This window comes from Macaca mulatta, chromosome 15, assembly GCF_049350105.2.
Source record: "Macaca mulatta isolate MMU2019108-1 chromosome 15, T2T-MMU8v2.0, whole genome shotgun sequence".
Lineage (NCBI taxonomy): Eukaryota > Metazoa > Chordata > Mammalia > Primates > Cercopithecidae > Macaca > Macaca mulatta.
The window spans coordinates 77,313,553-77,457,731 of NC_133420.1; the positions used below are offsets into that span (position 1 = coordinate 77,313,553).

Sequence of the window (144,179 nt, forward strand, 5' to 3'; positions counted from 1 at the left end):
GCAAGGCTGGGAAAACTTTTGTGCACAGTGTCATTAAATGTATTTTACAGGTTTCTTGCTCTCGCTCCCTTTCTGTCAGGGATGCCAGTCATTCATAGGTTTGGTCTCTTTATATAACTCAACATTTCTTGGAGGTTTTTTTCATTCTTTTTTATTTATTTTTGTCTGATTGAGTTGATCTGAAGAACTGGTCTTCAAGCTCTGAGATTATTTCCATAGCTTGGTTTATTCTGCTGTTAATCCTGATTGTATTGTGGAATTTTTGTTGTGAGTTTTTCAGCTCTATCAGATAAGTTTGGTTTTTTCTTAAAATGGCTATTTTGATCTTTTAGCTCTTGTATCATTTTACTGTATTCCTTAGATTACTTGGAGTAGGCATCATCTTTCTCCTGAATCTCAATAATCTTCATTGCCATCCGGATTCTGAATTCAATGTTTGTCATTTTAGCCATTTCAGCCTGGTTAAGAAACATTGCAAGGGATCTAGTGTGGTTATTTTGAGGTAAGAAGACACTTTGGCTTTTTGAATTGCCATCATTTTTGTGCTGGTTCTTTTTCATCTGTGTGGCTTGATGTTTCTTGAATCTTTGAACTTACTGCCTTTCGGTTGGGAATTTTTGCTTTTATATTCGTTGGTTCCCCTGATGGTTTGACTATGGCCATATAACCTTCTTTCAAGGTTATGTTAGAAGAGCTGTTCTCAAACTATGATTCCTAGACCAGCAGCATCAAAGTCACATGGCAACTATTAGAAATGCAAAATATTGGGGAAAATGGTGGCTAGAAGGCAGGACTAATTTGCAGCTCCCACTTGGACGAACAGAACAGTATGTGGAGGCTTACATCATAAACTTTTGCTCCAAGAACTACCACAAGAATGTACCAGGAAAACTGAAATAATTCACAGACCTTTTGAAGGAAACAGCTTGCCACTGCAAGCTCTGTGAGACAGTCAAAAAACTGGGAGTGCCCAAAGTGTCAGGGGGAAGGTCCACCTCTAAACACACATCCTCACTAGGGAACCTGAAAATTCAGATCACAGAAGAAGGATTTAACCTTACCTAGAGCTGAAACGAATTTAGAGAACACAGCAAAATGTAAAGGTAGAAGAAGCAGCAGTAAGAGCCCTGTGGGCACTCCTGATCCCCAGGGAAGCCATTTCTGACTTTTTTCACAAGGGTCCTTGGGGAGGGCTGCCAGTGGAATTGGGAAAGAACCACAGGGAGAAGAAAACATCCAGTTGAACTCTGTAATAATTTTGACCAACCATGAACTTTCCTGGGCAGAATCCAGAAGTGAGAGGTCAATGAGAAGTGCAGATATGAGTGCAGAAGCCATGGCAAGTGAGAAGGGATGGGGCCTGAAAGCCCTGCTTGGATTCTCAGCAAGGAGGCATGTAGCCTGGGGCAAGATCTCAGCCCTGATTGCTGGTTGCCTGAATATAAACTTGGTGCTGGTGGTGGGAGTGAGACTGGCCTTGCTGGCTGCATGGGAACTGGGTGAGGCTGGGCACTACTAGCTTTCCCCCACTTCCGGGCGACCTATATGATGCAGGAGAGGCAGCCATAATCCACCTGGGAACATAACTCCATTGGATTGAGAACCACACCCCATTCCCCACAGCAGCTACAGCAAGTCCCACCCAAGGACAGTCTGAGCTCAGACACACCTAATCCTGCCCCCATCTGATGGTCTTTCTCTACCTGCCCTGGTAGCTGAAGACAAAAGACATAATCTCTTGGGAGCTCTATGGTCTTTCCTATCACCTGAGAAACCTGAAAAAATTGCCCAGGTAATTTCCTATCACCTGAGAAACCAAGTAGAAGAAAGAACTCCAGAGCTTGAAGACAAGGCTTTTGAATTAACCCAATCTGACAAAGACAAAGAAAAAAGGATTCTAAAAAATGAATAAAGTCCAAAAAGTTTGGGATTATGTTAAATGACCAAACCTAAGAATAACTGATATTCTTGAGAAGGAAAAGAAATCTAAAAGTTTAGAAAATTTATTTGGGGAAATAAAGAAAATTTCCCCGGCTTTGTCAGAGATCTAGACATTCAAATAGAAGAAGTTCAAAGAAAACCCAGGAAATTCATCTCAAAAAGATCATCACCTAGACACATAGTCATCAGGTTATCTAAAGTCAATATGAAGGAAATAATTTTAACAGCTGTGAGGCAAAAGCATCATGTAACCTATAAAGGAAAACCTATCAGATTAACAGCAGATTACTCAGCAGAAACCCTACAAGCTAGAAGAGTGGGGTCTTATCTTTAGCCTCCTTAAGCAAAACAATTATCAGCCAAAGAAACTTGTATCCAGCAAAAGTAAGCCTCATAAACGAAGGAAAAATAAAGTCTGTTTCAAACAAACGAATGCTGAGAGAACTCACCATTACCAAGCCAGCACTAAGAACTGATAAAAGGAGTTCTAAATGAAACAAAATCTCAAAATACACCAAAATAGAACCTCCATAAAGCATAAATCCCAATGGGCCTATAAAACAATAACACAGTGAGAGAAAAAAAAAAAAAAACCCACACAAAATATTCAGGCAACAGCTAGCACAATAAACAGAATAGTACTTTACTTCTCACTTACCCATGCTAAAGATGAATGTAAATGGCCAAAATGTTCCACTTAAAGATACAAAATGGTAGCATGGATAAGAATTCACCAACCAAGTATCTGCTGTCTTCAAGAGACTCACCTAACACATAGGGACTGACATAAACTTAAGGTAAAGTGGTGGAAAAAGATATTCTATTCAAATGGATGCTGGAAGCAAGCATGAGTAGCTATTTTTATATCAGACAAAACAGACTTTAAACCAACAACAGTTCAAAAAGACCAAGAGGGACATTATGCAATGATAAAAGACTAGTCCAAGAGGCAAATATCACAATCCCAAATATATATATACATCCAACACTGGAGGTTCCAATTTTAAAAAACAATTACTACTAGACCTAAGAAATGAGATAGACAACACCACAATAATAGTGGGGCCTTCAATACTTCACTGACAGCACTAGACTGATTATGAACACAGAACAACAAAGAAACAATAGACTTATCTATACCCTAGAACAAATGGAATTAATACATTTACAGAGCATTCTACCCAACAATTGTAGAATACACATTCTATTCATCAGTACATGGAACATTCTCCAAGATAGAGCATATGATATACCCCAAAACAAATCTCAACAAATATAAGAAAATCAAAATTATGTCAAGTACTCTTTCAGACCACAGTGGAACAAAAGTGGAAATCAACTCCAAAAGGAATCCTCAAAAGCATGAAAATACATGGAAATTAAATAACCTGCTCCTGAATGATCATTGGGTCAACAGTGAAATCAGGGTGGAAATTAAAAAATTCTTTGAGCTGAATGATAATAGTGACCCAATCTATCAAAACCTCTGGAATACAGCAAAAGCAGTGCTAATTGGAAAGTTTACAGCATTAAATGCCTACATCAAAAAGTCTGAAAGAGCACGAATAGACAATTGAAGGTCACACCTCAAAGAAGTACAGAAACAGGAACAAATCAAACCCAAGCCCAGAGGGAGAAAAGAAATAGCAAAGAACAGAGCAGAACTAAATTAAATGAAATAAAGAATTACAAAAGACAAATGAAACAAAAATCTGGTTCTTTGAAATGGTAAACAAAATAAATAGACCATTAGTGAGATTAACCAAGAAAAGAAGAGACAAGATCGAAATAAGCTCAATTAGAAATGAAATGATATCAATTCAACTGATATCACAGAAATACAAAAGATCATTCAGGGCCACTATGAACACCTTTATGCGCACAAACAGGAAAACCTAGAAGAGATGACTAAATTCCTGGAAATATATAACTCTCCTGGATTAAATCAGGGAGAAACAGAAACTCTAAACAGATCAATAATAAGCAGTGAGATTAAAATAGTAATTTTTAAAAATTGCGAGCAAAATCAAGTCCAGGACCAGATTGATTCACAGCTGAATTCTGTCAGACATTCAAAGAATTTGTACCAATCCTACTGAAACTATTCCAAAAGATAAGAAGGGAATCCTCCTTAAATCATTCTATGAAGCCAGTATCACCCTAATACCAACACTAGGAAAGACATAACCAAAAAAGAAAACTACAGACCAATATCCCGCATGAACATAGATGCAAAAATCTTCAACAAAATTCTAGCTGACCAAGTCCAACAGCATATCAAAAAGATAATACCCCATGATCAAGTGGGTTTCATACCAGGGATTCAGGGATAGTTTAACATGTGCAATTCAATAAATGTGATACAACACATAAACAGAATCAAAACCAAAAATCACAGGATCATCTCAATAGATGCACAAAAAAAACCTTTGAAAAAATCCAGCATTCCTGTATGGTTAAAACTGTCAGCAAAATTGGCATACCTTAAGGTAGTAGAATCCATCTATGACAAGCCTACAGCCAACATTATACTGAACAGGGAAAAGATGAAAGCATTCCCCCTGAGAACTGGAACAAGGCAAAACAAGACAATCATGCCCACTTTCACCACTTCTATTAAACATAGTTCTGGAAGTCCTAGTCAGAGCAATCAGACAAAAGAAAGAAATAAAGAGTAAAAACTCACCAAAGTGGAAGTCGAACTGTTGCTTTTCACTGATGATATGATCGTATACCTAGAAAATCCTAAAGACTGATCCAAAAAGCTCCTAGATCTGATAAATTAATCCATTAAAGTTTCAGGATACAATATCAATGTACACAAATCAGTAGTACTGCCATATTCCAACAGTGACCAAACAGATTCAAATCAAGAACTGAAACCCTTTTACAGTAGCTGCAAACTCCCCCCCGCCAAACTTTGGATATACCTAACCAAGGATGTGAAAGCTCTCTATAAGGAAAACTACAAAACACTGCTGAAAGAAATCACAGATGACACAAACAAATGGAAACACATCCCATGTTCATGGATAGGGAAAACGAATATTGTGAAAATGACCATATTGACAAAAGCAACGTACAAATTCATTGCAATTCGTATCAATATACCACCATCAGTCTTCACAGAACTAGAAAAAACAACCCTAAAATTAATATGGAATTATAAAATAGCCCACATAGCCAAAGCAAGACTAAGCAAAAAGAACAAATCTGAAGGTATCATATTATCCAACTTCAAACTATTCTATAAGGCTATGGTGACCAAAACAGCATGGTACTGGTATAAAAATAGGCACATATGCCAATGGAACAGAATAGAGTACCCAGAAATAAAGTCCAATACTTACCTCCAACTAATCTTTGAGAAAGCAAACAGAAACGTAAAGTGGGGAAAGGACACCCTATTCAACTAATGGTGCTAGATAATTAGCAAGCCATATAGAAGAATGAAACTGGATCCTCATCTCTCACCTTATACAGAAGTCAACTCAAGATGGACCAAAGACCTGAAACCATAAAAATTATGGAAGATAACATCAGAAAAACCCTTCTAGACATTGGCTTAGGCAAAAAGTTCATGACCAAGAACCCAAAAGCAAATGCAACAAAAACAAAGATAAATAGATGGTATTTAATGTAATGAAAAAGGTTCTGCACAGCAAAAAGAAATAATCAGCAGAGTAAACAGATAACCCACAGAGTAGAAGAAAATCTTCACCAACTATGCATCTGACAAAAGACTAATATCCAGAATCCACAAGGAACTGAAACAAATCAGCAAGAATAAAACAATCCCATCAAAAAGCAGGCTAAGGACATGAATAAACAATTCTCAAAACAAGATATACAAATGGCCAACAAACATGAAAAAATGCTCAACATCACTAATTATCAGGGAAATGTAAGACAAAACTACAAAATGATATGACCTTACTCCTGCAAGGATGGCCATAATTAAAAAATAAAAATAAAAAAATAGATGTTGGCATTGATGTGGTGAAACAAAACACTTTTACATTGCTGGTGGGAATGTAAACTAGTACAACCACTGTGGAAAACAGTATGGAGATTCCTTAAAAAAAACTAAAAGTAGATCTACCATTTGATCCAGCAATCCCACGACTGGGTATCTACCTCTACCCAGAGGAAAAGAAGTCATTATATGAAAAAGACACTTGCACAGGCATGTTTATAGCAGGACAATTCAGAGCTGCAAAAATATGGAACTAGCTCAAATTCCCATCATTCAAAGAGTGGATGAAGAAAACGTGATATGTGTACACACACACACACACACACACACACACACACACACCATGGAATACTACTCAGCTATAAAAAGGAATGAAATAATGGCATTTGCAGCAACCTGGATGGAGTTGGGAACCATTATTAAAAGTGAAGTAACTAAGGAACAGAAAAACAAACATCGTATATTTTCACTTAGAGTTATGCTATGAGGATGCAAAGCCACAAGAACGATACAATGAACTTTGGGGACTCAGTGGGGAAGGGTGGGAGGTGGGTGAGGGATAAAAGACTGGATATTGGGTACAGTGTACACTGCTTGGGTGATAGGTGCACCAAAATCTTGGAAATCAACACTAAAGACCATCCTCAGGTAACAACACCTGTTCCCCAAAAACTACTGAAATAAAAAAAAGAAATGCAAATTATTGGGCCCCACCCCAGACCTACTAAATCAGAATCTTGGGGGATGGTGCCCAGAACTTTTAGGTTCTACTAATCCTGCCCAATCTCTTAAGAACAAATATATTGGAGTATACAAGATTCAAAGAAGAGCTTTCTCCAAAGTATTCTTTGGAAATAATTACATAAAATTATGATTATTCCTTCCATAAATGTATGATATACTTTGCCTATAAAATCTCTGGGTGGGCCTGGCTGGATTTTGTTGTTTCCTGGCATAAACTGTTTTTCTTTTTAAAAGATATAACACATATAGACAGAAAAGCACATAAAATTTATATATAAAGTATGAATTGTAAATAAGCATTTATTTTTTATTTTATTTATTTATTTTTTTTTTTGAGACGGAGTCTTGCTCTGTCGCCCAGGCTGGAGTGCAGTGGCCGGATCTCAGCTCACTGCAAGCTCCGCCTCCCGGGTTCACGCCATTCTCCTACCTCAGCCTCCCGAGTAGCTGGGACTACAGGCGCCCGCCACCTCGCCCGGCTAGTTTTTTGTATTTTTTAGCAGAGACGGGGTTTCACCGTGTTAGCCAGGATGGTCTCGATCTTCTGACCTCGTGATCCGCCCGTCTCGGCCTCCCAAAGTGCTGGGATTACAGGCTTGAGCCACCGCGCCCGGCCAAATAAGCATTTATAAAGCAAACATCAGCTTAACTATCATCAGATTGAGAGAGATAGTTCTGGTATCCTGAAAGCCCCTCCCACCATATATTCCTTGTCTATCATAACCCTTTTGATGGTATTCAAAGGCGGGAACTTTGGGAGGTAACAAGGGTTAGACGAGGTCATGGAAGTGGAGCCCCCATGATGGGATTAATGTCCTTATAAGAAGAGAAAGAAACTAGAGTTCACTAGTGGCCGTGTGAGGCTACAGCAAGAATTCTACAAGCCGAAAAGTGGGGCTCCACTACATACCACATCTGCCAATACTTTATCTGGGACTTCCCAGCCTTTAGAACTGTGAGAAATAAATGTTTGTTGTTTAAGCCATTCAGTCTATAGTATTTTTACAATAAATAGCTTGAATTGACTAAGACATGTAATTTGTATTATACAGTGTCTTGCTGTTTTTCACTTAACATTATGTTTGAAAGTTTCAGCCATATTGTTGCACAAGCTCTACTTTGTTGATTTTAATTGATGTTATTATTCCATTATACCACAATCCATTTATCCATTCTGAGCATTGTGTTGTGTCTATTTGGGGCAATTAAAACAAAGCGTCTATGACCGTTTTTATATATGTGTTGGTGTATCCAACACAAATTCATGCCTTTCAAATTACAGGGTATTTCCATTAGCAATTGTTCACTTTTCAGCTCTAAATGCACTCTTCAATATATGGTCTACAATTAATTATAGAATTCTCCCAAGTGCTTCTCTTTTAAAGTGAGCATTACGCTAACTATTTTTCAGGGAGGATGTTGACGGGACATTGCAGGATAAAGAAGTTTCTTGCAATTTTTTCAGAGGTATGGATGTGAGGACATCCACTAGAACCCACTAAGGCCTAAGATTACTCTGCAATATTGCAGCCTCAGCTTGATGATAACCCTTCCACAGCCCTCTGGACATAAAAACCAAAGCTCCCACATGACCTTCACAACAGCCCCCTGTGGCACAGAGGCTCACAACACAGAGCTACCACTTCCTGTGTGGGCTCCCGTGTGTGGGTATGCTCTGGTCTCCTGCTTTCATCCCCAGCTTCCTATTGCAGGCCACACTAGGTATTGCTGATTGCCTGTTTCCCTACCTGTACACTAGAGGGTTCCCTATTGTTTGCTTGGAAACTCCAGACCAGCTGTGGTCTGGCTACATCAGCAGATATTTTTTTGCTATCTAATGGCCAAACACACGTTCTCCAATGAGGTCTGAAACTCTTTCAGGTTTGTCTTTCCTTAGGTACTCTTTCCTCATATTTTATAGTTGCTATTTAATCATAGGTACTAAGTCTGATATTTAACTTCCATGTTTAGCCTACTGTGGGGTTTCTATCTCCTGATTGGATCCAGACTGCTACAGTAAGCGTATCTTCAATTTAGTTGGATAATGTCACATTATTTTCTCAATGTGGTTTATCAATTTATGCTGTCACTAGCACTGTATGAGAATTCTTGATGCTCAAACTTGGAGTTGTCAGACTTAATTTTTTGTTCAACTGATGGGGTGTAGAGGTATCTCATTGTATCTCATTGTAGAGGTATCTCTAAATTTTCATTTCTCTTATCACTAAGCATTTATTCATAAAGTGATTGACCATGCAGAGTTTCTCTTTTATTGAACTGACTATTTAAGTCTTTTGCTCCCTTTTCTAATTGATTGTCTGCCTTTTTTCAGTGATTTGTGAAGGTGTTTTTGGATACTCTGGATATCAGTTTTTTTTTTTCATTTATAAGTATTGCATATATCTTGTCCTGTCCTGTAACTTATTTTTAAATGTATCCTCGTTGTTTTCTACTTCATTAATTTAATTAAGTTCTGCTTTTCTTTTTAAATCACTTCTTGAGTTAGGGGCCTCACTTCTTAATTTTTTGTTTTTCTTTTTGAAAATAAGCATTAAAAACTATAAATTTCCCTCTGAATATATTTGGCTACATCTCATGGTTTGATAGGAAACCAAAATTCCTCTGCAGTGGAACAGCCCTTGCTACTCTCAGACTAACAAAGGAACAAAGATCCTAAGTGCCCTATCCATACCTCCAATAAACTGTTGTTGACACAAGGAGAGAAGGCCAGTCTGTCTCCTGTGGGTCTCACCCATCCCCTTGCTCATCACCAGACAGGATACCCCCAGCTTGGGCCCACATCACAGACCATCCATCCTAGGCTGATTACACTGAGTGATTGCTGATCTGCATCTCTGGGGTGGAGCCTCCACCAGGAGACAAGCAAAAGACCCTTGGCCACAGCCACTACTAAGGTCCCTTCCTCTGTTGCCTCCAAGTTGGGGCGGGAACATAAACCTTGAGATCACCAATGACAGTCAAGCTGAGAGCCAAATCAGGAATGCAATCCCATTCACAACTGCCACAAGAAGAATAAAATACCTAGGAATACCTAGGAATACAGGTAACCAGGAAAATGAAAGATTTCCACAAGGAGAATTACAAAACACTGCTCAAAGAAATCAGAGATGACAGAAACAAATGGAAAAGTATTCCATGCTCATGAACAGGAATAATCAGTATCATTAAAATGACCACACTGCCCAAAGCAATTTAGAGATCGAATGCTATTCCTATCAAACTACCAATGACAATTTTTCACAGAAAATTTTTTTTTTTTCCATTCACATGGAACCACAAAAAAGAGCCCAAATAGCCAAGGCAATCCTATGCAAAGAGAACAAAGCTGGAGGCATCACGTTACCCAACTTCAAACTATAATCCAAACTACAGTAACCAAAATAGCAAAGTACTGGTAGAAAAATGGATACATAGACCAATGGAACAGAACAGAGAGCCCAGAAATGAGGCTGCACATCTATGACTGATCTTTGACAAAACTGACAAAAACAAGCAATGGCGAAAAGATTCCCTATTCAATAAATGGTGTTGGGATAACTGGGTAGTCATATGCATAGGATTGAAGCTGGATCCCTTTCTTATACCATATAAAAAAATCAACTGAAGATGGATTAAAGACTTAAATGTATAACTCTAAACTATAAAATCCCTGGAAGACAACCTAGGCAATACCATCCTGGACATAGGAACGAGCAAATATTTCACGACAAAGATACCAAAAGCTATTAACAACAAAAGCAAAAATTGACAAGTGTGATCTAATTAAACTTAAGAGCTTCTGCACAGCAGAAGAAACTATCGACAGAGTAAACAGACAACCTATAGAATGGGAGAAAATATTTGCAAACTATGTATGTGACAAACATCTAATATACAGCATCTATAAGGAACTTAAATTCACAAGAAAAAAACAACCCCATTTAAAAGTGGACAAAGGAAATGAACAGGCACTTTCTAAAGAAGACATACATGTGGCCAACAATCATACTTTAAAAAAGCTTGGTATCACTGATCATTAGAGAAATGTAAATCAAAACCACAATGACACACCATCTCACAGCACTCAGAATAGCTATTATTAAAAAGTAAAAAAAACCAGATGCTGACAAGGTTGTGAAGAAAAAGGGAACACTGATACACCGGTGTGAGTCAAAATTAGTTCAATCATTGTGAGAAGCAGTGTGGGGATTCTTCAAAGAGCTAAAAACAGAACTACCATTTGACCCAGCAATCTCATTACTAGGTATATACCCAGGGGAACATACATCAATCTATCATAAAGACACATGTAGCACTATTCACAAAAGCAAAGAAGTGGAATCAACCTAAATGGCCACCAATGACAGACTGGACAAAGAAAATGTGGTACATATGTACCATGGAACACTATGCAGCCATTAAAATGAAGGAGACCATGTCTTTTGTTGGAACATAGATGGAGCTGGATGCCATTATCCTTAGTAAAGTAACACAGAAACAGAAAACCAAATACCACATGTTCATACTTACAGGTGGGAGCTAGATGATAAGAACTCACAGACACAAAGAAGACACAACAGACACTGGGGCCTACTTGAGGGTAAAGGGTGGGAGGAGGATGAGGAGCAGAGAAAATAACAATTTTTGCAATCTATCCATCTGACAAAGGGCTAATATCCAAAATCTACAAGGAATTTAAACAAATTTACAAGAAAAAAACAAACAACCCCAACAAAGAGTGGGCAAAGGATATGAACAGACACTTCTCAAAAGAAAATATTTATGCAGTCAACAAACATGAAGAAAAGCTCATCATCACTGGTCATTAGAGAAACGCAAATCAAAACCACAATGAGATAACATCTCATACCAGTTAGAATGGCTATCATTAAAAAGTCAGGAAACAATACAGTGTGGTGATTCCCCAAGGATCTAGAACTAGAAATACCATTTGACCCAGCAATCCCATTACTGGTCATATACCCAAAGGATTATAAATCATTCTACTATAAAGACACATGCACACGTATGTTTATTAGCGAAGACTTGGAACCAACCCAAATGTCCATCAATGATAGACCTGATAAAGAAAAGGTGGCACATATACACCATGGAATACTATGCAGCCATAAAAAAGGATGTTTTTTTTTCATGTCCTTTGCAGGGACATGAAGCTGGAAATCATCATTCTCAGCAAACTAACACAAGAACAGAAAACCAAACACTGCATGTTCTCACTCATAAGTGGGAGCTGAACAATGAGAACACATGGACACAGGGAGGGGAACATCACACACTGGGGCCTGTCAGGGTGTGGGCTAGGGGAGGGATAGCCTTAGGAAAAATACCTAAAGTAGAATGACGGGTTGATGGGTACAGCAAACCACCATGGCACGTGTATATCTATGTAACAGACCTGCATGTTCTGCACATGTATCCCAGCACTTAAAGTATAATTTTTTAAAAAAAGAAAAATGATTAAAAAATAATTTTCACTAGTCTTTCCGGGAACTGAATCCAGAGTTCTTTTCTACACAGAAGAAACTACCATCAGAGTGAACAGGCAACCTACAGAATGAGTGAAAATTATTTTAAAATAACCATTCAAAGTGTCTGGAAATCATCCGTGAACATACAGCAAGTTAAGAAACATTCAAGGACATTTACTAAAAGAGATGGCGTAGAATAAAAGAAACACAAAATATGTGTTAACCAATTGCAATGTACAGACTTTACTTGGATCCTGATTTAAATAAACAACATGTAAAAAATGGCATTTATAATACATTTGAAATTTTGAATACTATTTTCTGACTTAAGAAATTTTTATTTTTTATGTGTGCTAGTGGTATTGTGGTTATCTTACAAATATTTATCCTTTAATAGTATCATTGAAATATTCATAGATGAAATCATACATGAGAAATGCTTCAAAATAACATCGGAGGTGAATAGTCAGTGGGATTATAGAATAAACAGATTGTCTATGAAGTAATTCTTGAAGCCGGGTGGCAGACAGGGGTTCACTATATTGATCTTTGTATTTCTGTATACATTTGAAGTTGACTTTCGTATCACTTACTGCTTTAGTCTTGTAATCTTGATTCCTAAGGGGTGGGAATTTGTAAACTAAAGTGAGGTCAAAGAGAGCAGCTAATGAACACATCATCACATTCCGCTGTGTGGAGTTTTTAAGGCTGAATCATCTATAAAACGGAGGGCACAGTTTGATAACACTATTTCCTGTTAATCTTCCCTAAATGAAATCATCAAATGTTTTTATTTTTTATTCTGAAAAAAAGTGCTCTGCAACAAAATGCTTACTAAACCAAGAACAGGTCCCCTTTTCACTTATATGCTGAATTCTGAAACATTTTCATTTTGATATTTATACTTTTTCAAAAATAACTTCCTTAGGATCCAATTAGTATGACTGTTGTTCAACTTCTATAGCTGTTCCTTTTAAATTGCTGATTGAGATAAAATGAACATTGCTGTCTTAGTCCTTTTGGGTGGCTATAACAAAGTATCTTAGACTGAGTAACTTAAAAACAATAGAAAGTTGTTTCTTACAGTTCTGGGGGGGTGGAAGTCCAAGATCAAGGCACCAGCAGATTCAGTGTCTGATGACGGCCCACTCTACTTCATAGATGCCACCTTCTAGACGTGTTCTCACATGGCAGAAGGGGCAAAAGAGCTCCCTCAGGCCTCATTTATGAACTAATCTCATTTATGAAGGAAAAACGATCACCACCTAATCACCACCAAAGGCTCTACCTCTTGATACGATTGCATTGGAGATTAGATTTCAATATACGGATTTTATGAGGACACAGAAATTCAGACCACAGCAGCTGTTCATTAAGTGCAAATCATGTGCCAGGCCCTCAGGAGTGGCATCTAAATTAGTTCACAATTTAATAGAAGCCTACAGTCTCAAGAAGACAAACTATAAGATAAAAAACAAAGTAAATAACTGTCAAGACAACAGAATACATTTTATATAATTTTTTTTCCAACTTAAAACACAGTATTCAGAATTCCAAATTCCTTCCATCCTAGGTACTTTTTCAACTTAATTACATCCTGATTAACTCTCACATCTGTTAAGGTAATAAGGGGGCATGAATTAGGAAAAGAGGAGAGAATAGGAAGAGGGCTCTAGTAATGTTAAGGAACCAATGTATTTATAAACATTCATTCCCTTGGAAAATGTGGACTTGGGTGTCTGTCATGCCAGGACACCATGATCCTTACCAGGCATGAACTGTTAGAGAGGGCCAGACCCCAGACTCACACTCCTGCGAGGGAGTGCTCACTATCTGGGGAGGTAGAATTTTACACAGTAAAATTATGTATTACAAATGGCCTATGAGTAATATGAGCTCCAGGTGGTTTGGGAGTACAAAAGAGGAAATATTTGCTGTAGACTGCTCTGACAAGAATCCTGGGAAGAAGCAATTTGAGTTGGAAACAGAAGGATGGCTAAAACTTCTATAGGCATAAATTTCATAGATTTATAAATTTATTTAACATATATATGTTATATATATATATAGACACACATAGTATCACTTAAATGACAGGTACTGTCTGAAGAGTCTGGGGACACAAAAGTAAACAAGGTAGAAATAATTGCTGAACCATCAGACAATGAATCAGACAATTATAATACAGTATGACTAGTAACGTAACAGAGCAGGGTGTTTGCAAAGTGCAGAGAAAGGGCTAATTCAGACAGTGAGTCAGATAAAAAGAGATGATGGTGGAGCAAAGAAGAGTCTTCCAAGTGGAGGGACAACTTACAAAAGGCTAGAGACAAGGAGGAGGCTGGCCTGCTTGGAGATGGAGTCAAAGAGTCATGCTAATACATCACTAGCCAAGTGTGCCTGTTGAACACTTGAAATGTAGCTAGTGCAACTGAGCAAATGAAATTAATTTTATTTAGTTTTAATTAAGTTAAATTTAAAAGTTGATAGCCACTTCAATATAACTGGAACAACTTAGGTATGTGAGTCTATTTTTTCAAAGTAAATTTTACGAATTTTAAACACAGATAGAACATTTCTTATAAAAATTTAGCCTTATAGCCAGGCATGGTGGCTGACGGCTGTAATCCTAGCACTTTGTAAGACTGAGGCTGGCGGATCACTTGAGGTCAGGAGTTTGAGACCAGCCTGGCCAACATGGTGAAACCCTGTCTCTACTAAAAATACAAAAATTAGCTGGGCATGGTGGCAGCACCTGTGATCCCAGCTACTTGGGAGGCTGAGGCAGAAGAATTGCTTGAACCCGGGAGGTGGAGGTTGCAGTAAGCCGAGAACATGCCACTGCACTCCAGCCTGGGAGACAGAGACTCCATCTAAAAAAAAAAAAAAAAAATTAACCTCTGAATTGAGATGTACTGTTAGTATTAAAATATGATTCCAAAGGTTTAGTATTTGAATAATATAACATTTCATAATTTTAAAATATTACGTCTCCATAACATTTTGGATATATTAAAATATATTACAAATAATTTCAACTGTTTTTTAATTTGTAAATATGGCTCCTAGAAAATTTAAAATTACATATTGGCTCACATATTTCTATCAGACAGCACTGATTTAGAGTGCCATGAGGTGTAGGAGGTGAGAAACAGGCTGGAGTAAGTCACAACATGCAGGGCTTTGCAAGTCATATGTATTGGGAAGCTGTACATTCAAGATAGTATTGGCTGGAAGCCTACTAAATCCCAAGCACTAGTCTGGTCATTTGGGATATCAGTAAATGACAAGTTTCCTGCTGTCACAGAGGTTCTATATTTTGGAGGAACTGTGTGTGTTGGGAGTCACAAAACAATAAACAAATATATACAAACACTAGAGTATGTAGGGAGAAGTTAAGAGCTATGGGAAAATTGAAAGGTGGTGCTTGTAAGAGTCCTTAGGAGTACTTTGGGCACGGAGTGAGGGGTATTATCATCTGTTAAAATACGATATTTGGGGTTGACCCACTAAGGTGATTCTGGAGCAAAGATTTGAAGGAGGTGCTGTAGTGAGGCCAGGTGGTTATCTGCTGGGAGAGTTTTCCAGGTAGAAGGAACACAAACCAAATACTCTAATGTTAAAGGCAGGAGGAGGCCTGGTGTGTTCTTGGAAAAGGGCTGGAGCAGAGTGAGTGAGAAGACAGTAGTGAGAGGAAGTCAGAGAGGTAGGAGGGCAAGTGCAAATCACATGAGGATTCATAGGCTATCATAAAGATGTGGGATTTTAATACAAGTGAAATAGCATTTTGAGCAGATCATTCTGCCTCCTGGGTTGCTTGATCTAGGGAACAAAAGTAGATGCAGGACCTGTTAGGGGTTATTACAGTATCCAGGTGAGATGAGAGTGGCTCAGACTAGGTTGGAAGCAGTAGCTGTGGTGAGGAATAGTCAGTATCTTGACACATTTGGATGGTAAATAAATTTTTCCTGGTTTGAATGTGGGTTTTGAAAAGAAGAGTCAAGGACTTCAAGTTTTTAGTCTGAAGAACTAGAAGGATGGAACTGCTAGACTGAGATGGGAAAGCAGGTGTAGGGGAAGTTGAGGAGTGACCACGAAGGAACAAGTGAAGATGGAGAAGTTCAAGGATTGAGCCCTAGAGCAGGCAGCGTTAAAAGATCAGGGAGAAACCAGCAAAGGAGACTAAGAAGCAACAACCATCAATGAAGGAGAAAATCAAGAGTGTGGTGTCCTTGGAAGTCAAGTAAAGAAAGCTTCCAAAGAAGAGGAAGGGGTCAAGTGTATCAAATGTGGCTGATAGGAAATGAAGGGTTAAGTGTGAAAATTGACAATTAGTAAATCGGCGACCTTGAGAATCTTGGTGGTGCTGAAGGTGGTGCACTGGCAAAATCTGAAATGAAGAGGACTAAGGAAAGTCTGGAGAAGAGGAATTGCAGGCAGGAGAATCAACTCAAGGGACTTTATGCCAATGAAAAGCTTAAAAATGAGACAGCACATAGAACTGGGGTCAAGAATTCAATGGGAGAAATAAGCATATTTGTGTGCTGAAAAAGTGATTCAATAATAAGGAGAAAAATGATTATGAAAGGGGTAGTTACTAGACTGATGTCCTTACTAGGTGAGAAGCATGGGGTCTGGTGGTGCATAAGAGAATGATTAGGGAGAAACACCTATGACAGTAGTTCTAAGTGGGACCAGCATCATCTGGAACTTGTTGGAAATGCAAATTATCAGGCCATGCCCCAGATGTCCTGAATCGGAAACTCTGGGGTGGCACCATGCAACCTGTTTTAATAAGCCCTCCAGGTGATGATGATGCATGCTCCCGTTTGAGAAGAACTGTCACAGATGGTAACAAGAGGGAAAACAGTTTGGGAGAGAACAGAGAGGGGGTCTTGAAAGTGTGCTGCTGCTGTTTCAGTTCTGTCCGTGAAGAGGGAACTAAAGTCACCTGCTGAAAGTGAAAATGGGGAGGTGTTTGGGAGAGCTGATGAAGGGCTTTAAGTAGGAAAGAAATATAATCAGATTTTTATTTACACAAATATTTGTTGAGCTTGTGCTAAATACAAGGAAAAGAGGCTCCTAAACTGATGAGTTAAAAAAACAACTTCCTGTCTTTACAAAAGCTTACAGAACAGTGAGGGAGGCACATGTCTGTAAGAGAATGACAGCCCCTAAACAAAGTTATCATTCAAGGCTTTCTCCTAAATAGTTAGATATACTTAACCCATTTAAGTATTACATATGTGGCACGGTTTTTTTCAGTCCCTTCACCCTTCTCTTGGTGCTTTTTAGATAGTCATCCTCCTGAAAGCATGGTGCCCAGAACTGGATACAGTGCCTCAAGCATAACCTATCAGAAGTTAAGGCCAAGAATCATATATTTTATCTCATGTTACATGAACTGCTATGAAGCTAGGTCTCCTCTAGTATCCACTCCTTAAAATATATACATTAAAGGAACAGTTGCCTACGGTGAAAAGTTCAACCACTATAGAAAGGTATGAAGTCGACAGTTTAAGTCTCTTGATTCATCCCTCAGAATCTATCAATAAGTTTCTTTCCAGAAACTTTCGGGAAATATAAACATCCTATCTATACATCACCACAAACTTATACTTATTTTACTCTATGTATTTTTGATTTCCACTTTTGTCATGAACATTGTTCCATACTGGCGCATAAACAGATATCTATTCTTTTTGACAACTTCACATTACTTATTTGAATTGATGTACCTTAGTTTATTCAGAACATCCTATGACCCTGAGAATTTTAGTCATTCCCAAGCTTTTGCCTATAACAGTTCCAAGATGCACTTATATCTGCAAAATATTTTTAGGTATCAAATGTAACCTGCTGTTCCAGCCTTTTTCAATCTTTTTGGTTAACATTCTGTATATAAACAATTCAGGCTGTCATCTTTTTTTTTAAGTTTATTTTTATGTTAAAAATATATGTTTGTAAATGTCAAAATTAACCAAGCCCTGACACCTGACAAGACTTACAAGAAAGGAAAATCACAGACCAATCTGTCTCATGAGCATAGATGTAAAAATCAAACAAAATATCTGCAAACCAAATCCAGCATTATATAAAAGGGATAACATACCATTACTAAGTAAGGTTTGTACCAGGAATGCAAGATCAGTTTAACATTAAAGAATCTTCATTAACGAAATAAAAGAAAAAAATCAAGATTTTTTCAGTAGATGCAGGAAAAAGTACTTGGCGAAATTCAAGCGCACTCATGACACTCTTGGCAAAATAGGAATAAAAGAGATCTTCAATCTGATAAAAACATGAAACAGAAAAAACTTATAGCTAACATATTTTAATAGTGAAAAATTAGACGCTGTCCCCTGCTGTTGAGAGTAAGACAAGAATAACAACTCACACCACTTCTATTCAACATTAGGTTGAAGGTCCTAGCCAATACAACAAAGCAAAGAGAAATAAAAGGTAAAGACTGGAAAGAAGAAGTAAACTGTTGTTAATCATATATGAAATGTTTGTGTACACAAGGTATCCCTAAGGCACTTGCAATAAAATAAAAATAAGAACTACTACTGAACTAACTGAATGTAATAAGATTACAGAATATAAAGTCAATATAAAAAAATAAAATGTATTTCTGTATACCAGCAATAAACTTAAAAATGAAATTAAAGTACTATTTACAATGACATTTCCACAAAATATTTAGGAATACATTTAACAAAAGATATACAAGACTTCTTCACTAAAATTACAAAACATTGCTGAGATAAATTTAAAATTTTAAAAGACCCAAATAACTGCAGAAACATACCATGTTCATGGATTGAAAGGTTCAATATTGTAAATTCTTCTCAAATCGACCTAAAAATTCAGTGCAATCCCAATAGCAATTCCAGCAGATTTTTTTTCTTAAAGAAAAATGGACAAGCTTAATATAAACTTTATAAAGAAAGGACCTGATAGACAAAACAATCTTGGAAAAGACTGCAGGGCTTAACAATACTTAATTTCAAGACACCATAAAGCCACAATAATCAAGACAGTAGAGTACTGGCATAAGAAGAGACACAGATAAATGACATAAATAGATCATCCAGATCCATAGATAAACGGTAAATTGATTTTGACAAGGGCACACAAGTAATTCAATCAGTAGGCAAAGATTTCTTGGAATACACAAAAAGTACCAACCATAAAAAAAATTGATAAACTAGGCTTCGTCAAAATGAAACACTTGTTCTTTGAAAGATATCATTAAGAAAATGAAAGGGCAAGCTAAAGACTAAGAATAGTCACAATACATGTATCTGAAAAAGAGTATATCCAGAATAAACAATTCTTACAATTCAATAATAAAGCAAAACAATCTAATTTTTAAATAAAAATATTTGTACAGATAGTTCACAAAATATGTGAATGGCCAATAAGCACATGAAAAGAAGTTCAACATTTTCAATCAGAAAAGTGCAAATCAAAACCACAGTGAGATATCAAAATAGACCCAATAGAATGGCTAAAATTAAAAACGCTGACAATACCAAGCTTTGTCAAGAATTCTTGTAAATTACTGGTGGAACTGTGAAACCCCGTCTCTACTAAAAAATACAAAAAACCTAGCTGGGCGAGGTGGCAGGTGCCTGTAGTCCCGGCTACTCGGGAGGCTGAGGCAGGAGAATGGCGTAAACCCAGGAGGCGGAGCTTGCAGTGAGCCGAGATCCGGCCACTGCACTCCAGCCTGGGCGACAGAGCGAGACTCCATCTCAAAAAAAAAAAAAAAAAAAAAAAAAAAAATTACTGGTGGGAGTGTAGGCATTTGCACAAGTGAAAATATGTTCACAAAAAGACTTGTAATTTCATGCTTATAGCAGCTTTATTCGTAAAATTCCTCAAATGGAAACAATTCAAACATTCATCAACAGGTGAACAGATAATCAAATTGTAAGATAGGCATATGACAGAATACTACTAGGCACAAAAGGGCACAAGCTAGAGATGCATGCAACAACATGAGTGAATCTCCAAAACAAAGAAATAATGCACGCTGAAATTGTCTTTCTGAAGAAATTCCCCTCATTCTTCTGGATCCCAAGGTTCTCAAAGGCATAGCTGGCAACAGGCCCTGAAATGGCTTCCTCTGGACTACCCTACTAGTCTTGGTAGATTTCCTCTATCTTTGGCATTCCTTTTTTTCTTCCACGGTCTTCATTCACTGCTGTCCTTCTTGCCTATCTTGAATTATTCTATACTATTATGAGGACAACACAGGTTCTTCCATGTTGAAACTTCAGTTCTTTGCCTTGCTGGGCCAATACATATATTAAGCCGGATTCCATGCACACTGGTGTTCCAAGGTGCAACAATCTTCAAAACATTTGAGGAGTGTATTAGTCTGTTCTCACACTGCTGTAAAGGACTACCCAAGACTGGGTAATTTATAATGGAAAGAGGTTTAATTAACTCACAGTTCCACATGGCTGGGAAAGCCTCAGGAAACTTACAACCTTGGTGGAAGGCGAAACAAACACGTCCTTCTTCACATGATGCCAGGAAGAAGTGCTGAGCAAAAGGGGGAAAAGCCCCTTATAAAACCAACAGGTCTTGTGAGAACTCATTATCATGAGAACAGCAGCATGGGGGTAACCACCCCCATGATTCAACTACCTCCCACTGGGTCCCTCCCACAACATGTGGGGATTATGGGAACTACAATTCAAGATGATATTTGGGTGGGAACATAGCCAAAACACATCAAGGAGGCACTCTAGAAATTGTGGCACAAACTCCTCAGTCCGTGACTTCCTAACCCAGCAGATGCTCCTCGAAACCTTATCAAATTGTTTCACTGGATAAGTGCTGGCTAAATGCTTGTTGAGAAAATTAAAAACATGTTCAGGCCACTGTCACAAGAATGAATAATTATTTGGAAAATACGTGTTGCTGTGGTCACAACCATGCCCCTGAAGTAACAGCCAGAGAAGAGGCTCCAGGAGCATCCTGTGGATGCCAGAGCAGGCTCACATGGCACTTGCAGGGTGGCTGGCTCAGGGCACGTTGGGGGTCACCTTAGTCACTCCCTCTTCAAGGAAGTTCGCTGTCCTCTGCTCCTGAGGGTGCCACTGTCCCGGAGTTTTCTTCCTTGAACCAAGCCATGGTAGCTACCTCTGGCCCTGCACAGCGACTCATGCTAATGAAGGGGGCAGTGAACAGGGTACAGGTCATAAGGACCATGACCCTCGGGGACCACAGGGCCAGGATGTCACTCTCAAAACCATGAAAATCAACGCCAAACACAACAGCAGATTATGCCAACAAAGACTTCTATGTACATGCAAATCTATTAATCAGTAAGGGCTAAGTCACTAAACTACAGCTTCTCATGATGCTCACCATTCATCCTTTGGGGAAACCAAAATGCTCACAACTGACCATGGTGTTCACTTAATATACTAGCTTAAATAATAATTAAAAAAAAAACTAGTACAGCATCACAAGTGAGAAGTGTTCCAGGAAGTGTTCTTCAACAATATCCTCAAGCATAAGGTATGAGGAAAAGTATATTGGCTTTGCGTAAGGCATGAATGATTGGGTGAAAGAAAAGAGTATACTGCATTCATTTGGTTAGTCTGAAAATGATGTTGCTAGAGAAGGCTATTTAATCAAGAAAAGTACCTCTGCAAGTTGGAGAGAACTGTACTTTCTGAACACAGCAGGAAAAATGCCCATATTTTTGCCCTGACATTCAGACACCTACTAAGAATGAGGAAAAGTAAGGTACCATCTATGTACCATATTGTAGCGAAAACAATCACAGGTTACAGAGCTAGAGAAGCCCGGGTTCAGGTTCATTAAGTTCTCTACGGATTGCTAATGGATAACCAGAGTTGAAATTTAATACTACATGAGGGAATCCAAGGGTCATAATCATACTTGACCCAAATGGCTCACACTAATGACTCAAATTAATAATGGAGAGTAACTGTTTTGTTTACAATCAGCAGCTTATTATCTTGAAGTCAATCTCACAGACACAAACAAACACATTGACTTTACAAACTTTTTAAATAAAAGGTTCTGTATCCTGATCCTTAAGTATCCTGTAATAGTCTACAGTGAAAAGAAAATAATTCTGAGGAAAAATATCTCCCCATGATAAAAACCTGAAGAAAACAAAAAGCCATTTTTATAAAATTAACAATAAAAAAGAGTTAAAAAAGCAAGCTTCCACTTTATTAAAAAGCAAAAATCACCAACTTGTGTAAAATAATTTAACTCATAAAAAGGAGAATCAAACATTACTTCTTAAAATATCAGACACCATAAAATGTGCCTTTAGTCTTTTAAATAGTTTGCTTTTAGACTACCTCACTATTAAACACCTAGCTCTTCTCAGAAAGCTGTTGCAAACCCAAGTATTGTTCTGACTGTACAGAAATCAATGATCCTCTTCTTTTGCAGAATAAAGATGTAACTCCCTTAAATGACATTCACCTTAATATTACCGTCTTAAATTCTGCTTCATTACCAGAAACAATGTTTTCAAGAACTGGATCTTTCTAAATCCATTTTTATTTTTACAACAACTTTACTATTTGATTATATTCATTGTAGAAAAATGTGAAGACACAGAAAGATTCAAAGAAAATAAAAATGATCCCAGTATCCCTCCCCTAAATACAATAACAAGATTATATATATATTTCTTTCTAGTTTTGTTGTATATTTACACAGCATTTAAAAGCAAAACTAGTACTATAAAATGCTACCGCATCCTTTTTTCATTTCATATATAGAGCAACCATGTCTTTTTAGGACATTAAAATATGCAAAAAGGATTTTCAGTTGGCTGATTCACAATCTAATTATAACTAAGACATAATTTGCCTCCAATTGCTGGGTATTCAGATTGTTTTAATTATTTGTTATTATAACTATCATTATTAAACACCCTTCTTTATATGTAATTCTTTGTATGTATCTCTGATACGGTTTTAAAGAGAAATTCCTAGATGTAGAGTTCCCAGCACAAAGTACATCAGTATTTTTAAGTCTTTTGATGCATTTTACCAAATCGCCCTCCAGAAATACTGTACCAATTTATAGTCGCATCAATAAATAACCAAAGAGTCCCATTTCTTCCTCATATTCTTTGGCAGTATAGGAAAGTAGAGATTACCCTCCAACCTTTATTGTTGCAAATTTAATAGGGGGAGAAGATAATGGTGGTTTTTTTTTCCCTCTACAATGTAATATTTTTTCCCACATGTTTACTGATCATTTGCTTTTCTTCTGTATTTTGAAGTTGTCCAAGTCATTGAGGAGTCTCTAATACACACAATGTCTTGTCTTTCTTACAACATGCTCTTTGACAGGCAAGGGCATGAAAGCTGCATGTCTTTCCCATATTTTTTTCAAGTTAAGCAGGAATTTCCAAAATGACTGGAATTAGAATGTCTTCTTTTCTCCTGGGCAGTCATGCTACTTTAATGTCTTGGTAATAAAACAGAAAACTGGGCCATATTCTGAAAGGAAGAAAGGAGGCAGTGATATTCACATGTAGGCGTAATTACTGAGATGTTTGTTAAAAAAAAACAGATTTTGATTTTCTAGATCAAAGTGAGGACTCAGGAAACATACACTTTAAATAAATTCTACAGATAATTTTCAAGTTCACTAACCAGACGTGGAACTTTAGGTACTCTAAACTCTTGGTTCCTCACCTCCCTCTCCTGTTAAGTGAGGTTAATAATGCTTATCTCAGAGCATTGTTCTGATAATCACTTACTGCCACACCAACCCCCAGCCTGGATTATTGTTTATGCAACCTCTATCCCTTATCCTTATCCCACTGTAAGAAATCATTGAAATTTTTATGTGTATCTCCAAACACCATAGGATCATCATCACAAGTCTTTAACTTTGCAAACCAGACCTTGACATATAGTAGGTGCTAAGTGTTTCTGAAATGACTTAGTGAGGGAATGAATGATATATATTTCAGTGCTTAGAGGACTAAAAATACTACCCCAGAATAAGGGATTATTAGTATGGTGTTCCTTAATGTTACAGAATGAAGGCCAAGATTCTCAGTTTTGTCTAGAGCAGGAATTCCTAATTTTCTCTCTCTCTCTCTCTCTCTCTATATATATTTATATCTATCTATCTATCTATCTATCTATCTATCTATCTATCTATCTATCTATCTATCTATCTCATAACCCCCTTTGAAAATCTGATGAAAGTTATGTAAACTAAGCCTCTTTAAAAATGCATACAAATAAAACCACACAATTTCAGAAGCTCCAGGAAAGGAGAACACTGATTTCTACTCTCCAAGCATTTTTACTTAAAAATAAAGCTAAAACAGTAAATATATTACTTGAGAAATTAACTTCAAGCTTTTGAAAGACTATGGTCAAAGTGGGGTCAGTTGGGAGACTTAAATAAATGAACTTGGCTGGGCGCAGTGGCTCACGTCTGTAATCCCAGCACCTTGGGGGGCCGAAGTGGGTGGATCACGAGGTCAAGAGTTTGAGACCAGCCTGATCAACATGATGAAACCCCGTCTCTACTAAAAACACAAAACTTAGCTGGGCATGGTGGTGCGTGCCTGTAATCCTAGCTACTCAGGAGGCTGAAGCAGGAGAATCGCTTGAACCTGGGAGGCGGAGGTTGCAGTGAGCTGAGATCGTGCCACTGCCCTCCAGCCTGGGTGACAGAATGAGACTCCGTCTCTAACAAACAAACAAGCAAACTTCTATGACATTTTGCTAATAATAGTACGAGTCACATTTCTGGCAAACCAACATGCGTTTTTTATGCAAGCTCCAGTTGTGCCACTTGACTGCACTCAAATGTATTTTTTCCCTTTTAATTCTAATAATAAGGGTTTCCTGCATCTCTATTATGATAAAACACTTCATGGGGGAAAGGGGATATCATTTATTCATTAAATAACATTTAGCTCCTAGGTATACAGTGTTGAAACCAATAGATTTGTTTCTTAGTAGGGAAGATAAACTACAAATTCCAACATTCCTGACTGTCAGTCCTAACTGCTGAGAGACACCTTAGTTACAGTGGTGTGCTGGATCCTGTTCGTACCAGCTTGCAAGAGCTGACTGTGTGTATCACTTCTCAACTTGTCAGTGGCTTCACATTAGTAGTGTGAAACTGGCCGTACTGGAGCACTTGTACTATGTAAATCAGCAAACATTACAAATCAAGGGTCTGCCATGCCCAGTGATTGGCAGTCACTTACCACCATACAACGTCCTCATTATACTAAAACTGTGGCTCTCTTATTCCAGAGCTCCTAGGTGGTAATTCAGGTAGGGAGGGCTTAGATCAACCTTTCAAATCCTCTCTCCACCACCGCCAGAAGACCCAAAAGTACAGGTGTATTCTAGGAGACTTCGAGGTATGGTCCTCTTTGCATAGTAGGGGAATGCAATATCTGATCAGTTTGAGACAAGTCTTTCCCTATGTGGTTAAGAAGAGTCACAAAGTGCCCAAACAAAAATCATGCAACTCTGAGTTTATCAGTTGCTTTAAATTATATTCTGAGAATTAATACTAGAGTTGGAAAGCTACCAATCTACAAACATCCCAGAGGTATCATTAATTACTGTTTAGTTTGATGCATGATTAACCTTAAGCAGATATTTTCTGGCACCATTTTGGTACTATTGTCAGAATTTTGGCTTTAAAGGATTGCCACAAATTTGAATGGATCTGCCAAAGAGAAAATAGCTTTGTCAACAATGTAAGCAATATGCAGAGAAAGCACTATCAGTCTTCTGAAGTAAGACTTAGGGATATTACAGAGCAGGATAATGTGGAAATCTGGTACACTAGATAATAAAACTCTCTCAATGGTCTTGCATTACCAGCCAGAAAATATGACTACTCAATTTCACAAGTGGGTAGTATGGTAGTAGATGTCACAAAAACTTGTTGAAAACATCTAGGGCATAAAATACATGAGGACCAAAGGTGAAATGCATGTAAGAAAAGAAGAGAGAGTCTACAGACATGCCTGATTGTACATGGCTGACACTTACCTTCAGGTTATGGAGGGTTTCTGACCATTCCGTGGACCCTATCTGAGGTATAGTAGTCAGCAGTAAGCTTTTGGCTTTATTAGCATTTTCTTTCAGGGTCTTTAAGACCCGGTCCACCGAAACCTAGAGAAACAACAGCACTGGAGGTTACTAGAACTTAAAATTCCACTGCTTGTCATAAAACATTTTTCTGAGTTCCAGCCTTGCTACAGTCTAAATGTTTGTGTCCCCTCAATTTATCTGTTGAACCCTAATTCTCAATGTAGGAGATTTGGAGGTTGGGCACTTGGGAGGCAATTAGGTCATGAAGGCAGAGTCCTCGTGGATAGGATTAATGACCTTACAAAAGAGGCCCCAGTGCCATTCTTCGAGGGCCCCTTCCACCGTGTGAGGTTCTAATGAGAAGATGGCTGTCTATGAGAAAGTGGGCTCTCACTAGACACCAAATGTGCCAGTCCCTTGATCTTGGACTTCTCAACTTCCAGAAATGTGAAAAATAAACTTCTGTTATTCAGAAGCCACCCATGTTATGGTATTTTGTTACAACAGTCCAGAGTAAGAAAAACATGACTTGTGAAGGCTTTTTATTCTACATTTAAACCCCTGAGTTCAAGTTCTGCATTTATCAAGATGGTCTTAGTCCTAGGAGACCTAGGGAGGTCCCGGAGAAACTCAGTGACATCTCTGAAAAGCACTGATGAATTCTGATATGATTTGGATCTGTGTCCTCACCAAATCTTATGTCGAACTGTTGGAGGTGGGGCCTGGTGGGAGGCGGTTGGATCATGGGGTTGGATTTCTCATGGTTTAGCAGCATCCTCAGGTGCTGTTCTACTGACAGTGGGTTCTTGTGAGATCTGATTGTTGAAAAGTGTACAGCACCTCTCCCCTCTCTCTCTCTCTCTTGCTCCTGCTCCCACCATGTGAGATGCCTCACTCTCCTTTTGCCTTCCACCATGATTGGAAGTTTCCTGAGGGCTCCCAAGAAGCTGAGCAGATGCCACCATCACACTTCCTGTACAGCCTGTAGAACCATAAGCCAATTAAACCTCTTTTCTTTATAAATTACCCAGTTTTAGGTATTTCTCCATAGCAATGTGATAACAGACTAATACAGATTTCAATATGGTATCTGAGAAAATATCTCAGATGTATAATGGGTTAGTATGGTCTAGAAAGATGTGGCTGTTCTCTTCATGTCCACAGTTGAATGGATTACAATGTTAAAACTGTTGCTACACTGGATAATCCAACAGAAGTATGCTTCTCCTTAGAAAATTATTCCAGCTAATAAAGAAAAATATTATGGAATTAAAATACCACCATTTTTATGGCTCCCAGTGAATTAATGGATTGGCTGCTAACATCACAAACAGAACCAAACAAAATCCCAAATAAACCACTCATTATGTGCTTCCTGATGAAAAAATAAAATGCTACCTTAAGACACCTGAATCTGATTAAATATCTAAATCTAGCTACCAATTTATAGACAACACAGAGGACAGAGAAGCCTATTAAACTACTCCAAGGAGACCATTTCAGCAATTCAGACTGTGGGAAACTCAACAGGACAAATGATCTGGTTCCTTCATAAAAGCTTGCAACCAAAAAAATAATTTAAGGCATTTAACAAGAAATTTAAATTTTGGCTGGGTATATTAAAGAATTATTATTGGAGAATGAAAATGATAATGTGCTCATGTTAGATACCTCCTGAAGTGTTTATGGATAAAATTATTGATGGGAGCAATAATCATGTTGGTTGTAAGTTAATATAATGGTTGAAGCTAGATGCTGAATTCATGGAAGCTCGTGCTATTGGCTACTTCTGTATATGACTAAAATAGCTTCATAAGAAAAAGTTGAAGAAAGTGAATATAAAATTACCATCAAAGATAGAGTACTTGACATGCCTTCCTACGCTTCGAAGAAATCCAACATTCAGGGACACAAGGATTACACCTTTCTATTTCCTTAAGTATAGTCCAGACCCTACCCAGAAACACCAAGATGTGTGTAGGAAAAAATGATGAAGACTGCAGCAGAGGGGAGTCTGCACTACTATGGGAACACAAAGCAGTGACAGGCTGGGTATCTGCCAGGTACATGTAAATGATGTATTTTAAGCTGAGTCTTTGGATGTAGAGACATGAAGCATCCAAGAAATTTGCCTTGTATTTACTTATTGCCTTATATATTTTTCCTGTGACTGGTTATTTCTGTATAGATACTGACCTCCCTTTTCTTTGTTCCAGCTGTTGGGCTTCACCCAAAACATCCTTTCCACAATAAACCCTCTGTTCAAGGTGCAGTTCAAATGCTTTTCCCCGATACTACCCACCTCTCAGGCCCCCCTACTCCATCAGTCACCGTCTGATGACCACCCTCTTATGAGCCAGCATTATACCAGTTGTTTTACATATATCATTTGGTTTAATTCTTCCAGTAATCCTTCAAGGTCTAACTGACTAAACAATGACTAAACAACCTCCACTCCTCACCCAGAGCCCTGGCTTCATTCTACAGAAGAGTAAACAAGTGAAATAACTCGCCCAATGTGACAAGCAAATGGAGCAACTAGAATCTGAAGATGGGTTTAGAAAACTCCAAATCCTTCTTGCCACGCCAGGCTGCACATCTGCACAAAGCACAACGATACACACGATTGGCTGAAATAATGCCATCTTTATGTGGGCCCTCCTTGTGGCATTTAACACTGTCTTCAAGCCTTTCCACTTACAGAGCTTAATTTCTCTGCTTTTCAAAAGTAGCTCCAGCTGACTATTTCCCCAACCTCCTTTGGCTACTAAAGGAAATCACTGCTGGTTCTACAAAGGAGGAGACATATGTTATTAGACTGAGCAGAAAGCCACAGGCAGGAAGCAAACCGCTCTCAGGGTGTGGCAGGGGCTGGAGTTTCCTATTAATTGGAAGCAGCTTCTTGACATTACGAGGCTGAGTTGTTCCTTAGGTTACCAAAGCTGCCAAATAAGATATTATGTTGTGACTTAATGTAAGAATTTGCAAATCTCTTACATAAAAGGCATCCTAGTACTAAGCAAACAGTCTATTACACTGAGGAGTCATCATAAGGAATTCATGAAAAACAAGAACCTGTGTTCATCTACGACCCAAAATACTGTACACATGGATGGACAGATGGCAAAAAGATCTAACCCCATTTTACGTGAAATTAGATAGTAAAACAAACAACTCTCTAAAACAGTGGTACAATATTAGTCCTCTTTGGAGACGTCACTTACCCTAAATGTGCTCAGAAAGGTCACCCCTAAATTTTTTCCCTACTTCAAAAGTGACTGCAGTTTTGTCCCTTTCTTTATCTTAAAATGAGATAAATGACAGGACAAATGATCTAGTTTCTTCAAGTAATACAAGGAATAAAAAGAGAAAGAGGTGAAAATCAGATTAAAAGAGACAAGAGGTATATCATTAAAATACAATGTATGGATTGTAAGGGATTCTGATTTGATCAAATTGTTAAAAATTATGAGACTGAAGGAAAAAGGAATAGTCTGAATAGTTGATTATATTAAGAAATTAATATCACTATTTTTGTACAATGATGGCATGGTTATAACTTAATTTTAAAAAGACCTTTTAGGAAAATATTTACTTCACAATGAGGGCAGGGGAGAGGGAATTAGGTAGGGACATACCTATGACACAAGATTGGCCATGGCTAATTGTGGAACCTAAGTGATGGGTACCTGGAATTCATTATATTCCACCCTGTACTTACACAGATGTTTAAAGTTTTGTTTTGTTTTGGAAGCTGACATTGTTTCAGTGTCCTCAAATTCCAGCTGGATCCTGCTGCCTTCTCTGCCTGAACCCCTCACTGAACTTCCATCTGAAACCCTTACCATGGTCTATAAGGCCTGGCCCGGCTGTATCGCATCCCTCCTCTCTCTCCCTTCTCCCCGGTCTCCCTCCTTTCCACTCTACTCAATCATGCCCTTCTTGCCCATCACACTTAAAACAGGAAGGCTTCTCATACTTCAAATATTTAGTCTGGTCAACTCTATTCAGTTGACCTACTGTACCCTTGTACCTCACCATTCTATTTCTTTATAACCATTAGCTTTCTTATATTGGTTTGCTTAACTTCTATCTCCATTAACAGAATGTTGTCTCCTTAAGGACTTGTCTATTTGCTGTCACATTTCTATGCTAAACATAGTATCCAGCCACGGTAGGTTAAATAGATGGATGTGAACATACAGCCCTCTCACGAGGAAAGGGTTAAGTTATAGATTTTTTTCCTTCTTGAAAACAAAAAGTAGCACAGCAGAACAAATTGGCAATCAAAATACACCTTTATCCTTAAAATAAGGACCAGGTCATAGCATGATTCTCAACACATCTACATGCCTACAATGTACTATTCACTGTTAATCCTTGGGTAAAAGTGTCCCTTTCTTTCCTATGATCTTTGTTCTTACCTTCCAATAGGAACTATAGAAAATGTTGACAACTTAAAACCTTGTAGAAAGGCACTTTCTGAAACTAATGTAATAGAAACAAACAGTTAAGACATCCTCTTATTGGCACCCAGAAACCCATGCTATATGTGCTCAGAAGAGAATTCCACCTACTGCTTCCTCATGCTCCTTCCAGCAGTCATAATCTGTCGCCATGGCGATACTTGCGTAACAGATTCCAGCCTCCTTAGCAAGAACCACCTCTGGAACTGTGGTCATGTTGATTACATCCGCTCCCCAGGTGCGGAACATGAAGCTTTCTGCCCGGGAGCTAAAACGAGGTCCCTCGATTGTGACCATTGTCCCCTTGGAGTGGCACCGGAGTCCTAGCTTCTTAGCAGTCTCTATAAGAACCTAGAAAAGAAAAACCAGAAACTTCAAAACATACAAGCACATGCACAACTTAAGGCTGCATTTCCCCCCAGTGTTTAACAAGTTGATTTCTTAAAGACGATTTGTCACCATAATAAATGCCTACTATCTGCCAGGCTCTCAGAAACAACATAGAGGACCACAGAAGGGTGTTTCCTGGACCCTTTCTCATTTACATAATCCTCTTGTTTCCCCAGCCCTTTGCATATAGAAACTAATAGCTACACAAGTGACCACCCAGCTCTTTCTACTCACCAGGCATTTGTTTATATGCTTTAATCTCATCTGCTTCTTAACAACTTTAAGAGACTAAGCTGGTTTGAGAATACAGACTTGAGTCTTAACTTTCAACCTCGCAGGCTAAGCTAAGATGCCTCTCATTGCTCATCTTCTCAAACAGGTGTGTTGAGTTCTACTTCCAGGTTCCTGAAAAGTTAATTCTCATTACTTTTAAAAACACAGAATCTGAAGACTTCTGTAAAAGCTTTTTCTGGTTAGAAAGTGATTTCTCTTTTGCCTACTGCCTTTCCACAGACTTGTGCTGATTGTTTTTCTATCCAGGGATAAACATCTTGGAATTCCTTTAGCAGCAAGGTTAGGCATGGGTTTTTAGAAACATCATTGAAAAGTTTGATGGTTTTCTCCAGTGTTTTATCTAATACTTCACATCTAATCTTCAAGTTATTAATTACCTTCATTTTTTCTTAGCTTATGCTTCAATATTCCCTTTAAATTAAAAAAAAGTCTTTTCAACTTAACTGTTAACTTACTGAAGAACTGTTGAAAAATCATCTCTGTATGCCTTAGTTTTCTCAAGTGTAAACTGAGAATAATGATATCGCATAACTCAAATGTATGAGGAAGATTAAATGAACTAAGGTATACACAAGCAGAGAAGCATGCCAGGTACGCTGTATGCACTAAGCTGGTCTTCTAACAATTATTAATACTCGCAGCTTCTACACATATTTGGCTAACCTTCCTGGGATACTCTATAAATAAAGTGGAGTGACTCAAAGTCAAAGTCTCCAATCTGGGCAAAGTCTCACCTGCACGTGTGCTCATCACATAAACAAATTAACTTATTTCCTTAAAAAATAACTTACACTATGCCACTGCAATGGGAAACAGAATTTTAACAAGAGTCTTGGCAACTCAAAATTTAGCAAGCTATGGACAATGAACAGTTGATGCTACATCATGTTTATCTTATAAATGCTGAAAATACAATTATGCTTAATTAACACTTTTCCCTAAAAAGTGTATGTTACAAATGCAAAAGCCTAAATCTCTACCCCACCCCCTTTTCCCCCCAAAATTAAGACATACCAAGCCCACTCCTGCTGGTTCAATAATGTCTTTAAAGATCCCGAATAACTGAGTTGTATGCCTTGGCTAAAGTTCAGAGTGCTTCTAGAGATGAATGGCTCTTGACAAGTCCTCATCGTCACTCTGGCACTTTGGGAGATAGGTACCATGCTTGTGAGGAGGAGGAAGAAATGGAGGCTATTAATATGTGTCAGCCACCTGAACGAGCATTTTGCACTCCTTTAAGAACAGCTAACACTATCTTAAGGTAGCAAAAAGTATCAAATACAGGGTCAAGGTCCAGGTCTGAGGTTAAGATGATTTCATTTTCTTACTTCGTGTAATCACTGTGAACTACTAAAAAGACGGATGTGGTAGTGAAACTACCACAACCCTCACCAAGGAACTAGCAGTATTAGATCACCAGCCTAAATAGATTTAATGTCAGGACTTTCGTATTAACTCCTAAAATGAATAGAAGTAACACTGCTTTTGGAACACATATTTGTACATGGTACAAAACTTAAATAGTACAAGTAAAACCACTGTCCCTTCCCAAGGGAAACCACTATTACCAGGCTTTTTTTTCATTTCGATAGTTTTTGGGGAGCAGGTGGTTTATTGTGATATGTATAAGTTCTTTAGTAGTGACTTCTGGGATTTTGATGCACCTGTCACCCATGAAATGTACATTGTACCCAATGTGTAGTCTTTTATCACTGATCCTCCTCTCCCACTTCCCCACGAGGCCCCAAAGTCCATTATATCATTTTTTTTTTTGAGACGGAGTTTCACTCTGTTGCCCACGCTGGAGTGCATTAGTGCGATCTTGGCTCACTGAAACCTCCACCTCTCAGGTTCAAGCAGTTCTCTGCCTCAGCCTCCTGATTAGCTGGGATTACAGGTGCCCGCCACCACGGGCAGCTAATTTTATTTTATTTTTTTGTATTTTAGTAGAGACCCCTTTCACCATCTTGGCCAGGCTGGTCTTGAATTCCTGACCTCCTGAGCCACCCACCTCGGCCTCCCAAAGTGGTGGGATTACAGGCATAAGCCACCGCGTCCGGCCCCATTATATCATTCTTATGCCTTTGCATCCCCATAGCTTAGCTCCCACTTACAAATGAGAACATAATGATATTTGGTTTTCCATTCCCGAGTTACTTCACTGAGAATAATGGTCTCCAACTCCATCCAGGTTGCTGCAAGTGCCATAATTTTGTTCCTTTTTTATGGCTAAGTGGTATTCCATTGTATTAGAGTTCTCTAGAGGGACATAACTAATAAAAGGGAGTTTATTAAGTATTAACTCATGTGATCACAAGGTCCTGAGGAGCAAGGAGAGCCAGTCCAAGTTCCAAAACGAAGAACTTGGAGTTTGATGTTGGAGGGCAGGAAGCATAAAGCTTCCTGCTTGGGAGAAAGATGTAGACTGGGGGACTAGGCTAGTCTCTCTTTTAACATTCTTCTGCCTGCTTATATTCTAGCCATGCTGGCAGCTGATTAGATTGTGCCCACCAGATTAACGGTGGGTCTGCCTTTCCCAGCCCACTGACTCAAATGTTAATCTCCTTTGGCAACACCCTCACAGACACATCCAGGATCAATACTTTGTATCCTTCAATCCAATCAAGTTGACACTCGGTATTAACCATCACAAGTCCACATGAATCCATATACATCTCCTGAAATAATAATCTTCAAATAAAGACAATAAGGTCATAATTACACCTAACATAATACAACTATCCTTTGTGCAACTAGAAATGCACCAAACACCAATCCAAATACTACTACATAAAGTTAGCAATATTTAAATGTTGATGTGAAGTCAATAAATCTTATGTCATATGATAAAGGAGAAAAAAAATAAAATGAAGATATTTTCTTAGTACAATTGTATACATGCACAAACTGTGTTTAACAAGAGGAGGAGGAAATACTCATGACAATTACAGTCCTCATTTCCATAGCTGGTCACAGGGTTGTAGCTGGTATCGATGACTACCTTCTTCTACTACCCATTCTGTATTCCCTTTGCCTTCAGCAAGCACCTCAGTAGGTTGTGGTTTTTTTCCTGGTGGAGTGACTGAAATCTTCATTCCTGAATAAACTGGGTCATTTGTAGTCCTGCCTGGATTGCGCTGTTGTAGTTTCCCAATGACCTTAATTACAGGGCAGGGTAATACTAAGAGACACCCTAATGGATCTCCTGTATTCCATGCATACTCTTCTTTACCTCCATTGGGGATTAGTAGACCGATTTCATCTTAATAGTCCGGGTCAATCACTCCAGCCAGCACTGTAATTCCCTTCTTAGCCTGTTGACTTAAAGGTAGGAGGAGCCCAAAGTATCCAGGTGGCAAGGATGGAGGCTATGCATGGGCACAGCAACGTGCCTTCAGGACCTGCTTGAGCCTAGTCATATATATATATACATATACACACACACCATTTTCATTTGATAACTGAATGCTGCTGTGCACAACCCACTTTATGGCTAGACGAGTGAGAAAGCCCCCAGTTCATGATAGGCAGTTCAGGTGGCATGGTGACTTGATGACCCATAGTCAAATGTTCACTTTCCACCAAAGTCCAGTAACAGGCCAAGGGCAGTCTCTCAAAAGGAGAGTAATCTGCAGAAGACGGCAGGACCTTGCTCCAAAATCCTAGAGGGCCTCACTGTAATTCACCTATGGGGGTCTGCCAAAGGCTCCAAACAGCATCCCTATCTGCCACTGACACCTCAAGCACCATTGGATTTGCTGGGTCATACGGCCCAAATGGCACAACAGTTTGCACAGCAGCCTGGAACTGTTGCAGAGCCTTCTCCTGTTCTGGACCCACTCAAAATTGGCAGCCTTTTGGGTCACTCGATAGATGGGCCAGAGTAACACACTCAAATGAGGAATGTGTTGCCTCTAAAATCCAAGTAGGCTCACTAGGCCTCTTTCTTGGTTGTAGGAGGGGACAAATGTAGCAACTTATCCTTCACCTTAGAAGGAGTATCTCGACAGGCCCCACACCACTGGACCCCTTAGAAATTTTACTGAGGTAGAAAGTCTCTGAATTTTAGTCAGATTTATTTCCTGTCTGGCATGCAAAGGCCTCACCAATAAGTCCAGTGTGTTTGCTACTTCTTTCTCACTGGATCCAATCAGCATACTGTCATCAATGTAATGGACCATTGTGATATCCTGTGGAAGCAAAAAGCGATCAAGGTCTCTCTGAATAAGATTATGACACAAAACTGGAGAGTTGATATACCCCTGAGGTAGGACAGTAAAGGTATACTGCTGGCCTTGCCAGACGAAGGCAAATTGCTTCTGGTGGGCCTTATGGACAGGAATGGAGGAAAAGGCATTTCCAAATCAATGGCTACATACCAGGTACCAGGAGAAGTGTTAATTTGCTCAAGTAATGAAACCACATCTGGTACAACAGCTGCAACTGGAGTCATCACTTGGTTAAGCTTATTATAATCCACTGTCACTCTCCCCAAGATCCATCTGTCTTCTGTATGGGCCAAATGGGAGAGCTAAATGGGGATGTGGTAGGAATCACCACCCCTGAGTTTTTCAAGTCCTTAATGGTGGTACTAATCTCTGCAATCCCTCCAGGGATGTGCTATTGTTTTTGCTTTACTATTTCTCTAGGTAGAGGCAGCTCGAAGGGCTGCCATTTGGCCTTTCCCACCATAATAGCCATTACCTTACCAGTCAGGGAGCCAATGTGGGGGTTCTGCCACCTGCTAAGTATGTCTATGCCAGTTATGCATTCTGGCACTGGGGAAATGACCACAGGATGAGTCTGGGCACCCATAATACCCACTGCAAGTCAGACCTGAGCTAAAACTCCATTAATTACCTGACTTCCATAAGCCCCTACTTTAACTGGAGGACCACATTACATTTTGGGTTCCCTGGAATCAACGTCAGCTCACAGCCAGTGTCCAGTAGTCCCTGAAATGTCTGATTATTTCCCTTTCCCCAATGCACAGTTACCCTAGTAAAAGGTCGGAGGTCTCCTTGGGGAAGGATGGGAGAAAGATTCACAGCATAAATTGCTGGTAATATAGTGGGGTCCTTCCTCAAGGGGACCCAGCCTCCCCTTCATTCAAGGGGTTCTGGGTCTGTAAACTAGCTCAAGTCTGGAAATTGGTTGAGGGGCTGTGATTCTGTTTTTATAATTCAAATTAGTCTTTTGTCCATTTGACCTAGAAGTTTCTGCTTATATAAATTAAGTAGGAATCAGTAGGCCTCCTATCAATTTTACTTCTAGGAATGCTGTAATTAATTAGCCATTGCCAGAGCTTTACACGAGTCAGACTATTCTGATTGCCGTTTTGCCTCTGCCGCCCATTATGGTAGCTATGCCTACTTTGCCTTTGGCGGTTGAGTGCTGCCATGGCCCCTGCCACCTTGGAATCCAATTATTCCCACTGTAATTAAGTTTTATAGTTGAGTGACTGTGGTTCCCACAGTTAGATCTGACATACAGAGAAGAGCAATTACAGGGCTCTTCAAAGATCCCAGTGCTGCCCTCACAAATCTTTCTGCAAGGCATTGGTCAAGGGCATATTTTCTGGACCACCAGGGATGAATAGGTCTAAAGTGACTAATCCACTCCACCATCTGAATTTCCGTAAGCCTTTGGATCCCCTCCTCTAAATTAAACCAAGGGAGATCAGGCATTTCCAGCTTGTTCACAGTGGGCCACCTTTTAATCCACATTTCAGCTAACCAAGCAAGTAAACAATTAGAACCTTTTTTAACTCCCAGAGCTGCAACATTAAATGCAGAGTCCCTATTTAGTGGGCCCAAATCAATAAATTCAGCCTGATCCAACTCCATTTTTCCTTCGACCATTATCCCACACCATTAGTATCCATTCCCATGCCTGTTCTCCAGATTTCTGTTTATATAAATCAGAAAACTCAAGCAGTTCTTTTTGAATGTAGCGCACCACCTCATGGGTCACAATCTCAACCTCACCACTAGGGGCCTGCTGAGACTTCAGTCCAGTTATAGATCTAGAAGCAAATGGTGGTTTTAGAGGTGGCTCCTGAGAAGAATCAACATTATCTTTCCTGGCAACTGCCTCAGGGGAGGCCATCACTCTTGCCTCAGGCCGCACAGGGTTTATCTCCTCAGACAAAGGTGAAAAGGCTGATGGCAGCATAGGTCAGGGAGGGAATGTTGCCACTTCTGGGGATGGGAAAGCTGCTTCTTCTGGAAAATAAGGTACATCAGTTTTTTCAAACTTAGGGTCCCCAGCTTCATCAGGGTCCTACCACACATCCCAGTTCCAAGTTGCAGGGTCCTTTCGTTTTCAATCAATGCTCTCAGTTTAACAGTAGACACCTGGCGAGGCTGTGCATCTACCTTTCACTGCAGGTCGGCCACGCACATGATAAGAGCTTGTGTCTGTTTTTCCACAATTTCAGCTCTTTCTCTACAGGAGATAGGACTCTCATTCAGAGCAATCTTAGCAGATTTGAGGTTCAGTATCTGCTTCTGGAGCTGAGAGACAGAATCCCTGAGTTCATTATTTTCTTTCATCACTTTGTCCACTGAACTTAGGAGAACCAACCAGCTTCATTATGTCCCTGGTTCTCCACACATGGTCAAAGTTATTATGTACAGAGTCACTAAGGGTGATTCCACACATGGTCAAAGGTATTATGTAGAGTCCTTGCCTCTCACGAGTGATGAATCAGGAGTCTCAAATGTATTTATTTTGCATAACTCTCTAAACAGTTCATGCCAAGGACTATTGGTGTTCTCCATATTATTAGAAGTAGAGTCCTTAGCATCTTTGGGTCTAATCACATTAAGCAGCCAACTCCAGAAACCCCCATACCAACAAAAGAACTCCATCATTAATATTCTGTTCCTCTATAACCAGTCCTGGTACTAAAATCTGTATAGGTCAGGATTCTCTAGAGGGACAGAGCTAATGGGACAGATAGAGAAAGGGGAGTTTACTAAGTATTAACTCACATTATCACAAGGTCCCACAATAGGCCATCTGCAGGCTGAGGAGCAAGGAGAGCCAGTCAAAGTTCCAAAAATGAAGAACTTGGAGTCTGATGTTTGAGCACAGGAAGTATCCAGCACAGGAGAAAGATATAGGCTGGGAGGCTAGGCCAGTCTCTTTTTTCACATTTTTCTGCCTGCTTATATTCTAGCCATGCTGGCAGCTGATTAGACTGTGCCCACCCACATTAAGGTTGGGTCTGCCTTTCCCAGCCCACTGACTCAAATGTTACTCTCCTTTGGCAACACCTTCACAGGCACAACCAGGATCAATACTCTGTATCCTTCAATCCAATCAAGTTGACACTCAGTATTAATCATCACACCCGTGCTGTATATATACCACATTTTCTTCATTCACTCATTGGTCAATGGGCATTTAGGTTGGTTCCATAGTTTTTACAATTGCAAGTTGTGCTGCTACAAACATCTGTGTGCAAGTATCTTTTTCATATAATGACTTATTTTCCTCTGGGCAGACGCACAGGAGTGGGATTGCTGGATCCACATGGTAGTTCTACTTTCAGTTTTGTAAGGAATCTCTATATGGTTTTCCAATGTACTAGTTTACATTCATACCAGCAGTGTAAAAGTGTTCCCTTTACACCACATCTACACCAACATCTATTATTTTTTGATTTTCAAATTATGGCCATTCTTGCAGGAGTAAGGTGGTATCGCATTGTGGTTTTAAACTGCATTTCCTAGATTAGTGATTTTGAGCATTTTTTCATATGTTTATTGACCATGTGTTTTGAAAATTGCCTATTCATGTACTCAGCCCACTTTTTAATGGTTTTTTTTTTTTCCCTTGCTGATTTGTTTCAGTTCCCTGTAGATTCTGGATACCGGTCCTCTGTTGAATGCATAGTTTGTGAATATTTTCTCCCTTTCTGTGGGTGGTCAGTTTATTCTGCTGATTATTATTTTTTGTTGTTGTGCTGAAGCATTTTAGATTAATTAAATTGCATCTATTTGTCTTAGTTTTTGTTGCATTTGATTTTGGGTTGTTGATCATGAACTGCTTGCCTAAGCCAAGGCCTAGATAGGTTTTTCCAATGTTATCTTCTAGCACTTTTATGGTTTCAGATCTTAGATTTAAGTCTTTGATCCATCTTGAATTGATTTTTATATAAGATGAGAGATGAAGATCCAGTTTCATTCTTCTACATCTGGCTTGCCAATTATCCTGCATCCTTTGTTAAACAGGGTGCCCTTTCCCCAGTGTATGTTTTTGTTTTGCTTTTTCAAAGATCAGTTGGCTGTAAATATTTGGCCTTATTTTTGGGTACACTATTCTCTTCCACTGGTCTATATGCCTACTTTTATACCAGTACCATGCTGTTTTGGTAACTATAGCCTTGTAGCATAGTTTGTTGTCAGGTAATGTGATAGCTCCAGATTGTTCTTTTTGCTTAGTCTTGCTTTGGCTATGTGGGCTCTTTTTTGGTCTCATATAAATTTTAGGATTTTTTTTTTTTTTTAATATTTCTGTGAAGAACAATGGTACTACTCTGAAGGAAATTGCATCGAATTTGTGGATTGCTTTTGGCAGTATGGTCATTCTTACAATATTAATTCTACCCATCCATGAGCATGGGATGTTTCCATTTTTTTGTATTATCTATAATTTCTTTCAGCAGTGTTCTGTAGTTTTCCTTGTAGAGATCTTTCATGTCGTTGGCTAGGCATTTTACTTTTTTTTTCCTGCAACTGTTATAGAACAGGTTGAGTTCTTGATTTGATTCTCAGCTTGGTTGCTGTTGGTGTATAAAAGTGCTATTGATTTGAGTACATTGGTTTTGTATCTTGAAACTTTGCTGAATTCATTTATCTAGGAGCTTTTTGGATGAGTCTTTAGGGTTTTCCAGGTATATGACCGTATCATTGGTGAACAGCAACAGTTTGACTTCCTCTTTACCGATTTTTTACCCTTTATTCTTTCTCTTGTCTGATTGCTCTGGCTAGGACTTCCCGTACTATGCTGAAGAGAAGTGGTGAAAGCGTGAATCTTGTCTTGTTTCAGTTCTCAGAGGGAATGCTTTCAACTTTTCCCTGTTCCATATAACATTGGCTGTGGGTTTGTCATAGATGGTTTTTTTTTTTTTTTTTTTTTTTGAGACAGAGTCTCACTCTGTCACCCAGGCTGGAGTGCATGACGTGATCTTGGCTCATCACAAGCTCTGCCTCCTGGGTTCACGCCATTCTCCTGCCTCAACTTCCCAAGTAGCTAGGACTACAGGTGCCCGCCACCACACCCGGCTAATTTTTTGTATTTTCAGTAGAGACAGGGTTTCACCGTGTTAGCCAGGATGGTCTTGATCTCCTGACCTCGTGATCCGCCTGCCTCGGTCTCCCAAAGTGCTGGGACTACAGGCGTGAGCCACTGTGCCCGGCCCATAGATGGCTTTTATTACCTTGAGGTATGTCCCTTCTATGCCAATTTTGCTGAGGGTTTTAATTGTAACTAGATGCAGGATTGTGTCAAATGCTTTTTCTGCATCTATTGAGATGACCATATGATTTTTGTTTTAAATTCTGTTTATGTGATGTATCACATTTATTGACCTGCCTATGTTAAACCATCCTTTCATCGCTGGTATGAAACCCACTTGCTCATGGTGTATTATCTTTTTCATATGCTGTTGGATTTGGCTAGCTAGTAATTTGTTGAGGATTTCTGCATCAATGTACATCAGGGATATTGATCTGTAGTTGTCTTTTTGTTATGTTCTTTTCTGATTTTGTAGTTAGGGGGATACTGGCTTCATGGAATGAATTAGGAAGGATTCCTGCTTTCTCTGTCTTTTGGAATAGTTTCAGTAAGATTGGTACCAGTTCTTCTTTGAATGTCTGATAGAATTCAGCAGTGAATCCCTCTGGTCTTAGATGCTTTCTTTGCTGGCAATTTTTTAAAATTACTGTTTAAATTTTGCTACTTGTTATTAGTCTGTTCAGAGTTTCTGTTTCTTCCTGATTTAATTGGGGAGGGTTGTATATTTCCAAGAATTTACTCATCTCTTCTAGATTTTCTAGTTTGTGTGCATAAAGGTGTTCATAGTAGCCTTAAATAGTCTTATATTCTGTGGTATTGGCTGTAATATCTCCTGTTTCATTTCTCATTGAGCTTATTTGGATCTTGTCTCTTCTTGGTTAATTTCACTAATGGTCTATCAATTTTAAATTTTCAAATATTTATGTTTCATTTATCTTTTATATTTTTTTGTTTCAATTTCATTTAGTTCTGCTCTGATCTCTGCTGTTTCTTTTATTCTGCCAGGTTTGGGTTTGTTCTTATTTTTCTAGTTCCTTGAGATGTGACCTTAGATTGTTGATTTGTCCTCCTTCAGACTTTTTGATGTAGGAATTTAATGCTATGAACTTTCCCATTAGCACCACTTTTTCTGTATCCCAGAGGTTTTGATAAGTTGTGTCACTATAATCATTCAGCTCAAAGAATATCTTAATTTCCATCTTGACTTTACTGTTGACCTAATGATCATTCAGGAGCAGATTATTTAATTTCCATGTATTTGTATAGTTTTGAGGATTCCTCTTGAGTGGAGTTAATTTCCAATATTATTTCACTGTGATCTGAGAGATTACTTGAAATAATTTTGATTTTCTTAAATTTGTTGAGACTTCTTTTGTGGCATATGTTCTATTTTGAAGAATGTTCCATGTGCTGATGAAAAGAATGTATATTCTGCAGTTGTTGGGTAGAATGTTCTATACATATCTATCAAGTCCATTTGTTCTAGGTTATAGTTTAAATCCATTATTTCTTTGTTGACTTTCTGTCTTGATGACCTGTCTAGTGCTGTCAGTGGGGTACTTAAGTCCCCCACTATTATTGTGTTGCCATCTATCTCATTTCTTAGATCTATTAGTAATTGTCTGATATATTTGGGAGCTCAAGTGTTAAGTGCATATATATTTAGAACTGTGATACTTTCCTGTTGGACTACTCCTTTTATCATTATATAATGTCCCTCTTTGCTTTAACTGTTGTTGCTTTAAAGTCTGTTTTTTTTAAATATAAAAATAGCTATTCCTTCTTGCTTTTGGTTTCCATTTGCATGGAATATCTTTTTCCATCCTTTTACCTTAAGTTTATGTGAGTTCACATGTGCTAGGTGACTCTCTTGAAGAATGCAGATACTTAGTTGGTAGATTTTTATCCATTCTGCCATTGCGTACCTTTTTTTAAGTGGAGCATTTAGGTCATTTACATTCGACATCAGTATTGGGATGTGAGGTACTGTTCTATTCATCATGCTAGTTTTTGCCCAAAGATGATGTTCTTTTGCCATTGTATTATTGTTTTATAGGTCTTGTGAGATTTATGATTCAATGGGGTTGTATTTTGGTGTATTCTGAGGTTTTGTTTCAAGATTTAGAACTCCCTTAAGCATTTCCTGTAGTGCTGGCTCAATAGTGGCAAATTCTCTCAGCATTTTTTTTGTCTGAAAAAGACTATCTCTCCTTTAATTATGAAGCTTATGAAGCTTAGTTTTACTGGATACAAAATTCTTGGCTGAGAATAATTTTGTTTCAAGAGGTTAAAAATGGGACTCCAATCCCTTCTGGCTTCTGGCTTCTAAGATTTCTGTGAGAAATCTGCTATTAACCTGGTATGTTTTCCTTTATAGGTTATCTGATGTTCTTGTCTCACAGCTCTTAAAATTCTTTCATCTTGACTTTAGATAGCCTGATAAATATGTGCCTAGCTGATCAACTTTTTGCAATAAATTTCTCAGGTGTTCTTTGATCTTCTTGTATTTGGATGTCAAGATCTTTAGCAAGGCCAACAAAGTTTTCCTCAAATAAGTTTTCCAAACTTTTAGATTTCTCTTCTTCTGCAGGAATATCAATTATTCTTAGGTTTTGCCGTTTAACATAAACCCAAATTTCTTGAAGGTTTTGTTCATTTTAAAATTCTTTTTCTTTGTCTGATTCAGTTAATTCAAGAGCCTTGTCTTCAAGCTCTGAAGTTCTTTCTTCTACTTGTTCTAGTCTGTCGTTGAAGCTTTCCACTGCATTTTGTATTTCTCTAAGTGTGTCTTTCATTTCCTGAAGCTGTGATTTATTTTTTCTTTATATTTCTCTGGAGAAGTTTTCATCCATATCCTGTATTGTTTTTTAAAATTTCTTTATGCTGGTTTTCACCTTTCTCTGCTATTTCCTTGAGTAGCTTAATAACCAACCTTCTGAATTCCTTATCTGGCAATTCAGAGATTTCTTCTTGGTTTGGATCCCTTGCTAGGGAGCTGGTGTGATCTTTTGAGGATGTTACAGAATCCCATTTTGTCATATTACCAGAATTGCTTTTCTGGTTCCTTGTCATTTTGGTAGACTATTTCAGTGGAGAGGCTGAAACTCAAGGCCTGCTGTTCAGATTTTCTTGTCCCATGGGGTGATCCCTTGATGTGGGCTCTCCCCTTTCCCCTAGGGATGGGGCTTCCTGAGAGCTGGACTGCAGTGACTGTTACTGCTCTTCTGGGTTTAGCCACCCATTGAGGCTACCAGGCTCTGGACTGGTGCTGGGGGATGTCTGCAATGAGTACTGTGATGTGATCCATCTTCAGGTCTCCAAGCTGTGGCTACCAGCACCTGTTCTGGTAGAGGTGGCAGGGAAGTGAAGTAAACTGCAAGACTCATTGGTTGTAGGTATATTTAGTGTGCTGGCTCTCTTGAATGCTGCTTATGCTAGCAGTGAAGTTGTCATGTGGACACATTCAGGATCTCTGGTTAGCTAGGATGTTGCAGGCAGTGAAATTAGGTGTTGTCTTTTCTGTCCTGGGATCAGGGTTATTCTTTCATGAGTTGCTGTAATGGCCTGAGTTGACAGCCAGCCAGGAGGTGGTGTTTTCAAGAGGGCACCAGCTGCAGTAGTTGCAGTGGGCTCTAAGCTTGCCCTAAGATGCCCAAGGTATCTATTTTGGTTTCTCAGGCAATAGGCAGGGCAATAAAGCTCCAAAGAGTTTCTATGTTTTGTGTTTGGCTTCCAGGGTGGGTAGGGAAATACTATCAGGTGGGGGCAGGGTTAGGTGGTTCTGGGCTCAGACTCTTCTTGGTCAGGGCTTGCTGTAGCCACTGTGGGAAATTAAGGGTTGGGGATGGTTTGTCAGGCCACTGCATTTATGTTCCAGAGGGGATCTTGACTGCCTCTGCTGTATCATAAACTTCACCAGGGTAATGGGGGATAGCCAGCAGCAAGAGGCCTCATCCAGCTACTATGCAATTGGTGAGGCTAGTTTCACTCCTGCAGTGCCCTGCTTAGACCTTGCCCCAGGATGTGAGTTACCCCACTGGGAAAGCAAGCATGGCCTTTGGACCTCACCCCTTCCTGTCTGCCCACTCCATTGGCAGCAGCTCCCGTACTCACTTGTATCTGCCACGGCTCCCACTAGTCCCCTGGACTCTGCCCAAGAAAATTTGTGCCCAGCTGAAACCACTACTGATTTCATTTGGGAGCTTCCTTTGCCCTGCCACCACTCTCCAACTCCACTGGCTGCCTTTCCTGAGGGCCATTGTGAGATACAGTCAGGGTTGGCTTCCCTGGACTCAAGCTGGAGACTAGGAGTACATCCAAAGCACTTCCCGCTGCTACTTCTACTTTCATATTTCACATAACCCCCTAAATCCGTTTCATCTTTAGGTAAGGTTAAATTCTTCTTCCATGATCTGGATTTTTAGATTTCCCCAGTGGCGATGTGTATTCAGAGGTAGGTTCTCCCCGACTCACACTTTGGGAACTCAGTTTTTTTGCCTGTTTTGCAGAATTTGCAGTGGTGTGCCACTTCTTTCAAAGGATCTTTGAATTCTTTTGGTTTTCCTGGTAAGTTCCTGGTTCTTGGAACAGAAGATCATAGTGTCTCTATATGCCATTCTGTCCATCCATGTGGAGCTGCATGTTAGCCCTGTCTTTTTTTTTGAAATGGAGTTGGAGTTTCTGTCACCCAGGCTGGAGTGCAGTGGCATGATCTTGGCTCACCGCAACCTCTGCCTCCCGGGTTCAAGCGATTCTCCTGCCTCAGCCTCTCAAGTAGCTGGGACTATAGGCGCCTGCCACCATGCCTGGCTAATTTTTCGTATTTTTAGTAGAGACAGCGTTTCACCATGTTAGCCAGGAAGTTCTTGATTTCCTGACCTCGTGATCTGCCTGCCTTGGCCTCCCAAAGTGCTGGGATCACAGGCGTGAGCCACCGTGGTGGCCAGCCCTGTCTCTTATCTGCCATCTTCCCCATTTCCTGTTACCAGCTTTTTTTGTTAACTTTCCAAAAATATTTTATTTGCATATAAATATTTACATACTTACTTCTTTGTATATATACATACTTTAACATAAATGGTAGAATATGGTACAACCACTGAGTATCTTACTTGCCACTTGACAATTTATCATGACAGTCCTATTCCATCAGTACATGAAAGATCATGTGGATGTTAAAAGTGAAAATTACCAACTGGCAGCACTATTTACTCTTCATGTTTTTGGACAATATTTAAAAATTTCTTTCTGAATGCTTATTTTGCCATTTTCTTAAAACTGTCTTCCCCAGTATTCTCTCAGTCTTTATGTAGGGTTCTTTAGCTGAATTAATTTGGCTTCAAGGGAGGCTAACTTGGATTACTGGAAATTATTACCACAGACTCACATTTACATGTGCTCTCTATAGTTCCATTGTGCTTCCCCCACCTACCTCTACTCCTAGTTCCCCAAATCACTGTATTTTGCCTGAGAACTGACTCAGATTCATACAGCATGCATACTGTCTCCTTAGACTTTTTCTTCCCAAGCTGCCCCCATTTTGAAGTGGACAAGAATTTTATCCATACTCCATTTCCCCCAGGATAGCAAATTTATTATGTGGACTGATCTGTGCTTCAGAGGAAGACTAGCAGCATTCTGATACATTCTGTGGATAACTATCCAGAAACATGCTATATATACATATACAAACTTTGCCTGCCACTTTTTTTTTAAAAAAAAAAACAAGTAAAAAACATACTTTCCTAGAAGTCAGAGAAAATCCATGTGCAGTGGTAACTCTGAAATGGCTTCACTCAGTACTCAGTTTTATATTCCAAATTCTTGTTTGAGACTAGAAATATTTCTCCCATCCCTGTGTCCTCAGTTTAGGTGCCCTTGCTGTTAATTATAAGGAAATGGGTTTTCTGTGATTATGTAGGATAAAACATAAATGCTAAAAGAAATCATCTCCTCTCTATATGCAGGTGTTAACATTATCTGAATGACTAACATGTTTAGGTATTTATATTCTCTGAGTTAACTTATAAGGGAGATTTTTTGAAGCAGTTAATCTCTAACAATACTTCTGATCTTTTGAGTTGTACCTGACTTTCAAACCTGGGATTATAAGAGAAGTAGCACATGTGGACCAAGCCACGGACTTCTTAGTCATGGTAGCCATTTTTGTTCCTTGGGAACTAAAACTATGATTCCACACCTTATACCACCACTGGCCCTTGTGGGGCTGTCCCCATAGTTCTGATTTGGCTATAATGGTAGACAGAAGTCTGGGCAGTAATGACCAAACTCAGGTCAAAGGCAACAGCTGCCAATCTGACCATTTTTAGAAGATCAATAACAGTAAATTAATTCATAAAAGCAGTTACCAGCCATTGGATGTTCCACAACTGACAGGCATGGTTCAGAGACTTCATTAAGTATTAACTCTCTCATCCCTCACACAGTCTTATAAGGTACATGCTATAATTATCTTCATTTTAGAAGATAACTGAAACCCACAGATGTCAAATAATTTGTCCTCTTGGACACAGCTACTTTGTTGAAGAGCAGAGATTTGATCCCAAGTAATCTGGCTCCAGACTGCATACTCTTGAGTAATGTGATATTCTATGTTAAATCATTTAAAACTTATCCAGATAGCAAAATCAAAACTTATTAAAAAGGTAGGTTGCAACTTTGAGTGGTTTAGCTTAAAATGAGAGTAACAGAGGCATTATGAGCAACAGGAAATAACTCTTCATAAAACTTTGCATAATATAAAGCAAACTTGAGTGAGGGTATGGGGCCACCTGCTCTGCCAATTAACCAGATGCCAGATGCCACCCCAAGCCCATATGATTTATTCTGGTACACCTTGCAGAAAGACTACACACCTCTCTCGTTTTGGGGCAAAACGGCTCAGCCATTGGAATATGGCACACTCCTCTGGCACAAGAATGACTTCCATCATAGAAGGACTGAGGTCTCATAGTGGTCCTACAAAATAAAGCAAAGAAGGTTTTTGTTTGTTTTACTTTAAGGCCATCTTTCCATCCTCCAAGGGCTGGTGAGTCAACTTTATCTAGGTCAATATTTTGGTCTTTACTCTAGACTCAATTCCTCTGGATAAGCTGAAGACAATTGTTTACAAAAGCTTCAGGGTGGTATTCAGTTTTTTTGGCTCTGGGCTGGCAGCAACACACCACACAACAAGAATTAAAATGTCTGTGGTCTGGCAGCCGTGATGGGGTAACCACTTTGGATTGCAGGTGCAACTCAACTGTGGGCTCAGAAAGGCCAGGTAAAACACTTAAGAAGGTAATACGAAAATGTTTCATCATCACAGATGTGGAAAATCATATAGTTAACAACATATACACATCAGCCAGATTCAACAATTTCTTAAATTTTGTCCAACTTGCTTCCTCTATTAGCTTTTTCACAGACACAAATCTCAGGCTTTGACTCAGAGCAGATGCAAATTTCCCCAATGTCTTAAGAAAATTTGTTTTTAAACAGTTGCTTTGTTAGTTTCAGGGTCCAAACAAGTACTTACCTTGCATTTAATTCCCATGTCTCTAAGAGTAATTCCTGCGTGTAACGCCAACTACACTGTTTCATGCCAGTGACCCACTGAAATAAACAGCCACTTGTCTTGCTCCATATTTAGGAATCTGTTTGCTGCCTCATTTAGATTGTTCTTTTTCCCAGCCGTAATTAATTCTAAAGTGTCTTAGTTCAAGTCCTATAGCAAAACAGTTGTGAATCCATAAGAGAGGCTAAAATTAATCTAGCACCAAGTCACCTGGAAATTTCTTGTCAGAAGTTTTCAGAACAAGCCACTTTCTCTGTGCATTCAATTATTCTAAATTTGAACTGATGAGTAACACAGGGAGGAGGGGACAGCATGGGAAAGATGGGTCAAGGGAAGCCAACAGGGGCAGGTAGATAACATGATGTCTTCTTCCAGGGGTGGGAGGCAGCACTGAGAAATAGTTTCGCTGGTTCCGTTTACACAGCTGGCATGTCTACTGGCCAAAATTAACCTGTTACTTCTAGTCCATCACATACTAAACAGTGGCATTAGCTGGCACCAAGGCCACCTCACTCAGAAATAAGGCTTCAGTGCTCTGGAGGAATGAAAACCCCATCCGAGCTCCTCCCAACCCTCTGTCATATGTGCTTTAGGGGAAATGCTAAGTTAACCCCAAAGCAATTCCAGATGGAGTTGAAGAACAGGTCAAATGACTGTTTCAGCCTGTATAAACAGAGGCTTTTCTCTTTTTGAAAGATTAACCAATAAAACAGTGCCACGTACTCAACTTCAGCTCTGGCTTTGTTTCAGCCTTTGATGAGTCAAGCATTAGCAACATCCCCACTTATAACTATGATATGAAAACAGGGCCAAAAAAGCCTCCAGTGGCTATACTCCAACTGACTTCCACACCATAACACTCACATCTCATCTACCTCTGCCCATCTCTTGTCTATCCCCACCCACTTGCCTTGGAACCCCCACCTTTGTTTTGAACTTTTTAACGTTAAGAATAACATGTATTTATGTTAAACTTCATGCAACGTTAACATGCACCTGATAATTATTAACTACAGTCTTAATTTCTTCTCATGCATTTTTCTTTCTCAACAAAGCTCCCTAACTACTAGCTATGTGGACTTAAACCAAATTGCCATATCTTTTTGAGTCTTCATTTTCCAATTGTAAAACATAGTATTCATCCACCTATTTACAAGGATGTTAGGAAGATTAAGTCACCCAAGATGTCCAGATAACTCATAGCAGCTCACAAGTGTGGGTCTGGGCTAGAGACAGAATTGGAGTCAGCACCAGATGGGGCCTCACAACACTCAACTTTGTAAGGTGCAAGCAAAGAGTTTAGCTCTGGGGAAGAAGCAAGGCCTTAAAACCATTTTTGGGCTATACTATCAAGACACTAGAAGGGAATGTGCAAATGAGGAACACCTCTTATAGTTTGCCCACCTATTTGCAGTTTTCTGCGTCATCAACTTAATTGGCAATACATCCAGTATTGAAACGTTTAATGATCTAAACTTAAATTCCTATAAACAGCAACACACCTGCACAGCATAACAGGATGTGTCATTGTTAATGCTGAATGAAATTCTGACCAAGAGCAATGGGGTTTACAATCACAGCTGAGGGGAGTGGATGATGCCCTCAAAAGAAATTCTAGAATGAAATGTGTATAACTTTAATAGCACCAGTCCTCCTTCTGAAGGTCTCTATCAGAGAAATCAGAAGTTTTACAACTTAGCAAGAAGCCTGGAATAAGTCTGCCAGTCATACCCCACAAAATGGGGACTGTTGCCCAATTAAGCCTGCCTGTTCACTTCCAAGTTCCAGCCAAAACAGCTCTTCTATATTAAGAATCATATTTCTCCCTCATGCTGAATTTTCTGAGTGACACAGAGAAAACACAGGAAACATAGTTTTGTCCCTGGATTCAAATGAATTTTTGTGTGGTCTTGGGCAAATTACTGAGCTTCTTCAAGTTCTTTCTTCATGAGGTATTAGCAACATCCCTATTGCTACGGTCTGAAGTTTTGTGTCCTCCCAAAATTCCTATGCTGAAATCCAAACTTCCAAGATGTGATGGTATTAGGAGATGGAGCCTTTTGGAGGTGATTAGGCAGCTCTCTCATGATTGGGATCAGACCCCTTATCTTATAAAAGAGATCCCAGAGAGCTAGGTCGTCCTTCTACCACCATGTAAGGACACAATGAAAAGGTGCCATCTGTGAGAAAGAGGGTCCTCATCAGACACCAAATCTGCTGGCAACTTCCCAGCCTCCAGGACTGTGAGAAATTTCTGTTGTTTAGAAGCTACCCAGTCTATGGTATTCCATTATATCAACCTGAACAGACTAAGACACACATTTACACCCTTGCTTAAATATAAAAACAAGGCTGCAAAAACCTCCAGTGGCTACCTCCCAATAGATGATGATGCAATAACATCTCCATTTTAGATTTCAAATAATGGCCCCTCCAAAGATGTCCACATGCTAACCTTTAGAACTTATGAGTATATTACTTTAGATGGCAAAGGGGAACTAAGAGAGCAAATGGAATTAAGGTTGCTAACAAGCTGACTTTAAAATAGAAAGGTTATTCTGGATTAACTAGGTGTGTGGCATGTCTTCACATGAGTCCTCACATGTGGAAGACGGAGGCAGAAGAGTCAATGTCAGCATGATGACAGGTGAGGACTCCACTGCCATTGCTGGCTCTGAAGATGGATGAGGGCCATAAGCTAAGGAATGTGAGTGGCAAAGGGCAGGGAAAGGGATTCTCCCCTAAGCCTCCAGAAAGGAATGCAGCCCTGCTGACAATTTTTTTAGTTTCAGTGAGACCCATGATACACTCCTAAATTTACAAAACTAAAAGGTAAGGTCTGCTTCTTACTCTTGCTTTAACCAGTAAACCCCTCTAGCTAGGCAAGGGGACTAATTTTTATCTCCCAATTAGCTTGGGATCCTACTGGAAAACATGGATTTCAGGGACTGACTTATCCACTGGCTTTACCACTCACTAGCTGTGTGCCTCTGGGAAAGTCACTCTCGTCTCTCTGCACCTCAGTTGTATCAGTTTCCTTAAACGGGCGCAATCCCACTGACCTATAAAGTCCCCGTGAGAACCGAATGAGACTACATGAAGCAAGTGCTTGGCATTTGTCACTATCATTTATGGAAAATATGCTTCTGAACATTTCTTCTGCCAATCCCAAAGTATGACATATTGATGGGCCTCAAGTCAAGGGTATCCAACAAATTGCTTAAGGTTGTCAAGCAGGGATATGTGATAAGAAGTTAGCCGACAAATTTAAAAAAAAACCCTGCCTATGGAAAAGTAAAGGAGACAAAATGATGTGTTCTGGCAAGAAAAATGAGTTCAAGACAGTTAAAGAGAGAACACTGGCACTTTCAAAGAGAGGGAGAAAAGCCTAGACATAGATTGACTGGTAGGTTGTTTCTTGAATCAAGACTCTTACATTGGCTTGAAGATAGCCGTTGGTTAATACGTTTCCTTTGAGGAAATGTGGTGTTGCAAACAAGCTGAGGGCAAGCACCCATCCCCCAGCAGAAGCAAACACAATCATCGACCTCTGAGGACGTTTCAGAATATGGTCTGTATCCACAACAAGCCCCAACATGCAGAATCATGAGTCAATTAATTTACTGGCAGAGCAGAATAACGGCTGCTCATAAGGAGGATGGTTTAGGGGAAGTGAATCTACCCATCATTTAAAATATATCCCAAAAATCAAACAGCAGCGTGAATAGGCAGTCATGAGAAAAAATTCGGACAGAAACAACATCAGACTAAGAAGTGGAACAATTCTGTCTTAATAACCAGAAGTAAGTGAGGCTCACACATGTAATCCCAGCACTACAGGGGGCCAAGGTGGTTGCAGCCTTTGAGTTTAGACGTTCAGGACCAGCCCAGGCAACATAGTGAAACCCCGTCTCTACAAAAACATACGAAAAATTAGCTGGGAGTGGCGTCACACGCTTGTAGTCCCAGTACTTGGGGGCCTGAGGTGGCAAGATCACCTGAGCCTGGGAGGTCGAGAGGCTCTAGTGAGCTGTGGTGCCACGGTACTCCAGCATGGGCAACAGAGTGAGATCTTGTCTCAAAAAAAGAGAAGTGAAAACTTATGAATTTGGAGCAATATCATTAAGATCCTCCTACTGTTCTAATATCAACAGTGCCCCTGAGTGCTGATGGTGGCATAAAAAAGGAGGAAAACCAATGGATGTTTATATCCCAGTCAAGCAAGGCTGCTTAATAAACAGGTAAGTTTTCCCTTATTTTCTATTATATTTCATGAGATCATGCTAAACAGTAGCACAAAAATAAAAATCCTCACTCTACACAGGTGGTGACAACAATCTCTTTGGGCCTCAGTTTTCTCACTTTTTGTAAAAGGGAAGGATAAGGTAGACAGAAGATGTCTTCTACAGCTATGATAATAAGCAGTGTCAGAAACATAGTAAGGGCCTAAGTTTCCTCAACTATAAACTGGAATGACTGCTGTATGCCATAAGTGGGATTAACTGATTGTGACACCTAATAGGAACTCAAAAATGGGTAGTGTAGGATTTTTAATAACAGGATATATTATGGGAAGTTAATAACACAACTAGGTTATGGAATAGAACGTAAGAATGAATCTCATCCAGGGGAACAGTGGACACCACTTCAAGGACAGCTACAGACAAGAGGATGGCAAAGAATGGGGATGCAAGTAACTGGGGAAAGGGAAGGTGAAGGAAGATGATGAGTTCATGCTTAAGTTTCTGTCTTCTCTATAAAGGTGGAGGTGACATTCTCAGCTAAAGAGTGAGGGAAATGAGGAAGAAGCAGTAAGAACAGTAAGGGTTAAAAATAGCTGTTGACAGGAATGAGAGAAGGAGCTAAATAAAGGCTTCTTGCGTAACTCTTTACCGTAAAACACTTTCTAGTCATCAAGAGACAGAAAGAGAATGACAAAATACTTGACATCAGAGCATACTCCCAACCTCAGGGACCAGAGCTTTATGCTATGACATAAAGTTCTAGGGGAAGCCCAGGCAGGGCTGGTCTCTGGGAGAAGGAAACAAGACTGACATAACTGATCCTTCAGCACTGTGTTTACAGCGGGGCTTTCCTGATGAGTAAGAATGCGTGACAAAAGCGAAGTCGAACCCCTCCCAGTTCTAGCAAGAAAATAAGTTGAAGAAATCATCTGAAGAGGGGAGGATACCAGAACGTTTAGGAATCAATTCAACACTCTCATTTAGCAGATGAGGACATTAAGTGACAAACGAATTTCACAGCACAGCCAGGAAAGAATTCTGGATGTCCTCACTTCTAAGCTGGGATTCTTTCACTGCATTCTTTGAGAAGGTAGAATCCAAACACGGGCCTTGGGCACAACAGGCCAATATGTTATTAGCCACATTTTACAGAAACTACTTAGCTCCAGGAATCACACTGTGCTTCCTTTAATATTCAGTTTTTGGTCATATTTTTCTCATTGTAAAAAAAAAAAAAATCAATGTCTGCAAAACATTCCTGATAAAGAAGACTATTAAAAAAGAAATCTCATCCTTCTCCTTACTGATATGTTTGCAAGTTTCATCTTGAGATACTTCTGACAGTGACAGCAGTTGAGCAAGTCCTACTCATCTGATCCTTTTTTAAAAAATATGTAGCTGGGTGCAGTGGCTCATGCCTATAATCCCAGCACTTTGGGGAGGCCAAAGCAGGAAGATTGCTTGAGGCCAGGAGTTTGAAACCAGCCTGGGCAACATAGTGAGACCCCCATCTCCTTAAAAAAAAAAAAATTAGCCAAGCATAGTGGCAAATTCCTGTAATCCTAGCTACTAGAGGGGCTGAGGTGTGTGGATTGCTTAAGCCCAGGAGGTCGAGGCTGCAGTGGGCCTTGATCAGGCCACTGCACTCTAACCCGGGCAAGATCCTATCTAAAAAAACAACAAAAAAATACAATGTGGGCATCTTTTCAAACAGTTTATAGATCTTGTTTTTCTTAGATTTGCATAATAAATATGGTGTACTGATTTCCTACAATCATCAGGATTAATGGTAAAGAGAAAGAAGAGCAAGTGTAGAAATTGCTGGAATCCCCTGCCCATGTATCTTTAATGGCATGGACAGTTAGTAGTTGGGGGTGAAAGAAAGGCCATATCACCAGTTCCCCCACACATACAAATGATTGTGTAGAGGTATCTCACAAGAACTGGGCTAGAAAATGGAGGGCCCATGTACCACAAGTACAGGAGGAAACAACAAAATGCCTCATGATTTGAATAAAGCAGCTGGCAGGGAAACAGTCTTGCTTTGCTCCAATGGCAAAAATCCCATTAAAAACCAATCCTGTGCACCACTTTATAATGCATCATCGAAGTTGAGCTTTAGAAGTCGGGTGGGTGCGGGAGGCAGGAAAGAGTCATGCCTTTCTTCTCCATGGCTGATGAATAAAAACTAAGCGAAGGCCAGTGATGCGTAGTCATGCTTCTAAATTTCTCTAAGTCTCATTTACTTTGACTCTTCTATGAGGTCTTTTTTCCCCCATAAACAGAACATCTTGCTTCAGTTTCCCATAAGTGACTCAGTGAGAGCCAGGTGTGCATACATACAAGGGTGTGTACCACAGGAGAGAAGTTCCAAAATTATGGACTTGGAGTACATATCTTATGAGAGCCTTTTAATGTATAAATAGCCTGATGACTTTCTTTCAGGACAGACCAAAGGTCAAATACTTTCCCCAGTTCAAACAGACTGTTTAATCGCTGCAAAGAAGTGGAACAAATCCCACTGCTAACCATCTTTTACCCTCAGTGGCCAAATGACTTGTGGCTCTAACAATGGGGACCTTGTACAAGTTAAAAGAAATGGATTAATCTAACACAATCCAGCAGGAGGCATAGGCACTGAAGAAACCTACTGCAGACAAGCCTTCTAGACAAAGTGTTTGGTAGAGATTCTGATTTTCCTATTTTTAATTTTTGGTTTGGGAAGAACACTACACACAGAGGCCAGGACCGATGGCAAGGAAGCATCAGGAAACTCGTCCCTGTGCAACAAAAATGGGAAAATGAAAAATATAACCCATTCTTTTGGGTTCCAGAGCAAGATATATGTTGCTTTCTATGGATGCTCTTCCACAAATGAAAGATTATTATTTTCACTTTAATTGCTATGGAATTTCCTCAAATGAGAAAGACACAAAGACTGACTGCACATACGCAAACATACTTGAGCCTACTGCACTCTCTATCTCTCTTTCCAGGACAGTCATACCCAGAGTTCCCCTTTTCTCATGCCCAGGCTTTTTAACTTCATCAGCTGTAATGTAGCATGAGAAAGAGAAGAAAAAATATTTTCAGAAAAGAATGACGTTTTTCTTAAAAGAGCTTCCAGCATTGTCAGAGTCCTTCAAGAGTATATTTCATTACCAGAGCAGAAATCTAATGTTTCTAAAAACAACCCTAAAAATCAGCCACATGTCTTTCTTAAGTCTGAGGTTGGTCCCCCTGCCCTGCTCATGCTGGCACTGAAGGAAAAGAAAGTGATGTGCTTTAGCTTGGCCATCTATAAAATAAGAATAGCCATATTATTAAACAATCTCGATAGCCTTTGAAGCACACTTTAGGATGAGGATTTTTTTTTTTTTTTTTTTTCTGAGACAACGTGCTGACAAAGTTATGGCAATAGGTCAATGTGTGTGGTTCTAGATAAGTCCCTGGAGAGAATACAAGGGCAGTGTAGGGAAAAGGAGCCTGGGCCAGGCACAGTGGCTCACAATTGTAACCCCAGCACTTTGGGAGGCCAAGATGAGTGGATCACTTGAGGCAAGAAGTACAAGACCAGCTTAGCCAACATGGTGAGACCCCATCCCTACTAAAAGTACAAAAATTAGCCAGGTATGGTAGTGTATACCTGTAATCCCAGCTACTCAGGAGGTTGAGGCATGAGAATTGCTTGAACCCAGGAGGCGAGGTTGCAGTGAGCTGAGATTGCATCACTGCAGTCTAGCCTGGGTGACAGAGTGGGACTGTCTCAAAAAAAAACAAAAAACAAAAAAAACAAAACACACATACACACACAAAAGAGTGAATGTGTGTGAGAGAGAGAGAGAGAGAGAGAGATGGTACAATTCAGCCCTCCATTTGTAAGAAAGAACCAACATGCAGTGGGTAAAGTGATTTGCCCAGGGCCAAACAGAGTCAAGATGAAACCTCCTGATTCAATGCTCCTGCCCCAGCTGCCCTGGAATCTATAATCCACCGGGTGGCTTTACAGGATGTTACAATTCTGTTAAACAAGTTGAGGCTGTGGGTATGACTCTGGAAAACCCCAGGCTAAAAATGGCACAGCCTGTAGCTATTTGTATCTGATGCCATCAGCAAGTGGAGGTAGGAGATGCCTGTCTCAACACACCAAGATTCACTTTACTAAGAAATGTGCTATCAGTAAAACACATAGAGGGCATTACCCACAAGGCAAAAAGTTCTGATTCTCTTCTGCTATAAGATGTTCAAACACATAATGAATTATATACGTGCTCAAGCCTGGTTAACTGGAACCCACTCAGCTCAATCAAAGGCAGTAGCACTTAAAAGATGCATCCAACAGCAATATGATGTTAGCCACCTAGGTAATTTAAAAATGTCTAGTGGTCACTGAAAAAGTAAAAGAGAAACAGGTAAAATTAACTTTAAAATCTTGTCTAACCTAATATATTCAAAACGTTATCACTGCAAATAAGTAATCAATGTAAAAATTGAGATTTCATGCTAAATTATATTCTCTTAGGGATCCTTCTTTTTTTTTGAGACGGAGTTTCACTCTTGTTGCCTAGGCTGGAGTGCAATGGAATAATCTCGGCTCACTGTAACCTCTGCCTCCCAGGTTCAAGCGGTTCTCCTGCCTCAGGCTCCCGAGTAGCTGGGATTATAGGTGCTCACCACCACACCTGGCTAATTTTTTTTTGTATTTTTAGTAAAGACGGGGTTTCACCATGTTGATGAACTCCTGACCTCAGGTGATCTGCCTGCGTCAGCCTCCCCAAAATGTTGGGATTACAGGCGTGAGCCACCGCGCCCTACCAGGGATCCTTCTTTTAACAGATTCTTTTCTCCTGCTGTTGCAAAGTAGTATCAACTAGTGGACCCTCCAGCCAGTCCGCCCACACTCTCAATAATGGCACTCAGTTATTCAGAAGGTTAACACATGCAAGATCCCACAAAAGGCACTTGTTAGAGACTTTGAACTTCCAAGGAAACATTAAGAAGGCAGGTTATCCATATGTCTCATAAACAGAAAAATACTAGAAGATCTTAAGGTTACCTGGCCAAGATGCGCTAAGATAGAATGAAACCAGATCTGATGGCAATACCTGTTCTCTTTCTAGTCTCCATCTTCTGACCCAACTGCTTTCTTGAAAGAGCCAGTATGTGACTAAAAGATCTGGGAAATGCAACAGCATATAGTTATATCATTTAACTAACAAATTAACCCAAGGCTCAGTGCCCAATTCGGACTTTACAGTATCATCTGTAATACTTCATAAATCTGGATCATCCTGAATATGGAGTTTTGTATTCTGCTCTATTTAGCAATCATATTATAATCATTTTCTTAAACTATTACCTCCAAACACATGGACGTTGACAGCCATTGAGATTATGATCAAGATGTTTCCAAAATACAAACTCCAGCCTATCCCTCTATTCAAATGACTATGTTCAAGCCCTCAAAAAATACTGACAGAGCAAAGATGGGCCAGGAACTGTGGGCATTGGTGATATGGTGCAAACAGGGCAGACAGGGTCTCTTATCTCATATGACATATTCTAGAGGGAAACAGGTCATAAATATATAGTGTCAGGTATAAATACATGATAAGGACATAACTCAGGGTGAGAGACATGTAACCACTTTAGTCTAAACCAATTATTTATTAGGTTGAACCACATGAAACTGCTGATATTCAACCATTTCTGACCAATGGGATGGGCAATTTCAAAACAGTTTCATTCCGTCAGGAAACAACCAAGAATGCTTCTGATGGACCAGAAATTATAATGAATCCCTGAAAGGCAGAAGACACAGTGGCCTGGACTGGACAACCCTCTCTCCCACAGCAGAAGCTCTAGGAGAGGGCTGTGAGTGCCGTAAGCTCAGAGATAACTGACGGGAGGAGCAGCATGGACTGAGGTGGTAGGCAGGGTGATTGGATGGGGGACTGTGGAAGGATCCCCAAATGATTTAACTCTGTGCTACTCCCCACTCTCCACCCAGCCCAGGGGGCTCCTGTCTTCATCCAGAGCATTTTGAGAGGCAATTATTTCTACTAGGAATAGGGGAGGGGGTGGCCCTAGTACAGCGGCCCCCAACCTTTTTGGCACCACGTAAGGAAACTAACTGAAAGAAAGTTCCAAAAACACAACCTGATTAAAAAAGTAGGCAAAGGACTTGAATAGACATTCCTCAAAAGAAGACACATAAATGGACAACAGCTGTATGAAAAATGCTCAACATCACTAGTCATTAGGAAAATGCAAATAAAAACCACAATAAGGTATCACCTCACACCTGTTTGAATGGCTTTTTTTTTTTTGCTGTCATCCAGGCTGGAGTGCAGTGGTGCATTCATGAATCATTCTAGCCTTGACCTCCCAGGCTCAAGCGATCCGCCCACCTCAGTCTCCTAAGTAGCTGGGACAACAGGTGTATACCAACACACCTGGCTAATTTTTGTTTTATTTTTTATAGAGACAAGGTCCCATTATGTTGCCCAAGCTGGTTTCAAACTCCTGGGCTCAAGCAATCCTTTTGCTTCAACCTCTCGAAGTGCTAGGATTACAGGCGGGAACCACTGTGCCAGGCCACAAATGACCTTTATCGAAAAGACAAAACATAGTAAGTGTTGATGAGGATGTGACAAAAACAGAACCTTTGTATACTGCTGGTAGGAATATAAATACAGCCGTTACTAAAATTCCCCAAAAAACTAAAAACATCAACTACCACATGATCCAACAATCCCATCTCAGGGTGTATAAGGAAATGAAATTTTATGTCAAGAAAGACATCAGCCCTTCTATGGTCCCTGCAGCATTATTCACAATAGCCAAGACATGGAAGCATCATAAATGTCCAACAACAGATGGACAGATAAAGAAGAGGTGGTCGATATACACAACGAAATACCATTTAGCCTTAAAAGAGAAGGCAATTCTGTCAATTGCCACAACATGGGTGAACCTGCAGGACATTATGTTAAGTGAAATAAACCATTCACAGAAAGACAAATACTGCATGATCTCACGTATATGTGGAATCTAACTAAGTCAAACTAATGAAAGTAAAGAGTAGAAAGGTTACCAGGGGCTGGGGTTTTGGGAGATGTTGATCAAAGCACAAAATTTCAGTTAGACAGGAGGAATAAGTTTTTGAGATTATACTGCAGGGTGATTATAACTAATGACAACGTATTATGTATTTCAAAATTGTTAAAGTAAAAATCAAATGTTCTCAGCACCAAAGATGATATGTGGGGTAATACGTTAATTAGCTTTGCTAATCATTGTACAATGTATACATGTATCAAAACATAATGTTATACCTCATATATACATTTATCATTTGTCAATTAAAATTCAAAAACAAAAACTCACAATGAAAAGCTTAAAGCAGGCTGGGTGCGGTGGCTCACGCCTGTAATCCTAGCACTTTGCACTTTGGGAGGTCGAGGTAAGTGATTTCCTGAGGTCAGGAGTTCAAGACCAGCCTGACCAATATGGTGAAACTCCATCTCTACTAAAAACACAAAAATTAGCTGGGCATTATGGCAGGCGCCTGTAGTCCCAGCTACTCGGGAGGCTAAGACAGAAGAATTGCTTGAACCTGGAAGGCGGAGGTTGCAGTGAGCCGAGTTCATGCCATTGCACTCCAGCCTGGGTGATGAGTGAGGCTCTGTCCCCCCGCCCAAAAAAAAAAAGAAAAAAAAAATGGCAAGAAAGTCTGTGGCCCTACCCTCCCGGTTTCCCTGCTGGTTCCCAAACATCGTCCATTTGAGCTGGAAATGACCAGCTACAAGCTACAATAGCCTAAAGCATTTTGTATGACTGCTTACCTGTCAATGAATTGATCAATAATGACAATATCACCGGGCTGAATCTCCTCCCTCAAGGAGCCACAGGCTGTGGTCACTATGACATGTGTACAGCCCTCTTCCTTCAAAGCCCAGATGTTCGCCTGGTAGTTGACCTTTGAAGGCATGATGGTGTGCTGCCTTCCATGCCTAAGGAAGGACAGAAGAAATCGTCAACCTGTGATGAACACACCACCAACTGTTTTCTCCTAGAGTCCAGAAAAAATTAAGTGATTCTCTAGCAATGACCACAGACTAACACAGGGGGTCTCCTAGAACCCACTCCAGTGACCAACTAAAACTAAAATTTAGGTTCCCTGGATTCTGAGAAGCCACTTCTGTTTCAAAAATGTAGACTGGCAGACAGAGCGTAGTGTGGTTCCCACTGTCATGCTCTGTATAAAGTGTCAGTGAACCTGGGACTTGCATCTGGCCATTAGAAAATGGCAAATGGGCTATAAGTCACTCCCATGATTAGGCTCTACCTTGCAAGCATGCACGTGAGATTCTCCTACTGGCCTCCTGCATGCTTGCAAGGTACAGCCTAGCCATGGAGGTGACTTCTAGCACCTTTGCCATACCCTAATAGCAAGCAGCAAGCTGCTGCCAAATGAACAGCCTGTGGAGCAGGCCACACGACGGAATGTGAACCACCTCTAGGAGCCAAAGGCCTCTGCCCTGTAACTTCTAGGAAGTGAATTCTCCTACAACCACATGAGCTTGAACAAGGACCTCAAGCTCCAGATGGGAACTCAGCCCTTGAATATGCCTTGTGGGGCCTTGTGCAACCACAAGCAGAGGATCTGCTAAGCTGTGCCAGACTTCTGACCAACAGGAACCAGGAGATCATGTGTGCTCTTTTAAGCTGCTAAATTTGTGATAATTTGTTACACAACAGTAGAGAACTCATACATATATCTTGACTAATTTCTAACAATGGTATAAAAATGACTTGGCCTCCTCTGCAATACGGAGCAGCACCAGCCTCCTTAAGGAAACAATAGCACAGACACAAGTAACCCACTTCAGAAGCCCTAAGCCCACTCTCCACAGATATATAACTACTACTTGCAAGAGGTCATTAATGATGGATTGTTTTTCTTTATCTTTATAAGAAAGGGGAAAAAATGAACAAAACATTTCTTCTTGCATTTAGAACTAAAACCAGAGCTTTGATTTTAGTCATCTGATCTACTTTCCCAATCTAAGGGGCAAGGGCATGAGATCTTTGATCTCCTAAGTCAATATAACTTAACCAAAAATGAAACATTGTAAATAAAGGTTACTAAGATGTTCTGATTCTGTCAACATATAAAAACTCATACCTGTATCTTTACTCTTTCCAGAATTTAAGTTTAAATTATCCTTTAGTAGTAACATCCAAAAAGCTTACAATACCATACCTTGCAAGAAGGACGCAATCAACATTTTTTATCTTCCCCAAAATTAAGGCATCAGATGGCTGCATACAATGAAAAAATGTCAATTAATTCAGTGATTTAAAAACAGGTATGTAAATTAAAATTATTCAACCACAACAGTACTCATGGAATCTGAAGAGTCTGAGGATACAACTTAGAGAACAGGCAAGATCTGATTATCAATATAATCATTTAATCAATCACTTATTGATCCCTCTTGCAAGCATAGATTCACAGGACTCAAGGTTACCATGAGTACCTGTGTAGGTACCATTTAGTCAGATCTATTCGTAACGAGTACCCCAGGGGACTATGACGGTAGACTGGTCAAACTTAGATGTGTCAAGGTTATTGGGCAGGTTCAAGAACAGGTATGAGGGTGAAAGGCAGAAAGGATAAGAAGTCACTGTCATGACACTAAGAACTCAGCACTGGAAATGTCTGCTTGTGTTAACCAGGTCTAAGATGATCCTGGAAATGACTTGAGGTAACAAAGGTTGGAAAGACCCTTAGAACCAAGGGGTTTAAGAAAATGAACCAAGATGACTGCAGGACTGGGAGCACGCAAGGTCAACCTAAGAATTTAGCTGAAAAGGAGGGTTTGGTTGGGACAGCCAGATAGAGAGATCTTACAGAAGGACCAGAGGACATAGCAATATGAAATTAGGAGAATGCAGACACCCTCACCCTGGCATAGGCTAAGTGACACGGGATTGGAGAAAAAGCAACCTCTCCTATAAAAGGAGGAACGTTTTATTTCTAGCTCAGTTATGCATTCAACTAACATGAGGCATGTTCTCATTCCCCAAAACAGTTCTTTTCACTCAAATGCCACTTCATAATAATTCATCCTATTAGTCATCGGCCTGTCCCGTAATTAGTGTGGTGTGACCTATTGGCCCCATATTAGGTGATTTGAATGTAGATTTGAAAAGTACAGTCTGGAATGAGTCTGTGGTCTGAAATGAGTATCCGATTTCTAGCAACAGAATTTGAGAAGTGATGTACATATCCAGTAGCCATTTTCTCAAAACATCAAAGTCTGAGGCATCCGTCAGATACCTTCTCAGCTGATGGAACCCAACAGTAGCACTTCTGGCCCTCTCTGCTGTGAGCAGACAGCCCTGGGCTGCCAAAACAAAAGCAATTTTTTTTTTTTTTTAATTTAAAAATCAAGCCAGCAAGGAGAAATGAAAAAACTAACATGTCTCCACTAATTGGACATATTAACCTTGCCAAATGGAGTATCCACATATTTTTCAGTTCTTCCTTCTAAAATTTCTGGATCATCCAGGCCTGTTCCACCAATTATTCCAATCTAAGAGAGAAAAAGACAGAGAAGATTATTGTATTTGGTAATTTTTATTAGAAATAAAATTCTAAGCAAATTCATTTATTCATATGCTCTTCTCCATTCCCACCAAGCCCTATTTTTTTGAAATCTGAAAATTACTGAACAACAATCCACAAATATTTCAAAGCCTTCTATAAAAACCAACAAATATTTGAAGGCCTTCTATATTCTAGAAATAACCAAAATGTAGGGCACCTTTTTGGACTACATCACATTTACTTCTGACTGTCTAAATTACAAGTCAGCACAGACAGGTACTTTAACCAACTCAAGTTAGAAAGTCAAACCTAAAAGTAGGCAAATATGGTAGTGGAAAGTACCTTCTAATCAATTTTGTTTCTCTGTCAAATGGACTACAAAGTAAAGAATGTCCAGAAGACTGCTGCGATATAAAATATTAGGTATTCCATTTGGTAGTGATTTCTCCTCACTGTTCTATTTGATAAAGAAATGAGAGATTATCTTTCCCACGCCATTAGAATCACAGAGCTAGGAGAGAATGCAGACAGAGGAGACTGAAATAGCATGAAAAGTTACCCGCATATACATTTATGAAAACAATCATTCATATATGTATGCAAATTCATATTTACATATTATAGATATACATATAGGACACTCATGTATACTACTCAGTAAATACATTTATGTAAACATAAATAAGTAATTCAAAAGGTAGTTATAAGTTTTTTCTAAGTTCATGAATTGTATTGCATTTTTCAGAGATTATCTTGAAAGTCCTTGTCTGAGTTAAAGAAACCTGAGAGTTGATCTAATTTGATGATTAAGAAACAGAAACAAGAACAATTATAAAAATAAATAAATATTAACTAAACTGTTAAAACTAAAAATTAAGTAACAAATCATTAGGGAAATTTCCTTGGGCTGGTACTTCCTAAAGGACAAAGTAAATAGTGCCAGGCTAACTTTATAGAAACCTAATTAATGCGAAGTGACCTGGGCATTGTTGTTTTTCAATGAAAAGCTTTAAATCTATTGTCACTTGGGTAACTAAATAAATTAGGCCTCAAGAAAAAATTCCAGAGTTAAGAATTCAGTGAACATCTGAATTAAATAATTTTCAGGTCAGGTTACACAAGTTGAGTCCTATCAACACGTAAAAAAATGGTTACCTTTCTGCCTCAGTTTCCTGAAAAAAACAAAAAACAAAAAAACAAAAGCAACAACAACAAAAAACAAACAAGAAAATAAGGACAATTTAGTGAAGTTTTTACTGAAGAACTCTGCCTGTTTCCCATGACATGGTTACATAATTTGTGACTGTCCACCACAATTTCCTTAAGTGGCAAAGCCAGGTTTTGATGTTGGCGCCATCTTGTGGAGGTATATTATTAAAACCACAACAGGTTAACGTACTTTATGTCAATGAACTTAACATTATTGTTAAAGGGTAACCAGTATTATAGCTTTCAAATCAACAGAAGTGTTCACTTAAGTCAATAAATTTAAATAATGGCACTTCAATAGAAAATAACAAAAATTCATGCTGTTTTAGGAAATCCCAACCCTTCCTTAGCCTGGCTTCTCCAACTTATCCTTCATTCCATGGACCTCTGAAGCACTACAGGTCATGAGGAAGCTAAGAAACCATCCAGCTCCCATCCTCACCTGGGACACAGATACGAACTGCTGACTCTGAAATTACTCTCAGCCAACTCCCTGGGATTCAGTTACTAGATTTTATCACTACCTTGACCTGGCTGTCTCTGGGTGTTCCCTGAGCCATGGCATCTCAGATTCTGGATTCAACACTGGATGCTCGGGATCAAATACACAAATCAAGTTGGGCTTTGTTTGGAGCCACCCTCTGAGTTTACGTGAACTTGCCCAGCATTGTAGCAGTTGTTGAGAAATGCTAACCAGGTGTCCTGCTGAAATTCAGAGCCCCTGAGCTCACTCTCAGCAGCCCCAAGCTTCAGTCTGCACCACCTGACTGCATAATGACTCTGCACTAGGTAGCTGGCAACTCAGCCCTCAGCAAGGAACGTGTAGTAGCCCTGGACATGAAAGCAAGAGTGGCTACTGCTCTGGAATGATCTGCTGGCAAGCCCATCCATTCACTTAACTAGGTCCAGTTGTTTATGGAAACCTACATTGTGCGACGGATACAGGGACAAGCGTAGCAACTGAGTCACGCCATCCCAGGAAACTGGACCTCTAAGATGGAGGCCAGCAGGGCCAAGATGTGGCCAATGTCGCCACCTGCTGGCTCCACAGCAAAGTACAACTGGGATGAAGTACCCAAGCACTGATGGCCCAATGCTATCCACATTCCCTTGAGTCTCTAAGTTTGTGTCAACTCAATACTGCCTTAGTAATAAAGTGACTGTGTCTGTGGACTTACATGTTATAGGCACTGTGCTAAGTGCTTCAGTGGTCTTACCTTATTTCATCATCACGACCATAAGATGGGCCCTACAGAATGCTACCCATTTTACAAATGAAGAAAGAGAAGCATAAAAACTAAAAACATCCAAGAGCAAATCATAAGGAGCAAAGCTGGGATAGAAATCCAGGTCTTTCAAGCTTAACCACTACGATCTGCCCTCTCCCAATATCCCCTGGAGTCCTTCATAACATTACACCTTATTAGAAAAGTTTTTTTGGTCTCCATGTTATGAGGCATCATGCTCAGAGAGGTCAAGTTCATGACGAAGGTCACAGAACAAGCACAGAAACAGTGACTCCAGGTATCTGAGTGAATCGTCTCAGAGGGGAGGAAAACTCTCAATGACTTCATCCACGCTCAGGAAACAATGACAAGACCCTGCCAGGCCTCCTGGGCCGGAAGCGTCAGTCCCCAGTTCAGTTAATTCTAGACTGTGTAAGAAATGTGTTCAAGACCTGAGATGGAATTTCTGCCCAGCAGGACTTCTTTATTACACAAGATAGAGTTCTGAAATATGGAGTCAATCAAGGTCCTTGAAAGATTTTAAAAGCTAGTGGCTCATGCCACACTTTTCCACTGACTGACCATCAAACCAAACTTCTCAAAACTAGACTTTCTGCATTGATAATAAAGCTCTCTATGACATCTGCTTCAGAACCCTAAAGCTGCCCACACCTACCTACAGTGACTTGAACCACCTGGTGTCTGCAACCATGAGTGGGGTCACCATCTGTCTGCACTTCCCTGGCCAACTCAATGCTGACTTGCAGAAGCTGGCCGTGAACATGGTCCTATTCCCCCACTTGCACTTCATGTTTGGTTTCGCCCTGCTGACCAGCCAGGACAACCGGCAGTACCAGGCCCTGATGGTGCATAAGCCCACCTGGCAGATGTTTGATGCCAAGAACATGATGGCTGCCTGCAACCTCTGCCATGGCTGCTACCTAATGGCGGCTGCCATGTTCAGGGGTCACATGTCCATGAAGGAGGTGGACAGGCAAATGCTTAATGCCCAAAACATGACAGCAGCTACTTTGTTGGTTGGATCCCCCAAGATATAAAAACAGCTGTATGGACTTCCCACCCTGGGGGCTAAAGATGTCTGCCACCTTCACTGGCAACAACACTGCTATTTAGGATCTGATCAAGTCCATCTCAGAGCAGTTCACAGGTGTGTTTCGGTGCAAAGCTTTCCTGTACTGGTACACGGGCAAGGGCATGGACGAGATGGAATTCACTGAGGCTGAGAGCAACATGAACGACCTGGTGTCTGAATACCAGCAGTAGCAGGAGGCCACGGATGAGGAGGAAGAAGAGTTTGAGTGAGCCAAGGAAGAGGTAGGTGGCCTAAAGCCTTCTGTTACTGTGTAAAGGGTGGAAGTGATGTGAACCCTTTATTCACACACAATCTGTTCTATGACAGCCATGTCTTACTGTATGTGCACTTGCTGTTCTTTGTGTCTTGACATCACATGTTCTAAAGACACCCCAAAGAAAACATTTTCATAGTGAAAAAAAAATTTTTGTTCAAGAGCAAATCAATCCAAGGGTCTGACTTCTCTAAGACTGTGAAAGCATTTATCCAAATACCAGCTCACCTGCTCAGAACGGTTACTTCCAGCAATGTGGAAAGGGTGCATACTAGCCCCTACTCTGTGTCTATTTCCACTAGTACCTGGCTACAAAGGATTTTACCAACCCTTCTTCGTCCCAGAAACCATTCACCATCACTTTGAGGCCTGGGCGCACTGCCGTAAGGAACCCAGCACTCTACAATGGCATTCTCAAAATACCATGACCCCAAGCATTTCAGACCAGCTCATGCCAGGGAGATGGGCTCCCTCTGAGTGCCTCAAGCTCATGATGAGGTAAGTGAGCCAGAGCCGGAGCTGGCACAGCCCGATCTGAGCATTGCAGTCCTTCAGATCTGGTTGCCATAACAATTTTGGCAAGCACAGCAGACAGAAGCCCTCATTATTAGGCTGACATGGCTTTGAGTCCTGTCAGGGCCTTGCAAAATCCCGGAAGCCTAGCTGTATGGGAGGGAGCAACCAACTGTCTCAGGCTGGGAGGACTGTTAAAAACCTGCAATAGGGTCCACAGGGATAGCTGGGGGCTTCATCTCAGAAAAGACACCCCCCTCTGTAGGCCACCGTTGTAGGTAATGGTTATGGATGGAACTGTGTCTCCCCAAGTTCATATGTTGAAGTTCCAACTCTCAGTACCTCAGAATGTGACTGTATTTGCAGTTTTTAAAGACGTAATTCAGATCAAATGAGGTCACTGGGATGGGCCCTAATACAGTATAGCTCATGCTATGGTTTGAATGTGGTCATCTTCAAAACTCATGTTGAGGCTTGTTCCCCAAATACAGTGATGCTGGGAGGTAGTACCTTTAAGAGGAGTTTGAGTCATAAGCCGCGGTAATAATCCAACCCCATTAAGGGATGAATGCAGTCCCAGGGGAGGGTGTTCTTGCTCTCATTGAGTTGGATTAGTTCCAGTAAGAGTGGGTTGTTATGAAGCCAAGTTTGTCTCTCTCTTTTTTGTGTTTCCTTTTCCTATCTCCCTGGTCTCCCTTTCATTTCTTTTTTTTTTTTGGAGACGGAGTCTCGCTCTGTCGCCCAGGCTGGAGTGCAGTGGGGTTCATGCCATTCTCCTGCCTCAGCCTCCTAAGTAGCTGGGACTACAGGCGCCCGCCACTGTGCCCGGCTTATTTTTTGTATTTTTAGTAGAGACGGGGTTTCACCGTGGTCTCGATCTCCTGACCTTGTGATCCGCCCGCCTCGGCCTCCCAATCATTTCTTTTACATAAACCTCTTTTCTTTATAAATTACCCCATCTCAGGTATTCTGTTACAGAAACAGAAAACAGACTAAGAAAACTGTTGTCCGTATAAGAGATTGAGATATAAACACATACAGAGGGAAGACCCCGTGAAGACAAATGGAGAACATTGCCATCTACAAGCCAAGGAGACTGACCTTACAAGAAATCCACCTTGATCTCACCTTGATCTTGGACTTCTAACCTCCAGAGCTGTGAGGAGATAATGCTTCTGCTGCATAAGCTACCCAGTCTGTAGTGCTTTGTTATAGCAGTCCTAGCGAACTAATACAGTGACTCTATATTTTAGTCGGATAAGCTTGGACGACCCAAGGGCTCAAAACATCCATGGTTTTTATTTGACCAAACCCCCCTTGTAAAGTACAGATAGCAGTCTAAAGGACAGACACCCTCTTGAAGACACACTTCACCTGCTGAAATGGCCAGATATTTTCAGAGAAGGATTTTCCCTAATGCATACTGTATTTGTTAGAGCTCTCCTATGCTTGTGGAACAACAGTGGGACCCATCCACTTTCCTGAGCCAGCTGCTGGATACTAGGACGTTCCCCCTCTCCTGCTTTCAATACCAAAGCCCAGGCCCCAGGGATTCTGATTAGCTGGGCAAGGCGTAGTTTGTTTTTAAAGCTCTGCAGGTGGTTCTAAAGTGCCCTCAGAACTGAGCAACCTGCTCTAGGGCCTAGACCATAAATTTCTAAAACGTGGGCTGAGTGTGGTAAGCTGAATAATGCCCCTGCCCCAAAGAGATCCTAGCTACATCCTAATTCCCAGAACCTGCCTCAAATATGATTAAATCCAGGATCTTGAGATGGGGAGATTATACTAGATTATCTGGGTGGGACCTAAATGAAATCACAAGGAGGCAAGAAGGTCAAATGAGGAAGAAAGTGATATAATGATAGAAGCACAGGGAGAGAAAAGGGGACATGATGTAGGGCCATGGGCCAAGAAGTCCTGGTGCCTCTAGAAGCTGAAAAAGGCAAGGAAATGGGTTTTCCCCATAAGCAACAGAAACTTATCTCCTCACAGTTCTGGAGGCTAGAAGTCCAACATTCAGGTGAGATTGGGATTGGTTTCTTCTAAGGTCAGTCTCCTTGGCTTGGAGATGGCAGCGTTCTCCACGTGTCTTCACATGGTCTTCCCTCTCTATGTGTCTGTGTCCCAATCTCTTACAAGCACAACAGTTTTCTTAGTCTGTTTTCTGCTTCTATAATAGAATACCGGAAACAGGGTAATTTATAAAGAAAAGAGGCTTATTTAGTTCATGGTTCTACAGGTTCAGAAAACTGAAAAAGGCAAGGAAATGGATTTTATAAGAGGAACCAGCCCGACAGACACTTTAATTTTAGCCCTGTAAGACTCATTTTGGATTTGTGGACTCCAGAACTGTAAGAGAATACATCTCTCTCTCTCTCTCTCTCTCTGTGTGTGTGTGTGTGTGTGTGTGTGTGTGTGTGTGTGTGTGTGAAATAGTCTCACTTTGTCACCCAGGCTGCTGGAGTGCAGTGGTGAAATCTCAGCTCATTGCAGCCTCAACCTCCTGGGTTCAAGTGATTCTCCTGTCCCCAAGGAGGTGGAACTATAAGCATGCACCACAATGCCTGGCTAATTTTTTTTTGTATTTTTTGCAGAGATGGGGTTTCACCATACTGCCCAGGCTGGTCTTGAACTCCTTAGCTCAAGCGACCTACCCACCTCAGCCTCCCAAACCGCCATGATTACAGGCATGAGCCACTGCGCCCGGCCTCATTTGTGTTGTCTTAAGCCACTCCATTTGTGAAAATTGTTAGAGCAGCAACATGAAACTATTACACTAAGGGAAGAGCTTGTTAAAAATGCAGATGGTCACCCTTTCCAAAGCTCTCTAGGTCAGTGGCTGTCAAACTTCAGTGGACATCTGAATATTCTAAGGCTTGTCAAAACCTAGATTGCTGGGCCCCAGCCCCAGAGTTTCTGATTCACTGGGACTGGGGTGGGGCCTATGAACTTGCATTTCTAGCAAATGACCAGGTGATATGAATGCATGACACACTTTGAGAACCACTGCTTTAGATGCTTTTGAGGCACAGACTGGAATGCCATGACAACAACCACAGGTAAGGATCCAGGATCCACTGCATACAAACATTTTCCTTAACTGCTTCCTCAACTGCACCTATAGGGGTAAGATTTTTACTTAATCCATACAATTATCAAGAGAATAAAGGGAAATAATGTATTAATATCAGTCACTGTTTCTGTATGCCCTACCACTCCTGGCAAAAATAAAAAATCAAAATAAACTTCCTCAAAGCAACAAAAAAAGCCCTTATTTCCTCCTTTTACTCTGCTGAGCAGTACAAAACCTGGCTGCTCCTACCTCTCTTTGGCAGGTAGTCTTTTTGTGATTTTGCCTTAGGGTCCTCAACTAAATGTCAAACAGCTCTCCTGGGGGTGTCTGGAAACAGGGCTATTTCTGGCTGTTGTCATGACTACGGGGAGTGCTAATGGCATTTCTGCGGAGGGGGTTAAGGGTTGTACTCCATGTCCCGCAATGCTTGGGACAGTCCTACAAAAGAAGTAATTGTCCTGCCCAAAATGCCCTTGTGTCCCTAGGCAAAAAAATGAAGGCTCGTTGGTCATCTGATTTTCAACTGGGGCCTACGGGTTGTCCTCAGTTTCAGATGGCCACACTAGGACTTTCAGGCTGAAGTCGAGACAGCCAAGCGGAGAGTGTAAAGGCCCATGTTCCACAGTCTACAAACCATGACTTGTCCATCTCCCTTAATATCATTATGTTTACAGCTCACTACCAACCCACAATGGGACCATATCCCCTCCTTGTCACAGCAACCATGATTAACAAGTTGTTGTTATTACTATTATTATCATTATTATTTTGAGGCAGGATCTTACTCTTGTCGCCCAGGCTGGAGTGCAATGGCGCAATCTCTGCTCACGGCAACCTCTGCCTTCTGGGTTTAAGGGATTCGCCCACCTTGGCCGCCTGAGTAGCTGGGATTACAGGCGTGCAGCATCATGCCGAGTTAATTTTTGTATTTTTTGTAGAGATGGGGTTTCATCATGTTGCCCAGGCTGGTCCTGAACTTCTGAGCTCAGGTGATCTGCCCATCTGGGCCTCCCAAAGTGTTGGGATTACACGCATGAGCCGCTGCGCCTGGCCAAGTCTTATTTTTAATCTCCCAGAGTGAAAGCTGGGAGGCTGCCCAGGGGAGTCATGGTACACTGCTGGAGCCCTCCAGAATGCCCTCTATTTGGGTGCCAAAGACTAGTTTGGCCCCCTCTCAGGAATACTACCTGCCCTTGGCTGATGCTGGAGGACAATGTCTCCCTGAGGTCCTCTCAGACAATAGCGGTGTTAATCCCATAGCCTCTGACTCCTGCTGCCGCTCTCCATGGCTACCCCCTAAGTAATAGCCTTACTCCCTGCCTGGACCACCTCTCACTGCAGTGAACCACAAAAAAGCCTGTTTCAATTACTCTTACTGCAGGTGGTTTTCTCCTTCCCTCAACCTGCCACCCACTCTGCTCCTACAGCAAAGAGGCCCCTCAGCATCTCAGCCTCTGGCCCCCTAACCAGCAGTATCTGGGAGGAAGGAATCCTACACTCACCCTCCTTGGCTCCAAGGAGTCACTCATGGCCCCTTATCGCCCACTTTGAAATGACCCATCTTTTTGCTTTTCCAGGTCAAAAGCAGAAATCATCCTGTTCTTCTTCCCGCACTCCCCACATCTTACCTGCAAATTCTATCCCCAATCTCATTATTCCTCACCATCTCCATGGCTCCCACCCTAGACTTTAGCACCAACACCAAGACTTCTGGCCTGATCTCTTAGCTCTTCCCCTGCCCACTGGCTATTCTGTACACAACAGCCAGGGTAACCATTTTAAAATGTAAATCAAATGCCACCTGCTGCTCTTCAACAGTTTCCAAAACATTTAAAATCAAAATTCTTGATTGTGGTCTATAAGGATGGCCTTATGAGCTGCATCCACCCAATTCTCACTGTGCATCCGTAATTTCCATTCTCACTACACTGAGCTCACTGCTGCAACACCTTGGTTTTTGCTCTCCTACCCCCATCTCTCTCCTCAGGTCTTCACTTGGATCTTTATCCTTATTTTCACTATCAGCTTGTTTAAGTCCATTCAGGCTGCTATAACAAGGTATCTTAGGACTGCATGGCTTATAAACAGCAGAAATTTCTCACGGTCTGGAGGCTAAGGTCACAGCAGATTCAGTGTCTGGGGAAGGCCCACATTTTGGCTCACAGATGGTGTCCTCTCACTTAGTGGAGGGAATAAGGCAGCTCTCTAGGGCACTGATTCCATTCATGAGGGCTCCACCTTTATGACCCAATCATGCCCAAAGGCCCCATCTTCTAATACCATCACATTGGCGATTAGGTTTCAACATACAGATTTTGGAGGCAGACTACTGCACAGCTTAAAACCCACCTCCCTAGGAGTCTTTTCTGACACCCCTCACCCAACGGAATCTTATTGCTGTTTCACTTTCATGTCAGTTGGTTTTCCGCCCTGACTAGAATATAAACTTGAAGAAAATAAAGGCCTTGCTTACTCAAAGATGCATCCCCAGTGTCTGGCAGGTATTCAATAAATATTTTTGAATAGGATTCCACCAGTAGATGGCTAGATTTGAAAGATTTGCCAAATATTATACTGCCAATCCAAAACTCAGTGGAATCTTTCACTTGCATGAGTTAACTGCACCTCTTAAATTGAGAATGAATTTAAGATCCCTTCCCTGTTCATATCTCTATTTTAAAAAGAGAGGTACTTGGGCTGACATTAAAGGAGTACCTAGAACTGGACTGAATGTGTTACATGTGTTACTGTATTTAAATCCAGCCACCTCTCAAAGGACCTGCCAGCGACACCAATGGGGCTCAGACACACATGTGCCTCCTACACCTCTACCTGGGTGGTGTCCAGCGGGCACTGGAGACAGCCTGCTTTCTACTCGCACTCTGCCTCCCTCTTCAAGATGGACATTCTATCAAGTGCTCATTTTAATTGTGCATTAAGTCACAAGAAAACAGGGCAGAGAGACCACACTTCAGATTTCAGAAATGCCTCACATCTAGTTGGTGGAATGCCAGGCTCTAGGCCCAATTGTGTCCTTATCTAGGTCCAGCTGTGTAATTCTGGACACCTTAGCTGACCTTTCTGCGTCTCAACTTTACACCTGCAAAAGGGATTTGTGTGGTTATACGGATGGTCTTGAAGGAACATTTTCCAGTCCCATTATTCAATAATTTGGCAATAGGATGTAGTTTTTTTTAACCTATTTTGCTCTGGACACTGGCACCTCACATTTTCTATACAGAATGTTGCCTTAGAAGTCTGGGGAATATGGTGCTGGCATCATGGAATCTCAACAGCAAAGCTGTCATCTGTTCTAAACTGAAGGAGAAATCAGCAGGCAGTCCTGGCACCATATGTATCTCTTAATTTTATATCCAGAAGCTTGCCAAGATCAAAAATACACATTATTCAATATTTACATCAGGTCTCTGAGAATCACACTGCCCATTCTGCACTTAAATGCACTGCATTAATTTGAAGGGAAACCGTGTGGCAGGGAGAATGCTAATCAGATTGAAGTAAGACTGTTTCAAACACCATCTCTCTATTTTTAATGGCATTCGAAGTGTATTCCTGCAAGGGTAAGGTGAAATGTTGTGGCCTAATGATACCTAACACAATAACTTAATAATTGTTGGGGAAAAGGTCATTCAAAATTAATCTCAGTTCCCCCACTTATAAGCACTACCACTTAATAAGCTTCAACCATGTGCAACATAGACAATTTAATTCTAGCTCTCCCAGCAAATTCGGCAGTAAAATTCTCAGTTTATAGATGAGCACCCAAGAGTAGTCACATACTTCACAAGAGTTTCATGAAAACCATTTCTGCCTTGTTTCCACCAAACCATGAAGGCAGGGGCGAGGCCTTTTATAAATAGTTGCTGGATGCAAGATTCTTCTCAAAATGACAAAATAAGTTTCATATGTAAGTCTGGATGCAACACCCTTCACCATTCCTCTCATTCTAAGTGGCTCATTTAAACCTGCAAGGGCTTAATAAACTAATCTGGCTGATTACACAGTGACCGCAGAGATTCGCCTTCTCCCGGGAAAACTGCAGTCGAGTGTAGGGTATCGAGATGCTCTGGAGAAGATCGCAGACCTTCCTATCCCATAGGTCAAACATTTCTAAAAATCAAACAAGTTAACTGCGTTCTTAGCCAGTAATAAACTCCCTAGAAGAGGTCTTAAGTTTTAGCATCAATTTTTCTTTATGTGCTGTAATTCTCTCTCGGAATACTAACCAGGAGAGAAGTATTTAAAACCCCAGGGAAGCCAGCTGCTACTCTCAGAACTTGTGCCCTCTCCAGCACAAAGCTTCCCACCGCACAATGATTCCTTGTATCGAGACCTCTCAGGGCCTAGGGCACAAGGAAATTGAACTCTAACTTGCAAGGCTGCAAAACAAAGCAGTTTGAAGCCAGACGCCTCCAAACGGTGCAGCCCTAAAAAGGGACGCCTGTACTTTTCGAAGAAAGTCTCAGAACCCCTACAGCATTGCGCTGCTGGGGAAAACTTCAGCACGGAGGCCTACGTTCGGAGGAAGAAGCCGGAAGCATGCAAAAGAGCAAGTAAGCAGTTCTCCCACGTGGGCCACAGGCAGCAAGCAGAGTCAGAGAGCGGAAGCTGGAGTCCCGCAAGGCACTAGGAGATGGTCACAGAAGCTGCAGGCGCCCGGACACCTGCTGGCTCTAGCCGGGTGTCTTTCTCGGGAGAACAGTGGTGCTCAGGAATGGTGGCGGCCTGGGCGCAGCCTCTCCCATCCACGACACCTCTCTCTAAAGGGGTGCCTACGCCCTACGGGCAGCGGGTGCAGATGAGCCAAAAGGTGGTGTGTGTGTGTGTGTGTGTGTGTGTATGTGTGTGTGTATCGGGGAGGGGATCATTCGCAAGCGTACCCTCTCCTCGAGCGGCAAGTGAGTCCCGAGTGCCCAGCCCCGGTCCCTCCCCGCCGCGGCAGGGGCGCGCGGGCCGGGCGTATGGCCCCGGGAGGCGCGGTACGCCGGGGCGGGGGCGAGAAGGCACTCGGCAGGGCGAACCGCTGCGGCTGGGAGGGCTCATCTCACCTTCACGGCGGTGGTGGTGGTGCCAGAGGCCATATCTGCACGGGAAAGGAAGCTGCAGTGGGCGAGCGCTCGGGACTAAGAGAACCAAAGGGACCGAAGAGCTGCAACCGTGCCAACCCCACAGAGCGGGACTGAGCAGTGCGGAGACCCGGGGCGGGCCTTGACTCCTCCTCTTCCTCCCCGGGACAGCTGGATTGGCTGCTTGTGTGGGATCTCCCCCGCCACCCCTTCCCCAAATCGAAGTTCCCGCGTTCCGCCCCTTTTGCAGACCTTTCCGGTTCTCCGGGTTTTTGTCGGGTTTTTTTTTTTTTTTTTTAAATCCCCAGTTGTAACTAACGGATAATGATAATAATGGAGACAATTTATCGAGCGCTGTATTGTTCCAGACTGCGTGTTTTGGACTTTAATTGGCTTACTTAACATTCACAAAAACCCTGTAAGGAACAGCAGCACTCCCTGCTTGGCCCGATATTCGTGGCGTCAGAGGCCTCAGCATTCTGGCCCGGCGGCGTTCCACAAGTTCTCGCGCAAGGGAAAATCCTCACCAAGGACGGAACTGGCCGGCCAGAGATTCTCTCAGGCAGTTAACGCGGGGCGGCTGCCGTGGCGGGGGCGTGGTTTGCACTTCCTACGGCTGCGAACCCACGGGGGGTTTGCGTATTTGCCTTGATTCCTGGAGGACACAGCTGGGATGGACTTGACCCAAGACTCAGGGATGACGAAAGGGAAATAAACAGAGTAACGTACTACTGGATAATCTTTCTGATTTACGAACTATGATTTACTTATCTTCAATGTGAGGAGCGGCTTTAAGGCGTTTGAGACCGTGCGCAACTCCCAGTCTGCTCTACCCGACTGGGGGCATCTTTAACCCTTTCTACGCCGGAGCGCTATCCAGTACACCTGGATTCAGAATCCAGACTAAGGTCTCCATCATTCAACACTAGCAGGACACACACACACACACACACACACACACACACCCCACCACCACCAGCCCTTTACAGGGAGAATCCCTCATGCTCAAAGCCCCCATCCCTTCCCTACTGGGATAATCCAATTTAACCTTCCTTGATGGATTAAGCGTTCTGCAACAAAACAATGGTTGACAAGGATCTTCAGGGTGGACTCTGAGATGTAGAAATGCTGCAAATTAGCCTGGAGGTGGGAGGCAGGCCGAGAAAGGGGATGCTTTCCTCTTACAGTAGCAAAACACGGAAACGAAACACAAGTACAATTTAATTCAAAATACCACTGTGTGATGTTAGCCTCATAGAACCTGTTTACTTAAACAGTATAGACTTTCGTCCTCTTATTACTATATGCTTTAGGTCTAAATTTTCTCACAATGTAAAGTTTTCTTTATTCTGTTACAATAATCTATTTCTTTTAAGTTATAAAATGCAATGGTAAAAGAGGAATGAAAGTAGAATTCGGATGCTCCTTTGAGAAACAGGAGACAGGGAGTCCTTCGTGGATGAAGACAATGTAGCTTTCTAGGGGCCTTTCTGCTGATTGCTCTATTGAGGGGCAGGAAGCCCACCACTCAGAAGTGAACCATTGAGGACACAAGGATGCCCTGGACTTTATGGCTGCTACCTAAGTAGGGGGTTCTAGCCAACTTAAGTGACTTGATATGATTAGCAAGTCCAGTTTCTACTCAGCACTGCCTCTCTGCTAAAAGTTAGACGCTGTAACCAAGTTAGATCTTGTAAGCTTAAAATACCCCTAGGCATAGGAGTTGGAAACTTGGAGAGGACCAGGCTGGACTTCTGGACTTTTCTACTATAACTTGCAGGTAAGGGCTCAAGCATTTGCTCTTGAAGATGTGATGTCTGTGAAGAGGAAATTCTTCTAAAGTTTGAATTTCATATACACTTACATGTGACAAAATATTATTCTACTTTTGATATTTTTCCAACCAGTTAAGATTGTAAAAAAGCATTCTCAGTTCAAAGTTGTACAAAAACAGGTGGAGAGCTGGGTTTGGCTGAGGTCTTTGGCCATTGTTTTCTGCTCAGGGTAGTGCCTGAATCACATGACCCCTTGCTACCCAGACTTGGATAACCCTTGGACAGGCTTGTGAGACAGTGCTTTCTTTAGTGCAGTATCTTTGAAAAGGTAGGCGGTAATATTTTTGCCTTATTTCCAAGTTTTGGGTCATGTTTTTTCTTAACAAGTCCTAAAAAGGAAGACAAAATTTTCATTAATTTTCAATACGCAAACATTTTCAGTGGTCTCCCTTTTTGATTACTATGTCAACAAGACAAGGAGAGTCGGTCTGTCTAGGAGCATAGATTTTGCCCTGCCCTTCTGTTCTTATCCTATAAATCCCCCTCTGTTAATCTGTACCCTTGCTTTTCTGAAGATAATTATAAAGAACTAGGTCATCTTACAATAATTCTGATTATGAAACAGTATGAAGGTTTCAACAGCTTCTCCCCTTTTTGATAATCTCTCATAAATGTCTTCCCAGCTTCTAGGTCCTAGCCAACAAAGTACTGAAATGGTTATCACCAGTAGCTGACTATACTGGGTCTTGAGCAATGGTTCTTCAGTGTCCTACGGTTCCCTTTTACTAAACATGTTATTTTTGAAGTCTTCTCCAAACCATTCCAGAATCATCAAATATTCAAGAGGAAGTATTCATACAAATGCATGAAATGTATCACCTCAACCAACTGCATCAGCTTTCCCACTGAATTGTTATATTTCTGTGCCTGGCCATTGTGTCTGTCCTGGATGGGTACTACAAAATGGGCCCAAGCTGGCTGGTAACCCATCCTCATCTGGAGGTATTAAAGCTGGCAAGTTTCCATGGCCTAAGAAACTCACATAACTCCCCACTACCTTATAGATATTTGGGCCAAAATAAAAATTCTAAATAACATGGAAGTGTACTTAGAGATCCCCAATTATGTGTTAATCAGATCTTTTTACAATACACCTGTATCACAGCCACAATAAGTAGGGACATTTTGGCCACTACTTTTGACAATGGATTAGAGTCCCATCCTGGCAGCTTAGTGAAAAAACTAAAATTCTATTAGCAAGCAGCCACTCTAGATTTAGCAGAACATTGTTGAAAAAATATCTGGGGGAACAATAAGTAAACTAATTGTAATAATGATGGTAAGACATTTTAAAAATTATTGCATCTTCAAATTCTCAGCTGGGCAAGCCTATGTCAGCGTGAGAAGCCAAAGATGTCTGAACTGGTATAAATTCAGGTTCAAAATTCACAACATCACCATTGTGCACAGTGTGGTCATTGGGAAGAAAAAAACCCCAAAGAGACTCAATGCCCTTAATAAAATTGTGTCCAGAGAAACTTCTCCACAGGCAATTATCAGAATAATCAACTTCTCTTTACCCCACCCAAGAAGGAAAAAAAATGTACTGAAAAGAAAATAGTGGCTAGTGTTTATTAAGATAAGAAGCAAAAGATGTGCAAGTATGTACCAGGCCAGTCCTAAGGTAACATTCTGAAAAAAATTGAATATAATTGCAGAATATAATTTTGTCTGCAATCCAAGTTCTCTTAACACTCTTGATTGTAAATAACTGAACAAATTCTTGATCTAAAAAATATAGCTATGTCTCTTTACTCTGACTCTACAGTATAGACCATGATGCCACATAAACATTAACATTTTAGTAACTAGAGACTTAGATGTTTTTGTCATAGAAAGCCTAACTAATTGAACCTTTCTAAATTTCTTATAGGTTAGTACGTGACTATTACTCTAAAATTTTAAGGAAATAAGAACAAAAAACAAAGAAAAGTGTTCCATTCTCCCATTATCATAATGATAAACAAAATAAGTAGTATGTCACAGGTGAAGAAAATATTACTGAAATCTGATTTTAAAAATGCATTTATTGCAGATACTTTATAGAGGGAATTACAAGTGATATAGTAGCTTTCTCAAAAAATATTTACGTCACATTTTAGGTGGCAAGTCCTTATAATGACCTTTAATGAAAGTGGAAATTATAAAGTGTAACCTGGCATCTGTGTTTTTGGTTGAGGAAAGAACCCCATGCTTTAAAATGAGATAAGCAGGGTCAGTTTTGACAGTCTGCTTTAAAGTTGGTTTGCTCCAGATAGTTGGAATTTCCCATATGTTTCTTGTTGCAATAGAATCAAGTTCTCCTTCAGTTTTCTTTATTCATTCCTTCTATTTGAAGTCCCTTTTACCCTAGAAATAGCCCTCATTGCAAGTCACCTTGTCTTGTTTTCAAAGTTCACTTCAAATTATATCTCCCCTATCATTTCTGAAACTCTACTGAAGATGACTTAAGTTGCATATAATTTGGATTTTTTGAAGTAAAATCTCACCAGTTTTTCACTTTTCTTAGATTAATTCTGCACATTAAAAGCATATTCAGATCAACAGAATGGCCATCTACCCTGGAATCCCAGGATCTTCACATCCTATAAGGTAGGTATTATTATTTCTATTAAGGATAAGCAAAGTGCAAGATTAAGCCCTGAACCCTGTACCTCCCTCAGTGAAAGAGAGAGTATGTTCAATCTTGCTCTAAAGAGATATGATTCTCAGCTTCTGTGCTTTTTATAGAAAAGGGCCAAAAAGTAATAGATACCCAGATGTATTTTAATATCACAGATGCAACATAATCTCTCCTTAGCATGTCAGGATCTAAGCTATGATGAGAGACCCATATAATGAGCTCTTATGTGACCCGCTGCTCTTTATTCCACTTTAAAAACTTAAGGCACACCTGTATACCATGAAAAACATTAAAATGTAGGAAATAAGTCTAAGAGTATTGCTTTTCTTCTCTGCCAAATCCATATGCCGTCTGTACATACAATCCTAAAAGCAAATCGGGAACAAAGTCATGTTTGTCTTCTGAGCATCTTCAATAGCAACAACAAAACAGCTAATACTTATTAAGAGCCACATATTCTTCATTTAATCCTCACAGCTATTAATGTGGTTGCTATTATAATTTCCATTTTACAGAGGAGGGGAGAGAGATAAGTTGAATTGCTATAACTTCATCTTTTCTGCTTATTTGCCTCTCCCCAAAGCTTCCTTGTCTGTTTGGAATCTTCAGGACTTCCCTCTCTCTAGCCCATCAAAATGTCAATCCAACCTGTCAAACCTGTTAAGTTGCCAAAATCAGCTTAAACTGTTACCTCACCCAGGGGTTTATGAATTTTACACTATTAAGCCTTAAACTGAGATAATAAAATTCTCGGTCAGATGTGATGTTTGAGAAAGGACAAGTGTAGGTTTTATTATCACTATCATTGCATGAGGAACATGAGGCTCAGAGCATTTAAGAAGTCTTCTCCAATTTATGTAAGTAAAGTAATTGAGATTCAGCCCTGAATCTGTCCTAATTGCAAAGTCTGAACTCTTGATTAATTATTATTTTTTCCAGTGTTGAGATTCAGAAAACAACACCCCAAAAATGAAGGCCTCAGAAGCAGCCTCAAAAGCAAAAGTTTTTCTCTGACCTTCTCCTGCCTGCCTTTCACTCCCATTCTCCCCCTGATGCTACCATAGAAACTAGAATCCTTCTTCCCCAAGGTGGATAATAGAAACCAGAAGACTTTTTCCCTAAAGCCAGCCATAAAACTTAAACATATTTCTCTAACCTTCCCTCTGCCTTTCTGTGTAAAAGATAAGAACCAAAAAATATGCAAATATGGCCATGAAGAAATTATCTGACCTATCTTGTTTGGCTGTGGGTTATAAGACCCCCATTCCAGAGAGAGACCTGCCCCACACCCATAAGGAAGGAATGCTACACAGAGAGGCCAAGAAGAATCTAGACAGACAGCTTTGCTGGGTTTCCCTACTCAGTCTGTTAGCAGTATGTCATCCCCTTTTTGTCCAATCATATTTCTACGTGGCTGTCCATACTTTGTTGAACCTGTGAAAGAAGTATAAATCATTTAGCCAAGGGAAAAAATGAGTAAGCCAAGGGAAAAGCCAAGCCAGGAACTATGTTAGGAAAACCTGCTTCCCATTTTATTCCTGGATAAGATAGCTACAAATATAAGAAGCTACATACCTCCCTCACAGTTTGCCCAAGGAAATTCGTTGTGGACGAAAGACAGACAGAACTCAAAGTCATCCCTCTGAGGCTCACCTGAGACAACTGCATATCTGATTGCTTCCTCTGCCCTATTGTTTATGTAAAAATGCAAATTCATTGAACCAGACTAAATTGTGTATGCAGTGGAAGGCTGATCATGGACCTGAGGCTGTGTCACTGGCGCATCCTTAACCTTGGGCAAAATAATCTTTTGAAATTGACTGAGACCTGTCTCAGATATTTTGGGTTAACAAAGCTAATCATAAAAATGGAAAATTTTCCCTGCATCTTTGGGTCTTCATTCTGAAGGCTCCCGTGTGAAATTTTTATGCCTTTTCTCCAACGGGAAAGTTTCTCTACACTGTCATGTGCTGGTCCTTAAACTTAGTGCTAAGAGAGAAAGATGTATGATCTATATACTCTCTGAGCCCTTAATAAACTCCTGATCTGGTGAGAGGAGTCAGAAAGAGAAGTCAAATATTATAAAACAACGTGATAAGGGTGAGGTTAGATACTGTGAAAACACAGAGCTGGGCACCTTTTAGAGTTTTCCTGGAGAAAGTGAGCCTTAAGGGATGAACTAAGAAATTAGAGAGGTGAGGGGTGTGTGTGTGTGTTGCTGGCGGGGAAGTTGGATATGAAGGAAATTGAAGTGTAGGAGACAGGCATTTAGATAATTAATCATGTGGTCCATTAATATTAAGAAAAATAAATTTGATTAGATTTGATTATTAGGAAGTAGTTAGTGACCTTTATCCTGAGTGAAAACAAGCATTTGTTTCAGATCCAGAAAAATAGTATGAAGGAAATGCCAAAGCCAATGAGATGCCATTAAAATGACTTTAGAGTTGTGACCTCTTGGAAACATTAAAAGCAACCCATGATGTTGGTGGTGGTGACTTGTATCTACCCAAATCAGGCAATAAAGAAAGTGAGAAAGAATCACAAAATCACTTCGATGGTATAAACTTGAGGTCCCTGGTTGATGCAACAGTTATAAAAAACCTCAGAGGTCCCCTTGCAACACAGATGGAATCACTGAGGAAGCAGATCACTCTCAGGACCTGTATCTGGTCTCGCTCACATCTCTGACCTATATAGCCATATTGTGAGCATAAACACTTGACCACAAAGCTCTGCTCATCCAAATTATAAATGATTCCCTACACTTGGATCAGGAAGGAGTGACCATCAGCCTGGTTTGGCTGGGATAGTCCTGGTTTATACCTATTGAAGATCAATTAACAAGTTTTAATTATTTTTTGTGTTTCCCTTTTCCCTCTCAAATATGTCCCAGTTTAGAAAATAAATTTTATGCTCACTCTAGGTAAGTGCTTTTCCACCATAGGATGGTTTTGAATTAAATATAGAAATGTAAAAATAAAGCCAACATAGCATTAATACATTTGTGCTAAATTTAAAGAAAAACTCTGTTTCTTATTTAAAACTTTATACAGTATATAAAATACATAGAATTTCAGAGGTTATCCTCATAAGTCCAGTTGAATGTGCAATTGATTTTAAGTATGATTTTAAGCCAAAAGGCAAAAATAATTTGACAAAGTTTCTGTATATTATCAGATTATATAAGATACTTTGATTTGTTATATTTCCTGAGTATAAATAATTTTACTTCAAGCATTATCTGAGTTCTTGGAAACATTTTGTTTATAGGTATTATAAATTTGTCATGTCAGATATTTGAAATGCTTAAAAATTAAAGTCAAATTTTTGAAAAACTATTTAAAATATTTAATTGAATATAATTAAAGTACTGAGGAAAATTATTCTGTTCAATATAGAAATGTTAATCCAAAAATAGCTAATACAGTAATCAATAAAAAAGTGAAGGTGATATTTCTCATTGTACTCAACTTGTAAACAGGATAACAAGATTTGTAAGTTGAACAGAAATGCTTAAGGAAGACTTGTTTTTAAATTTTCTGACTTTTAATATAATTTAAAACCCAAATAGCTTTTAAATACTTCACACACAGAGCTCTCACCCTTATTTTACCCTGGACTTTTTTTTTTTCAAATATCCAATACAAAACTCACATGGACTATTGCCTCAAGAACGAAACTCCGGCAAATTGGAGAGAGGGTGAGCAGCCTGTGGATGAGGAAAATAAACAACAAACCTGTCCTTCATAAAGTCTGGATGAAGAGGGAGGAGATACTGGGAGATGAACAGCAGAGGATAGGTAATCAATGGGGTTTTTTTTTTTTTTTTTCTTTTACTAGTGAGAGAGTTTTGAGTATGTTTGTAAGCAGGTGGAAAGAAGTTCACATGGAAGACACTAAGAAAGATATAGCTAATGGCACAAGATCCCAGAGGAATGGGATCAGAAGCTCTGACCGAAATCATAGTCCTCTATTAGAATGGAGACATGGGGCTGGAAGAAAGGAGGTAAGAATGGGGCCTCTAGATAATGTAAGAATAGATGCTGTGAACCTAAGGAAGACCACTCTTGATGGTATCATTTTCTCAATAAAATAAGAGATAAGGGTTGCATAATGAGTTTGAGAAAAGATGACAAAGATTTGACCATATGAGAAATAGGGACCATGAATTAGAAATGGTACCAATCTGCAAGGGCGTATAATTTTTTTCTGACAGCCCCTCAATCTTGTCTGATCAGATAGGACCTCAAGGAATTGAGGATGTTGGGGAGGTATGAGTTTATCTTATCAATCAAAGAAATCCAGCCCCTGTGGGGAACAATGAAGCCATGAAGGACCTGGATGATGGATGAAGGTGGAGGATCAAGGGGGTGGAGGATCAAGGGACTGGAGGGCTTAAAGGTGTCTAAGAGCCATGAGGGTAGGGTGAAGGAATGTGAAAGAGGGAAGGAGAGGAGGTCCTGGAGGGAAATATCAGAGCTCAAGGTTTTAGAAGAGTAGTAAGTTCTAAAGGTTATGGCAAGATCCAAGAAGTGAGCAATTGAATTAGTCAGATAGGGTGAAAGGGGGAAGGTTTTTTTTGTTTTTGTTTTTTGTTTTTTGTTTTTTTTTTAAATCTCTGTGTATGTATTGTCTACATTCATATTGCATCTCCTGGAACTGTGGCAGATAGGACTTGGGGTAAGGGCAAGACCATGATACAAGGTCTAGCTGTTGGAGGGACTGGTAAATCAAAGCTACAGGGATGATCAGAGGATGGTAGAGCTAGATGGAAGAGACCGCCTTCTAAGAGATTTGTTTTTCTAGAGGCCATGGAAGCAAACCAACCTGGAGTTGGCAATGAGAAACCAGGAGAATGCTACCCTTCATCACAGTCCGCTAGTATGTAGGGAATGGAAGAATATCAACTTCCTTAAGAGAAAGCTGTGGAGTAAAAGGATAGACTAGATTTTAGTAAAAGAAAAGAGATGGAAAGGGTGACTTAAAATAGGGGTGAAGTGGTACAGAGGCTTGCTAATTACTAAACTAGCACTTCATAAGAATGTAATGGGAAATGATTTGTAAAGTACTGAGGGAAAGTGGAAGCGGCGTTTTTGCTTACTGTATTTTTCTTAATTTATTGTTAATTGACAAATAATTGTATATACTCAGGAGGTGTGATGTAATAATATATATGAACATATATGCACATTGTAGAATAATTACATCAAAGTGACATATTTTCTACCTCAGATACTTAGCATTTCTTTATGTAAGAACATTTAAAATCTCTTTTAGCAATTTTGAAATATATAAAACATTATTCTTAATTATAGTCACCATGCTGTGCAATAGATCACAGACTTATTTCTTCTGTGTTAACTGAAACTTTGTGCCCTTTGATCAACATCTTCCCTTTCCCCATCCAAATAATCACTACCTCCAAATCCCCAGCCTCTGGTAGGCACCATTCTTCTACTCTCTACATCTGTGAGTTTGACTTTTTTAGATTCCATGTATAAGTAAGATCATGCAGTACAGTATTTGTGTTTCTCTGCCTGGCCTATTCCACTTAGGCATAACTTTCTCCCAGTTCATCCTCATTGTCACAAAGGGCAGAATTTCTTTCTTTTTCTAAAGGTTGAATAATATTCAATGTGTATCATCTTTATCCATTCATTCATAATGGACACTTACATTGCTTTCATATCTTGGCTGTTGTGAATAAGGCTTCAATAAACATGGAAGTGCACATATCTCCTTTACATACTTATTTCATTTTCTTTGGGTATATGCCCAGAAGTGGAATTTCTGGATCATATGGTAATTGTATTTTTATTTGTTTGAGGAAACTTTGTACTGTTTTCTGAAGTGGTTGTACTAATTTACCTTCCTACCAACTGTGTACAGGGGTTCCCTTTTCTCCGCATTCCCCTCCAACACTTGTTCTCTTTCATCTTTTTGATAATAGCCATTCTAATAGACATGATTTGATATCTCATTGTGATTTTAATTTGCATTTCCCTGATGATTGATGATGTTGAATAGTTTTTCATGTATCTGCTGTCCATTTGTCTTCTTTTGAGAAATGTCAGCTTTGGTCCTTTGCCCATTTTTAAAAATCAGGTTATTTGTTTTCTTGCCACTGAATTGTTTTAGTTCCTTATATATTTTGCATATTAGGTCCTTATCAGAAGTAAGGTTTGCAAATATTTTATCCCAATTCATGGGTTGTTTCTTTATTATTTATTTTGCTGTCCAGAAGATTTTTCTGTTTGATACAGTCCCATTTGTCTATTTTTTCTTTTATTGCCTATGCTTTTCAGGGTGTATCCAAGAAACCATCGTCCAGACCAGTGTCACAGGGCTTTTCCTCTATGTTTTCTTTTATAAATTTTACAGTTTTGGGCTTTACATTTAAATCTGCAATCTATTTTGAGTTGATTTTTGTATATGGAGTGAGATGAGGGTGTAATTTCATTCTTCTGTGGGTGAATATCCAGTTTTTCCAACACCACTTACTGGAGAGACTGTCATTGTACCTATTGTTTGTTCTTGACATCTTTGTCAAAACTAAATTGACCACAAATACGAGTTTATTTCTGGAATTTCTGTTGTGTTCCACTGTTCTATATGTCTCTTTCTATGCCAATACCATTCTAGGATTTTTAAATTCTTGTTTTTACTTTTCTTTTTAGTTGGCACAAAATAATTTTATGTATTGTGGGATACAGCAATAGTTTGGTACATGTACATCATGTTGTTTGGGAAAAACTCTTAAACCATTTTTCCTGTGCTCTCACACCATAACAATCGCACAGGAGACTTCTGTGATCCCAAAATATGTGCTTATTTTCCCCCTCCAGCAAGCAAGCAGTCAATTTTGCAGCAGGACCCAACTGGGTGTCCTCTAATTTAATTCCAACTATCTGCCCAGATATAGCATCAGATCCCACAGGTTAGGAGCTTACTCCCACAAGACTATCCCCTCCTTCCCCCCAGTTGCAAGTCCGGGCTTCTGGAACTTCGGACTGACAGGCTTCAAGTTGGGGTTCCCATGACCCCTTCTTTGGGTTCGATTAATTTGCTAAAGTGGCTCACAGCACTCAGGGAAACAAGTTTACTGATTTATTACAAAGGGTATTTGAAAGGATATGAATAAACATCCAGATAAAGAGATACATAAAGTGAGGCCTAGAAGGGTCCTGAGCACAGGAGCTTCTGTTCCCATGCAGCTGGGGTGCACCACTTTCCTGGCACGTAGATGAGCTCTTCACTCCATATCATGGAGATAATGGCAGTCCTGTTGTACTGGTGATTGTTTCAGGTGGCTAGATTGATGAGTAGTCATGGAGTATTGGTGATCATCTAAGAAGCTTCTTATCCAACCGTGAAAATCTCTCTTGCTGGCTAATGGAGCAGAGGTGTGCGAAGGGAAATATGATGTTGCTGAGGGCTTCCTAGAGCTTCCCAAAGGTCATGTACCGGATACAAAATTTTATCCTAGACCATCTGACAATAATTGCCACAATTAAATTAAAGCATTAGACACAAATCTTGCTCGTAAAGTAATATATTCCCATTAACCTCATTTATCTCTTTATTTAAAAGTGTTGGCCGGGCGTGGTGGCTCCCGCCTATAATCCCAACACTTTGGGAGGCCGAGGCAGGTGGATCACCTGAGGTTGGGAGTTCGAGACCAACCTGACCAACATGGAGAAACCCCGTCTCTACTAAAAAATACAAAAATTAGCTGGGTGTGGTGGCACATGCTGGTAATCCGAGCTACTCAGGAGGCTGAGGCAGGAGAATCGCTTGAACACGGGAGGCAGAGGTTGCGGTGAACCGAGACTGGGTCATTGCACTCCAGCCTGAGCAGCAAGAGTGAAATTCCCTCTCAAAAAAATAAAAAGTGTTACATTTATAATGCACTTAAAGAGGAAGCAACAAGTTGTCTGTTCTGTGTGTCATGAGTGGATTATGTCATGTTCACTGAGCCAGCGCCCCCTCTCCTTCCTCCCCTCTCTCCCCTTCGCCTTCTACCCTCTTTTCCTCTCTTCCTCAGGTTGCTTATAAGGCCAGCCATCATAGATTTGGTACAACTGAACTGAGAAACTCAAAGGACACTTAAAAACAGATTTCAGTTTAACTTTGTCTTGAGATTCTTCCTTTTTCTTTCCTTGTCATGTTGGTCACAATTTGATATCCAGTTATCTCAAATAGAGCGTAATTCATAGATTCATGATATAGTTATGTTCATTAGATGAATGAATAAGTGAATGAATGAATGAATGAAGAACACATTATTATGTTTTTAGTTTTAGCAAAAGAGAAAGTTCAGAAATACTAAGGAATCTGAACACCAGGGGGCATCAAAAGTTTGCTTTTTTTTTTTTCTCAAATCTGCCGTTTAAAATAGTCTAAAGCTTGAGTCATATTGGCTTCATAAGAGAAAACACGAGAGAGAAAGGTGGAAGAGGAAGAGAGAAGTTATAACTTAAAGGTTAATTCTAAAGTGGTAAGTGTACTCTACTGCAGTTTACTTAAGTTACTTCTAGAGCAGTGCATGTGGTTTTTCTCATACAGTTATACACCAATGACCAGCAGATGTCACCACTTCTTATGACCAGCAGATGGCACCACTTGACCTCATGGGTCAAGGAATATAGTGTAGGACCAGATTTTGGAGGATAAAAAAACTATATATAGGGGATGAAATCTTTCACAAACTTTCTGTACAAAAACTACTAAAGTAAAATAAATATTAAGTAGAGGATTAAGTCCTCCAGGTCTCAAATACCTTAATTTTTAAAAGGTAGAATTTTAACCAGAGGTATATTGTTCATTTTAAAACAAAGTAATAACTAAAATGTTTTTAAATGTCAAGTTTAAGCCTCAGAAAAGGTGAGCTGTAATTGATAGAAATAATTTGGATTTCACTGTGTACTTTTAGAATATTCCTTTATCAGATTTTTCAATGACCAATTAATTCACAGATACTAGCCAAAAGAAAGACAGTTGCACACAGACACAATACTGTTGGATTACTGATTAATAGCACTAAATGATTTCCTCCATTGTCCTTGGCTGTATAATTTAAGTGTCAACAGAGTACTTCAGGTTCTCTTATGTACTATCAGTTATTTACCTTTTCTCAACATTTAACTACTTTAGTTGGATACTTCTAATCAGATAAAAACCGCAGCAATGTCCGTAGAGTACCTGTAGTGCAAAGGAAAATGCAGACCCACTGGTTTTTGAGAGTGACAGCACTTGACCCAAAACTTTAAACATGCTTGTGAAACTTCCATGTGGGTGAAGGAGCAGAGACCAGACTAGCACTTAGTTTCTTTTTAGATCTTCCATGCCTTAGTCATGCAGATAAGTAGTAACTGCTTGAATAGGAATAAAAAGCATTCCGTTGGATTTCTGTGTATAATGAAAAGTCCCCGTCTTCGGCTCTTTGATTTCCCACATGAAGCTCAGCTTGGATATTACTATAATAACAAAGAGCACTAGAAAAAACAAAAGGGCATATTTGCTTAAATTGCTGTTTGCATCAAAAGAAACTGCCTAATGGGGTTATCACTGGGTCAGACTGCACTCTGTTTTCACCAACGCTGAATCAAGACCAGATGAATTCAGGAGGGCTGGGTGGGATTAGAGTCTTTAAGCACCAGTATTTTAATAAAATTCTTCTTGGCAAAGCTATCTGTGAGCCCTTCTATTTTGTTAGCAACGGAAAGATACGTAAGAAAGAGATTGGAAATACTGAAGTGATCAACTAGTAGGAAATGACCCTTAGGTTTAATTTTATTTCCAAAAAATAACACTGTGCCATATGAGAGAAAACATCGTCTAGACCCATACTCTGTGACTCTACACTATTTGGTGTTGAAGCTTATGACACTCTGCTTCAGTTCCTTCATCTGTAAAATTAGGGTAATTATCCAGGGTTTGTGTGAGAATTCAAGTTAATACTTGTAAAGCACTTGGAACATGGTAAGCACTGAATGCGTTAATTATGATGATGATGATGATGGTATACTAGCTACTGCATGAGGTGCTGAGAATACAGAGATTGAAAAGATACCATCTCTGCCTTTGGGGAACTTAGAGTCTTTTAGGAGGAATCAAGAAAATAAATAAGAGCAAAATGTTATAGATATAATAAGGAGGTTATATAGAGTTTTGGGATAGGGGGTGACAAGGGAGGGTATGGTGAGTTTGGCCTGGGTAGGGGTGAGGGATGCCTTGAAGAAAGGTCCTTCAGCGGAACTGTGCAATATGTATTTGCAGGCAAGAAAAGGGAACAAGGAAGGACTTTTGGACATGTGGTGAAGGCAGGGCTGGGCAACACATGTTGAAGGACACCAAAGTAGGAACCAGTGTGGTACATTCAAAGAACTGCCATTCTTGGAATATGATCAGAGCACAGGGTGTGAGTATAAGGGGTCAGAGTGAAAGATGAAGCCCTTCAGGTGGACATAAGTCAAAGTCCAGCATTGGAAACAGGAATCCAGGGGTTAATTTGGAAATTAGATGAGGTTTGTTTGGCTCATTCATTATTAATTTATTTATTAGAGACAAGTTCTCACTGTATTACCCAGGGGGACCTCAAACTCCTGAGCTCTGGGAATCTTCCTACGTAAACCTCCCAGGTAGCTGGAATTACAGACATATGCCACCCTGTGTGGCTAGTGTTTCTTAAAAATAAGCTGTAAACATTTACAACTTAGAACCTCCACGTGAAAAAAATAGGAATTTCCAAGCTTTCTAGAAAATTTGGAGTGTCTTGCAATATCATTCTCTAATTCCAACACAGTATCAGTGGATGACCTGCGCACTGCCCAGTTTGTCCCTGGCCTCTTCCTCTCACATTCAGTCCCAGCCTTGCCTCTAATCCCGTGAGCACTGGTGTTTCTGACCTTTACATAGCACCCTAAAGACTTCTGATTTTATTCTACAGGGCATGCAGAGCATTGAAATGTTTTAAGCAGGAGGTTCTACTGTAATCTGACTTACGTTTTTGTGTGGAGGAGGGATTGAAGGACAAGATGCTAAATTGTTTTCATCTTTTAACAAAAGTTCTATCATAAGCAATGACTGGACACATATGAGGGCAATTGAGTATCATTGGATTTTACTATTAAATTTCTTTAGAAAATAGAATCTGTTCTTTGAAAATTGGAATCTTTAATCTTCTTATGGAAGACTGACCAATCTTCTAGTCAACCCTGTATTCTTTTTATTTTCAAGAGTAAGCAAAAGATCTAAAATTTTATGAGGAAAGCCCCATCCTTCTCTGGCAGCTCCTTTAAGGATCAACAGATAGTCCTCTTGGAACTGATAATGAAATATAATCCAATCTTAACATACCTGGAAAAGGGCTAAAGGGAATGCATACGTTTCAATAGGGGAGGAACTGGTACAAAACAATAGTTAGCAAGAGGCAACAAAGAATTTCTGGCAGAGTGGGTTTTGCTATCTAAAACTTGCTTTTTCTAATAGAGACAACCTCTCATCTCCAGATACTCCATGACTTTCCGGAAGAAAGGCATATAACTTAAATTGAAGTGATAGATGAAATAAACCCGTGGCTTTTTTGGCTTTTGGGTCAGGCCCCTGTGAAGTTAGCAAAGGCAGCAGAAGCAGCTATGCTTGCATCAGAATGCAGAATGATGCCCATCCTCAGGAATCATTTCACACCCACTTCCTTTCCCATCCATGGAGTAAGGGGACAGGGAAGTCAATTATGAGAAGGGGGATGAACTAATCCTATACTCATTCTCTGGCTTTCTGTAAAAACACTGGTTGGTTTTTAGCAGGAAAGTTATGCTGGTTATATTAGTCAGGATTCTCTAAAAAAACAACTAGTAGGATGTGTGTGTGCATGTGTCAAGTGTATGTCACATATACATACATATGTATGTGTGTAAGTATATGTCACACGCATGTACTTATATACATATGCATGTATATATTTATATCTATATAGTTGTAGGAGCTAAGTCTGAAATTGTGGGGCAGGTTTACAGTCTGGAGATTCCAGGAAGAGTTGATGCTGCAGTCTTGAGTCTGAAGACAGTCTGGTGGCAGAATTCCTGCTTTCTTAGGAGACCTCAGTCTTTTTTCTTAAGCCTTCAATTGATTGGATGAGGCCCACTTACGTAATAGATGGTAATCTGCTTTATTCTATCTGATGTAAATGTTAATCACGTCTAAAAAGAACCTTTGCAACAACATCTAGACTGGTGTTTGACCAAAGTACTGGTCAAACTAAAGTACTGTCATAGCCTAGCCAAGATGACACATAAAATTAATGACCACATTGGGGTCCAGACTGGTCTGCATGATTTAGGCTGGAGAGGAGAGGAAGACCCTGCTACTGAGCTATGCCCATCTCTGAGAAACCAAATTTTATCTTGCACGTTATATCTGATACTCATTGAACAAACATGGAAAAACCTGCTATGTGCAAAGTTCTTTGCCAATTATTCTCTGCTTTTAGGAGGTCTTTTGCTGTTGTAAATTGGAGGAAGAGTACAGATGCAGACAGACACTCTGGGAAGCAACTTAGTATGGTGGAAAGGCACTGGGTTGTAGAGACAAGAGTACCGGTTTTGGCTGTGTGACTTTGTGCAAGTTTTCACACTTCTACACTCATTGGTGATTCCATTTTATCAAGATCTGCAAACTGTCTAAGCCTTATATTTATCTGTAAAACCATCATCAACATCATCATCATCAGCAGCAGCATTACCCCAGGATTTAATGGAATAAAACATGTAACAATTTCTGATATATTACAAGTCACCAACAATAGTTCTTTGTCTTCCTTCTCTATCACATTGCTAAGTAAAAAGGGGTGTGAGAAACTATGATGAGGGGCAGAGTGAGGGAAATGGCACCAGGCATGATGTTGCAGCCTTGAGTCTGAAGGTAGACTGGAGGCAGAAAATTGGAACATTTAATCAGGTGTACCCCATAGTCAGCTGGCCAGCTGACTCTACGGGGCAGGTCTGTGGTGCAGGTGAGGCTTCATATTTATCTACTATTTGGTAAAAATGAGGTGCTGTTCCTGAAATCTAGAATCCTGATGGTATGACTATAAACATTTCAGAATGATTCTCACCCTTTTCAATCCCTTATGCCGCAATCTCCATTTATAGTTTTGAGTTTTGAATTTTAAGCCATGTTCTAAAAATTCCAAAGTTCAACTCTTAGAAAATCCCAAGTAGTCTAAGAGTGTTTTACACCAAAATAGTCACAAGATTATGTTAGACAAGTTAAAATACATGCATTTTAGTATATACTTTGCACAACCTCTCTGAAATGTCTTGTTCAAAAACAGAAAACTCAAAGCTGCTCAAATGTTTGTTATGGTCTCTTAGTTCGATAACTGAAAGTGACAGGCTCTACTTTTTCCATAGGCTCCCACAGCAGTTTGTGGGTTGGGCTAACATCATGTTGCTTTTCTCTCACTGCATTCTCTGGCGTGTGTGTGTTCTACAGAATACCTATATTTGGTCCACAGATGTCCAGTGAAAAGAAAAAGAAAAGTTTATGGTTTTTGATGCCTTATTAAAAACATGCACAATAGGTTTTCTAGTCTGTATAAGATGGGAAAAGGGATGGTAAGGGGATCACATACTTTATCTTAGTCCTTCAAAGGTGAATTCATTACTTCACCCTGTGATTTGATGGAGGTAGACATTATTATTTTAACTTGACCATCGGTTGCTAGTTAATAGTACCTGCACATACTATCACTAGTGGTAGATAACAATGGGAAAGCTGATACTAGTATCTCTGTAACTTTGTTAGAGTTTTGGGCAAGTGAGCCAAAGCAAGTTCTACCCCCAAGTAGATCTCCATTTATCCTCAGAGACACAAAGGTCATGAGACTGGAGAGGACCAGGTCATGATTAGAGAATAATTATGAAGGGATGACATTATATACATTTGGTTAGCTCAGCTGTTCATAACTGTGGATGCAGATCACACAGATAAATGCATGGCTGATTAAACTGGCATCCCACTCTTACTGGTGCTGTGCCAATCTGGGGGCCATTTCCAAACAAGAACATAAGAATTCAACTCAAGGGAGTCAGAGTTGTATAAATTCCAGGCTATCATATGTGGAAAATACAGACTTCAAAACAAGGTACTTAGAGAAGGAATTGGAAAAACTAGAGATTGATAAAGATGGAGGTGCAGTAAGAAATAAAGTAAAAAAAAAAAAAAGGCTTTTTGGCACATTTCCATTACCACCTTGAGCATACAAGAAGTCCTCTGCAGATGCTCATTGAATGAATGAATTGAAAGATATCCCTCTCCTCCTGCCAAAAGAAAAGAAAACAGAAAGACGAAAGTCACAAGTCCCTAAAAGCAATTCTAGAGAAAAACAGAAAGGAAAAGAAGTTACCTGAAGTTCAGATAAGAGGGGAAATAACAGTTGAAAGAAAAGCTTAAAAATTGGAAGAAAAGGAAGAGGTTTGATTCAATTGGAGGATTCAACAAGCTTTTCCTCCCCAAATTCTTGCTACATATAATGGCATGATACAGAGCTAAGTATATTTTATGAATTATTTTATTTCTCAAAGCAATATGAGATGTCTACTCATATTATGCCCATTGTACAGATGAGATCAGAATCAAGTCTGGACCAAGTGTGTGTGAGACCAGAGGTATACTTGTAGCTATTGTCCAAGATGGACAGTAAATTATATGATACCCTAGCTGTAGGGTCCGCTTGAATGAATAAGACACAGATTTTGGCCTCTAAGGAGCTTATACTCTAGTGGAGGAAATCAACCTGCAAACAATTTTAATTCAAAGCAGAGTGACATGAGAGTGTACTTAAGGGGCAAACTGGGAAGTTTAGGCCCAGAGAAGAAGCACTTAATTCTGCTTTGTGGGTGGGTTTAAACAACCAGTGTTAGGGAAGAAATAAATGGGAATGTAGTTTTCCCCACCAATTTTCTGTGTGTGTCCTAGAAATAATTCCTAAAAAGGGATCTTACAGCCGGACAGACCAATTAAAGGTGAATATATTCTAACCTCTGCCTTACATAGAAATTAAATCCTAGCAAACCCTCTATAGGTTTAAGGAAGTAAATTTCTATTCCCATGAAAGACAGCAGGTACTTCCTAGTCATTTCACATCATGATCACTTTAAGGAAAGCCAAAAAGCTGACTGGGAAAAAAACAAAAACAAACAAACAAAAAACAACAACAAAAAACCCTTTCAGCTGTTAAAGCTGAGACCTGTGAAATCTTTCCTAAATTTTTGTTTAAATTGTTATAAATTTGATGCTGAATCATACTTTATTTACAAAAACATCCTGTGTCCCAATGAAATCTTTCTTTATGCCGTTTCCAAGTAGACCCACTTTCTTAAAAATAAATTTGTAACACTGTTTTTTTAAAGAGAAATCTCAACTAGCAGATGTATATCTATTATCAAAATATAATGTCATGTATATAATACACAAATTTTCTCCAACATAGCAATGCCTCTTAATATATTAAAATTATTCCTTTATAAATTATATATAATTTTTCTCAGCATAGCATTAAAGATGGTTAATGTAATCTAGTGTTTTGCACTTCATAGAAAAAAAAATCCCATTAGGAGAAATTCAAAATGTTTTACAAATATGCCATGGAGTAGGTTTTAATCATTGCCCTTCTCTTCATTTGGACAGTAAGTGAAAGACTATTGGCTGAAATGACTTATGCAAAGGTGAGAAGCACTAACAAAGTTTAGCCCTGACTCTGACCGCTAACACCGTCATTCTGTCCCAGAAGCCATGTCATCGAACTGCTGGTCAGTCATGAAGAAAGCATTTCTGGAGCCTCACCCCTAAGTGAATTTGCTTGGCAATAGGTAGAGGGGATAAATTAGTGACTTCCTTCTACCTACTGAACAACTTGCTGAATATCTTGTACACGACCCAGGTCACTGAGATACAATCTAAGAAAAAAAAAAAATCAGCACATTCTGAAGAGAATGAAAGCAGTTTCTATTCCAAAGATAAAATCAATGGAGTTGTCATAGGTAGAAATTAGTTTTTGTGTATTTGTTGTTTTCTTCTTCTGTCTCAGGTCTCTCTCATTATTGCTGAAGACTTATAGGAAAAGTGACTAAAATATTTAAATTGTTTATATATTGGAAAATTTTTTTAAAGAATATTGATTCTTAGGAATGAGCTAGGTAAGAGGACTAATTTGGAGAGATTAATCAGTATTTGGGGTTTACTGAAAATGTCACTACAATCCAGTGGCCCCAAGCTATGCAAGACAAACCAGTATATTATTTCTCTAAAAGGAATCTAAACTGAGTGTATATACATGATGACACTCAGCTTTACCTTTGTTCTCGAGTGAAAGTAAAAGAGATTGGTATGTCATCTGTTAACAATGCTCAAGTTAGAGAATTCCCTGCAGGATTTTACTTATGAAAAGATAAAAAAGAAAAAAAAAGTTGTTACACATTTTTTTCTAACCTGTGCCTCTGCAATCAAGGAAAGTATGATCTTCTATAATTTGATTGTAGTTGTTTCTTTAGCGTGGGAGTGTTCACCTACAGTAGAGTGCAGTGTGTTCACCAGGTAAATGAGAACATATGATAATAATCTTTGTCCCAACAGGCACGGTAGAGCTGATTGTTCCTGGAAGCTGGCGGCATTCACTCTCTTTAATCAAGTTATAGCTGAAACTGGTTTATTAGGAATGATACTAGGATGTGGAGTGCTGATTCTTGTTTTCCCAGGTGCTTTTAAAACTAAGTAATCCTCAAAGAGTTAGAGAAATCACCACAGAATTTGGTAAAGCACTACAGAGATATGTTTTCTAAACATTTAGCTTTTTTGGAGTGGAAAAGATGACAGAAAATTCCTTTGTTTAAAAATAATTTGAGCAATATTTCAATCATAATATAGGACAGCATGAAAAAGAAAAATAATCTATAGTTCTACTTTCATGAGGTCACATTGCATAGGTTTGAATTCCACTCTTCCCTTTTGTAGCTGAGTGAACTTGAAAGACTCTATTGAGCTTCTTTGCACTTCAGTTTCCTCACCTATAAAATGGAGATATTAATAGTAGCTAACGAATGAGGTTGTTTCAGGATTATATTAGATTAAATATACAAAGAACTTAGAACAGTGTTGACACATGGTAAGTGCTTAGTAAATATTAGCTACTACTATTGTCAATTTTGAAATGAATATATTAAGAATGTAGCTCCTTTTAATCTTAGTCCAAATTCTGTATGTGTTTAAGGGGTGTAATCTCAGTACGCATACCATTTTAAACTTATTTTTCTTTTTTCTGCATAAATATCTTTTTGATGTGGCTGTATAGACTTTATAAGTATTACTTTTAATAGCTCCATGAAGTTGTTGCGTCATTATGTCCTGCAATAGTGCAAGAATGCCACATACCTTTTATAGTATTACAATACTTTTGTTGTAATATGTACAGGTTGTTCCTATTATTATTTTATTATATATGCAAGATAGCACTCAGATTAACCCTTGTTTTTGAGTGAGGCAAAATATAATTATATTTCATAACTGTAAAGTAGTATCACAATGAACATGTTGGAAAATTTATATTAATTCTATTGATTTTTTGCTTAAGGAATAGAATTGCTAAAGATAAAATATGAACTTTTAGAAGAATGACATTTCAATAAAACTTTCTAAAATGGTTGCCCTAAGTTACAATATCATAAGTATTATGTGAATATTTTACAGCATATCTTCACTAGAATTTGTGTTATTATTTGATAGATATGAACAAATGTTTATATCTCTTCTTATGTGAAGTCTTGTTCATATCATTTGACCTCTAAACTCTTGAAATTCTTTTATTTTCTTTTATATTGAGACAGAGTCTCACTCTGTCATCTGGGCTGAAATGCAGTGGTGCAATCATGAATCACTGCAGCCTTGATCTCCTGGGTTCAGGCGATCCACCCACCTCAGCCTCCAGGTGGCCGAGATTGCAGGCATGTGCACCCACACCTAGCTAATTTTTTAATTTTCTGTAGAGATGGGGTCTCCCTACATTGCCAAGGCTGGTCTTGAACTCCTGGGCCCAAGTAATCCTCCCAGGTTGGCTTCCCGAAGTGTGGAGATTAAGGTGTGAGCCACCTGGCTTGGGCAGAATTATTTTCGTATACACTTAAATTTAGATATGAATCCTTTTTTTTTTTTTTTTACGTCTGATGAAATGATTTTCCCTTCCATTGCAGTTTTTTGATTTATATAATTGTGATTTTTCAAATTTTTACATATTTGAAAATTTGTCTTTGAATCTTTTTTATTATATCTGGTTTCATCTAGATAAAATTATCTTGTTCTATTTTTTCTTATAAATAAATTGTTAACTTTGGGGTTTATTGTGATATACCATATAAGAATGATTGAAAAAAAACATTGCTGCAAACCATCACATCGAACATCTGGTATTTGGTTTTATGAGATAATAATTATAAGTAAGGGAGAAATACAACAGGATTCTACTTACTATTGAAGCTGAGAGCAGAAGGCAGATTTTTTGAAGAGAGGGTCTCTTTACTTTCCACATTGCTTTAAATCTCCCTGATCCAAACAACAAGCTCTGAGAAAGGGAAAAAAAATCTATGCCCCAAATAGAGCAGAGTTTAGAACTAAAGACAATGCTGGCATCTCATTGTCTGCTTAGGTTAGCTGATCTAATTTATCTTTTCTTTTCATGAAATTAGTCTCAAGCAAACACACTGTTCACACTTTTAAGTTAAGGGACGCTTAATGTGCTTAGTGCTAGCTAGAAATATTGATTTCTTAATGTAACACTTAAACACATATATTATTGCATCAATTCCTGGCAGAAACTATTTTAATTCTTTGAACTAGTAAAAAAGGAAAGTCCTGTTTGTGGTTAAAAATATGAGTGCATTTAGTAACACTTCTGGCCTGGTAAAATTACAATCCAGAAATGCTAACAAAAAATTTTTCCTTATTTGGTTACTTCACTTTAGCACAACAAAACCTTGTCTTTGGTTCTTTAAGCAGTTAACTTCAGTACATCAAATGTTTCTTAATCGAGGTGCTGAAAATTAAAAGATAAATAAGAAAAGGTTTCTGCTGGGGCAATTTAAAGCCTAGTGCAGACAGATACAGAAAACTGATTGCAACATAATTTGGTAAATCTTAAGGACCAGACCATTTAACTGCTTTTGTCAAAGATTTTAAAGGAGACTCACAGTTTACAGTTAACAGTAGCGGGGCTATTATCCTATCTCCCTTTTGACACTGCCCCCAGCTTGACTTAAAAGGGTTTCAGAACCTCCCAGTCTCCTTTCCCACCACCCCAAGCACCTAGCTCCTCAACCTGCCCCATCATCACATACCACCCAAGGATCCTATTCCCAAGAAGGAAGATATACTTAGAATGAATTTTCCACGTTTCCTTCAGTGGTGATGGAACTAATCATCATGTTTCTTTTTTTTTTTTTTTAATTTATTTATTATTATTATACTTTAAGTTGTAGGGTACATGTGCATAACGTGCAGGTTTGTTACATATGTATACTTGTGCCATGTTGGTGTGCTGCACCCATCAACTTGTCATTTACATCAGTTATAACTCCCAATGCAATCCCTCCCCCCTCCCCCCTCCCCATGACAGGCCCCTGTGTGTGATGTTCCCCTTCCTGAGTCCAAGTGATCTCATTGTTCAGTTCCCACCCAATCATCATGTTTCATACTCCTTTTGGTCTCAGCCACCATAGAAGTCCAAGCATTCCAGGTCATCACGGGAACTCTCCTCCATATATTTCTGTATATCCCTTGATCTGACTCAATCTCCCATTCCTTCCAAAACTGCAGTCTCTTCCAATGCAGCTGCTGGAATTCAGGGCTTGGGAAGCACAGTCTCTTTTATTTTCTAACTCTTCTCTGAACAACACCTTCACCTTCTTGCTCTAAGCCCTGGCTCACCACCCAACCCAACCCATATCCTGTTTACCATCAGCCTTTTCAGGGGTGGTTGTTTTTGCTCCCACACCCTATGCTTCCAGGTCCTGGAGGTAGGGACAGGAATACTCCTTGTTTCTCATTGTTTATCCTCTTTCAAAAACCCTTCATCTCCTATTTTCCAAGCCATTCCACTTCATGATGGAAGATTTTAGCAGCTGGCTCATTGCATTTCCTTGTACCACGACTCCTGTCATTATATTTAATGATGTCAACATTTATGTATGTCATTATTTTTCAAATTTGACTGCACATTTTTGTTACCTCATGATGTTTTAAAAATCCTACCTGTGTTCAGTTCCTCCCCCAAGCCAAAGAGGTACTGATTTAGTTTAGTCAAGGTAGGATTTAGATACCAGATTTTGTTTTGCTTTAAAAAAACAAAAAAACAAAAAACCCCACAACTCCTATGATCTGAGTATGCAGCAGGGTTCAGCACCACTTACTTAGATCAGTTCTACAGTAAGCCTTTTCAATGATTTGACCTTCTGACTCCAATATCTCTTTCTTTCCCCAACCCCATCATGTTCACCCTAGTCATACCCTAGAATTTGTCATTATCAGTAACCTCCAATATCTAGTTTTTCATCATTCCACTTTCAGATATTCACAGCATCTCTTTCTGCCTCCTCACTTAAGTACATCATTGCAGTAATCTATGGACTCACTCCTAGCCTTTGTCCTAATCATCTCCCTCGCTTGTCTTTACTTCTTTCCCTATTCTTCTTAGATTCCATGGTTTGTCACTATAACTCTTCTGCATGTACCCTCAACTCTTTTGTCCTTCTCTCTCCCCATTATATTTGCCTAGCAAAATACAAACCCTGATTATATTTAACTCGCTTAATCTATATCTGCATTCAAGCAGCTAAATGGGATAAGAGAACAACACACACATTTACTTTACATTATGGCCACAAATCTCTGGTGGGTCCTCAACACTTCAGGAAATTTTTTGTAGTAGAATTCTCTGGTCAGTTCTTTTTCCAGATAACTGTTTGGTATCTTCCCCCCTTTTTAAACCTCCAACATTCCCTCCTTGTCTTCATTTTCAACTGATAACCTGGATTTTTATTTCATAAGAAAATAGAAGTAAGCAGAAGAGAACTACTTCCCTTTACCAAAAGGGAAGCAAACACACTGTTCACACTTTTAAGTTAAGGGACGCTTAATGTGCTTAGTGCTAGCTAGAAATATTGATTTCTTAATGTAACACTTAAACACATATATTATTGCATCAATTCCTGGCAGAAACTATTTTAATTCTTTGAACTAGTAAAAAAGGAAAGTCCAAATCTATCAAATCTTTACCAAATCTATCAACCTCCTTGCTCCTCACCCAAGTGCTCTATCTTCTCTTTGGTCACAGATGATAAACAGCTCCTGCAGCCTGGCTCCTCACCCGCTTCCACCTGTGCCAGGGCTTTACTCCTCTAATCATCTTTTTTCTCCTGAACATGACTCTTCCCTCTTACTGTAGATCATTCCCATCAGCATACAAATAGATCCCCCATCTCAGCAAAACAAACCCAATCCTTTCCTAGACTTCCGGTTGCATTCTAGCTCCAGTTGCATTCCTCAGCTCTTCTTCATAGCAAGTTTCTTGGGAATTTTCTCTACTCACTCTAACTTTCTCACTTCTCATCTCTTTAGCCCACTTCAGTTGGGATTTAGTCGTCATCACTCTCCTGAAATTGCTCTGTCAAATCACCAGCAATCTCCATGTTGCTAAGAGCACCAGTTAATTTTCAATCTTCATTTTATGCAACCTCACAGCAGATTTGGCACAATCATCATCCACCCTGAAGCATTTTCTTCTCGAGCCCTTCTGGATACCACTATCTCCTAGTTGTTGTTCCATCTCATGGCTGTTGCATCCTGGTTTTCTTTGCACACTCTACCTTTCTCAATATTAGAGTGCTCCCGCTTGATGTTCTTGCTTGGTCCTGCCTTCTTCACTCCCTGTACTCACTTCCTAGACCATTTCATCCAGGCACATGTCCTCACATAGCATCTTCATGCTGGTGATAATCCCCCTCCATCCTTTCTCCTAAGCTCTAGGTTTAAATATCCAGTTGCCTAGTATGTACATTCATTTGTGTTATCTAAAAAGCATAACATGTTAAAACCAAAATTATTTTTTTCTTCTCACATCTGCTCTTTATATGGATTCCTGTTGGCATATCCATCCCCTAAATTGCACAATCTAATATCTAGGCACTATCCTTTTTCTTTATTTTCTCAAATTTGACTTTTTTCCTTCTCTTTTCCTTCCTTCCTTCCTTCCTTCCTTCCTTCCTTCCTTCCTTCCTTCCTTCCTTCCTTCCTTCCTTCCTTCCTCCCTCCCTCCCTCCCTCCCTCCCTCCCTCCCTTCCTCCCTCCCTCCCTCCCTCCCTCCCTTCCTTCCTTCCTTCCCTTCTTTCCTTCTTTTTTTTCTTAAGGCTCTTACTCTGTTACCCAGTGTGGAGTGCAGTGGCATGGTAACGGCCCACTGCAGCTTTATCTTCCTGGGCTCAAGCAATCCTCCTACTTCAGGCTCCCGAGTAGCTGAGACTACAGGTATGCATAACCACATCTGGTTATTTTTTTCTATTTTTTGTAGAGATGGGGTGTCTTGCTGTGTTGCCTGGGCTGGTCTTGAACTCCTGGGCTCAAGCAATCTTCCTGCCTCAGCCTTTGTAACTGCTGGGATCATAGGCAAGAGCCATGCTGCCTGGCTCACATTTGACATTTCTATCATCAAGAAGTCTTGTCACCTCTACTTAAAGTACCTTGAATTTGAGAATTCTCACTGTCTCCACCTCTATCATTTTGGTCCACACTATTATTATATCTGACTGTTGCGTTAATCTCCTAACGTGTCTTCCTATTTCTGTTCTTGCATCCTTTCAATCAGTTCTTCACATGGCAGCACATTGTTTTCAAAATATAAATTTGTTCAATTAACCTGGCTTAAACCATCCCATAGTTTGCTGTTACACCGAGAACAGGGTAAGTCCTTACTAATGCTCACAAGGCTGTTTGTGATCTGGCCCTGACCCACCTTTCTTTATTATTATTATTATTATTATTATTATTATTATTATTATTATACTTTAAGTTCTAGGGTACATGTGCACAACATACAGGTTTGTTACGTATGTATATATGTACCATGTTGGTGTGCTGCACCCATTAACTCGTCATTTACATTAGGTATATCTCCTAATGCTATCCCTCCCCCCTCCCCCCACCCCACAACAGGCCCTGGTGTGTAAGATCCTTTCTGATGTCATCTCTACCAGCCCTCCCTTACTCCAAGCTGGCTGAATTTGCTTTCTGGAGTGCACCAAGCTTGCTCCATCTTTTGGGTCTTTGTACTTGATCCTTACACAGCTTATTCCCTTATTTCTTAGAAGAGATGCCTCCCAATTCCCAGATCTCCCTTATCTAAAGTGAAGCTAAGGCTGCCTATTTTATATTCTCTTACTTTCTGATATTTCCTCCATAATTCTCATTGGTACTTGAACTTAAATATTTATTTGTTTACTTTATTATTTGTTTCTCTTGCTAGAATGTAAGCTTCCTGAGGTTAGAAATTTTATGTCTTGCTTATAGTAGCATCCCCAATGCTTACATGAGAGATCCTCAGTACGTATTTGTTCAATAAATTAATAAAATGTTATCACTAAAACTGATGTTAATATTCATGAAAAGAGATTACCTTACTGATGTTACCTCATTATTCATTGAAAACAAACATGAAACTATTCATGTGTTCATGTGCCACTTAAAACCATCTTGCTTACTTTTGAATGCCACTCCAGGTACAACACTTTGATTAGCACTATTTTCTATCCTGTGAACATTTCAACCCAGGGTTTGTTGGCCCTGATTGGTTCAATCAGGCATGGGTACCTGGCCAAAAAACAACCAGTTTATTATAGTTTGATTATCAACTGAATTTGAAACTGGCCAAATCATGCATTATTACCTAGTTAGGCTGAAGCATGCTTTTGGGTAGGATGGAATACGTAGCAACTGACTATCATTACTGTCTTATTTATAATATTAGAAAACTTAAATTATCTTGAATGTCCAATATAAGAGGACTGGGTCAATACATAGTATGAGATGCTTACTGTATAGTGTGTATTTTGAGTGAAAAAATCAGAGAGCACAATTGTTTATGCAGTATGACTTTGGTTTTATTAATTTTTTCTCTTTGTATATATATTTTCGCAAAGAAAAAACAACCCAAAAATTTAATAGGGCTTCTTTTTTCCTAGATGCTACCAATGAGGATTGTAGGAACATCCCATTGTAGGTGGTTTTATTTCTTCCATATAGTCTTATAAATATTTTCAAATTAATTTAATTAGAATAAAAATCATGTTATTTAGAAACTTTCCATAAAAAGAGCATGCTAACATTTTATGCATTGTTTAAAACTAATTTATATTCTTGCATTATATGTGCATTGCATATAAAACTATGTAAAGTATTATATTTAGTTATGCATTATATATTTATATCAAGTAACAGATTAGAATGGATTGTATATATTATTTCTACACACACATAATTTCATAGATTAGTGAATTATTTGGCAGCACTTGAACTACTACTTCAGTTCAAATGCTGAAGAGTGTTTTATGGTGATTCCTTTAAATAATTGCCAAACATTTGCTTTTGTTCTAAAGAAACCACAATAAAGATAAATAAGTCTAAGTGCAATTATATCAATTTATGAGAATTAAAAAGTTAAAGGCCTAGTGTTTAAAAGTCAAACTGTGGAGTGATGAGAGCTTCATTGTAACATTATCATTTGTTTTATAAATTCAAACATATTCCTGGTTAGATTATAATGACCTCCTCTTTAACCTCTAAATACTGCATGCGTATAAAGTAGAAAAGTCAGCTGTTACACAGTAAGTCTCTAAGAGTAGTTTATTAGAATTCAAATATTGAGGCTCAGGACTGATAATTATGTGGAAGAACAACCTAAAGATGATGTGTAAGAGCATAATAAACATAAATTTTGAGTTGAGAAGTAAAAGTAATGGGCTCAGTTTGTATTTAATTAGGAAGTCTTTCAGTTTCTCTAAAATTCAGGCTCAGCCATAATTCTTTTGTTCATTTATTTGACAGATATTTATAGAGCATCTGCTATGCCAACTGCTAAGATTCCAGTGGTGAAAAAGAGAGATGCATCCTACCTTTTTGAAATAGACTGTATGCTAGTAAATAATTACACAATTTTTCAGAAAATTTTAATTATAATCCATATGAAAACACTGAAATGGGGTAACATCCCATCTGAGGTGAGATGTAGAGCCTCAAGGAATCTTTTCTTAGTAATATTTAAAGCTTCTCAACCCTATTGACCTAAAGCACTCTGGCAGGGGGTGAAATCTCTTTCTTCATAGCCTAGTTGGAAACTGATTGTACAATTAGACACTGACATGCTCAAAATTTCTTACTTCAATTTCCTTTATGCTATAGCACAGAATACTGAGTTGAAGAAGAGGAATGAGAACAAAGTCAGGGACTTGCCAACCAATGAGAAAGTCCCCAATGTAATGGCTCCAAAATGCCATTGATGCCTACTGACTATTCTAAATAGACAAATAGAAACATTTCTAGGGCGGGATGCTGGGTGAAAGGACAGAGAGAAGGGGAAAGACTAAGGGTGTAGAAGGAAATCAGTTTCCATTGTTTTCAGACCACTATTATGTGCCAGCAGTATTACATGTGTAATATCTAATATTTGCAAGAATTCTGCACACAGATATTGTCGTAATTTAAAGGTGAGGAAACAGGCCAAGAAACTTTGAAGGACTTGGTCAGGATTACTTAGCAAGTACATTACAGATCTGTGATTAAAATCTAAGTCTTTCAAACTCTATACCTAACATCATTTATATATTCTTCACTAGTAGCAGAATATATACACAGGTGGGAAATGAGGAGAATAACGATAGAAGGAGGTGCCAATATATTATAATTATGCTAAAAATGCAAGAATTAAAAATGCTAGCAAATAAAACCATCTAATGTAATCTAAATTTGGAACTGCCTAATTTGATTTATTGCTGGGAACTCATAGCTCTTCCAACTGCAGTTTTTTTTCTTCACCCTCCTTTACCTCACTCCTTCCAGGAATTGGTTCACCAAGAAGCTTAATCTATTCTGTGATATGGGCCACTGTAGATTGAATTTTTGGTCTCAATTCTTCATTGTCCCATGACAGGTTTATCTTATTCCCTCTCTTGCCTTGCTCTCATGTGAGTGAAGTGTATTTTTCCTACTCTTTGACTTTGGGCTTAAACATATAACTTGCTTTGACTACTGGGATGTTAGTGAAACAGAGACCAGAAATGTACCTGAATGGTTCTGCTTGGTCTCCTGGGCTGAAGCATTTCACCATAAGCACTTGCCCTGGACGGCAGGTTCCCCATCAGTCTAGCCTGAACAAAAACTTGGAGACTTGAAGTGAACCTGCAGTCAAGAGCCAAGGCCAACCAACCCACAGCTTGAAAGACAGCTTCAATTAGCCAAACCATATGAGTTACAGATCCACAAGTGTAAGAATAAATGTTGTTGTAAGATGCTGAGTTTGGGGGATCATTTTTTATGCAGCAATACTGTGGCTCTAGGCAACTTATGTAACCATGATGTCCATATAAAATTACTGGAGACATATAAGAAGAAAAATATCTTTATTATTTCTGAGTCATCCAAGGCAGGAAAATAATGAAGGGCTGTGACTAAGAGATTTGAATAGATGGCCTGAGCACCTATGAGAGGACTGTTCCTGAATGCTTATTTGCTGGACTGGGGTCACTCCAGAGTAAGAGGTGGAGGGGAGACCTGTCGGTGTGAGAGCTCTTTCCCAGCCAGACGCTTAAGCTTAGCCCTAGGAGACAAACAAAAGCTGCCTGTCAGTAGAAATAAGATAAGGAACAAAGGATTAAGGCAGTGGTTGTGTTGGCTCTCTGCTCTACTGCCTTACAAATAAGATTAGTAAATTGCTAAACATAGTTTTTGTGTTACTAGTTGACTTCATTTAATTTCCCTATAGAATAGTATATTCAGCCAAATAGGGCTTAGGCCTCATTGGATTTATCAGTATATACTTTGCTTATGAAGTAAGCTAGAGATTAAAGTCACTGGAACAAAGCACTAAAAATGAAAGTGCTTGAGGCAATTTTAGTCTCAGTCTAGATCATTGCCTGGTGAAGGATTTATCACAGAAATAACTTATTTAAAAATATGCAGGTGAGGTTTTTACTGTCATATTTAACAAAAACACACATGGGGCTTATCATGAAATATGCTAGTGTGATGTGTCTGTCACCCCTAAGGAATCTGGCATCAACACTAAAGCTCTGCTATATGATGCCAAAGACACTATTATGAAGTAGTTTACTGAAAGAGATATAACTACCTAATTTATACCGTACACATCAGAAAACAGCACTTTAACTCAAAAAATCCATATTTTGTTTCCAGTTTTAAGTTATTTTCTGATAGACTTAAACCAAATTCAATGCTTTTTAAATTTCAGATGTTAAATTGTTTTAGTTCTAGAATTTTTCATTTGGTTGTTGTTGTTGATCTTTTCAGTTTACAAATCTCTCCTAGAATTTCTCCCCTTTTCACCCACTGAAACCATATTTGAAATAATTGTCATGATTATTTTAAGGTTCATTTACTGACCAGAATTGTAGACCTATTTCTGTTAACCAATTTTCTCATTTTTTGTACACATTTACTTGTTTCTTTACATTACCAGTAATTTTTAATGGCATTTGGGATATCATAGATAATACATTGTAGAGATTCTGGATTATACTATATTTCTTTAAAGGGTATATTGGAAAACCTTTTCTATAAAGGGATAGATGATAAATATTTTAGGCCTTGTAGGCCACCTTTGGTTATTGGTATTTCTTCCCTTTCCCTTCCTCTTCCTTTTCTTCTTCCCCAACCCTTCCTCTTTCTTTTCTTCTTCCTCTTCTCTTTCCTCCTCTCCTTCCTTCCTCTTCCTCCTCCACCCTTTAAGAATGTAATAATCTTTCTTATCTCGAAGGTCATACAAAAAGAGGCCATAGGTTTTAGTTTGCTAACTGTCACGCTAAATAGAGGTAGTGTTATTCTAGCAGATAGCTAAATTATAGGCAGATGATTTTGAACTTGTGGGGTTTGGTTTTACAATTTGCTAAATTAAGCCCGTTTTAGTTTTGCCTCGAGTTGAAGAGCAAATAATCTCTTAGTCCTGGAATGTAGTCTTGTCTTTATATGTATAACCTTTCTGGAATTTCAATGGAAAATTACAGTGTTTTGAAGCCTCTCTAATTTAGTTGAACTTGAACTCTAAACTGTTTCTCTGCAGTAGGTAGCAGCTGAAATACATGATCGGTTTTTTATCCTTTCAGTGTTTCAGCTGTGGTTTTCCTCAGCTTCCTTGGAGTCTCCCCCATGCACAAGCAGTCAGCCAAGGATTTGAGGGGGATATTATTATGCAACTTTGGAGGCTTCCCCTTCTGTGACTCCATCTTCCCCTTCTGTGATTCCATTTCCTGAAAAGGAAATTCCTAATATGACTTCAATAAGAAGGCAAGTTTTGTTTTGTTTTAGTTCTATATTCTAAACATTGTGGGGACCAGAGAGGGGCCTCTTGGGGAAAAACTATAAAACCCAGTGACTCTCTAATTTCCAGGTTTAATTCACCACTAGTTTCTGTCTGCTTTTGATCACTCTTTAGTGCCTTTAAATTTTTGTTTTTAAAATACTTTGTACACAATTTATAATTGTTTTCTGAGGATGGGTTCATCTGATACAAGATATTCTGTCATACTGGAAGTCTCTGCAATCATAATATTTGAATTTCCCTTACAATTTTACAAATAAAGAATAAAAACTATATAGTGAAAGAAGCAGGAATGATGATCAAGGGGTTTAGACAGAGTGTGACCTGGTCTGAACAGTGTTTTAGATTCATCTGTCTGGTTGAAGGGTGAATGATGGTTTGAAAGAAAAGTGAGAATTCAATTCAGAGAGTCCAGTTAGGGAAACATTGCAATAATTCAGCTGAGTGATATCAAGGGCTAGAAGATATATCTATATAACAAAATTTGGACTTGAGCAATATTTAGGAATTATAGTTGGCTGAATCCAGAGATTGACTAGATGTCAGGGGTGAGGTCTAGCATGCTTCCCAGATTTTGTTTTGGTGCCTAGTAGCTGGGGCGAACCATTAATGACCCAGGGAACATAGGAGGGTAAACAAGTTTAGGGGCAGAAGAGGTGAGAAATTTGTATTGTGTTACACATACACATCTAGGGCAGATCTATAAATGAGACAGATGCCAAAGTCTTTACTCAGTGTAGATTTGCTTTGAATATTTTTAGAAAAAATGAATCAAAACTGTAAATAGTATTTCATAATAATGTATTGATTACTAGGGCTTCACATTCATTATCATTTTCCCTAGTACTGTTGGGTTTCTAAAATATATTCCTGGCATATTAATACTGATGAGGACAGAATTCCAACATTCATTTTTAATATTTTTGTTTCCTTTCATCCCCTGTAGCATTCATTATATGATGAGGTAAGATTGGTCTGATAGGAATTGTTGGTATGGAACCATTTTTCAGTATCTTTCTCTTATCAATAATTTATATAGATACAGAACATATATTACATATTTTTAAAGCACCACATATAAACATGGACAATTCTCCTATGTCATGAATAGATTAATATTCTATGTTCTTTTGGTAATTCTTAAGATAGAATTTAGCTATGTAAATCTATTAAGTTTTTTGTTTGTTTCAATTCTTACTATATAAAATATATAAATTGTTCATACCTCTTAGAAAATGTATGTCACATAGAGTATATTCTTTTGCTGTATAATTCAAACTGCTTTGCACTCAAATTTTCTGAATCTGAACTTTTTCAAATTATGCTAAGGAGTTTAATATTTATACTCAGATCTTTTATAGAATATTAAATATATAAACCTTGGATTTCTTCCTACATGTGGGGGTGGCTAACTAAACTCTGAATCAAGATAGTTATTTCACAAAAAAATACTGTGAATTGAGCTTACAGCTAGAGGTAACTTAAAAAATTAAATGGCCTCTCAGCACTGAACGACTAGTTAATACCTATAAAATCATTGAACAAGAAAGACTCTGAATGATTTATTTTTTAGTCTTTGATAAAAACAAAGTTCTATGCTTAAATTCCTGGAACCATATTTGTTTTGTTTTGTTTTGAGACAGCATCTTGCTCTGTTGCTCAGGCTGGAATGCAGTTGCACCATCATGGCTCACTGCAGTCTCAATCTCCCCGGCTTAAGTGATCCTTCCACCTCAGCTTCTCAAGTATCTGGGACTCCAGGTGCATGCCACTATGCCTGGCTAGCTTTGTATTTTATGTAGAGACAGGATTTCACTTTGTTGCCCAGGCTGGCCTTGAACTCCTAGGCTCAAGTGATCTACCCACCTCAGCCTCCCAAAGTGCTCAGATTATAGGCGTGAGCCACCAGGCCCAGCCTGGATTATATTTTTGATTTTCAGTATATTCCCTTACTTTCAGGCTATCATCTTAATTCCCCTGTATCCATTGTCTAGCTTCCCTTTTTCTCCTTCCCATTGGCGTTCAATCAATCTACAGTAATTGACTCTTTAGAAATTTCCTAACTCCATCCAGTCTTCCCTGTTTCCTCAGCTACTATCCTAGTACAAGTTGCAACTACTTTTCGTAGCCTCTTACCTGGTCTCCTTACATCCTAACTTGCCCCTAATTCATTGGTCAAATCGTTGCCAGTGATGTCCTTTCTAAAATAAGAAGACCTTCAATGGCTATTTTCCTTAGGGAAAAAAAAATTACGAATTCCTTAACATGGCTTGCAATTTTCACCCCAATATGACCTTGGGTTTCATACTCACCTCATATCATTTCACTCTCTCCATTTGAATTCCAGCCATTCTAAGTTGCTGTCAGTTCCATGTTTTTCCACCATGCTCTCATTTGTGCTAGTAAATGAACGCTTTGGTGAGTGCTTCAAACCTCCTTCTTTTCATGACTAATTCCAACTCACCCTTTGGGTACCTTTGAGGCAGCACTTCTTCCAGAAGTCCTTTTCTTTACTTTTCCTTGATACTAGAATATCCTGAATTTCCTCTGTCATAATATACCCCAAACTTTGTCATAACTTCTTCTCTAATTAGCTGACTGATTCAATACTGCATGCTCCATGGGAGCAGAAACAGTGTCTTCGCAGCTCTAGTTATCTAGTATTTAGCAGATTCTCAATAAATACTGTATGCAAATTATCTCCTCTTTTCTAAAATCTCTTGACAACAAACCTTTTACTAGTCTAACAGATTTAAAGACCTAGGTTCAGAAATTAGATTCTTAGACTTAACTTGAATCCCATTTGTACTGATTTGAGCCTCATCTGAATCCCCTTGGTTTCAGTGGGAAAACGGGAGCCTTCTGACACCCTACCATCATTATCTCTTTTAATTATATCTAAAGAGGCTGAAAAACTTGGGGAATGTTTGCCGAGTGAGAGTATGTAGACTATTTTTCCTCCTTGAGCAGTTAATCAGCATCTTTCAAAAACGTCCATTGAGGATTATGACCTGCTTAAAATACCAAGCTTGTGTCTGTAGTGAAAAATCAGAAAGAATCCCACTTAAATTTCAACACGAAAGCAACTTTGAAAACCACAGCTGAATGAGAGCAGGGTTTATTCATTCTGAAAGCCACGATGATATCCCAACACTTTCACTCATGATGATTCAGGTAAGAAACCTTGTGGATTTGACATTAGTTACATAAAAGTGTCATCACAGCTCTGCTTCTTGTGGTAGGGGCAATTCAAAACAGATAGAAATAACAAGAGCAATAGAAATATAGTTGATGAAGCCTGCATGGCTGAGATGGAAAGCTTGCATTTGCAGCTACAAATTTAGAACAGTTGCAAAGTGCACAAAACTCTTCACCTTAGATTATCCTGTTACCAGAGAATTGACTAGTCAAGTATAGAGCAGTGTGGGGTATTGTAAAAATCAACAGCAAGGGTTAGAAATATAAAAATTCAGGACACAAGGGAGGGGCAAATCCAGACTAGTACTGACACAGATACCTACTCTGGCCACAGCTGCTTAAGAACATCACCTACACTTTTGAAAAAGAATTGGTTGTTAATATCGGAGCATATAGCAGTTATAATTTTATAACTTCTTTTTAATTTGTTATATACTTTTAGACTATGTAAGTAGTCTATATGAAGTATAGACTCTTTAAATAATTCAAAGACTCTTATGAAAATATTTCCAATGGTCTTGAAGAAAATAGAAAACTCCAGTCAGTCATCAATTTATTATGTTCATTGCATTTAGATATTCCTGAAACTTCCTGAGATTGATGAACTGTTTCAGTTTTCTTTCAGATTTTGTATTTAAATTGATAGTCTTTCAAGTATTTCACATAGATGGGTATGTTTAGCATCTTTACTCCAAACCAGTTGCCAATAAAATATGAAAACGAGGACAGATTTGAAAACTGGATGTGGAAATAAAACTCTAAAGTCATAGTCCTGGTTCCCACATTCCATCCCCACCCCAACCACTGCCACTCTCTCATTCCCACCTGTCTCTCTGACAGGTAGTGGTAAATGGAATCCAAGGTAAAAATTTAGGAAAATTTAAGCATATTTTTGTTTTATTCATATCCCTCCCACTACTCAAAAAAAGCGAAACCTCTAAATAATTAAGGCAATGTGTTGCATTTTTTTCCTGCTGATGGACAACATTAATTCCTTATGAAACAATAAAAAGTCTGAAGTGTTTTCGGGGAAATTCTCCGTAAGCTTTTTAAATAAATTGTTTGTCAATGAAACCTTACCTCTAAAAGTTTGTTTCCTCTAATACATGGGCATAATACTGCTCTGTACAAGAAAATGCTGGCATATATATATATATATATATATATACACACACACACACATATATCTACAAACACATACATATACACAAATACATATACATATAAATATATGTATACATATACATATACAGTAACTTGTTGAAAGTCCTTTAAGGCAGTGAAAAAGATGGCTATCTGCTTGGGAAAATAGAGCATGTAGGGTGCATGATATATAGATATAGACATTGTGTAATATATTATATGTAATTATATATGTCATAATATAAATAATAATATATAGTATTTAAAATACATTACGTATAATGATATATTTTATATCTATATATGTATTTATATAGACATATCTATATATCTATGTATATTGATATATATAAATTTATGTTGATATAAATACACACATATATATATATTTAAACAGATACTCAGGATCCTAGTAATGGTGATGGCTGACAGATGTCTTGAATAGACACAATTATCCCTCTGAACCTATCTGGAGGTGACATCCAGCCTTACCTCCCTGAAGTACAAACAAGTGCCTTTCAGGGTTGGAGACTAGTGCAGAAGCGAGTCCTGTGGCTAGAAATGGATGTGCTCTGTCAGCTTTTTACATGTAGGGAGTGCTTGGTCCTTGTTTTCAGCAGATTTCCTTTCACCACGGTGACTATCTGGATAGAGAATAGCTGAAAGCATGTGAATTAATGAAAGAGGAACTGCTCCCCTTGATGTTCAAGTGAGCTTTTCTAAGATATGCTTCCTATCACTCAGTACTAACCCACTCAAAGTGGATTCAAAATATTTTCTCCACTATTGGTTGTTTTAGAGCTTTATTTTAGCTATCATATTTTATACAGCTTTCATGTCTGATTTTAGTAGTTCTCTTGAAGAAAGGTATACAATTTAGAGACCACATTAAAGGCAAGACTTTTACCTTGGTATTGGAAAGGGAAATGTATCCAAAGAAACAAGTAGAAGGGGATAAATATTCATGCTTCATTTACTGATGTCTAATCATGTGTCTGTGGAGCAGAAACCTGATCCCGATATTTGGCTTATGAGCTGTGGGTTTCCCAGTGGACATCTCATACAGCAATTTTTAAAAAGAGGTTTAGATCAGAGATCCCTTATGAAAAGTTGACAAATGTAATAAACCTTCTCCCCAGAAAAAAGGGGATCCCTTAAAATTCACTGGTGGGCCCTAAATTAGAAATCTATTCTATCAAGTGTAAAGGAAATAAAATGGTGTAGTTAAATCTTGGTAGCATAGTTATTCTTTCTTGTCCAAGCACTATAATCTAGGTGGAGCTTCTGCAAATATGAACTGCTATATTAAGCTATCTGGCCTGCTGTAACAAAATACGCTATACTGGGTGGCTTAAATAACAGAAATGTATTTTCTCACAGTTCTGGAGGCTGGTAGTTCAAGATCACGGTGCCAGTGCAGTTGGGTTCTGGTGAAGAATTTCCTCCTGGCTTGTGGAAGGTGCCTTCTTGCTATGTCCTCACAGGGGGGAAGATCAGAGAACTGCAGCATCACAGTAAAGGCAAGTAAGGGCAAGCAGCCATTTGTAAAACTTGTTGACATGATTTTTTTTGCCTCTTGTAGAAATACATTGAGAAAATGCGCTTCTTTAAATCCATACTTTGAGAAAGTTTATAAACAAAAGCCAAGAACTACCTGTGATTAGTAATAAGGTTCCTGAATTACAAGAGGATGACCTAGCACAGATTAGACTGTGTAGACAGGAAAACACTAGGTTATGCAAAAGAGGGAACAGATGAATCTAGAACTATTTTCTTGACCTCAGTGGTCAAGATTTATCAGCTCTTTCTTAGGGAGGCACGTGTAGACATAAATTTTAGAGTTAACTGAGTGAAGGAATAAATGATAAACCATTTTTGGATTTTATTTTATTTTATTTATTTATTTTTTTGTGATGGAGTCTCTCTCTGTCGCCCAGGCTGGAGTGTAGTGGTGCAATCTTGGCTCACTGCAACCTCCGCCTTCTGGGTTCAAGCGATTCTCCTGCCTCAGCCTCCCAAATAGCTGGGAATACAGATGTGCACCACCATGCCTGACTAATTTTTGTGTTTTTAGTAGAGATGGGGTTTCGCCATGTTGGCCAGCTGCTCTCAAACTCCTGACCTCAAGTGATCCACCCCACTTGGCCTCCCAAAGTGCTGGGATTACAGGCATGAGCCACTGCACTCAGTCTTGGATTTTATTTATAATATAAATGTTTTCTCATTTTTTTTTTAACCACTTTTTTTTGTTGCCATCAAAAAGTTTTTAAGTTAATAAAAGTTTTTAAGTTTTAAAAAGTTTTTAAGTTAAAAAAAGTTTTTAAGTTTTTTACCACTCTTTTTTTGTTGCCATCAAAAAGTTTTTAGTACTCACTTAAGTGTGCTGAGGTTAGGTACACCAGAATGGAATATGAGAAGTATGACTCAGGTTTCTTGAGTAGGTAAAAATTTGTTAGAAGTACCTCCAATAAATATCTGTTTTTAAAAGTCTAATTTATTTCCGAGCTATAGGTTGCATTTAGAAGACTGGGACTCCAATCCTGGGCGCTCTCTCTCCCTCTCTTAACTGCCCAGTGCCTAATTCTCCACAGCACAGGAACACTCACATATTTCTGGGACAAAGGCAAATATACACAGGCTCCTCAGGTTAACACGGCAATGAGCCCTCCTGACGGGGAAAAGGAAGCCAACATGTTTTAGCAATCACTTTTCCATAATAAACTGTAATGCTTTTGCAGAAGGTGGGTCCTGACACAAGGCTTTTTGGGGATTAAGTAGATTTTAGTCATCAAGCTTGATTCCAGGTAGGGCTTTGATATATTTTCTTTATGTCAGATACTGTATGTTTTTTTAAAAAGAAGTATGATTTCTCTAGGGCAGATGTTTGATGGAAATTTATGGGCAAATTAGATAATCACTGAACTGATTCATTCTCTTGGTATGTAACATTTAAATATTGATTGTGACAGTCTCTGCCTTCAAAGAACTTACAGACTAGTTACTGAGACACACAGCAAATTACAATGTAATGTGGAAAATGCTATCAGTGCAGTGGGAACCCATAGCAAGGGGTGCCTCAGTAAGATACTTGGGGGTAGGGCATAGGAAGACTGCAGCTTGGGCAGCATCTGTGTTGTCCTGGTAAAGGGAAAGTTATTAGTAGGTGAAGGACCTTAAGAGTGAAGGTAACACAGCCTTGGCACTGGGGTGAAGGGTGCACACAACTAATACCTAATGATAAGTAATGAAAGGCACAGTGAGAAGTATGGATCACACTAGATACCTGGAAAGTAATGGAGAACCAGAAATTGTTCAAAGACTACTGTTGATCCCAGTGCTCTTCAGTATAGCATCAACGCACTTTCAAGGAAATAAGTGTGCACATCAACTTCCTTCCTTTCCCTGCACAGACACTTTCATCTGAGTGGGCCAAAGTTAGACTCAACCATTCAGGGCCTGAGATTCATTTCTTAAGACCAGTGCTGTTCAAGAGAAATATAATGCATGCCATGTGAGCTACATATGCATTTTTTTTTACCATTCACATTAGAAAAATAAAAAGAAACAGGTGAAATTAATTTTACTAATATACTGCAACTCAATAGATCAAAATATCATTTCAACAAGTAATCAACATAAAATTGAGATGTTTTGCTTTTTGATACTGATGTATTTTATACATATATGTAGATATATATAGATATTTGTACTATCTCCTAAATCCAGTGTGAAGTTTTGCACTCACAGCACATCTCAATTCAGATTATTCACACTTTATATGCACAATAGCAACATATGGCTGAGGGTTACTGACAGATTAAAGCTACCCAGACCACTCCATGCACAAGAGTATAACTGTATTTTGGTTCATCTCTTCACCAATTAAGGATGCCAAGTCCTCTGGTGTCCTAGAAATCATTCTGTTATTCAGGCATTTACTCATTCATTCATGCCCTTGTTCTTTGAACAAACGTTTACTGAGCACCTCTTATATGTGAAATACTTTACTGTGAGAAGGAGAACATTGGCCATAAAAATGAATAATACCGTCTAGTATCAGAAAGAGAGGCGGAAACAAATATTCACAAGATGTTATGACAACAGCAATAACTGGAGGAGTGATTGTCCATGGAATAGGAAGTGGATATACCAGAGTTTATGATGGGGTAGGGGTGGGGAAGGGGAGTTGTGGGTGTTTCAAGTTAAACTCATACCCTGGAAATTTCAACCTCACAAGAGAGAACCATTGTTGCCTCACCCATAGGAAGCCCCTTCTCATATAAAACCCCACTGAGACAGCATAACTGATAGGATCATGCCAAATCCCAGGGGTGCTAATGTGCAAAGAAGGTTGCAGAACATTGAATTAAGAGGATATACAAATTTCTATGGGACACTGGGGGGATCCTGAAGGACTTCATTGAAAAGGTGGTAATTTTGTTGCATTTTGAAGCATAAGTTTATCAATTTAAAGGAGAGCATTCTAGGAAAAGGATACAAAGAATACAATGTGCAAAGGCACGGAAGTGGGGAAGGAGGAAATGTGTTATATTTAGTTAACAATAAAGATTGATATACCTGCAGCATAGGGTGGTGTGTGTGTGTGTGTGTGTGTATGTGTGTGTGTGTGTGTGTGTGTGTGTAAAGTGGGTTAGACATATTTGATAATATAGTTTGATGAGTTATGTGTACTCCATTAAAAAGTTCTCACCCTGTGTTTTAGGGAATTAACATTATTTCTTCCCACAAACAATACTTTCTTCATAGTCAAGTTCAAATTTCAGGAAAATCCTTGATTATAATTACATCTCTCTGGCTTCTCTTCTACCCCTATCTCTTCTTTTCTAGACAATTGAATTTTCAGACATTAATATGAACCAGTGACTGAAAAAAATTTCCTCTGTCAACTAGTTTATCTTCTTACTGAATGAATAGTCAAATTCAATTGGATTAAACAAGCAGTAATACCACTGTCAAAAGCCATTAGCAATATAAGAGCCTCAAGCCATAAAGAACTGTTTTTGTATATCTTAGAGTTTTCCTCATGAAAGGAAAAACTCAAACTAAAGGAAATAATGTGTTTCATTACAAGCTCTGAGTCCTTTAGGGTCTTCTCATCAGCTCTGTGGTTTATTTTTTTTTTCTTTTATTTTTCTCAAGATTAAGAGCAGTGCTGTCTGCTTGATTATCTCAAAAGTACAATGTTTTCTTGGCGGGATTAAAAACCTGGATGTAAAGAAGCTTGCACACTATCCAAAGTCTGAAATAAAAAACAATGAGGGGACATAATGAAAACCAAGGAGGAGGGGTAGGGAACTTGAAACCTCCTTTTTCCATTTGAGAGATAATTTTATCCACTTCCTGGAGCCATTGTTGTACTTTCACTGACAGAATGACACCTTACATTTCCTAAATTTGTATCTCAGCCAATTTTCTGCAGATATACAGGTAGAGAGGTTGGCTACTGTAATTGACAAGATGTCAGTGACTCATGGGACTGTCAGGAATACAAAACAGTGGCAAAACTACATACAAACTGTAAATGAACCATAAATGAACCTACACTTAAACAATCCTAGTGCCACTTTCAACTGATCATTTTGCTTTAAAAAATACTGTTGCAGACTAAAGTGATGCATGATGTCTTCTATTTAATAACTACTAAAATCCCAAGAAAATAGAGATTACTTACGCCTGCCTGATGCATTTTCCAATATACATACCATCCCTGCTACAATGGTCAATCAAGCCAGATAGACAAAATGAAACATAAACCCTGATATGGCTTGGTTCTGTGTCCCCACCCAAATCTCATGTAGAATTGTAATTCCCAAATTCCCAATGTTTGGGGAGGAACCTGGTGGGAGGTGATTGAATCATGCGGATGGATTTCCTCCTTGCTGTTATCATGACAGCGAGTGAGTTCTCATGAGACCTACTTGTTTAAAATTATGTAGCACTTACTCTTTCGTGCTCTCTGTCCTACTCCTCCATGTAGTACATGCTTGCTTCCTCTTCACCCTTCCACCATGATTGTAGGTTTCCTGAGGCCTCCCAGCCATGCTCCCTGTACAACATGCAGAACTGTGAGTCAATTAAACCTCTTTGCTTCATAAATTACCCAGTGTCATGTAGTTCTTTATAGCAGTGTGAGAATGGACTAATACAAACCCATACCACATTTTCCCTTCTCTTTTGAACCTGATCATCTCAGTCACATGATGATCCTGGGTTGAAGTAAATGAAAACAGAAAAAAAAAAATAAAAATAAGAGAGTTTTACTGCCTCCTGAGACTTAATTTTCAAAAAGTGCTAGAGGGCAATATTAAAATAACAAGGGTGTATCAATCAGGCACTCTTGCTCTCCAGTGCCTCTGAAACATTTTCTCTCTTGTGAAGTTTAGTCATAAGAATGTGAACTCTAGTCTTAACTGAATCCTCTTGTATTAGAGATTTGGCTAAATCCCTCAAGTTTAATCTTGACCTTTGTTTAGAAAATAAATGGTGGGTCTCCAATGACAACCTCTGAGAGTTCAGTTTACAAGGAGCTCTATCAAGGATCCTTAAACACTACACATGTATTTCTTGTGAGAAAATGCTTTAACGCATTGAAGCACAGGGGAAATAAGTTGCTGATAGGCCTTTTCCTTCCAAACTGTGTCATGGCAACAATGCTAGACAGGAATAAGACTTGCTTAAATGGCTCTGTTTGTCTTCCCTGTCCTGCTCAGCACTGGAATCTTGAGCATAAGGGTCAGTTAGAATTTTTCTGACTTGGATTCTCATCTTTGATGCCTAAAGGGACCTCCTATACTCTAGCCTTTATGAACAATACAGGAGTTTTAGTTGAAATAATTGAAACAGCACATTGGGATGGAAACTGTATAGAAGTTACAGTACCTTAAGCATAATTATTTATAAACTCTAAGTAAAATAATTGTAGGTTTCTGTCAAAATTTCTAATCCTTCCTTTCCAACAGTTAGCAAAGTGTATGTCCAATTTGGTTTCATTTGTGTTTCTTTTCATTTGTTATCTATAGCCCACTTATTTCTATGATTCTTGCTGTTCCCAACTGACCTTCATTAAAATGATCATTTCTTTTTATACCTGTTTGTTAGTAATAGCAAAAAAATCTTGATTATTGAATTATTTTACTTAGATCTCGAAGTGTGTTGAAGGAAGGTGATGGTCCCCCACACTGTTGGCCTCAAGACCCCTCCAGAATGATTTGCCTTTCTGTTTGTCTGGATCTACTGTTTTTTGTCACTCTTGGGCATCATCTGACTGCTATCTTTCATTCAGTCTGTTCTGTCTACAATCTCCGTAATAGTAGAACTAGGGGGAATTTTTAATTCTATTCCCTTTGGTAGGAAGAAAAGCTTCCAGACTGAGTTTGAATTGAAAACTGAATCTTGCACATGGTAGAGAAATGGATGCCAAGATAACTTCTATGTAAATACTATTAAATTTCTTCCTAGGCTACGGGAGTTATGTTCAGGGCTATTATTATTATTATTATTATTTTTAAATCATATGTGACATCTTCAGTGTCACAAAGCATTTTAAAGTAACAGACAAACAAAGAGCCAAATCATGAATGAACTTCCATTCACAATTGCTTCAAAGAGAATAAAATACCTAGGAATCCAACTTACAAGGGAAGTAAAGGACCTCTTCAAGGAGAACTACAAACCACTGCTCAGTGAAATAAAAGAGGACACAAACAAATGGAAGAACATACCATGCTCATGGATAGGAAGAATCAATATCGTGAAAATGGCCATACTGCCCAAGGTTATTTATAGATTCAATGCCATCCCCATCAAGCTACCAATGAGTTTCTTCACAGAATTGGAAAAAACTGCTTTAAAGTTCATATGGAACCAAAAAAGAGCCCGTATCTCCAAGACAATCCTAAGTCAAAAGAACAAAGCTGGAGGCATCATGCTACCTGACTTCAAACTATACTACAAGGCTACAGTAACCAAAACAGCAGGTACTGGTACCAAAACAGAGATATAGACCAATGGAACAGAACAGAGCCCTCAGAAATAATACCACACATCTACAGCCATCTGATCTTTGACAAATCTGAGAGAAACAAGAAATGGGGAAAGGATTCCCTATTTAATAAATGGTGCTGGGAAAATTGGCTAGCCATAAGTAGAAAGCTGAAACTGGATCCTTTCCTTACTCCCTATACGAAAATTAATTCAAGATGGATTAGAGACTTAAATGTTAGACCTAATACCATAAAAACCCTAGAGGAAAACCTAGGTAGTACCATTCAGGACATAGGCATGGGCAAAGACTTCATGTCTAAAACACCAAAAGCAATGGCAGCAAAAGCCAAAATTGACAAATGGGATCTCATTAAACTAAAGAGCTTCTGCACAGCAAAAGAAACTACCATCAGAGGGAACAGGCAACTTACAGAATGGGAGAACATTTTTGCAATCTACTCATCTGACAGAGGGCTAATATCCAGAACCTACAAAGAACTCAAACAAATTTACAAGAAAAAAACAAACAACCCCATCAAAAAGTGGGCAAAGGATATGAACAGACATTTCTCAAAAGAAGACATTCATACAGCCAACAGACACATGAAAAAATGCTCATCATCACTGGCCATCAGAGAAATGCAAATCAAAACCACAATGAGATACCCTCTCACACCAGTTAGAATGGCGATCATTAAAAAGTCAGGAAACAACAGGTGCTGGAGAGGATGTGGAGAAATAGGAACACTTTTACACTGTTGGTGGGATTGTAAACTAGTTCAACCATTATGGAAAACAGTATGGCGATTCCTCAAGGATCTAGAACTAGATGTACCATATGACCCAGCCATCCCATTACTGGGTATATACCCAAAGGATTATAAATCATGCTGCTATAAAGACACATGCACACGTATGTTTATTGCGGCACTATTCACAATAGCAAAGACTTGGAATCAACCCAAATGTCCATCAGTGACAGACTGGATTAAGAAAATGTGGCACATATACACCATGGAATACTTTGCAGCCATAAAAAAGGATGAGTTTGTGTCCTTTGTAGGGACATGGATGCAGCTGGAAACCATCATTCTTAGCAAACTATCACAAGAACAGAAAACCAAACACTGCATGTTCTCACTTATAGGTGGGAACTGAACAATGAGATCACTTGGACTCAGGAAGGGGAACATCACACACCGGGGCCTATCATGGGGAGGGGGGAGGGATTGCATTGGGAGTTATACCTGATGTAAATGACGAGTTGATGGGTGCCGACGAGTTGATGGGTGCAGCACAGCAACATGGCACAAGTATACATATGTAACAAACCTGCACGTTATGCACATGTACCCTAGAACTTAAAGTATAATAATAATAATAAATAAATTAAAAAAAAGAACATCCAGACATACTCCCCAGAAGCTCTTAAAATGCAAAAAATAATTTAATAAACATATTCTGATACTTTAAGAAGAAATGCATGGAGCATGAAATCAAGCAAACTTCAATAATCAATCTACACAAATACATTTATGGAACACCTGTATCATACTTCCATTGACTTGCCTATATCCTATTAGCAATGATGGATTATGTACAAAGAATTATTTTTGCTGTTGGTTATATCATCATTTGTGATATAAGGTGATTTTCATGCAATTATAACATACTTTAAAAATGCTTACTGTGCAGGTTCTGTCAGATAAATATGGCACAATAAAGAAAAAACATTTTGAACACTGATAGCATAGCATATATTTTAAAGATAAATTAGAAGCAAGTGTATGTGAGTGTATACCTGTTGATCAAGGAGGCCTTGATGTTTCCCTCAGCTTGACTAAACTTGACAGACTTCTTCCAGACTCTGAGCCCCTGACCTCTTTTTTTTCTAGAGCATTTACACAAGAAAAAATTGTAATTGTAAATCCTTTCTCTACCCTTTTGAGATGTAAATATTTTTAAAAGCCTCTTACCTGTTGTACTACTCAGGGAAGTCTTTTTCAAGGAGATGTGAGCCAACCCTTTGAAATGTAATAATCATGAAAGATAGCACCCCTGTCTACCAGTCTCTAAGGGAGGGTAGGAGCCTAACTTCAGTGGGTGCCAATTAGCAAGCAGAGATAACCTAATCACAGAGAAAAGTATTTTGCAAACTCAGTGTGTTTCACACACCCCAGTGATCAACGTGCCCCCATCCTCCAGTGTTCTCTAGTTCCCTTCCACTAGCTCATACTAGTCCCAAAGTTCCTCCCACCCCTTGTTATAGTGGTGTTGAGCAGGCTGATTTCTGGCCTCTCTCTCCTATTGTAATTGCCTTGAATAAAGTTTGTCCTTGCTGTTTAACTTTGTCAGATTCAATTTTTGCTTTCACAATATATATGTATACTCACCTTCATATAGCTAACATACAGTTACTGATTGAAAGCCACTTGGAAAAAACAAAAAACATTAATGCCTCATAATATTATAGTCTCTAAAGGGTTCAGGTTTATGCATGCATTCTGGGGTATATATTGTATGAGAACATATACCACGACTTTAATTGTTTTTAATTCTTGTATTGCCTTTCTATCTCACTTTTCTATTTTTCCACATGGGTAATGATAAATATTCCACTTTTCTTTTTATCATTACCAACGTACTATGTATTTAACTTATTTATTTGTTATTTTCTATCTTCTCTGCCTAGAATGAAGCTCCATGGGAGCAGGGATTTTTATGTGTTTTGTTCACTGTTGTATCTTCAGTGCCTAGCTCATGGAGTTGCTCACTATCAGTTGAATAAATGAATGAATTAGCTATTAATATTTTTGTTATTGTTATTGTTAGTATAAGCTTCTATTTTGTCTAGGAATTCTAAAAGCTAACCCAGGATTGAGCCAGAAGGCTGCAGACTGCTTCAGAGTGGGCTCTTTTCAGGGTTATTTTATACAGTCATACTCTGGTGTGTTGTCATCAGCCTATACTGAGGGAAAAATGCATGTATTGCTAGAATATTATCGAGGATATTATTCATTATTTTTGTGATGTCCTCTTTGTGCAGACCAATAGTGAAATTTGTCTCTGCTGTCAGTTTCAGAAATTTTCAGGCCATCGGTTCATTTTCGATTTGTGGATACTGGAACCCCAGTAGCTGATGGTGTTTTCTTCCTTGTGTCAGCTGCCAGAAAGCATAGAACAAAATGTGTGTTCTATCACTAGCAAGGATGGCGTTTATGCTATGCACTGATCTGTCCCTACGTGTTTGCTTTGCAACTGTTCTTTTCCCTTTGCCTTACTTTTGTTAATTGTCTTAAATTCGTGTTATATCAGTCTAGTGTCTTCAGTCCTTTTTTCTGAGATGTAAAAGTTGATCTAAATTTTAGTAACATTAAAGTTAGTAAGCTTTTTATTAATAAAATTACTCTTATGGAGATGATAATAACAATTTAGTATTTAGAAATGCTTTCCTAGTCATAATGTATTCAGTTCTTACACAAGTGATGAGAGACAGGCAGCCTAGGAATTGTATTTTCATACTGTAGCCAGGGAAACTGAAGCATAGAATGATCATGTGCTTTACCCAAATTTAAATGGCTAACTAAACTGAGGAAGCCAGAGAGAATCCAGACCTTCAAATTGTTCCTCCAAAGATCTCACTTTTGGTTGATATTCCTTCACTTGGCTCAACTTTTCTGGTTAGATAAACATTTTTCACATAACGTCTGGCTCAGCAGCACTTCCATTGGATGACATGTGGCTTCCATTTTTGCCATGGAATTGCACCATATATGAGTATTTAACTTAGAGACAGACTTGAGAATCAAATTCAACTGCAGAAACAGAATAGGGCCTGGGCTCTGGAGTCAAGACTGTGTTCAAATCCTAGATCTGCTAATTACTAGCTGTAGAAGCCTATGAAAGTTGCCCAACAATTCTGTGCCCTAGTTTCTCACATCATCTATAAAACAGAAATGAAGATACTAAGAATACCTAGGTCATTGGATTGTTTGGAGAAGACAATGAGAGGATACATTTAAAGCTCCTAGAACAGTACTGGGAACATAGTAGGCACTGAACAATTGTTAATTGTTTTCTTAGGCCAGGTCCCAGGGAAATGAGCCAAACCTCAGCTTGTGTACTAAAATATAACGTAGTTATTTGCAACTGGGAAGCAAGAGAGAAGAATAAAAGAGAAATGAAGTTGGGATAAAAGTAAAGAAAATGCAAGGTAGTATGTTTTTAAGCTGGCCATGATGTCATAAGAAAACAAAGATGAATGCTCAATCTTGTGGGACTTCATCCATGTAGGCTATATGGAATCACTGCATTCAGGGACAGTCCATTGAGCACAAGGGAGTAGAAGAGGTTTTTTGTTTTTTGTTTTTTTTTTTGCTTAATCCTTATCTTCTGTTTCTCATTGATCAAAGTTCAGTCCATGGGACATTAACTCTCCTCTACTTCTAGCAGGTCGTGTTACCTGGCCAGATCCCATGTCCTCAGATGTAGCATGGGCCTCATCTGAGCTCAGAAGTGTGAAGAACCAAAGCCTTTGTAAGTTTGGCTGCCTAGGATGAGCATCAGAGCTGCTGCAATTTCTGCCATGGGGAGTGCAGTAAATGCTGAATATGAACCTATATCTCATCCCAGGGGAGCTGAAGCAGTTGCTAGTGTTAAGAGGTGCAGGGGTATTGGAGGTGGCTGGGACTCTTCATTGAGAAAGTGGCTAAAGTCCAGGGATAGGCGAGGCTAAGAAAATGTAGGGAAATACTAAATTAGGTCTGTTACTACCATTACCTCCTGAAATCTTCTGTAGTAGACACAGACACCCACTGTTCGGATGTCCCTTCAAGAAGGGACTTGCTGCTATGATGAACTCCATTAGCTGAAGGCCTTCAGCTATGATCACCTTCACAATCCATCTTAGTTTTCAAGTAAAGGGCAAATCCATCTGGGGAACTCTGGAATAAGCAAGGTGTTGGTGGCCAAGGTTTTATACTTCTCAGGATGGCTCTGGCCAGAAATTGAACAAGGCAGGGGTAACAAGGACTTAGCCTTTTCCACCAAGCTCTTGATGACATTACCAAGCAAATCTTTCTCTACATCTCCACTTTGGCCTAGACCTTGTCAGCCTGCAACAGGTTTGATGGCTATCTCTGCCCAATCCTGCCTTCTTTTCTTTCATTTTACTTCCCAATAAATATACCTTTCACATTTCTTGGTACATCACAGGGTCTGCTTTCCAGGGAGGCCAATCCCAACACTTCCCTACAGCAAACACATGTATTAATAGATATTAATTATATGAAGGCTAAATCCTAAAATAGAAAGGAGGAAATACTTTAGTCAAGCAGAAGCTACCTGGGAAAATTTTTAATACAAATGAATAGTCATCAGTGTATATTTACTATACAAAAGGGCCAACCATAGGTTCTTATTAGATACCAATAATGTATTCAAAATTAATTTTAAAAAGCTTAGAAAATATGACTATGAGAAAAGAAAATTTTTCTTATTGTAAATTATATAATATTAACAAGAACTGCCTTTTTGAAGACCTACTATGTGCTAGGTATTGTGGTAATCATATCATATATACTTTCTTATTTAATCTTTGCAATAACTCTGTGCTATTTTCTCTTGGTTTAGACAAGAAAATCAAGGCACAGAAACTAAGAAAATTGTCAAAGATCTGACAGAGGCAGGATTTAGATCTAGGTAAGATCTAGGAAGCTCAAATTCTTCACCATTACTTTATGACAACAGCTTGCAAATGCCAATGTTGTACATGCATCAGGCTGAACACTACATGTACTATTTAATCCTCATGACAGCCCCTTGGAGCACGTGCAGTTGTTATCCACAATTGAGGCCAAACGACTTTGTATGACTCAGGAAGGTCAAGCCTAACAGGTAAAAGAGTTGGGGTTCAAAACCAAGACAATTTTGTTTCAGAGCTTATCACTATTCTATGCTGTCTCCATCAGATGTAGTTTGCCCTTGACCTGCAGTAATCTGTCTTACAGAAATCCATGGTATGAGCATTATCGGTTATACTCAAGTTAAAGTCATCCACAGTAAAACTGAGAACTGCCTATCAATTTTGCTAAAGGACATACTGTACTTCCTTAACTTGAGTCTCAACTTAGTGTTGACATGGGGGATCCTATACGTCAAGATTATTTGCCTATTAAGACCGGTAGACCGGTCTTAACTTTACACTGAAACATTTAACCAGAACAGTCTCTGGGTCTGAGTCTTTCCTTTTTGGGATGTAACAGGGAAACGAGTAGACAGAATGTCTGTCTAATTGCCATTTCTCCAAACACCACTGTCATGTCTCTGGGCCATTCCTCAAGCTATTCCCTTTTACTGGAATTATTTTCGCTCGTTTCACTATCTGACTAAATCCTTTTGAGTCTTAAAGATCTGGCTCAACCCTTACTTTTTCCTGTGAAAACTTCCCAACCCTTTTCCTCTGGACTGCGACTAACCATACTCTTTGCAAGAATGAGTAACTTCTGTGCTTTCACTTTTTTATACCTCTATTACAGAATCTTTCATTATGTATATGGTATATGTTCATCTTTCATTGTTGGTTCTTTGAAGGCAAGAGCCAAGTATTTTAATGATTCTTGAACTTGCTGTGCCTAGTGTAATATCTGGTACATATGGGTGCTCAGATTGTTCCATTGTTATTTAAGAATCAGAATATTCAAAGGCACAAGAGAAACATTACCTATCTAACCACATTCTATGGGACTGGAATTTCCAATAGGCGTGTCAGGAACAATTCACTAACCACAAGTCGGTAAATAATTTTTTCTGGGACAATGTGAGGGCAGGGACCGTGTCTATCTTATTTCACAACAGCATCTCCAGCTTCTAGTGTCATATCTGGCACATAGTAAGTTGCTGATCCAACGCTATGAAACTATTATTTTCACAATGCTGCCATACACACACTATGTACACTCCCACCAGTATATTATTACTATGAGAATGCTTTTATTTTAGAAGTTACATTCCCATGCCAAACTAATTGGGAGAAACTCTTAGTTGAGACATCGACTTGGCAACCTGCTATATCAATGTACACACAAATTTCTTTTTTCAGACTCTCCATGATATAATTTTGCAACAATCAAGATTTCCATGACTTTTCCAATCTCCCATTCTTTATTGGCTCTTATTACAACTAATTGTAAAATAGAGTTCTTGTAAATCACACCTTTATGTGAGCACTGAAGAATAGCCTAATGAACTAATGGGCTAGGTTTACTGTATCTCACTGAAATACCTCTTCTTGTCTGGCAGCTCTTCCACCAGTACATTCAAATTGAACGTAATTTGGCCAGCCCTCCACAGCTGGGGAGTCTTTTTATGCTTCTGAACACAAATTCAACCCTTTATACCCACACCCACCCACTCATTCACCCATGTCTTTTCCCAGCCTGAGCTTCATAATGGATGTGATGCCACATCTACAATGACCCTTTCCTTCTCCCCTGAGGGTCCTCATATATCCTTCAGTAAACTCAGTGCCATGTAATTGTTGAACAAATAGGTCATGAATCAGCCTGCAAGTGTAGATGATGATAGCTTGTTTAAAGTGAGAATGATGGAAGGGCCCCAGAGAAAATAAGAAAGGTAGAAATTTGCCAGAAGTCAACTGAAAAAAATTGGAGTTTTCATCACTATGTTCTTTTAGTACAGGTTTTAGCTTCCCCTCAAAACATACAGCTTTTCTCTTTATAAAGTAATTTTCTACATGAATATTTATAGCAACATTGTTCATAATAGCCAAGAGGTGGAGATAACCTAAATATCCATTAACCGATTAACGGATAAACAAAATGTGGTATATTCATACAATGGAGTAGTAATTGGGCATGAAAAGGAATGCATTACTTCTTGACTAATACATACGATGACAATGAGGAATCCTGAAATCACGCTAATGAAGAAAACCAAGAACACACCACATGTTATATGATTCCATTTATATGAAACATCCAGAACCAGAACAGGCAAATCTATAAAGAAAATAAACTAGATTAGTGCTGGGAAGGATGGGGTGATAGGATGTTGATAGCTATAGGCACAGGGTTTTCTCTTGAGTGATGAAAATGTTCTAAAATTGACTAATGGTGACGGTTGCACCTATTTGTGAATATACTAAAACTATTGAATTAGACACTTTGTTTGTTTGTTTATTATACTTTAAGTTCTAGGGTATATGTGCACAACGTGCAGGTTTGTTACATATGTATACATGTGCCATGTTGGTGTACTGCACCCATTAACTCGTCATTTACATTAGGTATATCTCCTAATGCTATCCCTCCCCACTACCCCCTCCCCACAATAGAACCCAGTGTGTGATGCTCCCCTTCCTGTGTCCAAGTGATCTCATTGTTCAATTCCCACCTATGAGTTTGCTGAGAATGATGGTTTCCAGCTGCATCCATGTCCCTACAAAGGACACGAACTCATCCTTTTTTATGGCTGCATAGTATTCCATGGTGTATATGTGCCACATTTTCTTAATCCAGTCTGTCACTGATGGACATTTGGGTTGATTCCAAGTCTTTACTATTGTGAATAGTGCCGCAATAAACATACATGTGCATGTGTCTTTATAGCAGCATGACTTATAATCCTTTGGGTATATCCCCAGTAATGGGATGGCTGGGTCAAATGGTATTTCTAGTTCTAGATCCTTGAGGAATCGCCACACTGTTTTCCACAATGGCTGAACTAGTTTACAGTCCCACCAACAGTGTAAAAGTGTTCCTATTTCTCCACATCCTCTCCAGCACCTGTTGTTTCCTGATTTTTTAATGATTGCCATTCTAACTGGTGTGAGATGGTATCTCATTGTGGTTTTGATTTGCATTTCTCTGATGGTGAGTGATGGTGAGCATTTTTTTCATGTGTTTGTTGGCTGTATGAATGTCTTCTTTTGAGAAGTGTCTGTTCATATCCTTTGCCCACTTTTTTATGGGGTTGTTTGTTTTTTTCTTGTAAATTTGTTTGAGTTCTTTGTAGGTTCTGAATATTAGCCCTTTGTCAGATAAGTAGATTGCAAAAATGTTTTCCCATTCTGTAGGTTGCCTGTTCCCTCTGATGGTAGTTTCTTTTGCTGTGCAGAAGCTCTTTAGTTTAATGAGATCCTATTTGTCAATTTTGGCTTTTGTTGCCATTGCTTTTGGTGTTTTAGACATGAAGTCCTTGCCCATGCCTGTGTCCTGAATGGTATTACCTAGGTTTTCTTCTAGGGTTTTTATGGTATTAGGTCTAACATTTAAGTCTCTAATCCATCTTGAATTAATTTTCGTATAAGGAGTAAGGAAAGGATCCTATTTCAGCTTTCTACTTATGGCTAGCCAATTTTCCCAGCACCATTTATTAAATAGGGAATCGTTTCACCATTTCTTGTTTTTGTCATGTTTGTCAAAGATCAGATGGCTGTAGATGTGTGGTATTATTTCTGAGGGCTCTGTTCTGTTCCATTGGTCTATATCTCTGTTTTGGTACCAGTACCATGTTGTTTTGGTTACTGTAGCCTTGTAGTATAGTTTGAAGTCAGGTAGCATGATGCGTGCAGCTTTGTTCTTTTGGCTTAGGATTGTCTTGGAGATGTGGGCTCTTTTTTGGTTCCATATGAACTTTAAAGCAGTTTTTTCCAATTCTGTGAAGAAACTCTTTGGTAGCTTAATGGGTATGGCATTGAATCTATAAATTACCTTGGGCAGTATGGCCATTTTCACAATATTGATTCTTCCTATCCATGAGCATGGTGTGTTCTTCCATTTGTTTGTGTCCTCTTTTATTTCACTGAGCAGTGGTTTGTAGTTCTCCTTGAAGAGGTCCTTTACATCCCTTGTCAGTTGGATTCCTAGGTATTTTATTCTCTTTGAAGCTATTGTGAATGGGAGTTCATTCCTGATTTGGCTCTCTGTTTGTCTGTTACTGGTGTATAAGAATGCTTGTGATTTTTGCACATTAATTTTGTATCCTCAGCCTTTGCTGAAGTTGCTTATCAGCTTAAGGAGATTTTGGACTGAGACAATGGGGTTTTCTAAATATACAATCATGTCATCTGCAAACAGGGACAATTAGACTTCTTCTTTTCCTAACTGAATACGCTTTATTTCTTTCTCTTGCCTGATTACCCTATCCAGAACTTCCAACACTATTTTGAATAGGAGTGGTGAGAGAGGTCATCCCTGTCTTGTGCCAATTTTCAAAGGGAATGCTTCCAGTTTTTGCCCATTCAATATGATATTGCCTGTGGGTTTGTCATAAACAACTCTTATTATTTTGAGATACGTTCCATCAATACCGAATTTATTGAGAGTTTTTAGCATGAAGGGCTGTCGAATTTGTCAAAGGCCTTTTCTGCATCTATTGAGATAATCATGTGGTTTTTTTCTTTGGTTCTGTTTATATGCTGGATTGTGTTTATTGATTTGTGTATGTTGAACCAGCCTTGCATCCCAGGGATGAAGCCCACTTGATCATGGTGGATAAGCTTTTTGATGTGCTGCTGGATTCGGTTGGCCAGTATTTTATTGAGGATTTTTGCATCGATGTTCATCAGGGATATAGGTCTAAAATTCTCTTTTTTTGTTTTATCTCTGTCATGCTTTGGTATCAGGATGATGTTGGCCTCATAAAATGAGTTAGGGAGGATTCCCTTTTTTTCTAGTGATTGGAATAGTTTCAGAAGGAATGGTACCAACTCTTCCTTGTACCTCTGGTAGAATTTGGCTGTGTATCTGTCTGGTCCTGGACTTTTTTTGGTTGGTAGGCTCTTAATTATTGCCTCAATTTCAGAGCCCGCTATTGGTCTATTCAGGGATTCATCTTCTTCCTGGTTTAGTCTTGGGAGAGTGTAAGTGTCCAGGAAATTATCCATTTCTTCTAGGTTTTCTAGTTTATTTGCATAGAAGTGTTTATAGTATTCTCTGATGGTAGTTTGTATTTCCATGGGGTCGGTGGTGATATCCCCTTTATCATTTTTTGTTGCGTCTATTTGATTCTTCTCTCTTTTCTTCTTTATTAGTCTTCTTAGCAGTCTATCAATTTTGTTGATCTTTTCAAAAAACCAGCTCCTGGATTCATTGGTTTTTTGGAGGGTTTTTTTTTTTTGTGTCTCTATCTTCTTCAGTTCTGCTCTGATCTTAGTTATTTCTTGCCTTCTGCTAGCTTTTGAATGTATTTGCTCTTGCTTCTCTAGTTCTTTTAATTGTGATGTTAGTGTGTCAACTTTAGATCTTTCCTGCTTTCTCTTGTGGGCATTTAGTGCTATAAATTTCCCTCTACACGCCGCTTTAAATGTGTCCCAGAGATTCTGATATGTTGTATCTTTGTTCTCATTGGTTTCAAAGAACATCTTTATTTGTGCCTTCATTTTGTTATGTACCCAGTAGTCATTCAGGGGCAGGTTGTTCAATTTCCATGTCGTTGAGCAGTTTTGATTGAGTTTCTTAGTCCTGAGTTCTTGTTTAATTGCACTGTGGTCTGAGAGACAGTTTGTTATAATTTCTGTTCTTTTACATTTGCTGAGGAGTGCTTTACTTCCAATTATGTGGTCAATTTTGGAATAAGTGCGATGTGGTGCTGAAAAGAATGTGTATTCTGTTGATTTGGGGTGGAGAGTTCTGTAGATGTCTATTAGGTCTGCTTGCTGCAGAGTTGAATTCAGTACCTGGATATCCTTGTTAACTTTCTGTCTCGTTGATCTGTTTAATGTTGACAGTGGGGTGTTAAATTGTATGGCATATTCATTAGCAAGGGCTGCCATAACAAAGTGTACCATAGACTGTGGGTGGATTAAAAAACTGAAATGTATTATCTCACAGAATGGGAGGCTAGAACTTTGAGATCTAGGTGTTGGCCAGGTTGGTTCCTTATGAGGGTTATGAGGGAAGGACCTGTTCCAGGTCTTTCTTTTTGACTTGTCATTGGCTGTCTTCTTCCTGCCTTCACATTGTCTTCTCTCTATACATGTCTGTGTTCAAATTTCCTTTTTTTCTAAGGACAGTAGTCATATTGGATTAGAACACCCTAATGACCTCATTCTATCTTAATTACCTCTGTAAAGACCATATCTCCAAATACAGTTACATTCTGAATTACTGGGGCTTAGGACTTTAGCATATAAATTTGATGGAGTGGGGAGGAGAGGGACACAGTTCAGCTTATAACATAGAGTATGTGAATTATATCTCAATCAAACTGCCACAAAAAGAAGAAAATTTCACCTAAACTTTGAGCCTGCTTCTTAGATAGGACTGACCTGGATAAGAAGCAGTGAAGTAAGGAACACACTTGTTTTCCATAGAGCAGTCCTTTGTGGCTTCTGTGATTGGTCTGGGATCACTTTACTTCTAAGTCCAAAAGTGTACAACTACAAGAATGCAGTAGGAATAAACCAAAGTTCATAAAATACAGCCTGTAACTTGAATCCAATAACTGACATTTCACTTGGCCTATACCATATTTTCACAATTTTTGAATATAATCTCTGGATTAAATGCATTCAGGCATATTCCAGCTTGCCGTCCCCACCATTGCCTACTGTCTCATACTTAGCATGCTTTGCTTATTTGTTAACTGCCTGAAAATTTGAGCTTGAGGCCTCAGGAACAAACACATTGACAGACTACATCTCATGGCACATCTTACACATAGCATTGTTATTAAAAATGGCTGTTTTGTAACTTCCTGATTAAAAGTCACAGTGCAGAGGGACACTTGCACAAGAGTTCAGATTCAAACTTATTGTGTGGATTATGTTTGTTGGACTGTATGCAGCAGTTATAAATATAGGCAAGATCTAAATCTGTAAAAAATTCAGTTATGAAGGGAGAATTGGGTAGTTGGAGGTTTCAGACATAAGAAAATGATTATCCTTTAATCTGTAACTCTAAAGGTCCTTAAAATGAGAAACTAGCATACATTCAAGACATTTTCCTTCTGTAGTTTAATAAATCATATGTATGAGCAAGTAGTAGAGGACTTTGTTGTGGTAGAGCTACAAATATTTGGATATACCACGGGTTCCATTATTTTTCTTCAGTAGAGAAATTTCATATGATAAAAGACTTACGTATCAGGATTAGTTTGCCCTGGTGGTTTTCAAAGTTAAGTGCACCAGCATCACCTGAAAGGTTTTTAAAAATAGATTCCTGGACTCTGTCCCCAGAATTTCCCACACAGTTAGGTTTAGGGTGATGCCCCCAAATTTGCATTTTTAATAAGTTTCTAGATGATGCTGATGATGCTGGCTTGGGACCATGCTTTGAGTGTCATTGATCTACACAATGAATGTGAGCTCTGTCCCTTGACTTCAGCTCAAATATACCCTCAAACTAATTTTTAAAACTTTTGAAAAATTCTGGGGAAGGAGTGTGACCGGTTTGTCAGTGCCCAGCCCTTTGATCAGTGAGGCAGGTGAGTCTGTCTGGGGAAGCACACAGGGCAGGCACACTTAGCAGGCTAAGACAATGCCCACCACATTCTTTCTTTCATTAGGGGAGAATAGACTTTTTAAAGAAACTATTTTTTTCTTTAGTGTTACAGAATCATCTGCTTATTTTCTGCGTGATAACATAGTTTGAGATTGTCAGATTCAAGGGCTTGATCAAATGATTAGTGATGACTAGACTTCTGTGTTTGGCATTGTGATCTAGGAAACAAAGCACGGACAGATTACATTTGTGAAACATGTGATGCCCTGCGTGGGTCTTAAAAATGAGCGGGAAAAACCCAGGAGAAATGGAATAATGCTACTCATTTGTTCTTAAAAGCTAGGCCTTATTTTATGATAGAGTAAAATTGTTTTTGTAAATTTGGACTAATCTCAAAATTGTATTTCTTTAAAAATTTGGCAATGTCCACTGAAGGTTTGTTTCTGTATCTCCTGAAAATGCTGAAAGTAATAATTATTGATATTCATTCCACATTTTTGCATAGGTGGTTTGTACATGTTAGTTATTTTGACCCTTACAACAACCCAACCAGGTATCATTATCCATAATTATCCAATAATATTATCTATTACTATCCTTTATGTAAATTGAGGCTTAAAGGGTTCTAGTCACTTCCCCATGGTTACACTTCCAAATCTGACCTGCTTCAGGTTGGGTTTTTTCCTACTTTTCCATACCTCTTTCACATGATTTCAAAACTGTTGTACCAGGTAGTTACAACAAGGAACTAAGGACATGAGAACAGTAAAGCAAAATAGTGATCCTTGAAGTTCTCAGAGATTTGTATTTCCTTGGAAATAGAGATAAACATTGGGATTGTTTTTGAAAAGCAAAAGGCTAATTGTTGGGGAAAAAAGAATAACACAATTTATATATTTTGTTACTTTTGCCCAAATTTTTAAACCAAATTTTTGTTACCTTGCCCACATTTTGAGAGCGAAAAACTGCCAAGAACTGTGAGGAAGAAAAAAAAAACACACTCTGAAAAAAAAAGATACTTATGGCTAAAATTTTACAACAGGATAAACTTATTTTTGCACTAAATCCTCAACTTCAAAGTAATCTGCTATGCTATTTCATTTCAGCTCATGCGTCCAACTTTGCATTTCTTCTTTTATAGTTCCTGACTTTAGGTCAGATTAAAGCATATATTATTTTTTTAAGACTGAGAAAACTCAGTGGCATTTTCCCTGCAAAACTCAACCACAGGCTGACTGAGGGTGATGTCAACTCCCAATTAACCGGACAGGAATAATATTTACTGTTGTTAAACTTAAATGTGTGCAGACCATATCCTGTCCTTTAAATGACACACTCCAGTAGTTAATTCGTGCTGATGTATGAAAGACGTAAGCAAATAGCCACATGTCACCTTCCGTTTGCATGTGAGCATAAATGTATAAATCCATCTTGTATCTGCCTTAGTTTCTTTGCTAGGTGATTCTACTTACAGTCCTACAGTTTCTCGGTCCAAAAGCATCAGGATCCAGCTTTATTCCTTTTATTCTCTTCCATGCTATGTCCTATCTATCAGCATATCCTGTCAGCTTTAGCTGAAAAATATATTTGAAATTTGACCATTTCTCATCACTTAGCTGCTTCTCTTTTGGCCCAAGTTACCATCATCTCTCATTTGGGTCATTGCAATGACTCCTGACTGAATTCTCTGCCTCTGCCTTTGCCTCCTTGCAGTCAATTTCAACAAAGCAATGGCTCCTCTTTATCTCTTTGAGCTCCTCTCTATGCTCCAGCTATACTGGCCTCCCTGATCTCCATGCAACCCTTTCTCTCACCTTCTTCAGGTTGTTGCTCAAATGCTGACTTCTTTTCTGTAAAGTTTTCCTTGACCACCTTATTTAAAACTGACCCCTACCTGTCTCCCTGATACTCCTTTTTCTACTTTATTTTCATTACTCTGGTCATCATTTTATATACTTGACCTATTCTAAGTATTTTTTAAAACATCTTTCTTCTTCCTCTGGAACATAGGCTTCATGAGGACAGGGACTTTTTGTTTATGTTCATTGTTGTATCCAAAGTGCCTAGGACTGTGCTGGACATATAGTAGGCTCTCAACAAATGCCTGCTAAATTGAATGCCTTTCAGACAAGAGTTACTTCCCACTGCAATTAAGACACCTGAAGTGAATATTTATTTTGGAATAAAGCCAGAGATTAAAATAAGCTTCCTCCCATCTCCCCTGGACTAGCAAGGAAACTGACTGAATATGATATGATGTGGTGTGGGAAGGTCCAGTGTGGTATTCTAGAGCAGGACAACAAACACTCAGGAACACTTGTGGGAGAAATTATACTAGTCCATCTGCACCCTGTCGTCCCATCTCTGCAATGCATTTATGAGTTGGATGGTTAGGTTAATGGCTTTAATCAGATCATGAAAGACAATGAGTTTAAAATTTAAATGGATTTAGCCATATCTCTGTCTTTGGAGAACTATTTTTGTACTAAGCAATCAACTGGTCACTGATGGCACTGATTCAAAGGTGGTATTAAACACTGGGCATCTGATTTAGATCTAGAGAAACTGAGAAGAAACCATCCCTGACAATGCAATAGCATGTGAGTAAGATGTAGGTAAAACTGTGATTTCCCTAAGCAGAAGTCTGTATGTTAGTTTCATGGGTACATCTGTGCTGTGCATTCTACCCACCACAAGGTCCTGAGCTGCCAGCTGTGGCCCATGACTGCTAAGTGCCAGCTTTCTTGATCCTGTTGTAAATTGTCACAATCACCTAATAGGACCTTTTCTCTTTTAAAAGAGGCATGAGTTTTTGTGCTTCATAACTCCTAACAGACATGCCAAAAAGCTTAATAAATTATGCTGAATCAGAAGCAACATGGACTGCCAATTCACACATGTCAAAGGTTTCTTAGCAGTACTCAAAGTTTGCTTTGACTACCAAAGTCTATGATGGTGTGAGTTTCCAGCATGTCTGGAATGAAAGATCTGGCAGAAAGTTATTTGTTCTCTTTTCCTTGACAAATTTCCCCCCTACATTTTCCTGACTCTCCTGATGCTTATTATGCCATGCCTCATCATGTTTAGACCAAGCAACATCCCACATGCTGAAAAAAAAAATACAACAATTTTAAGAAAAGTAGAGGTATCTGTGTAGAGCTTGTCCTGAAAACTCAAATAAATAGCTCCTAGGTACACAGTTTGTTATGGTCATGGGTGCTACCACTGAAGACTTCTGCAGTGCTCACTCTACTGGGCTATTAATCTAGTAGTGGAGTCAGGCATTAAATCAAATTGGTGTGATATTGATGGAAAGCCAAGAGCTAGAACTGTGGAATAAGAGAAGAAAAGGTTAGGAAGAGTCATGCGTGTATGCCTAAGAAAGAATGACAAAACCAATAGGAATTCTTTTCTAGAAACATTAATATAAATACGTTTTTGATTACTTGCCCTTGTTAAGTGTCCTGTAAATTGGCCCGCCTGTCCTCTGGCTCCATTATCCACCTTTTCTACCCTGCTCTGTGCTCTGTTCTCTTGTTAAGACCCTGCCTGATATAGTAGTTGGTACCAAGAGTAGCCTTATGAGACAGACATTCTGGAGAAGATTCTGAAACTATGGTGACTCACATGTTTTATGCACACATGAATAAACTCCTTGCTAGATAGAAATTGCACCCTGTTAATGGGTGACAGGTAGCAGTGCCACGATTTCTAAAGTTATCATTGGTGATGGTGTTAGGTGATGGAGAGCAAGGTTTTGAGTGATCACATACAGGTGGCATCTGATTGCTATGCAATAATGGTGGTTACAAAGGTTATAGACAGTGTGTCAACTGTGTCTGACTGTGTTAGAGAGCTTATTAAAAGAAAACAATAAGTTAGGGCCTTGAACTGAAAACTGAAATCAGGAATCAAAAACAAAACTTTTATACCATCATAAATATGGGTATGTATGAGCTCAGCCACATCACATCAACAAGGCTGATCTGGCTATGACCATTGCTGTAGCACAGAGGCCAATGATGAGTCCCTGATACAATATGATTCCTGGGAAAAATAGCCGACCACTTGGAGATGGCAGAGATGTGTCCACATGGAACAGAGATGTATTCTAAACTCAAATTTGCCTTCCACGCTTGCAGTGCTTTTGCCGAGACCACTATTCCTGGATGATAGTGTGCCTTATTCACTGTCATCATATCCTTCTTAATAGGGCTTTCATCCAAGGAACTTATTTTACAGCAAAAGGAATGACAATGTGATAATAATCATGGAACTCACTGGTCTTAGGACAAACTGCATCACCCAAAAGCAAACCAAAGTGGAGAGGAATGGTGGCAGTAGAAGCGATCTGCCTGAGGTTCAAGGAATAAGGGGATGAATTGCCTGCTGAGAATTAGAACCAACTAAAAGCCCGTTGCTTTTCGTAAACACTAGGTGCTTGCAATCCTAAACAACATCAGTGAAAAGAGTCTGTCCTCAAAGGTTACTCCTTCCTCTTTCCCTTCTTGGTTCTCCATTGAGCACTAATTAAGAGAATTCTTCACCAAAAATAACATGCTACTGTCTGGGCTATGGGGTTTCAAAAAAAAGTTTTTCTGTAGAGTCTTTTTCCTGTCATGAGATAGTCTCTTACATTCCTATACATTATGAAGTAGAAAGCTTTACATCTGTACCTGATGATTGCACTTTGAAAGGAATCAATTGGAGGTGCAAGTGCATTATAAATAGGGTGGCAGCATTATTCCTGGAATCAGATTCAAATCATTTAGTAAGAGAGTGAGAACAACTCCAGGTTAAAATGTTGGAAGCTATTGTTAAGTAAGAACCAATCCAAGAATGAGAGAGGTAAATATGAAATTATAAGATTAAAAATAGAGAATCATTTTTTAAATTTGTGTCCTTCATTTTGTCAGATCGGATGCAAAAACATTTATCTGTTCTGTTTAATACTGAGGACCTAACAGATTCTTCAGGTGTACCAGATATTACAAACAATTTTCAGAAAGTCATTGGCAAAGGATGGAAAGGGGGAGTAAAAGATAAGATTAGGTTAGAGGAGAGGAAAGAAAAGTCTAGCAGACCTGTGATATGCCAGAACCCATCTGGATTTCAAGGCTTATTTCATCTTTTCGGTGCTCCAGGCATGGTGCTTATGATCTTTTCAATGACTGCTGTAGTGAACACTCTTTGTCCTGCCCAGGTGCTTCCCTCTCCAATTCCTTTCACCAGCACTATGCCCTGTCCCCTCAGCTTCTATATTCTCTTTTGCTAAAGGCTCTCTTGCCTCTGCAGAGGACTGTCTTTGGATATATAAACTGTCTCACCAGTGAGGGAAGTGCCTGAGAATATTCCTATCCACTGGCTGACAGCTGGTGACTGACTGATGGAAGGGTACAAAAGCCTGACTTCTTTGCCTCAACAAGTGGGGCAAACCTTGCCATGTGATTTATACTCTAGAACTCCCCACAGGATTAGGCTGAGATTGGGACTTTACCTGCAATTGCAGCCTTGCTTGGCTTCTTCCTCTTCCCAGGCTTGTCCTGACTTCCCCACTACTTCTTTCAAATCCTTATCATTTTCTCCTAGGAATCCTTCTGTAACAAACCACTTGTTCATGAATCTTCATTTCAGGTTTTGCTTCTAGGAAACCTGACCCAAGACAACTAATAAAAATATTAGACCGCTAAAAACAAATTGGCATCAAAATAAGAAAACTACCACACTGAAATACATACATTAAAATAAGTAAAATAAATAAAGCTACCAAATGAAAGAAATGTCTACAAAATTTGACAATATATCAAAGCATCAGGTGTAGCAGAATTTAGTCAATATAATTACATATACTATATTTAATCTATGTGAATATATTTTAATATATTAACTGTAATTGGGAATGTCATCTTCAAAGGCAAGAAGGCCACAGCCCTACCTAATTTTAGGAGCTGGTAGAGAAGGGCAGTACCCTCTTACTGACATTACTAATAGAAGCTAGGCATGGTGGCTCACATCTGTAATCCCAGCTCTTTGGGAGGCCAAGGCAGGAGGATTGCTTGAGCTCAGGAGTTAGAGACCAGCTTGGGCAACATGGGGAGACCCTGTCTGTAATAAGAATAGAAACATTTGCCAAGTGTGGTGATACATGCCTGTGGTCCCAGCTACTCAGGAGGCTGACGTGGGGGGTTGCTTAAGCCTGGGAGGTCAACACTGCAGTGAGCCATGATCATACCACTGTACTCTAGCTTGGTCAACAGAGAGAGACCCTGTCTCAAAACAACAACAAACAAAATAGATCTTCTCAGGAAGCAGGGACCGTCTGGGTTGGGAAGACCAGACATTGTCCTTGAAGAAAAGATTCTCTCTTTTCAAATGAGAGAGACCGCCTATGGCTTGTGGTTATCTGAAGTCTACTAATAGGAAAAAAAAAAAGACCTTTTAGTCTACAATTGCAGATCAAAGACAAACAATAGATCTACAAATACTTCTTGAGAAGTATATAGAGTGTGTATAGAAACATATACAGTCACACTAAAGTCTAATTGGTTATCCATCAACTTGGGTAGATAAACCAAGTCATATCCTTGCCATTTTTAATTGAGTTGAGACAAAGGCTGGCAGGCAGACTGGAGGGAATTGAATCCTTGAAAAAGAGGTGGTTGTAAGAAAATGGCACTTGCAGGGAGGTTGTGGGGCATTAGACAATCTCAAAACGATTATTCTTGAGCATGGTCTAGCTTTTCTTCAACTGAGTAACAGTATTTTGGAAACTATCTCTAAGGAGAGTCAACATTACCTCTAAGATAAGTCAGTACAATGATAAAACTGTAGCCTTCTTCTGTTTCCTAATTTGGCCCTTATTTTGTTAGATTAATGTTAGACTAGTTTTTTTTTTTTTAATACCTTAAGTTCTAGGGTACATGTGCACAACGTGCAGGTTTGTTACATATGTATATATGTGCCATGTTGGTGTGCTGCACCCATTAACTCGTCATTTACATTAGGTATATCTGCTAATGCTATCCCTCCCCCCTCCCCACAATAGGCCCCGGTGTGTTATGACCCCCTTCCTGTGTCCAAGTGATCTCATTGTTCAATTCCCACCTATGAGTGAGAACATGCAGTGTTTGGTTTTCTGTTCTTGCGATAGTTTGCTGAGAATGATGGTTTCCAGCTGCATACGTATCCCTACAGAGGACACAAACTCATCCTTTTTTATGGCTGCATAGTATTCCATGGTATATATGTGCCACATTTTCTTAATCCAGTCTGTCAATGATGGACATTTGGGTTGATTCCAAGTCTTTACTATTGTGAATAGTGCTGTAATAAACATACATGTGCATGTGTCTTTATAGCAGCATGATTTATAATCCTTTGGGTATATCCCCAGTAATGGGATGGCTGGGTCAAATGGTATTTCTAGTTCTAGATCCTTGAGGAATCGCCACACTGTTTTCCACAATGGCTGAACTAGTTTACAGTCCCACCAACAGTGTAAAAGTGTTCCTATTTCTCCACATCCTCTCCAGCACCTGTTGTTTCCTGATTTTTTAATGATTGCCATTCTAACTGGTGTGAGATGGTATCTCATTGTGGTTTTGATTTGCATTTCTCTGATGGCGAGTGATGATGAGCATTTTTTCATGTGTCTGTTGGCTGTATGAATGTCTTCTTTTGAGAAGTGTCTGTTCATATCCTTTGCCCACTTTTTGATGGGGTTGTCTGTTTTTTTCTTGTAAATTTGTTTGAGTTCTTTGTAGATTCTGGATATTAGCCCTTTCTCAGATGAGTAGATTGCAAAAATGTTCTCTCATTCTGTAGGTTGCTTGTTCACTCTGATGGTAGTTTCTTTTGCTGTGCAGAAGCTCTTTAGTTTAATTAGATCCCATTTATCAATTTTGGCTTTTGTTGCCGTTGCTTTTGGTGTTTTAGACATGAAGTCCTTGCCCATGCCTATGTCCTGAATGGTATTACCTAGGTTTTCTTCTATGGTTTTCATGGTTTTAGGTCTAACATTTAAGTCTCTAATCCATCTTGAATTAATTTTCGTATAAGGAGTAAGGAAAGGATCTGGTTTCAGCTTTCTACTTATGGCTAGCCAATTTTCCCAGCACCATTTATTAAATAGGGAATCGTTTCCCCATTTCTTGTTTTTGTCAGGTTTGGATGTTAGACTAGTTTTTAGAGAGTCTTTCAGCAGGATGCTCAGCTAGAAACTTAATTAAATATTAATAATATTCACCCACTTAATGCCAGAACTGCTTCAGGCATCCCAGCTGCAAAAGCTTCCTTTAGGAACAGTGCTCAATTTGTGGTTGTTCAAATGTGGTCTACAAATTATTTTCATTGGTCTTTGAACTGGAAAAGACTGAGGCCCAAACATTTGTTTCAGGCATTGTAAAGTTTATATGAATGCAAATGATTTTCTAGATATTTTTTTCTTCTTTTGCACAAAAATAAGGTCACTTGGGATGCATTGTATTGATTACTGATATAAGCTTTTTTAAGATTATGAAAAACATCATTTTCAGATGTTCTTGAAGTAGAGCCATTCTCCAACCAATCCTTCTTACATCAGCAAGTTCAGGATGTTTTTTTTTGGTATGTCTTCTTATCCTGTAGGTCACATTGCTTTAGGGCTTCCCACTCGTTGAAACAATGGGTTTCGGTGCCTCAGGGAAAAGGTGTCAGAACATAGTCCCCACCAGAACACAGGGGAGTCCTTGCCCAGCTTTGACTATCAAATTAGATTTTAGCTTGCATCTACAACTTGAAAATAGGTTCAAAATCCAGGCTTTGTCAGGAAAATAAGTCACATTTTTGTAGCATACCCAGACTCAAATCTGGTGGACTCCTAATGTTTCTTCCGTAGTGCAGAGAGCAGGACAGACAGGATGTCCCTTCCATCGATGATCCTCTTCCTTAGACTTGCTGAATAGAGAGCAGACGCAGTGAGGAGCAGTGCCTCTCAAACTATCTGTGGGAGAAATAACTTTTAAAACGTTTCTAACACATCTTGTTCTATTGAAAGAAATAAAAATATTTCACTCCCATAGACACTTCTTTCATGTATTTTGAGACGGCTGTTCAGAGGGCCTGCAAACGGAAGTAGCCTTGCAAAGCTGTTTTGTGGAGATTTGCATCTAAAGAGAAAATTTACGTTGATGCATCCAGGCTTTCTCTGAGACCTTCCCTTGACCGGATCTAGGAAAGATTAATGAGAGCCTGATACCTTTAAAGGTCTGAAAGAAATATTTACCATTTATTCTCTTGGAGGGATATTTATTACCTGTGAGGTTTCACCTAGGTAACAAGACCATCTTTGCCAGCCAAGTCCCTCCTCTCCATCTTACCTGTCTTGCCAGTAAATCCTGATTTACCACCATAACCTTTTTGGTCATGCTTTGAGCCTTCATTCTTTCTGTAACCTCAAGATGGTAAGTAAGCTTTTGCATCCCATTGAGGGGTTGTAGGAGTCACTCTGTGGTTCTCTCCATGTACATGTTAATAAATTTGTATGCCTTTTCTCCAATTAATCTGCCTTTTGTCAGTTGATGTTTTTTAAGCAAAACTTTACAGCAGGGGCCCCAACCCCTGGACCACAGACAGGAACTACTTCATGGCCTATTAGGAACCGGGCT

The 144,179-nt window shown here is 39.2% G+C and overlaps 1 protein-coding gene and 1 long non-coding RNA gene across 4 annotated transcripts; one reads left to right on the plus strand and one right to left on the minus strand.

Moving 5' to 3' along the window:
- Window positions 1-22,698: 22,698 nt before the first annotated feature.
- Window positions 22,699-75,745, minus strand: MTAP (methylthioadenosine phosphorylase). 3 transcript variants are annotated; one of them, XM_077965290.1, is made up of 10 exons: window positions 75,604-75,745; window positions 69,452-69,631; window positions 63,046-63,132; window positions 61,797-61,855; window positions 60,376-60,543; window positions 47,584-47,686; window positions 35,509-35,592; window positions 30,830-31,069; window positions 26,211-26,333; window positions 22,699-23,669 (listed from the first exon to the last, which is right to left on the minus strand). In XM_077965290.1, the coding sequence occupies exons 5-10, from the start codon at window positions 60,519-60,521 to the stop codon at window positions 23,631-23,633; spliced, it is 735 nt and encodes a 244-aa protein (XP_077821416.1). In that variant the 5' UTR covers window positions 60,522-60,543; window positions 61,797-61,855; window positions 63,046-63,132; window positions 69,452-69,631; window positions 75,604-75,745; the 3' UTR covers window positions 22,699-23,630.
- Window positions 75,746-75,755: 10 nt separating this feature from the next.
- On the plus strand, window positions 75,756-114,646 carry LOC106993734 (uncharacterized). Its single transcript, XR_003723249.2, has 4 exons — window positions 75,756-77,401; window positions 79,966-80,048; window positions 83,755-83,882; window positions 114,449-114,646. It is a non-coding gene; the product is annotated as an uncharacterized LOC106993734 (long non-coding RNA).
- The last annotated feature ends 29,533 nt before the right edge of the window (window positions 114,647-144,179 follow it).

Excerpts from the sequence above, each read along its gene's own strand:
- MTAP (XM_077965289.1), bottom strand. The coding sequence starts at position 75,636 with ATGGCCTCTGGCACCACCACCACCGCCGTGAAG. Across the intron at positions 63,133-75,603 it reads CCACCACCACCGCCGTGAAG|ATTGGAATAATTGGTGGAAC; the intron begins GTGAGATGAGCC and ends TTTCTCTCTTAG. Across the intron at positions 47,687-60,375 it reads ATTGATCAATTCATTGACAG|GACCACTATGAGACCTCAGT; the intron begins GTAAGCAGTCAT and ends TTTATTTTGTAG.